This window comes from Schistocerca serialis, chromosome 2, assembly GCF_023864345.2.
Source record: "Schistocerca serialis cubense isolate TAMUIC-IGC-003099 chromosome 2, iqSchSeri2.2, whole genome shotgun sequence".
Taxonomy (NCBI): domain Eukaryota; kingdom Metazoa; phylum Arthropoda; class Insecta; order Orthoptera; family Acrididae; genus Schistocerca; species Schistocerca serialis.
In genome coordinates, this window is record NC_064639.1 from 445,041,871 (window position 1) to 445,186,049 (window position 144,179).

Sequence of the window (144,179 nt, forward strand, 5' to 3'; positions counted from 1 at the left end):
CCTAACAGTTTTACAAATGATTTTGTAGTTTCCATAATAACAATTTGTTTATACACCAGTCTTTAAATAACCAAATACCACTCAAAATCCCCAGTCTGCTCCTCAGCTTGTTGTGAATTCTCTCCTGCTGACCACTAATGTAACATCTAAGTGCAGGAACCTTTCATTATGTTAATACATCTGCAAAAATGCACATACCAATATTTACAAGAGCTTGGTAGTGTTGCTGCCTAAAAACCCAACAGTGAATTCCCTAATTAGAGTTTGTGAATATTTGTACTAAATTGTTTTGTGGATGGCAGGGGGATTGAACTATCAATTTCATTGGAATGATTGATTGTCATACATTGTGATCTTCACTAACTTTGGTGGATTATTACAAGATACTGTATTTTCTGTGACATGTGATGCAAATGTGAACTGTGTGCTATGCCACACATGACAAATAGTTTTTAAGACTTTTGCAGCAACAAAGAGAACCCTTGGTAGTAGTTCTAAAAACTGTGCCTCAATAAAGTTATAATTTATCTGTCACTGAACTGTTGTTGGATGTTAGAGGTAACCTGGTTGTTTATATTTCAAAGTTAAGAGAATGGTCATCATCCAAACAGTAGGAGATGAATGCCAACAAATGTGTGAAAAAGTTAATTGAGAATATGGTGTTGTGCACATACCTAAGCAAACACCATCTGCTATACATTAGGGTTTTCAGTTTCAGAACTAATGATGATGCACTATCAAATGGGTAAAGACTAAGAGATGGCAGAAATCAGGTTGTTTATCTAACAAGTTGTCACAAGTTGCAAAATTTTTACTTACTTCTCTGGCAGTATTACAGAAATACACATTTTCTTCAATCTTTTGAAGACACTTTAGAGCCCAATAATGACAAAAACTCTTAAATACATACTTAATTTAAATTTATAATCTAAATAGGATAACACAATTTTAAGTTATCACTCTCAACACTAGTTCTTTTGAAAAAATTCCAATGTACTGTTCATGGTACTGATCAACTTATTCTTGTCCCCTCTCTCCTATTAACTTTTTACTAAATTATTGGAATTCCTTTTCACAACCCCACCACTATTTTATAACTACCCCCTCCCCCCCAGTCTCTGGAAAACTAATTAAAACATCTGGAATCAAGTAGAATTTACACTCTTCCTTTGTGATCTGAGTAAACTATGACTTTGTGACCCAATAAATAATTCTTAAATTTGTTATGAGTATTGCTAGAAGTTCTTTTCCTGTAACAATGTATATTTTTGATGTCATCCAAACTTTCTACTGGCGAATGCTATGGATCTCTGTTTGGCCTCTCCACCAACTACTTTTTCAGAAGTAAATGCACTCCCACATTTGTTACACTACCTGTCATAAGGCAAAAATGCATTGACAAATTTGGTCTGTATAAAATTCTATCTTCACACAGTTGTTTCCCAATCTCCTCAGAGGCGACCTGGCAATTATTGTCCTAAATGTGGAGAACATTTTTCCTAAGTTATTCTGACATGGTACGTATAAAGTACTAGTTAATTTACTACAGAATCCACAGATTCAAAAGAATGATTTTAATTGGTTTTTGTTTTTGGCCCAGGAAATTTTCCAGTGGTCTAAGCATGATCTTTGTTAGATTAAATACTCTGAAATGATGTGACACAGTAACTTAAGCTTTTTCACAGAAAATTGACATTTCTCATGGTTTAAAGACATGTCCTTCCCTTAATTTTTCACATACTTCCCTTAACAATTCAAAATGTTCATACAAATTTTTCCTTGTAATTAAATTATCATCCGTATAAATACAACAGATAATTTAGCAAGCATTTTTGTTTCCAAAACGAAGTCTAAAGCACAAATAAATTCAACACCAGATGCATTAAGTCCAAATGATACTATCATATTCAGGTAACATCTATCCCCACACAAGAAATAGTATTTTTCCTAAACTGATGCTCAAGAAGAATTTGGTGAAACCCAGAAGTAAAATACAAGGTAATCATGAATTATTTAATATGTTCAAATTTGTACAACAATTCATCAGTGGTATCAAGATGATTATTTTCCCACTGTAAAAATTTATTTGTTTATGTACAAGCGAGAACAAGTCTTACAACCCTGTCTTTTATTATGAGACAACTACAAAGAGCCATTGTACAAATTATCATTCCTCTCTGTTATGCATCAGCTTTCCATTCTTTTATCTTTTCCTCTATTCTTTTGGCTTTTGGAAAAGGAATACCACATGGTTTTATAAAGAAATTCTGATGAGATTTCAACTTTATCCTACACTTACAGTTTGCAACTTTTTTAGTTTTTCATCAAATCCTTCACAATATTTGCAAAACTAACTCTTGTAATTTTATTGTCATTCTGTGCTTGAACTTCCTGCCTCCTCTAATTTGACTTCTAGTATACCACTGTATTGCTGATTGAATAGCTTCTCATCAGTAGGTTCAATATCATCAAGATATCTCCTTTCAGTAGTATAAATCACCCAACTGGCCTGATTATTATTATTTGCATAATTTTGTAACAAACTTTGTTTATGGGCTCTGTAAATAATTGGTCTTTACTAGGATTATCAAAACCTACTTCTATCTCCACAATCCAATCAATTCACAAAATGTAGTATTCATTTGAGTATGGTATTACTAAGATTATCAAAACTTACCTCTGTCTCCACAATCCAATCAATTCACAAAATATGTTATTAATTTGAGTATGTTCTTACTAAATAATCTTGTGAAAATTTTAGTAAATAATATAATAGTAGTAAATAATAAAAGTACCCGTCTTCCCACAATTTTACTATATGTCTCAATGGCTCCTCTTATTTTGATTCTCACTACTGACATTTGAACAAAATCTGTACTCAGTTTAATTTTATTTCTGAACTTTTCAGATATACTTGAGTCTGGACTACCAGAGTCTACCAAGCAGTTACCTCCTTAACTATCAGTCATTAACATGAACCTAAATATGTAAACTTTCCAGCGCTTTGCATACTCTTTCAACACCCCATTCATATAAAAGATAATTTTCATTCTTTTAAAATGGATATTTTTAGCATTATCTTTTTCTACAAACCTCTTCCTTAACGTTTGTAAAATACTCATAGCAATACCAGGTTCCACTTCACTTTCACATACCATGGCATCTTGATTGCCACTCTCAGACTCCTTCCCATCATCCAACCTATTCCTTGCTTTTTTCATCAATAAGGATATTTTTTTCACTATCTTAACTTTAGACTGAAATTTAATGTACTTGTTATCTTCACTGCAATATCTCCAAAAAATTATAATCTTTTCTTTTCTCGAATTCCTCATGAACACAATTAATATTATCTTCATATACCACCAGTTAACTAATGATTTACTTGTGTCTACTGGCAAGATCTACCCTTCATATACATCCTTATCAGTAATTTTACTTTCCCCACCCTCTTCAACAAATTACTATAATCTATTATTTATTTCTGCATAAAACATACCATCATCTTCGCATTATAACCAACCCCACCAGTGACAACATTATTCTCATCAGCATCATTATCAATAATAATATTATTATTACAAGACTAAAACTCTCACTAAATCAGAGTCAGCTATGTCACATGCAGCTAGAGCACTGCAAGTGTATGGATTCACATGGCTGCAGTGTGCAGGAGAAATGGCAAATAAACTTCACACAGCTTGACAGAAGTAGTTGGAGTAGTCCAACACTGTCTCTCCTAACAACACAGCCATTTATGCAGCTGGCGTAGCCACTCAGAAAACAAGTGATGTGCAAAGGCTGCAAACATGCGTTGTGGACAGGCTTGATGCTTTTCCATAGACGTCTTGACTTTTTGTGACATAACTATCACATTTACTTAGCTATGCAGAAGCTGCCATGATAATGTTGGGTTGCACTCGTTAAGTGCTTGCTTGCTTAAAAATGAGTTTGATCGAAGACATTGATAGTGAGTGATAGAGAATGACTGCTATTCTCACGTGGGTGCAGTACTCTATGTCCTACCTTTCTTTTCTCATTATTCATCAATTTTTTAATTTCAGCATCATAATATTTAACTACTTGATGTTAGTCATTCCCTTAAAGTTTCACTTGCTGCTGGACTATAAAAATCTGTGAATATAGCAGAATCCAAGTCAGATTTATCATCATTACTCCCATGACTAGAATTATTATTATCTTTTACACTGTAACTTATTAGTTTCCAAAATTTTTCATAAAAAAAAACAGTCTGTTCACTCCCTGTTACACTGGCAATAAACTCTATGGTTCCTTCTTTCATTAAATCTTTTTTCAGTTTTGTTATTCCGATTTCAATTTATATGTCACCCCAAACTGACTAACTTTCAATGGGGGGACTACCAACCTCCACATTTCCTGTGGAATCCGATCTCCTATTATCTTCTGATCTATTACTCCCTTTCTGTTCTCAAATCAACTGTTTCCATTTTTACCTATTTCTTTGAATTAAAACATTTTCCATTTGCACCCCCAACCATTCATTTATGTTATTACCAGGACCTCTTTTCCCATTATTTTCCTCATTGCAGTTCCTCTCTTCTGATCTATTACTCCCTTTCTGTTCTCAAATTAACTGTTTCCATTTTTACCTATTTCTTTGAATTAAAACATTTTCCATTTGCACCCCCAACCATTCATTTATGTTATTACCAGGACCTCTTTTCCCATTATTTTCCTCATTGCAGTTCCTCTTGCTACACTGATCACCTACACGATTGAAACCAAATCTAATCTACTCTTTAATGCATCAGTTTGACCCAGTCTGTCAAAATATTTGTATAAATAAAATATTATTCTCAGCTGGCCCTCAGATAATTCCTTCATATTACTACTTCCCTCTCTACAATAAAATTTAAACCATTTAAAAATTCAATTTTTATTCTTGCCTGTGCAGATTCAGATCAAAACTTAGGCCTACTTAAAACTCTCATATCAAATTCACCATAAGTCAAATCTGAACTTGCATTTCGATGGTCATGACTGTGCCTCACAATCCAAAAAGTTCTTTGCATACTTGATCTTAAACACAGCAGCTATTTCAGGAACAAAGTTATCACAGCAATGTTATATGAATTCTACAGGATGCAGTTTATAATCCACAAGAAAACTTGTTGTAGGAATATTTGCCCACATTCCAAGACATTTGCTAAAATAATTCTTTATTCCTAAGCCTTCTTGTAATCCAACACTTTCTATAAAAATCTACTACAAAATGATGTGATAAATTGACAATGAAAAGTAACTCATACTTTGCTCTGAACCACTTTGTGAAGCTTTTTCCAAATACGTATACAGTATAAATTGTAGAGATGGTTACTTGACTTTGATTCCTTTTTTTGTTGTTGTAGGATTTCATACAGGCACTCTAACGAAAATGTAGACTGATTTTTGAGCATTTTCATACTGTGTTAAAATGCAACTTTTTACCAGTACATGTTTTGACAAAGTCACAACCAACAAACAAAAAACTTGTACTGGAAGATTCTGACATACTGGTACTAACCTACTGTTATGTGGACCCAGGTGCTCAATTATTTTAAGCATTACAACAATGCAGTTTTCTTATGTCATTGTTAAGTACGATTATGAAAATAGATTTACTTTTAACAGTTACAATTCTGTAAGAGGGCAGATATGCAGTTTTGCCCTTTAAAGGTATTGATGCTTACTGTGTGAACAAAATCTCGGGAAACACAATTTTTTATACGAAATTTTACCAAATACCTAACTGAAACTAGTAATATTCTAATTTAAATACTAATTACATTCCGACTTTTGCTGCTAACTTTTTCATAGATTCCTGTTTAGACAATCAACATTCAACAGTGGTTGCTTTTGAAATATACAGTTTTCCAGAAGAGTCTTTGAATATAGTTTTATGTGCTATAATAAGAATTTCCCATGAATAGCCCAGATGCAAATGCCGCTAAATGCATTTTTCGTCGATTTTGAGTTGAGAACATTATCGTATACATTTTTTCAGCTCCGACACGATGGAAGGGTTCAGGGTGCAAAACACGATATGAACCATTAAAAATAACTGTAGAAAATCGTGTTCGGTTGCAAACGCCGCTAACTACACGTTGCCTTCGGGCGCGAAGCCCGCTAAATGCAACGTTTGCAAAACCCGCGATGTTCAACAGGCATGGCGGTCGATGTGCCTTGTCCGGATGCAAGGAACGTCAACTGAAATCAGTATCACCAATCTAGACATTCAAAGATACCTTTCAGTTTCTTACGATTCGCAGGGATATTTTTCTTATTCAGAGTTAGGTTCTCTGCGCTGTAGCGTACGAGTACGCAACAATGACGCTCTCTCTGCCGATGCGTTGTCGAAATATACGCGATAAGTTCAGTTCAGCTAATCAGTAGGATGTTTTTTGACGTATTGGAGTGAGTGTTCTGAAGAAAATAAGTGATTTTGTGGACGATTTAAATCCAGAAGATGGTACAAACGAAGTGGGAGTAATTGACACAGTAGGCATTCTGGAAGAAGTCGAATCCATCGTTGTAACTGCAGATCACCAGAATGAGACAGATGTTTTCAAAATAGAAAGGTAATACTATTAAAAATAATATTAAAGCAATGTTATGCAGCGAATTTGACACTAATTGTTATGACAGACGTGAAAGTATTAGTGAATGTTACTGGTAACTGGCATTTCCAGATTAAGAAAGCCAAAAAGAAAACCACAAATTTGCAGCTGGAGACGGGAAGAGCATCCTGAAGAGAAGAACAAATTTCAGCAAAGGAAACGCCCCAATACCAATCACAGCTGGTGTAAAACTTCCAGAAGCCAAACTCGGAGACTTCAAAAAGCTTTTGGAGCTCCACTTTGGTGAAGACTGGGCGACCAACGACAAACTCATATTCTACACCGAGGTGTTATAATCCGTTCATCATCAGAATAAACCTGATGTAAACAAACACAGACGCCATTATTGGTCAGAAGCCGTAGCACACATACACTGCAGTTGTTAGGCTCTTGGAAGTAGGTCCTACTTCTGTATTAAATATCTTACTACTAAGTTACGTTAAATGAAACTTAAAGATACTAAAATGTATTAACAGCCATCAACGTTTTTCTTAATCGCGCTTTAGCTACGTAGTTTTTATTTCAAAAATCGTGTACAGTCACAGCCTCTGCTGCGTTGTGCTCTAATTATCGAGTTGTTAATGCGCTGTATGAAAATTGCTGGGACTGCTTTCTGTACCGGAGTGAAACACGCGTGTGGAATACACTGAAAAACCGCGGAGGAACAGGCTGCTCTTAACGCTTTTCATAAGCGTGCAGCGTAGTCGGTAGTGTAATGGAAAGCGAACCACATGTGTTCATACGTGCGTAGGTTCAAGTCTCCCCAATAACGTTTTTTTTCCTAGTTAGGTATGAAATACCTACATATCGTAATTATAAAACTCACCATAATTTTTTTATTAATAATGCACGTCTTCTTGTTTCTAATTACATATTATACGCGACATTCCTGTTTCCATTTCAAATACAAATTCTTAATCATCGATGTTTTATGAAAGACTGTTCATAAAAGTTGTTTAAATTAAGAAATCATAACAATTTAATTTTTGATGGCAAAAATGGAAAACCAAATCCTCTATATTTGGACTATGTCCATCGTTTTATACCACAGAGGTGGATAAGTATCGTAGAAACATGAAAAATAATCCTTTTCACAACATCGAACACATCATACAAATGCTGCATTTTTACATTTACTGTACCATTACAGTATGAACCCAACAGAACTGATTTGGAGCCAAGCTGTGGGATTTGGCCCGAAGAGTAACAAGACGAGCTACCAGACCTACTGGAAGTAAAACGTACGCAGCTTTCTCACACGTCACTGCCGAACGTTGGCGGGATATAGGACGGCTCGTCATGAAAGAAGAGTAAATGCTACGCCTGGTTGGATTCGTGGATTCTGTTGTTGATAGGTTCGTTATCAACGTAGCAGCTGACACTTCCCGAACTGAAATGTATTTCTCGGATTCGGATAAGGAAGGAACTAAGAGATTACCAGACAACTGACTAAATAATACCTTCAGTAGCTTGAATATTTAACTATACAGTGAAATCCTTTAATACTCTCCTACGTTACACACAGCTTATGCAGAAAAGTTACCCTGTTGTTAAGTCAGGAATTTTCATCAATCTTGTTTTTAATTACGATAGTACGTTAGTTAAAAACGATAACGTGTTGTGGTTTTCGTCTAGTCGTCAAAGGAGCGTATTGTGGGAGATTTGCAGTATATTATTTTATTCTGCATAAAACTTAAATGACGTTCGAAGCTGTGTTGCTCCTCTGCTCGTCACTTTTTACGTGTGAACTGCAGCTGGGCATGTCACTGCAGGCTAGCTGTACCAGCTGACCGGCTAGTGCTGTCCAAGTTAAAAGCGCCGGTAAAGCTGTTGTCCCCTATTATCGCCAAGTCGATGTGCGCGTAACGCCTTTGTTTGATATTACAAGTATTATATATGCTTACAGACATTTATTTAATAGTGACAGCAATGGTACCGAATTGTTGCTGCTATGGATACAAATCCAAATTCATCAAAGCACGAAAAGTTAATTTTCATAGGGAAGTACCACAAAAGCGGGAGGAGGAGATTAGGGATTAGTTGGTGCTTGCTGTAATTGCACCACAAAGGCCTGATTATAGTTATCATATTAGCAAGGCGCTCTTTGTGTGTTGATTAAATTATAGTTCAGTGTAAAGAAGGCATTAATTGTTAGAAAAATTTTGCGGCGTAATGTCCACATATTTATAAAACAAGAGCTACATAAATTTGGCAGAGCTGAGAGTCACTCCGTTGAATACATCCGCATTTCAAGTAAAGTTCGCCACCAAATAAGATTTTTGTATGGCTCTCAGACTTATTTCCTCTTTGTTACACATATCTACAAACTATTATGCTCATTATAGTGCAGGCACAAAAGGAAGCTATACCGCTAGTACAATGACGTGGATAATGATTATATGCGATTAATGACCTAGTTAACAATAATTTATCTATTTTATTTCTTGTTGAGCTCCATGGCTGTCGATTATAATATCTACTTTGAGAAATACAGCAACCGAACAATTTTTTATGTATTTTTATTTAAGCTAACACGCGTTTCGGGCTTTCACCCATCTTCAGTTAGCATAATACGAATTTGAATGTTCAGTTCAGTATATCGTTGCAACATATACAGCAAACTGAATACTGTAGCAGACTATCTATTCTGCTTGTTGTTATTTATATTTTCGCGTTTATAGACGTGGCCAAAAGTTCCAAAAAACGCGAAAATCGGAATAACAGCAAGCAACGTAGAAAGGCAATTCTAGCATCCAGTCTTCTGTCAATGTTGTAGCGATGTACCTGACTGAACATTAAAATTTGTATTACGCTAACTGAAGATAGATGAAAGCCCGAAACACTTATTAGCTTGAACAAAAACACGTAAAGCTGTAGCTAGTTGCTGTGTTTCTTAAAATAATGATCTATTTCCCATAATAATGAACGAAGATTAATAATATGTTACCAACACGCAAGAATGGAAGAACTTCGTCCCTAAAAATATTTCGAAGCGAAATAAGTCGTTAATTTCGTACAGGTCATAGTTCAAAATTCGTTGTGCTTTGTTTTTGTACTATGAAAGGTATTTCGCGATGGCATCGTAACGTAATCTGTTAAAACGAAGTATTACCAGTGGTATTAGCTGCAGTACAGAATGTAACTTATTTTTCCATAACAATTAGTATCAGTGACGTACGAGCTCTGAAACTTGTAGTAAATAAGCGAAATACCCTTCAAAGATTCAGCCCAAGTTCATCTCAGATATCGAATACGAATGGTTAAGATACCTATGAAACGCTTGTATGAAATCTACGGTACTTTTGAACTTGATATTTTTGCAATAGCGATGTAACGACATTTGAAATCTTAAGAGCGTTACCGGGCAAGATCTATGCTACACTTTAGTCACATGACTTTTGATGTCAATATAACATTGCAACAAAAGTTCCGTTCTGTGCATCTTAATAATCACCCAATTTGCAAGATGTTTCAGCAGAACAGTTACAAACTTTCAAGTGAGTTAGAGTACATCTAGCCGCTGGAAAATCACACAGCAAAGCATGGGCGGGAACTCTCTCCTGTCGAGGTAGTGACGACACAAAACAAAAGAAATGAAGGACAAGAGCAGGTGAGAAAACATGTTTGTTATGGTTTCTTTTTTTTCCTTTTTTTTTTTAACCATCAGTCTTCTCACTGATTTGATGTGACCCGCCACGAATTCGTCTCCAGCGCCAACTTCTTCATCTGAGAGTGGCACTTTCAACCTAAGTCCTTACTTATTTGATGGATATATTACTATCTCTGTCTTCCGCTACGCTTCGTGTAGTGGCGTGGCAAGACAACCAAGCCACTCGGAGGTAAAGAACGTAGTTCTTGGAATACTTAACTTTAATCCACAAGTGGTGTACATCGGTCTGAAGGTACTGGCATCACAAGTTAAATCTCTATTGATAATGGCGCCTTGCTAGGTCGTAGCAAATGACGTAGCTGAAGCGTATGCTAACTATCGTCTCGGCAAATGAGAGCGTATTTTTCAGTGAACCATTGCTATGAACGTCGGCTGTACAACTGGGGCGAGTGCTAGTACGTCTCTCTAGACCTGCCGTGTGGTGGCGCTCGGTCTGCAATCACTGACAGTGGCGACACGCGGGTCCGACGTATACTACCGGACCGCCGCCGATTTAAAGGCTACCACCTAGCAAGTGTGGTGTCTGGCGGTGACACCACACTTCGCCCTCTACAGCTCCCTCTTCGTAGCGCAGAAGTCATTCCTTGATGTCTTAGCCGATGTCCTATCATCTTGTCACTTCTCCTTGTCGTGTTTTCCATACATTGCTTTCGTCACAGATTCTCTGGAGAACTTCCTCATTCCATAGCTTGTCAGTCCATTTAATTTTCAACATTCTTCTGTAGCATCACATCTCAAATGCTTCGATTCTCTTCTTTTCTCGTTTTCCTACAGCCCATGTTTCATTACCGTACAATGCTATGCTCCAAACGTTCGTTCTCAGAAATTTCTTCCTCAGATTAAAGACTATGTTTCATACTATTAGACTTCTCTCGAACAGGAATGCCCTTTTTTCCAGTGCTAGCCTGCCTTTGATGTCCTTCTTGCTCCGTCCGTCAAGGATTTTTTGCTGCCTAGGTAGCAGAATTCCTTAACTTCATCGACTTTGTGATCACCTATTATGATGTTAAGTTTCTTGCTGTTTTCATTTCTGCTATTTCTCGTTAATTTCGTCTTTATTCGCTTTACTCTCAATCCATATTCTGTACTCATTAGGCTGATCCGCCTCCTTAGCTAATTGGTCAGAGTGTCATGCAGAGGGGCCAGGTTCGATTCCCGGCCGGGTCGGAGATTTTCTCTGCTGGGGAACAGGATGTTGTGTTGTCTTCATCATCAGTGACAAGCAAGTCGCTCAATGTGGCTTCAACTGAAAAGACTTCCATCTCGGTGACCGAACTTCCTCAGGTGGGGACTCCCGGCCATCTACGCCATACGATCGCTTCATTTCGCTCTTTAGACTGTTCATCCCATTCGACGGATGCTATAATTCTTCTTCTCTTTCACAGAGGAGAGCAATGTCAACAGCGAATCATATCACTGATTACCTTTTGCTTTGGGTTTTAATTCCACTCTTGAATGTTTCTTTTATTTCCGTCATTGATTCTGCAATATGTAGGTTGAACAGTAGGGGCGAAAGGCTACACCTTGTCTTACACCCTTTTTAATCTGAGAATTTCGTTCTCGGTGTTCCACTTTTAGTTTTCCCTCTTGGCTCTTGTACATATTATATATAACCCATCTTTCCCTGTATCTTACGCGTTTTTTCTGATCCAGGTCGACAAATCCTATGAAAGTTTCTTGATTATACTGTAGTCTTGCTACCATTATCAAACCCAACATCAGACTTGCCTCTCTGGTGCCTTTACCTTTCCTAAAGCCAAACTGATTGTCATCTAACCGCTCCTCAGTTTTATTTTCCATGCTTAGTACAGATAAAGTGCTGGGACGGCTTTGGCTGGTGTGCGCGGTAGATGGCGCTACGAACTCCGAAACCAGTGTTGCTAATGTTTATCAATTAAATTATCTGCCCTGGGTCGTCAGATTACCCGATTTTACTTCAAAATACCCTCCTTTTCAAAAAGAAATGTAAACATGCAAAATTAAAAACAAACATTTTACTTACCTAATTCCAGTTTCCTGGCCCTGAGTGATGCCATACACGGTTTCTTATTATTTCTCTCGTCGTTCGCAAGAAACACATCATCCTCCGCCTTCTATCCGCTCTTTTTCAGCCATGGATTCCACTGTTATTTTAGGTTTCAGTCGGTTCCTATGAACCGTTGTCAAGCTTTTAGTGGTACTAAGCACTCGTTCTACCGAGGCATTAGAAAAGGGAAGACAGAGGAGGAAGAAGATTAGTTTTGAAAATTTGGAAAATTTGGAATTTTGGATGCAAATTTCAAATCAAAACCGTTCTTCCAGTATACACTGGCTGGTTCGGATACATCTAATCCAAGTCTCTCATGCTCCAGTATACCATGATTTTTTCATTTTGAATCCAGGTGCTGACAGTGTAACCTCCCCACAGAAATATTTTAAATGAATAAGAAACCATGAACCAAGTGTAACCTCCCCACAGATATATATATATATTTATATTATTAACCATGAACCATGTGTAACCTCCGCACAAAAATAATAATTAAATGAATTTTAAAGTATTGCAACCTCTGAACAAAATTGGCTCTCATTTATGATCTCTATGCTGAAATGCATTCACATTTAATGTAACCACAAAATTCAATTCCTAAATCCGGAAATAATAAAAAAAAATTCAGTAACCTGGTAAATTTTATGACGACAGCAGCGCTGTGCCTCGGTCCTGTATTCTGAATAAAAAAGGAAAAATTCTTACCTCAATAAAAACTGCGAATATATCTGCTCTTACGTAGAAATTTTTCGTCACAGCTTCGTGCAATGCTGGCGTATATTTTTTTTTATTCTTGGAAGGAATGATCATGCATTGGAAATATTCTTTAAATTGAAATGAATGCTTTTCTTTAAAAAATTACTTTATATTATAAAAATTATTATTGGGGGCATTTTTTAAAAAGAAATTAATGACAGTTAATATACATTACTAGATATGCGCAAGGCTGCTTCTTTACCTTCTACAATAATACTCATCTTCCAGAGTCCCGACCAGAGCGGACTGCCGACACGCGCCGACAACTCAAGACTACTGTCGACTACTGCAGACTACTGAAGACTACTGCCGACTCACGCAGACTACTCAAGACTACTCAAGACTACTGCTTACTAGCACGGATTGAAGACTAATGCCGACTAGCGACAAGCAACAACTAACTACATACTACTCTCTGGTCAGAGACTCTGCCATGCCTCGTCCATCGCCAGCAACGCATACGTCTTACAACAGTTCGTTAATTTTTGAAGAACAGGGAACTTTTTTATGACAGGGAGGAAGGATTTAACATTGCAGGATTGGGCTACGTTAGGTTCCACTGCGGAAATTATTTAAAAAACGAGAAATGAGAAGTCAAATCATATTTTGAGTTGTGATACAAGCACTGCATTGAAATTCAGGTAACCTCTGCAAAAACTATTATGTTCTGTTGCTGTACTTCAGCGTTGCTTTGAGTGCATTAAATGTTTCCTGTGCAGCGATGTTCAAGTATATCTGATCTAATCCAAGGAAGTGCCTTGGATTTGTATGGTCCAATAGCAAAATTGGAGTTGTCTTAATTACAAAAAACTTAATAAGAATTCGAACACAGATCCTTCAGCATTTTTTCTACTTCTGATTTCTGTTTATGAAGAAGAGGGACTTTATCTTCAAAAAGGCATTAAAATCTGCAAGTACGCCTAAAATATACGACATAAATTCCAAATGTGCCAAAGGAAACACATTATCCATATGTGAAAGAATATGTTCTGTATCCTAAGATGGACCTTCTATGACAATATTTCTCAGGTAGGCATTAAGTGCGCTGCAGTGCTACAGTACGCTGTCCACACATGATTTGACAGACAATCATCGATTTGCACAAGGACATAGAATACTGTCTATTTCAGTACGATAAAACACTTTAAATTCTTTAAATGTCTCTCTCCTGCCAAAGCTACTATTGAAATAAGAACTTAAGTTCCTTAGCTAATCCTAGATGTTTCTTGGAAGTTTTAAGCGTGGTTTTGAAGCAGAAGGGTGAATCATTTGACGTGAGCAATTAAAACATGCTACATGTGGGGAGTCTCTTTTTAGGCTCAAAAAACTGAATGAGGCTTTCCAATCACAACATTTACTGTGTTAGAGCTAAAACCAAGGAGATTATCAAGATTAATGCTCTTCAGTTTTAAAAAATCTATCTTTGCCTTATATAAGATGTCAATACTACCCGATGAACTTCAAACATAACAAAGAAACTAGTTTAATGTAGGCTGAATCCATACCAGAATATACGACTGTTAGTGTACACTGTTTGGTAACAGGTGAGTAGTTTCATCCATGATCAGTGAAAAACGCTTACCTAGATGTCTCAGTTTATCATACAAGTACTCTGAAAATAACTTCCCTAATACATTCTTAATAACACTTGAATATTTTGTACGTTCTAAAGCAATCTTCTGAGCGACTGTTGAATCAGAAAAGACATTCTTCAAAGTGGAATCAGTGTATCTAACGTTCCGAATGGTAAGTTATTGGCAGCGACAAGTGCTGTTAATTTAATTTCTGCTCGTTTTACGTCGTTGGCATTGTTATTTAGCACTGAAAATATACTAAAAGTAGATGCAACGTTTTTATATGATAAATAAGTTTGGAGGACTGTGTGCCTCAAAATTTCGAATTTATGTGCTGTCAAGACACTATCACGTACCTTGCAGTACGCCAAATCATCTCCATTTCTCCGTTTCTTGCTCTTCTGTAACCAACCGATGCACTCGGGCGAGCTTAAACAGGACTCACAAAATCTATTTATTTTGGGTTTCTTTGATTTCCCATTCGAAGAAGACATTGTTGTTATAGAGAAAGCATTATGGTCCTTTTCAATAGACTCACATTGTAAATATTCAGGAGTATGCAGATTACCTACAGATTTCACACTAGCACTTGCATTACGCAACCATTTATCCATTTAGTGAAATAAAATCACTATAGTTTAATAACTCTACTATTACTGACCACAAGCATAGCACGCATCAGAACATTCAGTCTAGCAGTCGGGTAAAACTGTGAGATACTGCTTTGGCAAGAACAACAAGCTGACTAGTAGGCTTACGATTTACGACACATACCAGTTCAAACAAACAGCGTAAGCAACAGTAGAGAAACTGGGGAACAATATAACACGTGTCACAATTCTGATATTTGCATATCGCATCTTTACTTACATTTTAAAAAGTTAAAGAACAATTTGAATACAAACAGAAATGTTTGGTGTCAAAATTATGAAATTGCTCTGAAAATGTCCGCCATTTCATATTATCCTCTAAAATGCCTTCGAACCAAGATTTTAACCGAAAATCAGGTAATTAACCTCCAATTGGCAACACTGAGCGCAGCGTCAAGTGTGCGATCGAGCTCACTGTGAAGCTTCATTTTGCTTGCCGACAGAGTGGAAGTAGGATGGTACGTTGCATGAACGCGGAGTTCACTGATACGTATCTGCCGTATGGGGCTGCTGACTGCAGTGGGCCAGGCGCACAGCGGTTGTAGCTCAACGTTACCCACGAGACACACTCCCTGTCACACCTTCATTGCACGCCTGCACACGAGGTTGTCCGAAAGGGAGTCCTTTCAGCAAGGAGACGCAACAACGTCAGCGAACAGTAGCCAACGAGGAGACTGTGCTGGGGTTGGTACAAAAAAAATCCGACGCTAGTACACAGGCTATCGCCAGTCATGTTGGCGTTTGCCACAGCAGCGACCGGCAGATCCACCATGACAACTCCACGTACCTGTATCACACCCAGTGCGATTTTGCTCCCCTAGTGGCCTTTGTACGGTGGTATTTGCAAATGCGCACAGCACATCCCCGTTTTCTACTCACCATCTTATTCATTAATGAGGCAACCTTCACGGTGGAGGGAATGTTCAATCCACGTAACATCCTTTGTGTGGCCACGTAACACCCTTTGTGTGGTCGGAGGAGAATCCGCACGCAACAAGGACCTGAGCAGTTCAGGAACTGGTTTTAGTCAATGTGTGGGCCGAAAGCGTCGGGAAACACCTCGTCGGGCCGCACTTGTCGTTCGAGCGTTTGACAGTTGCCACCTACCTCATCTTCCTTCAGCAGGTGTTGCTGCAGCTATTGGATGACGCACACGTACCTGTTGCGATGCGTTTTGCCACATGGTTTCAGAATGCTAGGATATCCTCACATTACAGCCATGATGTGCATCGCAACCTGAAAGCAATATATCTGCAATAATGGATCGGCCGGGTTAGGCCAGTGCATTGGCCAGCGAGATCATCAGACCTCACTTGCCTTGACTATAACCTACGTCAAGACACTGGTGTACGAAACCACCGCTGACAGTGTAGAGAAACTTGATGCACGCATCGTGGCAGCTACTGTAGAAGTCCGGGACGCGACCGGTATTTTCCAGGACATCAGATCTCCAGTGGGTAAAATATTTGAGGCCTGGATCACGGTCCACGGTCGTAGTTTCAAATACTTGTTTGACGACGTTGTCTCTTCCTTTATTTTACTTTGTGTTGCCTCTACCACCCCAAGAAAGCGTTTCTGATCGTGCATTGCTGTGTGATTTCCCATCATCTTTATGTACTCTATGGCTCCTGAAAATTTTTAACAGCTGTGCTGAAACACCCTCTATATTCTTCCTGAAGAAGTAATAAACAGCCAGTCAGTTGCAGAATGGAAGGCTTAATGTTAGTGGTACATGTGTTTCTTCTTTGTTATAATGTAAAAGTATTTCCAGTGGCTTTGATATTACTGTTTTTTGACATGTTGTATTTGTGTGGTGTGAACGTTTTTATCATCTCCTTCCCCCCCCCCCCCCCCTTTCCACAATTACTGTACCCCCATTTCTCCCTCTAACCCCATTTCCCCCCTTCTCGCTCCACAATCGTTTTGCTGTAGTTTGTTCTTCACATTAGCTCTCAGTTTAGGTAAATTGTTTTTACTGTAATGACCCTCATTACAGACTGAGCGAGGTGGCGCAGTGGTTAGCACACTGGACTCGCATTCGTGAGGACGCTTCAAACCCGCGTCCGCCCGTCCTGATTTAAATTTCCGTGATTTTCCTAAATCGCTTTAGGCTAATGCTGGGATGGGTCCTTTGAAAGGAATCCTTCCCTAATACGATTGGGACCGATGACCTCGCCGTTTGGTCACTCCTCCCAAATCAACCAACCAACCAACCTTTTCTAGATGGTAACTTATTACCTCTTGCCATTGTTTTAAATCGAAAGGTTTATAGAACTAAATATGAACTGGTTTTCAAGGTAATAATTTTTAATTTTAATGTTTTAAGCAAATTTAGCATAGCAATGTTTGTACACTACCGCGCACCATTCTCGTGCATTCTACTAGTGCGCTCCCTTGCCGGAACCTTTCCTTAACTCAAGTAATGCGTAAGCGAAGCTAGTGCACTAGGTGTACATTAGTGAGGTAATACAAAATGACAACCACAATTTTGTTCATGTTTTAATTATTAAGGAGGTGAAATTTTACATTTCAAAGTACCTCCGCCACAACATGTAACCTAGTAACTTTCGAATAGTGTTTTTATTCGTAACCAGGTATGGAAAACAATGACTTTCCCGGGGAATTAAAGTTCCAGTGTTCCTCTTATCAAAGCTGACTATCCGAAATTTGAATGATAAAACTATTAGTTTGTATAAATACTAAATCGATATTTTTGGAAAACCGTTATTGTACACAAATTTAATTTATCCCCAGCTCCTCACTTAATCTGTAATCATAAAACACTCAGAAAGTTGACATGACAAAAGGGCTAGTTTTGTGCACCATGGAACTGCGTTCAGTCCCCATGAGTCGACGGTGATAGTCACGCGGTCATAGGCTGCGAAAATACACGAAGAACAACTTTCCTTCCTCTTGAACGAGAAAAATAATTGCTGTGGTGAACAGTGTAATGATAAACTAAACAAATTATAAAATGTTGTTAGAGGAAAATCAAAATAGGGATAAAAAATCAATGCTACCTCTTAGTGTTCTTCTTTGTGGCACGATAAGCTGATCCAAAGGATAAACATTAAGTTCAAATGGTACTACGCAGGAAAACGGATGGTAAATTTCCACTCACTTTTTACTAATGGCGACGTTTCAAACAATACAAAACATTTACACAAATAAGTCATAAATAACACACTATCCCTGCAGATATTACCCATCCGCCTCGAGCGGATGATCCAGAATTAGGTAGTATGACAGACTCTGCTTGTTCATGGGTCGCTATGGATTCTTGAATAATACAACTTCTTTTCGCTGCTGAATATTTTTCTCTTAGACAGTTTACATTATTTTACGACTTCCTGCAAATGCAGTCTCTATTATTTATAGGAAAAAGATTCAAGAAACGCAATGATGATCCAGAATTAGGTAGTATGACAGTCTCTGCTTGTTCATGTGTCGCTATGGATTCTTGAATAATACAGCTTCTTTTCGCTGCTGAATATTTTTCTCTTAGACAGTTTACATTATTTTACGACTTCCTGCAAATGCAGTCTCTATTATTTATAGAAAAAAGATTCAAGAAACGCAATGTGCACTGCTGTCTACAAAGAATGTTAATAATGACATGTTCTTAGGAGTTGGAGTCTGGAATTGTGGAAGTAAGTGACATTCTACCAGAAATAAACAATATATAACACATAGTAACTCTGGATCGGCCGGTTTAATTTCCATCACCCTTACAATACACGTTGTAAAACTTAATGCGTATGTTCAAAATGACTTCTTGAAAAAGAGAGTTTTAGAGGTGGTATATAAAGCACCTGTTCGCTTCTTCGTGATCTTAATTGTAGGAGACGCAAATATTATACAGTAAGAGAAACTGTGCACCGATAGGCTGATTTCTGAAACAAAATTACTGTAGATGAAGAAGTATTTCACGTGATGTTAACAGTTTATGAATACGTGTATGGATGGAGAAGATAAGATAGAGAATTTTATCGCTGTAAATAAAACTGTAGTTTGCCTTCATTTAATGTGTGTGTGTGTGTGTGTGTGTATTGTGTGTACACATAGTTTATGGAAATTATTTTTCTTTAAGTCTTGCTGACTTTTTTATAGCTGTAAAACTTTATAGTTTTAAAACTTTTATACGTTTATCATCTCATAAAGGTTTTGGTACAGTTGCTACAGACTGAATCGTCATGCGTTCAAATTAATATATCATAAATATCATTATAGTAATATTTGAGGCCACTCTTCTTCAGTTGCTGGCTCAATGCTGTTTGGCTTCTATTATACACATATGAGTATTTTACATTCTTCCACTTCCATCTAAGTTTCGGTGTATTATTATGTGGTAATTCTGTAGGATCAAAATTGGTGTTTAAATGGCAGAAGAAAGCTACCAGGTGCATTTCAGGACATAGCCCACGTGAATCATGTATAAATTATTTCAAAGAAAACACAGGGTGACTACGAAATCCCTATATACCTAAACAAAATGTATGTAACAGTGTAACATGGTAGGGTATGTAGGATTTGAACCTTCCACTATGGCTCCTGATACGGCAGCTGCTTCTCGCGTAAACTGCGGTGTGATTGCCGCCTAAATGCTACATGACTGCCCGGGGAGAAGAATAAACTTTGTGCATTGTTCGGTTTTCTGTGTTTGATGATGAACAGTGGCAGGTACCAGCAACTTCACTTTGGACAAGCACTTATTGACGTGAGTGAGTCAATGAACGGAAATATCATACAGGTGATGGACAAGATTTGTAAAATATTTGTGTAGGAAGCCACAAGATCGTCTGACTTTGATCGTGAGAGAGAAGAAAGCTTTTCGTCTGGGAGCTTGTTCGATGTCCACACTCTTATCGTCCATCAACTGGAAGGGAATTATGTGCTGAAGACAGTGCATCAGTAATGTGTTCACTCTGCATGTCGACCAGAAGCTTGCTGCAAAACTTGGAATTAAAAGGAGCACAATGCAAATCAACAACAAAGTGGACTTGGGCCTGCAGGAATTCCAGCCAATGGCCATCAGTGAACTAACGGACGACGACCTACACATCACGCTCTGCAGGGATAATGTTGGTTCACATACGGATGTATTAGAATAGGTGTTAAGTGTTATTGAAGTTACAGTGAAATAATTGTACGTGTAGAGGGACTTTCAGACCGCACTATATAATGACAGTGCCTAGCACGTGGAAGGCGTAGTATACTGTTAGCAGAGCCTGTTCTGTTGATGGTGCGAATGGAGCGGTCTAATGCCTGTCAAATCTCTGGAACAGTTCTGAAGCGAATGCCACGAAGTGGTTCCTTCATCTTCGGAATTAAATCAAAGTCACAACGACTGAAGTTCAGGGAGTGTGGTGAGTGGTACAGTACTTCCCAGTCCCATCGACCGAACAGAGCAGCCATAGCTTGCGCTGTATGCGCCCGCCCATTGTCGTGGAAAATGATAGGTGGGTTCGCAGAAAGTGTCGCCGATTCTTTCGCAAAGCTGGTCGCCGGTGATGCTCCAAACACGAACAGTAATACTGTCTATTGACGGTCTGTCGTGGAAGAACGTAATGTGTTAGGATAACACTATACAGTCGTACATGAGAATCACCACAACTTTAGACCGCTCCATTCGCACCATCAGAACAGGCTCTGCTAACGGTATACTAAGCCTTCCACATACTGTAAAGGGGTTCTACACAACGCTGGTGACTACTTTGAAGGACAATAACAGGTGCAAACATGTAACTCTTTTGTATCGGTTGTGAATAAATAGTTGCCACTATTTAAGTTACAACCCTCGTATGTATTGATGCGCAAATAATTCTTTGTAGTGCATCCGTATACACAACACTAAGTTCAGAAACTTCGTCTGTAAAACACGAAATACCAATGTTCCAACACAGAAACCACCCGTATTTTCCATTCAGTGTCAAATGACGTGTACTTATCTAATTATGGTTACGCCCTATCGCTGGAGGATCAGAGCTCGGCTGCAGGACTAAATGCTCTTTCTTTATCAAGTGGAAAGCAAAATACTGTATTTTCGCAAATAAATGGTTTCAGAAACTGGAAAATTAATCAATAAAGATGATCATATCATATAGAATGCACATACTGCGAAAGGAACTGCAGTGTAGAAGAGGATTACAGGTATAGATGTGGCCAAATATATGGAAACGCCGTAAACGCAACACATTACCACGCCTAACACGGTGTAGGAAAACTGATGGCATTCAAAACAACTAACATTCGTCTCGGAGTTGATAAATGCAGGTCCCGTGTGTTTGCAAAGGAATCTTGTACCTTTCTTCCTGCAAAATAGTGGCAAGTTCGGCTAACGATTATGGCTCAGCAGTACTGAGATTTCGGGCCTGTGGTGACCAGGGAAGATGCGACAGTTCATTCCAGCTCTCAGAAAACCAGTCATTAACGAAGCCCGATGTATGGGAACAGGGACCCAGTCGTCTTGGAACACAGCATCACCAACGGGGAACAAACATTATACAGTACCACGGGGTGGACCTGTTTAGTCAAAATGGTGTCATAAACCTTCTCAGTAATGTGACCTTGCAGAATAATCATGGAGCACATGGAATCCAGTGATATGGCTGCCTACTTCATCACCGATCCTCCGCTATGTTTCACTTTTGGTAGGAGAAATAGAAAAGATTATCAAAGCATTGAAGAATAACAAAGCACCAGGAGAGGATGGGATAGTAACAGAAATTTGGAAACTAGAGGGCTTATCCACATGGCAGAAAATTCACAAAGTAATTAAAGACATTTGGATAAAAGGAATCGTACCTAGTGACCAGAAACAAGCATAAAAAAGGAGATAAAACAGGCACCAACAACTACAGGGGTATATCCTTTTTACCAGTAACATAGAAAATACTATCTAAAGCACTTTTAAACAGAATAGAGGAACAAGCAGGACATAATATAGGAAATTATCAAGCAGGATTTAGAAAAAGTGGATCATGTGCAGAACAGATCCTTAATTTAAAAACAATTTTGAAAGTGAGACCTATACAAAATAAAAATACAATAGTTACTCTGGTAGACTTCAAGAAGGCCTACGACTCAGTTGACAGACAAACACTGTTACAGATACTTTATGAATCAGTTACAGACGAAAACACCAGAAGACTTGTTGAACAAACGCTCACAGATACAACATCAAGGATTAAGTTTCAAGGTGAAATTTCTGAACCATTCAAAATCAAAACAGGAGTTGGACAAGGAGATGGACTGTCCCCAATCCTCTTTAACTTGGTTTTAGATAAAATAGTAAAAACATGGGAAAGTACATTAAAAACAGAGGCACAAAGGGTATAAGCATGGGCCAAGGAAAGAACAAATTTGAAGCGAAATGTTTAGCTTGTGCGGATGATATGGCACTGATAACTGAAAACCGAATAGACGCAATAGTTAGTCTTGATCTGTTACACGAGACTGATGAAAAGACAGGGCTAAAAGTATCCTATGAAAAAACCGAGTATATAGAACACAAACATAATACACAAAAGTTTATGAAAACAAAGCATGGAAAAATTAAAAGAGTTGATAAATTCAAATACCTGGGGGAGTGGAGCTAAACCATTGGACTGGATAACACAACAAATAAAGAAAGAATAAAAAAGTTAGAATTTGCGTATAAATTAACACAAAACTATTACAATAAGAAATCAATATCCATACAAGCGAAGATTACACATTATAATTCAGCTATTAGGACAAGCAACATATGGATCAGAGTGCCTAACACTGAATAAGAAAGGCGAATTAAGAAATCTAGAAAAAAGAGATACAAAAATACTAAGAGAAATTCTAGATCCTGAGAAAAACAATGAAAATAGGTGGATTAAAAGGAGAAATGAAGATTTATATAAAAATACAGTAAAGATCACAGATACAATGAGGAAGAGATGGATAAAATTTTATGGACATTTAAAGAGAATGGAAGATACACGGACTACAAAGAAAATTTTTAATTAGGTTAGTAAGCTGAAAAAAAACTGTAAGATGGATGGAAGCAGTAAAGAAAGATTCCAAACAAAATAGATGTTACAGAAGAAATGATAAGCGACAGGAATCACTTCAGGCTATTAATAGAAAACGCAAACTATGAAGAAGATGAGCCAAAACTTCGACCCAAGAGAGTGTGGACAGATGAGCAGAGACGAGCAGTTGGAGAGAAAATGAAGAAGTACTGGGAAGAAAGTCTTAAATTGTATGCGGTCCATAGCTGGCCATATCTTTTCTACACAGTATGTTTCACAGGGGAAATGCACAGCTCACTATAGCAGTCACTACTAGAATTGCGAAAGGAAAGTTGAAAAAAAGGCATAAATACGCAGAAAATCCCAACTGTTCATTTGTTAAGTTATAATAGAAAGGCTCATTAGTTACCATTATTTTGGTTAGCAAGGAATGAAAATGATTTACTTGATGATCAAAATAACTTTGTTGACTGTATGGTTGACTACTTATGTAATATACAATATGAATCTGTTACGCAATTTACTAGGTAGTGTTTGTGGATTTAATTAACTGTTAATTCGCTCTGTTAGTTTTGTTATCATTACAAGATTTACGGCAACAGGTCATGCCAGAAGTTCATGTAAGGCTCAAATAAGCTGGTTCCAGTTCGAAGAGGAGCTGCTATCATCAAGTAGTTGGGCGACGATTCGTCGTACTCTTCCCACGTCACTGTCACAAGTGAACTCTGTTGCGGAGTTGGATCGCTGAAACAAAAATAAATGTAATACAGTCTACAGTCTGATCAGTATTCACAAATGAGTCACAGGTGGCTCGATGGAAATCATCAGATGGACGCGGATCCAGGGTTCAGTTCGGGGGAAGGAAGGAGGCACAGTTTGTTTACTATTTCCGTCTTCCCTTCCACCCCCGCCCTCTCCCCTCCCCCTTCAAATATTACTTGCCGTCATTTCAACCTTTGAAGTTCCACAGACATGTTTGATTTTAGTAACAACAACATCAAAATACATAAAACGTTGCGCTTTGATGTTAATGATTTCTGTAACTCTCACAAAATATATAAAATACTTTACTGCAATAATTTAGCAAAACGTCAAAAATTGTAGTTTAAGAAAAGATATGCCAGAAAATTTGAGAATATCTTACAATTATTTAAAGAACCATAACAGCAAAAAAATCTTTCGGAGATATCGTATTTGGGCAATATAAAATCGAAATGTGCACTCAGATTACTAGTATTTCACTAATCTCTACTACTGTGAATGATGGTCTTCGAGTTATGAGTATACTAAAGTGTAAAGGAGAGGAATGTTGTTTCTTTCAGCAGTTTCTGCCTTTCTTCGGGAATTCAGGCATTCTGTTACTTATCTTTCTTTGTGATAGGTCTTGACTTGTGTTTCTCCAATACTGGCAGTTATGTGAATAGCAAAAGCTCTTGGACTTGGCTGTATGAAAATGTCAGTAACATTGTTCAACATTTCTTGAACATTCACACTGAAAATTCTACGGCGTTCTAAACTACGACTGTTCCTATACCATATTAATTGTTGTACAATACTGAAAAAACGGTATCTTTTCGAAGTTAGTGTAGTTTTCATTTGCATAGGCCGACTTACTAACTCTTTGATAAATTTTATTAATATTTCTTCTGTTGCTGATTACGTCCACATCTACATCCATATTCCGTATGCCGCCAACAGGTGTATGGCGGAGCGTACCACTATTAGTCATTTCCTTTCCTGTTCCGTTTACAGAAAGAGCGAGGGGAAAACACCTCTGTATGCTTTTATTTTCACAAGTCCGTCTTGATCACACAGATTTCTTTACACTTTATTACTGGTTTCCGCATACCGCCATCTTCAGATCTGTTGCAAATATAAATATCGTGTAAGCGAAGAGGTTCAGTTAGTTAAGACCTAATCTATGCAGTGTTAGTGACGCATGAAATATAAAAATATAAAATATTTATAGCCATGAATAGCAGCCATACATATCGTTAAAATATTCTGATAAAAAGTGTGCTGTCCCCGCAAGGCACCATACTTGCTAGGTTGCAGGCTTCAAATAGGCCGGTCCGTCAGTACACATCGGGCCCGCGAGTCGCCTCTGTCGACGCTAGCAGACTGAGCGCCGCCACTCGGCTAGTCTTACGAGACAAGCTAGCGCACTGGCCAGTTTTACAGCCGACTTTAATAGGTATGGTTCACTTATTGTAGCTTCAGAGATCTCATCTGCAGAGACGCTAGTTAGCATAGCCTTCAGCTAAGTCAGTAGCTACGCCCTAGCCATGCGCCACATACACTTTATGCATTAAGAATTGATCTATATGTGTGAAGCAATCAGAATTGTATTCGCAGTTCAGTCTATAACTGCACTTGTAAATATTATTGTACAAAGTCAAGATCGACGTTCACCGCTGATGCTGAATTAAAGCTAAGTATTTAATTGTATTCATGTCTACTAACTTTCTAATCACCTAAAATGTTCCACATACATCCCGTCAAGTATAGTTCATTGATCCTCACGTCAGCCTACGTGATCAACGCGTGCATTTAATGGCCACACCTCGTATCAGACTAAGAGTCAAATTGCGTGACTCAGCCGGGTCACCCTTTTCCGCCTCATACACAACAAAAAATCATCGTCAAGTTAAATACGTGAGTACATGGTACGTGCTGATAATAGATTGCGTCAGGTATTTATACAAGAACCTACTGCCAGCAGAGGGCACTAGCTAGAGTACCTAGTAAACCATTGTCGCCAATATAAAGATTAAAATGCATTACGCATTGTCTTTAGTTAAAATTTTCCTTTGGCTATATGAGTGAGTAACATTAAAAGCATAGGCTGATATGTGAAATGGGACTCATACTTGAAATCCATAAAAAGCACAAATCTACACAATACAGGCTTTAGCCTGGTTAGGTAACATACATTCTTTTATGAATGCCAGTATAAATAGTTTAAAAAGCATAAAGACTAAAATGCAGTATACACTGTCTTTAGTTTTTTTAACTAAAGACACTTCATACAGCGTTTTAATCTTTATATTGGCGACAGTGGTTTACTATGTACTCTAGCTAAAGTGCCCTCTGCTGGCAGTAGGTTCTTGTATAAATACCTGACGCAATCTGAGTATTATCAGCACGTACCATGTACTCACGTGTTTAACTTGACGATGATTTTTATCAGAATATTTTAACGGTATGTATGGTTGCTTGCATGGCTATAAATATTTTATATTTTTATATTTCATGCATCATTAATACTGTACAGATTTAGTCTTAACTAATTGAACCTGGTCGCTTACACAATATTTATATTTACAACAGATCTGAAGATGGTGGTAAGCCAAAACCGGTAATAAAGCGTAAAGAAATCTGTGTTATGAAGACGGAATTGTGAAAATAAAAGTGCCAAAAATAAAATGACTGTGGACTCATTTACAGACTTCATGTCTTCATTTGATAACCTCTTTATACGCCTTCGTCAGAGCCCAAATTTCTCTTAACTCACGCGAACTGTACGTTGGTGGCGGTACAACCGTTCTGCAATCAGCTTAAAATGTCGGTTTTCTGAAGTTTCTCAGTAGCGTTGCTTGGAAGAACGTCACCTTCTCTCTATGGATTCTCATTTGAAATCCCGAAACATCTCCGTAATACTTTCACGTTGATCGAACCCATCTGCAACAAATCTAACAGCACGTCTTTGAACTGCTTCGATCGCTTCCTTTAATCGGACCTGGTGGGGATCCAAAACAGTGGATCACTTCTCAAGAGGGGCACGTATACTACACTCCTGGAAATTGAAATAAGAACACCGTGAATTCATTGTCCCAGGAAGGGGAAACTTTATTGACACATTCCTGGGGTCAGATACATCACATGATCACACTGACAGAACCACAGGCACATAGACACAGGCAACAGAGCATGCACAATGTCGGCACTAGTACAGTGTATATCCACCTTTCGCAGCAATGCAGGCTGCTATTCTCCCATGGAGACGATCGTAGAGATGCTGGATGTAGTCCTGTGGAACGGCTTGCCATGCCATTTCCACCTGGCGCCTCAGTTGGACCAGCGTTCGTGCTGGACGTGCAGACCGCGTGAGACGACGCTTCAACCAGTCCCAAACATGCTCAATGGGGGACAGATCCGGATATCTTGCTGGCCAGGGTAGTTGACTTACACCTTCGAGAGCACGTTGGGTGGCACGGGATACATGCGGACGTGCATTGTCCTGTTGGAACAGCAAGTTCCCTTGCCGGTCTAGGAATGGTAGAACGATGGGTTCGATGACGGTTTGGATGTACCGTGCACTATTCAGTGTCCCCTCGACGATCACCAGTGGTGTACGGCCAGTGTAGGAGATCGCTCCCCACACTATGATGCCGGGTGTTGGCCCTGTGTGCCTCGGTCGTATGCAGTCCTGATTGTGGCGCTCCCCTGCACGGCGCCAAACACGCATACGACCATCATTGGCACCAAGGCAGAAGCGACTCTCATCGCTGTAGACGACACGTCTCCATTCGTCCCTCCATTCACGCCTGTCGCGACACCACTGGAGGCGGGCTGCACGATGTTGGGGCGTGAGCGGAAGACGGCCTAACGGTGTGCAGGACCGTAGCCCAGCTTCATGGAGGTTGCGAATGGTCCTCGCCGATACCCCAGGAGCAACAGTGTCCCTAATTTGCTGGGAAGTGGCGGTGCGGTCCCCTACGGCACTGCGTAGGATCCTACGGTCTTGGCGTGCAAACGTGCGTCGCTGCGGTCCGGTCCCAGGTCGACGGGCACGTGCACCTTCCGCCGACCACTGGCGACAACATCGATGTACTGTGGAGACCTCACGCCCCACGTGTTGAGCAATTCGGCGGTACGTCCACCCGGCCTCCCGCATGACCACTATACGCCCTCGCTCAAAGTCCGTCAACTGCACATACGGTTCACGTCCACGCTGTCGCGGTATGCTACCGGTGTTAAAGACTGCGATGGAGCTCCGTATGCCACGGCAAACTGGCTGACACTGACGGCGGCGGTGCACAAATGCTGCGCAGCTAGCGCCATTCGACGGCCAACACCGCGGTTCCTGGTGTGTCCGCTGTGCCGTGCGTGTGATCATTGCTTGTACAGCCCTCTCGCAGTGTCCGGAGCAAGTATGGTGGGTCTGACACACCGGTGTCAATGTGTTCTTTTTTCCATTTCCAGGAGTGTAGTATTCTATGTGCGATCTCCTTCACAGATGAACCATACTTCCCTAAAAATTCTCCCAATAAACTGAAGTCGACCACTCGGATTCCGTACTACCGTTCCTACGTTTTCGTTCCACGGTTAATCGATGTGGCTGTGTCAAACAGGACACTACTAATGCTGTATTCGAACACTATGGGATTTTTTTCCTCTCATCTGTATCAATTTACATTTTTATACATGTAGAACATGGTGTCATTCATCACAACAACTATGTATTTTGTTTAAGTTATCTTGCATCTTCCTACAGCCACTGAAAGACAACATCACACGTTACACCACAGCAACACGCAGATTGCTCGTCACTCTGTCCGTAAGGTCATTTATCTATATAGATAATAAGAGCGCCCATAGATGTTAAGTCCCATAGTGCTCAGAGACAATAAGAGCGGTCCTATGACTCCTACCTGAGACATTACTGTCTTTGATGAACACTCGCCGTCGTCGGGACAACGTAGTGGGTTCTATTACTTAAGAATTTTTCGAGCCAGTCGCATATTTCGGAACCTATTCCGTGTGCTCGGACCTTCTTCAATAGTCTGCAGTGGGTCACGATGTCAAGCGCTTTCCGGATATTTAGCTGAATTTCGCACAAGCGATACTTACCAAATCAGTGCTGATTTTTGGATATGAGGTTTTCCATTACAAGGAAATTTATCATAAACAAACTGAAAATATGTTCAAGAATTCTGCAGGAAACCGATGTTGCGGATATTGGTCTGCAATTTTGGATATCCGTTCCATTAGCCTTCTTATACAGAGGATTCACCTGCACTTTTTTCCAGTCGCTTGGGACATTGCGCTGGGTGAGAGATTCGTGATAGTGCAAGCTAAGTAAGTGGTCAGTGCCGTAGAGCACTCTCTGCGAAACCCGATTGCGAATGCATGCAGACTTGGGCCCTTATTTGTTTGCAACTCCTTCAGTTGCTTCTCTATGCCAGGGGTATCTATTGCTACGTCCTCCTTACGCGAATGTGTGCGACGGTCAAACGGCGGAATGTTTGTACGATCCACCTGCGCGAATGTTTTATTAAACGCAAAACTTAAAACTTCTAATTTACTTTTGCTGTCTTCTACTGTCACTCCAGACTGGTCAACGAATGACGGGATGTTTAGCGATTTTACGTAGGGTCAGAATTTTCTCGGGTTCTCGGTAAAATTTTTCTCTAAGATATGACGCTGCTTGTTTTATGTTTCGTGAATTGAAATTTTTACTGAAGTACAAATTTCTACTAATTTTTGCCTGTCGACGTTTGTGCGTTCCTTATTGAACCGAGTCCAACTGTTTCTGCTTCCTCATTTCCGAATTTTGTTAGTTAGCTACAATGGATCCCTTCGCTCCTTAATCCATCTACATGACACGTAGTTATCCAGGGCGTGATTCATAATCAATTTAAACTTCCACTACGTCTATCATATTGGAACTAAATGATGTCGATTTATTGTCTAATTGGGATGTTAAGAACTGCTTATCTGCTCTCTATCAAAAATACTGTTCTAGCCTTTTTGGTGGATTTATTAACTTCAGTAACCGTCGTCGCTATGATGATATCATGGTAACTGATCCCTATCTCTGTACTGACACTGTCGATAGAATCAGACCTGTTTGTAGCTACAGTGTCTAAAATACTTCCATTGTTTGTGGGTTGCCGATCTAGCTACTCAAGTTAGATTTCGGAAAAGGTGTTCAAAACTGCTCCACAAGACTGTATGTCTGTACCACCTACAATGAAGCCATAGAAGTCCCTGCCTACACTCTACTGCATCCAACTAATAGGGCACGACATGGGTATTTTCGCGCTACTCAGTGTAGAACTTGTTTCAGCGATTCTAAAACTGTCTCGGCGGAATCAGGTTTCTGGTAAAAACAACCAATAATTAACTAGAGTTCACATAGGTGTGTTGCTCACATCCACATAACATCACAGTTAGACCTAGTTTTAGCCTCGATAGACACATTAACTGCAGTGAACACTCCCTCACCTACGGCGTCTACTAAGTCTAGTCAGTATATGTTCCACGCCTCGCTAAATATTTCGGGTCTTTCAGTTTCTGATTTGAGTCAGTTCTCGGTTTCGAGAATGACTTAAGTGTGACGAGCTTCCCACAGGGCAATCAGTTCTGGAACTTTGTTACGAATACTTCGACAATGTATTGTTTTCACAGTCGAAGTGGATGGACTAGCGGGCGTTCATCACGGGATCTCAGACTACTGCCTAGCCTGAAGATCCACCACATCTACTTAGCAAGTATTCTGCTACCCGAACAGCTTCTTCCTTCGTGTATTGCACCCCTGACTTATCAAGGGGAGTCTTACATTTCTCTACCCCATAACGGGAGTCACAAAATCTTAGACAAGACCATCACAAAATCGACAGAGTATTTGTTTGAGACCCTCAACTCAGCGCTAGACCAGTACTTCAAATTACGAGCTCTGCTTGCAGCCCATGAGCGAGGCCAGCTGTCTTCACCACTTCTGCCAGTCGCCCATGCGAACTGAGGATGGTGTCAGAACAAAAGCGACAAACATCTTTGTTGCCAATGTGGTCCACAATTTGGTGCCGACATGAGCCACAATTTGCAGACTACTGCTCCCTGCACCCTCCGTAGCCTACTCCACATCTTGGATAAGGCCTCCCGGCAGGAGTACCGAGCGCACATTGGACTTCTTTCCAGCCCTGGACGCTTTTTCTTTCAGGGGCTCCATAACGCACTTAACAGTGGGTAAGAGTGGAGATCCTTACAACTAGCAAACCGCGTCCCTGCGTGTCTGTTAGGGTCTCCGAAGAACCTGATACTTGTCAGCTCACAGGTTGGCTGGGCGAGGCCAAATGGCCAACCTCCCATGGACTCTCCGCCTCATGTCCTCGAATGCTTTACGACCCACCACTCTGTGGTGATGGCGGATCACCCGTGTCGAGTACGCTGCAAGGTTCCTCAACAGCAGGGCCCTGGGGCGACACAAACGATACTTAAGGTATTCTATGCGACACAGCTCGTTCTTCATCTCCACTGAAGCCCAAGACCGCAGCCTGCCGATGGCTTATCACGACCCAAAAATATATTCAGCTATTTGCGAACTGCAGCCAGCTCCTTCTGTGCCTGCACATGACATGTACACGCTCTATTCATCTTACTGCTATGTATAAGAAGTAAACTTTAAAAGCAACCAGAGAAACCTTATAAGTATCTTGCTACTCTCCTGGTATGTCACCAACGGAGGCTGAAGCTGACTGAGCTGTGAACAACGGACACTGGCTGTTCATAACGAACGAATGACAGCTACGCTGCAGACTGTACGAATCTACACTTTACAGTTATTAAACTGCGAGACTACACTTCTTAAACATGAAAACACACTAAGAATTGAAGAATTTACGACTAAAATTATAAAAGCAAACAGAAAAAGCTACATATATAGCTTGCTTTCTCCTGGTTTGTTACCCAACAGAGGTTGTACCTTTCTATCTAAATGTATGAATTGCAACGTAAATCGTCTACGGAGAGAATTAAGTCTGCTCGATGTACCTTAAGTGTGAGGATATTCATATATCCTGTAAAATAAACTCGAAAATTACTCTGTGAGATTCCCTATTTATGTACCCACTTCGCTAAAACTTCTTTTCCCCTTATATTTCGGTTCATTTAGAACCCATTTATTGCGTCCATTGACAAATATAAGACTAATCAGTTGCATGTAACACTGATCATTCTATGAAACGTGAGATTTTCTGACGGAAGCGCCAAAAAAACTGGTATAGGCATGTGTATTCAAATACAGAGATACGTAAACAAGCAGAATATAGCGCTGCGGTCGGCAACGCCGATATAAGACCACAAGTGTTTGGCGCAATTCTTAGGTCGTTTATTGCTGCTGTCGGGGCAGGTTATCAAGATTTAAGTGAGTTTGAACGTGTGGTTATAGTACGCCCACGAGCGATGGGACACAACATCTCAGAGACAACAATGAAGTGGGAATTTTCCCGTACGACCATTTTATGAGTGTACGTGAATATCAGGAATCCGGTAAAACATTAAATCTCCGACATCGATGCGGCTAGAAAAAAATACTGCAAGAACGAGACCAACAACGACAGAAGAGAATCGTTCAACATGACAGAAGTGAAACCCTTCCGCAAATTGCTGCAGATTTCAGTGCTGGGATATCAACAAGTATCAGCATGCGAACTCTTCAACGAAACGTCATCGATGTGGGCTCTCGGACTCAATGGCCCACACGTGTACCGTTGATGACCGCACGACACAAAGCTTAACGCCTCGCTTGGGTCCGTCAACACAGACATTGAACTATTGATGACTGCAAACATGTTGCCTGGTCGGATGAGTCTCGTTTCAAATTGTGTAGAGTGGATGGAAGTATAAGGGTATGGAGACAACATCATGAATCCATGGACCCTGCATGTCAGGAGGGGACTGTTAAATCTGTTGGAGGCTCTGTAATGGTGTGGGACGTGTGCAGTTGGAGTGATACGGGGCCCCTGATACGTCTAGGTACGACTCTGACAGGTGACACGTACGTAAGCGTCCTATCTGATCACCTGCATCCATTCATGTCCATGTGCATTCCGACGGACTTTGGCAATTCCAGCAGGACAATGCGACAGCCCACACGTCCAGAATTGCTACAGAGTGGGTCCAGGAACACTCTTCTAAGTTTAAACTCTTCCACCGGCCACCAAACTCCTCTGAAATGTGCATAATTGAGCATATCTGGGATGCCTTGCAATGTGCTGTTCTGAACAGATCTCCACCCACCCGTATTCTTGCGGATTTATGAACAGCCCTGCAGGATTCATGGCGTCAGTTCCCTCCTGCACTACTTCAGACACTAGTCGAGTCCATGCCACGTCGTGTTGCTGCACTTCTGTGCAGTCACGAGTTCCCTACACGATATTAGGCAGGTGTACCAGTTTCTTTGGCTCTTCAATGTATTTTCTGATGGAATCGATAAGTCACATTCTTTTTTGCGGAAATGTCTTAGAAACATAAGGTTTACCATTTTTAGTTTTTCTTTAGTTGTCTGTCCTGGTCTGATAATGCAAGAAAAACGGGATATTTTTTTCCCATATGATCACTATCTACGAAAATGTTATTAAACAAGATTCTGTTACGTTACTGTGCCCGACTTGAAAAAATTGCTACTGAAATCAGAGTGTAACAGCCAAATAATGTTTCTTGTAGATTCTTCGTGTGTGACGGATAGTTGAAGAGACAATCTAGATTTGTCACGAACAGCTGCAAGTTTATCAAGTTTACTGTTAAAGCTATGTAAAGCATCCTGCAGTAACAACTCACAACCACATGATTCCAGATCTCTGTTTACGTATGCGCTACTTGTTTCAGCTTACACGCGTGTGGCATTTTTTTCATGTTGACTCACATGAAAGCGATTCTAGCTTACAACTACTCATATATAAGTTTTCCTAGTCTATAATTTCTCTGTGTTCAGAAAATATATATTTGTCTTTTAATTAAGAATTTTGCTAAACTTCGAAACTAATAAGAACCTCATTTAATTTGTTTTTCATCATTTTAGTGCTCTGGTAAAACCTTTATTTTTCTGATAATTGTCCTGTCCTTGTGAAATATATTAATTTATTCTGTGTGCATGTGTTGTTGTTGTTGTTGTTGTGGTCTTCAGTCCTGAGACTGGTTTGATGCAGCTCTCCATGCTACTCTATCCTATGCAAGCTTCTTCATCTCCCAGTACCTACTGCAACCTACATCCTTCTGAATCTGCTTAGTGTATTGATCTCTTGGTCTCCCTCTACGATTTTTACCCTCCACGCTGCCCTCCAATGCTAAATTTGTGATCCCTTGATGCCTCAAAACATGTCCTACCAACCGATCCCTTCTTCTAGTCAAGTTGTGCCACAAACTTCTCTTCTCCCCAATACCTCCTCATTAGTTACGTGATCTACCCACCTTATCTTCAGCATTCTTCTGTAGCACCACATTTCGAAAGCTTCTATTCTCTTCTTGTCCAAACTGGTAATCGTCCATGTTTCACTTCCATACATGGCTACACTCCATACAAATACTTTCAGAAACGACTTCCTGACACTTAAATCTATACTCGATGTTAACAAATTTCTCTTCTTCAGAAACGCTTTCCTTGCCATTGCCAGTCTACATTTTATATCCTCTCTACTTCGACCATCATCAGTTATTTTACTCCCTAAATAGCAAAACTCCTTTACTACTTTATGTGTCTCATTTCCTAATCTAATCCCCTCAGCATCACCCGATTTAATTTGACTACATTGCATTATCCTCGTTTTGCTTTTGTTGATGTTCATCTTATATCCTCCTTTCAAGACACTGTCCATTCCGTTCAACTGCTCTTCCAAGTCCTTTGCTGTCTCTGACAGAATTACAATGTCATCGGCGAACCTTAAAGTTTATATTTGTTCTCCATGGATTTTAATACCTACTCCGAATTTTCTTTTGTTTCCTTTACTGCTTGCTCAATATACAGATTGAATAACATCGGGGAGAGGCTACAACCCTGTCTCACTCCTTTCCCAACCACTGCTTCCCTTTCATGCCCCTCGACTCTTATAACTGCCATCTGGTTTCTGTACAAATTGTAAATAGCCTTTCGCTCCTTGTATTTTACCCCTGCCACCTTCAAAATTTGAAAGAGAGCATTCCAGTTAACGTTGTCAAAAGCTTTCTCTAAGTCTACAAATGCTAGAAACGTAGTTTTGCCTTTTCTTAATCTTTCTTCTAAGATAAGTCGTAAGGTTAGTATTGCCTCACGTGTTCCAACATTTCTACGGAATCCAAACTGATCTTCCCCGAGGTCCGCTTCTACCAGTTTTTCCGTTCGTCTGTAAAGAATTCGCGTTAGTATTTTGCAGCTGTGACTTATTAAACTGATAGTTCGGTAATTTTCACATCTGTCAACACCTGCTTTCTTCGGGATTGGAATTATTATATTCTTCTTGAAGTCTGTGGGTATTTCGCCTGTCTCATACATCTTGCTCACCAGATAGTAGAGTTTTGTCATGACTGGCTCTCCCAAGGCCATCAATGTGTATGTGTATCAGAGCCATTTATTTTCATTGCAATATGATGACAGAGCCTGCATCATTGTGTGACGATTCCTCAATAAATAAATAAATATATACTGTGATCCTGTTTTGTTTTAATTTCGTGATTAGCTGTCTGTAAACTGGCTCTAATCAAAAACTGTGCCCCTCTGCTTCCGTTAATCAAAGGGAATTTTCCTTATGCCTGTGACCCTCTGACACATTCAGCAAGGCACAAGCTGTTCTTTCTCCTTCTATTCAATTGCAGAGCATGGTCAGTATGTCCATGTCCCAAGTGCAGCAAGACGTGCAGCACAGATATAAGACCTCGCTGTACTCAACAATAACCCCCCTAGATCCTACTTTTTTTTCTCAAGCGGCTAAGAGTTATGCCATCGTCAGTCATGGTGATGTAAAAGCCACACAAACTCCAGTTTGGTTTGTTATCTTGATACCTTTGATCGATCCAGCACATCTGTTGTAACATGGTGTTCTAAGTGGATAGGCTGTTCCCTTTTCAACCTACTGTGAGCAAAACATCTTGTTCTTCAAAATATTTCCAACAGCACCGATGTTTTCTGTAATCTAGCTATGTCTAGTATAGGTTTCAGGATATTTGTAATCTGATACTCTACATCTAGCTTTTCCTGTACCATGCGGCATTCCCACCACTGCTACGTAGAAGATCGCCTTAATTCTTTCTAGTTGCTTTTATTTTCCACCTAACTTTAATGTCGTTTCTGCGAATGTGCGGCACCCTAGTTTGTTCTAAAGTTGACTGAGGCTCATTCACTTTTGTCTTAGGTAACATGTTAAAGGTAATTTATGTAATTTTCTCCTCTTTCACTTCATGCTTATTGCCTTTGCTCAAGAACATCATCATAATTCTGTTCCTTCAGGTACCGTTCTCTGCATAATCATAAGTTATTGTTAATGGTCTTCGCAGGAAGTAAGATAACATAAGATTTGTTTTGTACATAAAAACTCTATTATTTTTTACTGCACCTGACTCCATGCAGAACTCCTCAACCGATGGTGCACATGGAACGCTATAAATTTCAGAACTGTGTTCTTGTTCATGTTAATTTAACAAAACATTTCGATTTCTACGATCAGAGCTTTGTAGAAATCTAAATTTCTAATCTATCTTACAGTTGTTGTACGAAGCTAAAAGGTTTTGAAGCTAATGAGCGACGTAAACTGTACACCCATCTGTGTACTGTATAGTACAGTGTATGTTAGGTCATGAACGTACCTGGAATTCCAGTTATCCCTTGTTTACATTGTAATAATATTCCTGTAGAGCGCATTGTACAGATACAGTTGGGACACCAAATATTTATCTAAAAGTTTAGGCGTAACAGTACGAATTCATTAGGTTTCTATGTATCTCCCGTTCGCCATGTTATTAACTTTTTCCTCAGATTAAGTTTGCGAGAAAATGCTATGTAGGATATTTCCGTGATGTTGTTATAAGCTTTCAGGGATGAGGAAGATGGGTACATGAATCGGTGTGAGGTAAGGGACCCTTGTCCGGAAATGACCGAGTCGAAAATTATATGCGAAAATCGTGTTGATAGCTATGATAGTGGACTTCTTCTAATACTGGCTCTTTGCGTTCTATATCTTGGAATAAGGTAGTATGGACCGAAACAAGAAAAAATTCCAGTAAACATGGTCTCTAAAGTGAATTGTTTAAGAGCTATAAACAATTGTTCACTAGAAGAGATGAGTTTCACAGTAACAAAGATGAACAAGTGCTTATAGCTCTTAAAGTATGGACTTTGGAGTCCATGCTTACTGGACATTTCTTTCTTGTTATGGTCCACACCACTACCTTCCAAAATTTGGAAAGCAAAGAGCTTACAGTAGAAGGGGTCCACTGTCAGAGGTATTAGAACGACTTGCGCTTATAACTTTAGACTCAATCGTTTCCGGACCATGGCAAATGACCTCATGTTAATACATTTACCCTTCTCCGTCATCCACTAAGGTCTGTAACATCACCTTGTAGAAATCACATTCAGTGGGTCTCTTGCAATGGAGATAAGAATAGACATTGCGAAAAGCTAGTAAAATACTGTGTATTTAATAACATTCACAAAATACTACATACACGTTACTAAACTTGTTTAACGAATATAGTGTGCTGTATCACATACTTTGCAAGTAGTGATCTTAAAGTATACGTATCTTACAATGCTTTGTTTTAGTCCTGTTCGTTGGTGTTATTATGTACACTGAAAGCCCTTAAGAATCGCATATTTTAAGTAACTGTAACATATTACTTACTCATATTTGGCGAAATTGGTCCACAATTCTAGCATCTGAGCTCTAATGACACCTTCCTCCGTATTGGGATCGAGTGAAGACGATGCAAACAAGTAACGCGTATCGTCAGCGTGAGCAGCTCCTGGGCATAAAAAACACACGAGGAGGTATCAACGGCTAGTTCTTGTTTCATGTACTATAAAGCACCATTTTTTAATTACGAAACACGCAAATCTTTTGAAAATCGTATTTTACTGAAGGAAGCGCTCATTTGCCAAAAAAGAATTTAATAAGGAATCAACTTTTTCTAAATCTGAAGTGTTATTTGTGTAGATTCCGTTTAAGGAAGATTTTGATTTCCTATTTTCTAAGTTCAAAATGGTTCAAATGGCTCTGAGCACTATGCGACTTAACTTCTGGGGTCATCAGTCGCCTAGAACTTAGAACTAATTAAACCTAACTAACCTAAGGACATCACATACATCCATGCCCGAGGCAGGATTCGAACCTGCGATCGTAGCGGTCGCTCGGTTCCAGACTGTAGCGCCTAGAACCGCACGGCCACGCCGGCCGGCTGTTTTCTAAGACTACCGCGTACGATATTTTACCGCATACAGCACTTACTGTAAGCACGAGTTACTTATTTTATTACTTATGTAAGTGTGACGTTGCAAAACGTAATGAAAGATAACTACGGCGATTAACTGCTCGCTCCCCCTACCTGGTCCTCCGGGGTAGGCGCTGAGAGAGCCGAGGTAAGTAAACTCGTAGTAATACACGGGCTCCGAGGAATAGCGAGCCATGCTCCTGATGACAGCGTCAACTCCTTCCGAAAAGAAGAGGTGGGAATCAAACTGCAATAAGGAATAAAAGCTTCATGAAACTCACAACACTTTAAGAGCAACAAAAAATCACACAAACCAAAAATTTACTTGTACAGTTGTACTACCAACTCTTCAACGAACGGAAACGCATGTAACCAAATGGAAATTCTTCATCGAAGTTACAGACATTTCAAAGCAATAAAAGCAGTGAAAATGTAGCTTCCACAAGAGCAGCAAAACCAGAAGTGCCAAGGAACCACTACTCGATAAATGGACAAAAGCAGTCAGATAGACTTTGGTTGCTGGTCGGCGATGAAGATTGTGTTACAATAATTTACACTAACAGTTGAAACTTTGTGCCAGCTCAGGACTCTTAACTTGGATTTCCTATTAGCAAACAGTCAACTTAATCATCTTTTTTACTCAACTAACGGATTTATTGCAAGAAATAAATGTTATATGCCATAGTAATGTCAATTTTCTGATGTTTGTTTCAAATGGTTCAAATGGCTCTAAGCACTATGGGACTTAACATCTGAGGTCATCAGTCCCCTAGACTTAGAGCTAATTAAATCTAACTAACCTAAGGACACCACACGCAACCATGCCTGAGGCAGGATTCGAACCTGCGAGCGTAGCAGCAGCGCAGTTCCGGACTGAAGAGCCTAGAACCGCTCGGCCACAGCGTCCGGCTGGTCTGATGTTTCCTGTCATTGAATTTTAATGAAAAATGAGAGTAAAATATATATTTTTTTGAGCCGTGCTGCCGCTCGCGTTGGTGCCGTTGCTAGGTTGGCAACGTTTAGTTGGTATAGTTAAGGTTGTCGTTTTCTTCTTGTGTTCATTGACGCCACTCCGTTTGCATTCGGTGTCTGTCCGCTAGTTGCAGCACAGGTGGTTATCGATATTTAGTAACGATGGTACTATCTTTGGGGCGACGTTTTGGTGTTTCCGTGTAGTGTGGGTCGGCAGTTTGGTTGGGGACGGACGAGCAGCCACGTCCGCACAGCGCAAGAACACTCAGGGACCACTGGCGGCACGCATGCACTGCCGGATGGAAGGGCTGTAGTCGCGAGGGGTACAACCTCGTTGTCAACCGGACCCAGGAAATTTAAGTTGAGTGGACCTTAATCCAAGTAGTGAAACCTCCAGCATTGTGAGATCTCGCAATCTGTTTGCGTGTTGCTGCTCGCAGTGTCGTCGAGACGAAGAGCAGCGAGTGGAGCGTCTGGGGAAGACGAACCTAATTAGCCTTCCTCCACTTCTTATTATTAATTGTTGCATTCTATATGTTATTATTTGTGAAGTTCAACCAGTGTTTTTTTTCCTGCCTATTGCCGGCTAACGCCCCAGTTACCTGCCATGGAGCTTAGTATATGTTATGGCAGTGTACCCTTCCTCGCCTTGCAGCTGCTGTCCGGTAAGGCGTGTAGTTCGACAGCTTCCTTGATTTGTGGGCCGGGTGGTGTGTATTTTCTTTTCTTTCCTACTCTGGTAGTAGTTGTTCCTTTCTGCTTCCGGATGCTATAAACACCGGGGTCTGAAGACGTATTGCTGACCGCCGGTTCCGGCTTGGGTGTGTTATTCTATCGTTGCATTGGTCATCGCACGTTAGGTAGATTCGGCAAATGATTATTGGTCACGCATTTAAACTGCCACTAGTCTGAGTCTTAAAGGATTGCTATTCAGGCCTTCAGCCGTGAAACAGTTTTTAAATTATCACTATTGGGGCCGTCAGCCGAGAAATAGTCTTGAATTTGTTGTCATTAAGGCATTTAGCCGTGGAACACTTCTTAATTTATTGTCACCTTTTATTTGTTGTTGTTCCCAAATAAAGTGTACGTGATTGAAAAATAAACTAACCAACAGTAACCTGTTACGGCCCCGTCCACAATCGCAACCCAATCCTGCCTTCCTAGGTACCGGGTCACAATTTTAAACAGTCTAAAAGCTTTCTCTATACATGTTAATAAAAGGTGTACTGTAAAAGTTTGGATACTGCAGTTACTATATAGTGTGATTGCTCCGCAAAAGGCACTGGTGGGGTAAGAGGTTGTCACAGATGTTATCTTGTTATAATTAAAAACAAAACAGGCAGTCTGCAAAAATGAATGTTAAGAGAAGTTAATTTTTTTCATATACAAAAATGAATGTAATTGTAAACGCAAAATCTCCCATTAATTACATTCAGCGTCACACTTTTATTAAACAGATAACACATTTTTGAGATCATCGACTGTGCCAATGTGCCTACGGCCTCATCAAGAAGCTTTTCCTGGAGAACATTAGCAAAGACTTGAAGCTAAGGAAGCCAATGTCTGCTACTGGTTGATAAAAAGTGATATAGTCGTGTCAAAATCAGCGACTGCTGACTATGATTTGACGTCTAATTCCAACTCCAGTGATTCCGAAGTTAATCTGTTTATAGGAAGATCACTTGAATCGCAGTATTAAATCTTCTACTGTTCAAAACCTGTCAACGTTAAGCTGTCCAGGGTTGGCAAGCCCCACCGTTTGTCAACCACCTGCAAATATTATCACGTTAGTCACCCTGGAGCTGAAGTAATTCGCCGTGCTCTGTATGTTCCAGTACTGCTCCATTACAGGAACTCTCCTTTTCATGCGGTCTGTAAATCTTGAATTCATACTTATATGAAAGTCTTCGGGCAGTAATTAATGTATTATGACCATTCCTTTGCTAAATATGCACAAGACCTTCTTGGACATCATCTTCTGAACCCTTAATTGCATCAGAAAAATGGCAATTATTATTATGAAGCTTCACAAACTGTAAGGGCGGACTGAAAAGTAATGCCTCCGGAATTTTTAATGTGAAAACTCTTAAAAATCGCATTTTTGCATATTTGGCGTTTCGTGAGTTTATTCAGTGCCTCTCACTTACCAGAGCTGTGGTGTAGTTATCCTGCAACGTGATGTCACTGCCATTGTAGTAGAACTGCTTAACAGCATTAGCGCCATTCAGTCTCTCTTCTCTCGTCGGAAGCCGTAGATCACATCCGACTTTTTCGTCAAAATTCTCGTTCAGGTTGCTTACTCGCTCTTCTGTGGATAACACTCCGTTAGCTGAAACAAAAAGTGATCGTTATGTGAGCATTATAGGAAACACTCCTGCAAATATTGTCTGAAGTTTTGTTAAGCACAAGCTCTGTAGGCTGGCTCCGGCTACAAGTATCGCCAAGTTTGAAGAAAAATGTCCACCTGAATTACCCGATATTTCGATTTGCCTTCCGATAGTGATGTGCAAGCTTGTGCATCAGACAGACTCAGCGCGAGTTACCGTAAGGAAAGAATTGAGTTTACTTAATTTATATTTCGTGGTGAAAACACATGGGAGGACAAAGGTGCCAGCCGGTGTGGCCGAGCGGTTCTAGGCGCTTCAGTCTGGAACCCCGGGACCGCTACGGTCGCAGGTTCGAATTCTGCCTCGGGCATGGATGTGTGTGATGTCCTTAGGTTAGTTAGGTTTAAGTAGTTCTAAGTTCTAGGCGACTGATGACCTCAGATGTTAAGTCCCATAGTGCTCAGAGCCATTTGAACCATTTTGAGGACAAAGGTACACGAGTCGGTCGTGGGCTGTTCAAGTCCGCACATTGCCTTTGTGCCCATACAGTGCTGTCAGAAATACGTACCTAACAGGCCAAATTCAAATCGTCAGTGATTTAGACCTTCGAACACTCGGCATGGCTCTGTGGAGGAGACGTTACGTCCGTTCCGTTAATACCGTTGGCCGTTCTGTGTGGCGGTTGACTCGTGTGAAATAATAATTGCCTGTGCGACGTTGAAGATTCACATTAGACTCTGCTGACGTTGGAAATATACTGTGTGATCTTCGACTTGCTCTGACCTATGCGTGTTCCGTCCATAACCATCCCACGTCGTAGGTCAGTTACCTGCTTCTATGTTCAGTACAGATTTACCTCAAAGAGATTATTAAGATATCGAATCTGCACTAGTAACATATTTTATTTTTGTACACTGTACTCGGTGGACATCGCTCAGAATCAGACCAAAGGTCACCTGACCGAAAATCACTACACGCTACTAAATTCGTCGTTTACTGACAAAATGTTACACAAAGTGTAAGCGCACCTTGCTTTACGTTTGTTCTGTTCGGCTTTCACTGTAAGAAGAAAAATTTGCATTAACCTGCATTTGTCATTTATTTTAAAACAACTGAAACTGAGACGACAGCAGAGATAATACTGCTGTAGGGGACGCCTAACTAATAGTAAAGGGTATTTGACGAGAAAAATAAAGAGGAAAACTGTACATAGAACAACGAAGCTAAACTGGAAAAGTTACGGTGCAACTAAGGCAGGAGCAGTATATAATAAGCCACTGGAGTAATTAGCCAGAAACGGGGAAATGCTGCGTTGTCCAGGCCGATTTCCCCGACTTCGGCAGTCAGACACTGCTGTGGCGGCCGCTGTAGCACCTCTTGTGTACCTACCGTCGTCTGGGATCTTTACTTGATAGGCTGCCGTGGACAAGGAACGACCTAATACTTTAAAGCACAGCTCGCTTGAAGTCAGTAGGAGACAGTCGCTTTTAGGTCCAAATCCTGAGCAAATAATGTACTCATCTTGACACAGTATTTCAATGGACCAACTGGCCGCCGTCTTCAGTTGAGTATGCTGATGCAGAATCTCGCCGGAAATGAGTTTCCAACAGAATCTGCAGGTCTTTATGCACCGCAGACGGCGCATCGCTCGTGCATGAGCAGCAGCACTGCTGTCCTGATGCACAAGTGAAGTAGCAGTGTAGCGGTGGAAGAAATGGACTAAACCATACGTCGTTAGCAGAACACTAATTAAAAGAATCCACTGCTGGAAATGACGACCGTTGTTTAATACAAGATGCAATCGGACTCAACATCTTACTTAAAGGGAAATACATATCCCTAATAATAATACGCTACTGCCCATTAAAAATGCTGCACCACGAAGATGACGTGTTACAGACGGAAATTTAATCGACAAGAAGAAGATGCTGTGAGATGCAAATGATTAGCTCTTCAGAGCATTCACACAAGCTTGGCGCCGGTGGCGACACCTACAACGTGCTCACATGAAGAAAGTTTCCAACCGATTTCTCACACACAAACAGCAGTTGACCGTTGTTGCCTGGTGAAACGTTGTTGTGATGCCTCGTGTAAGGAGGAGAAATGCATACCATCACGTTTCCGACATTGATAAAGGTCGGATTGTAGCCTATCGCGATTGCGGTTTATCGTATCGCGACGTTGCTGCTCGCGTTGGAAGAGATCCAATGCCTGTTTGCAGGATATGGAATCGGTGGATTAGGGAGGGTAATACGGAACGCCGTGCTGGATCCCAACGGCCTCGTATCACTAACAGTCGAGATGACAGGCATCTTATCCGCATGGCAGTAACGGATCGTGCAGCCACGTCTCGATCCCTGAGTCAACAGATGGGGACGTTTGCAGGACAACAACCATCTGCACGAACAGTTGGACGACGTTTGCAGCAGCATGGACTACCAGCTCGGAGACCATGGCTGTGGTTACCCTTGACGCTGCATCACAGACAGGAGCGCCTGCGATGGTGTACTCAACGACGAACCTGGGTGCACGAATGACGGCACTTTGAAGAGTGGACGTTACATTTCAGATGTGTTACGTCCCGTGGTTCTACCCTTAATTCGAGCCCTGCAAAATCCTACATTTCAGCAGGATAATACACGACCGCATGTTGCATGCCCTGTACGGGCCTTTCTGGATACAGAAAATGTTCGACTACTGCCCTGGACAGCACATTCTCGAGATCTCTCCGCAATTCAAATGGTCAATGGTGGACGAGCAACTGGCACGTCACATTACGCCAGTCACTACTCTTGATGAACTGTGGTATCGTGTTGAAGCTGCATGAGCAGCTGTACCTGTACACGCAATCCAAGCTCTGTTTGACTCAATGCCCAGGCGTATCAAGGCCGTTATTACGGCCAGAGGTGGTTGTTCTGGGTACTGATTTCTCAGGATCTATGCACCGAAATTGCGTGAAAATGTAATCACATGTCAGTTCTAGTATAATATATTTGTCCAATGAATACCCGTTTATCATCTGCATTTCTCCTTGGTATAGCAATTTTAATGGCCAGTAGTGTATTATCAAATAATCAAATTTCAGTAGATTCCGTTGGAACACATTCCCAGCAGCGGGAAGCAGGAGTGACCATTTGCATCTCATAAAACTTCTTGTGTCGCTCATTAAGACGGTGCTCTACCACTGCGGATTGGTCTGGCTGGAGTAAATGAGTGTGACAGATGCGTTCTACACACTGGTCCTGAATTGTACGGATAATTTGGCCAATATAAGCTATCCCACAATAACAAGGAATTTTGCATCATCTGGGTTTCTTCAGTTCGAAATCATTCTATACTTATCCAAGACGGGCTCTAATCTTAGCCGGGGGCGTGAATACACTTTTGTTGTCATATCTATTTAAAATTCTTGAAATTTTCGTGGATATACTACCGGGAAACAGTAAAAAAGCAACAGATTTGCAAGTATCCTCTGATGCTTTCCCCGGCAGTTCGAAGTGAAGAGTGCGACATACACTGAGGTGGCAAAAGCATGCGATATCTCTTAATATGGCGTCGGACCTCCTGGTGGAGCAATGCGACATAAAATTGACTTAACATGTCGTTGATAGTCCTCTGCAGAAATACTGAGTCATGCTGCCTCCGTAATTGCGAAAGTGATGCCGCTGCAGCATTTTTGTGCACGACTTCTAGATTACGTCCTATTAATATTCGATGAGATTCATGTCGGGCGATCTGGTTGGGCAAATCATTCCCTCGAAATGTCCAGAATGTTCTTCAAACCAATCGCAAACAACTGTATCCCGGTGACATGGCACATTATCATCCATAAAAATTCCATCGTTTAATGGGTGCAGATTGTCTCCAAGTAGCAGAATATCATTTCTAGTCAATGGTCGGTTGAATTGAACAAGAGGACCTAGTCCATTCCATGTAAACACAGCCCACACCATCATGAAGCCACCACTAGGTTGCACAGTGCCTTGTTAACAACCTGAATCCATGCCTTCGTGGGGTCTGCGCTACAATTGACTTCTATCTTAAGCTCTTACAAATGAAGTCAGGACTCATCTGAGCAGGGCATGGTTTTGCGATCGTCTAAGATCCAACCGGTACTGTCACGAGCAAAAGAGAGGCGCTGCAGGTGATGTCGTGCTGTCAGCAAAGACACTCGCGTCCGTTATCTGCTGCCGTAGTCCATTTCGCCTCACTGTTCGGTGTACGTATCACATTGATTTCTACGGTTATTTCAAGCAATATTGCTTGTCTGTTAGCACTGATAACTCCACACTTACAGCTCTGCTCTCGGTCATTAGAAGAAGGCCGTCGACCACTGCGTTGTTTGTGGTGAGAGGTAATGCCTGAAATTTGGTATTCTTGGCACACTCTGGACACTGTGGATCTTGGAATATTGAATTCCCTAACGATTTCCGAAATGGAATGACCCATGCATCTAGCTCCAACTACCATTCCACGTACAAAGTCTGTTAAATCCCATCGCGCGGCGACTGTTATATCAGAAACATTTTCACATGAAACACCTGGGCACAAATGACAGTTTCGTCAATATACAGGCCTTTTATACCCTTGTACGCGGCACTATCGCCGTCTGTGCATGTTCGTGTAACTATCTCAAGACTTTTATCACCTCACTCTATTTGTTGGGCAGTATAAACATTCTGCTTAAAAACAACTTTAAAACGGTCCAACTCCTGTATCAGTATGCGAAGGTTCACGATATACACTATGCCCCTAAGTCCCATCCCCATTTCTGTCAATCAAAGCATCAAGAAAAGGAAGTTTGCCATCCTTTTCAACTTTCACTGTAAATTTGACACTAGGATGGAGACTATTAAAATGATCAAAAATCGTAATACACATTTCTTAAGTGGGTGACGACGGCTCCTTGACGTTTGTTTCAGTGCGGATGCAGTAATATCGTCCGAACTCATACAGGAATCAATAATTTGTAGGTAGGGGGATATTGGACGAGGGACACGTGTGCGATAAATTGAGTATTTGGGTCAGACAAAATGCGTATCATGGTGGCCGAGACGGTTCAGGTAACCGTCCTAGAGAAACGATGCATCCGGTCTCGAGTTCCGGCCCGGCACAAGTTATCAACTTTCGCCATTATTAATGCAGTGTGCGGCTGCAAGTGGAAGTCACGATTTTCCACTAATCCTTTTCATTTACTTCCTCTCCATCTATTTCATATAAATTGAGGCGTGCTGTTCCCCTGCGTGCTCTGTGGGCGAGATTGTAACCCTTTTCATGAAAGTGATTACTTCTTGGGGTGAGATGAGTGATGTTAAGAACTGTTAAGCATCTTGCTTAGTAACACGCGGAGCTTTTGTTACAAGCTTTTCAGATACGTATCCTGTTTGCCCCAGGTAGTTTCACAATCAAAAACCGTAAAGTATGAGAAGGGGATCATATACCGTGGAACGATTCTGGTGGAAATCTGGGCTTGAGTGAAAGGTTTCTGAGTTAACTGCCCCTCTCCCTGTGCACAAACTATGTATGTGCTCATGATGTGTTCCTATACAGTCCACTATACAATAGGCTTCTACAAAACAGCTGACGTGTAGCACTTTTAATTCTTGGACTGAGAGCCGGTAACGGAAAAAGGGAAAATCTCGTTTTTAAAGAAATTTTCGTCATGCAACAAGTCTGCTGTCCTAGAAGCCCCTGAAATACAACTCATCTACTGGATGATTACTGAAGCCATATTTCAGAATTGCATTGAAAGATCAATAAGATTTTATTTTACTCACGCTGTGTTTGTGCAAGCTGCTCGAGGTCAGTGACACCAGACATGTAGGGAACCAGGTTGTAGCGCCCTTCAGCTACCAGAGTCCACGGTTCTTCCGTCAAAAACGCACCATCGTGTTCTGGTTCAGCACTGGGTACCCACACACAGGAGAACAAGGTCTTGCTATCCTGTCACAGAAAGTTTTCTGTCCTTTATTGAATGGTATTATCTACATAATTAGAAAGATTCAGTTGTAACATACCATCAACTCAAAGCATCGACGCGATCTTAAAGAGAAATCTGTAATTTCGGTGCACAGTCAAAGTGTTTGAATACATTTATCTGCCTCAGTTCGCTATGCGTTGGAAATAATTTTGGCTATTTGATCAACAGTAGATTGCGTTTTGCGAGGACTGTAGCTTGGATTGATAAATTTATGTCGATGTTATGATTGTTAATCATATGAGCACACTGAAGAATAGGTGTTGATCACTTATTCGTTACTTTGTCACGGCTCAGAGCAGAGAGAAAATGCGCAAAGTAAAGTGAATACATGGACATAATATACAGTGCTTCCATAAATTATCGTGCATATCATAATTATACATAAAATTCAAAAATTCTACGGAAAAGATGATTCCTAATGCCGGTCAGCGTATGAAAAAAACTATGTGCATATCGACAACTGTCACAAAATTCCAAAAGACAGAAAATTTGACACCGTCCAAGAGAAAACAATGTGCGTTTCCTAGATGTTACGTTATAATTACCCTACGGCATGCTTCTACATCTAGAATATAGAATTTATGATTTATTCTTTCAATGAAATGCCCTTACAACTCATTTCTTTTACTAGTTTCAGTATACTGTAAATCTCAGATTTGTTTCATGTCAAAATCTGCTCCTCGCCAGGCCTTTTTTAACTTCGTACCTGGGTATGCATACAATGAACTGTCAAAAGAAACTGTAGTGTAGCATCCCCAGTGTTGAGGTGGCTGTAAGGGCACGTTCTGAAAGCCAGTTAATTGAAAAAAATAGTTATTTGTATTAGTTACACAGGTAATTTTAGTGTCAGATAAGAAAGCTAAGACAATCTTGAAGCAGATAAAGGCAACCTAGCCGGATACATACCTCCTCAGATAACGCACTGGATGAGTCCATAACTAGTGTGTTCGGGTCCACTGTTTTCAGAAAATTTACAAGGTCGCTGGAACTTGTTCCTGTATATCCTAGAGTTCCCGCAAACCGTACAGCTCTATCGGTTGCATTTCTAGAGAATGCCCAAGGGTTCATTGCTGATCCGCTCATTGCTATTGCATTCTTAAATAGACCTGGAAGGTAGTTAAAGATCGTGAGTAGTTAAAATGATTACGCGAGGCTATCGGAAACATGCAGTCAATTTTCAATGAAATATACATACAATGTATGACGGTAGTATCTGTTCCCGGAAGAACAGTTACCGTAGATGACCATGCAGATTTGCTAGAAATGAAATGATAATTAAATGGACACCCTAGTTGCAAACAGGCGTTGATGTACTTCATTGGGGACATGTTGAAAATGTGTGCCCCGACCGGGACTCGAATCCGGGATCTCCTGCTTACATGGCTGACGCTATATCCATTTTTTTTTAAATCTCATTTTGTTCGTTTTCGTTCGTTGTATCTGCTCGGGGCGGACGTCGCAGACACTCATTTTAGTTCGTCGTTGTTCCATTAACTCAGTTTTTCTATTACAGAGGGCAGCTAACCTTCTGACCGAACACGCTGAGTTACCGTGCCGGCTAAATGTTCAAATGTGGGTGAAATCTTATGGGACTTGACTGCTAAGGTCATCAGTCCCTAAGCTTACACACTATTTAAACTAAATAATCCTAAGGACAAACACTCACACCCATGCCCGAGAGAGGACTCGAACCTCCGCCGGGACCAGCCGCTCAGTCATCGATCTGAGCCACCGAGGGCACAGAGGATAGTGCGCCTGCAGGGACTTATCCCTTGCACGCTCCCCGTGAGACCCACATTCCCAACATGTCCACAACACTATATTCGTAGTGCGCCTAATAGATGTTCGCCCATCATACTCATTAGGTGTCCGTTTAATTATCATTTCATTTCTAGCAAAGCTGCATGGTCATCTACGGTAATTGTTCTTTCAGGAACAGATACTACCGTCATATATAGTTAAAATATGACTTCCCGGCCATTGACCTTCTTGTGCGAACGCACACGCTATGCCCGAACTCGTACGGGACTTGGTAGATTAATCTGCCACGAATAATGAGTATGATGGGCAAACATCTATTAGGAGACTCCGAATGTAGTGGTGTGGACAAGTTGGGAATGTAGGTGTCACGGGGAGGGTGCAAGGGATAAGTCCCTGCAGGCGCACTATCCTCTGTGCCCTCGTTGGCTCAGATGGATAAAGAGTCTGTCATGTAAGCAGGAGATCCCGTGTTCGAGTCCCGATCGGGACACACATTTCCAACATGTCCCCAATGAAGTACATCAACGCCTGTTTGCAGCTAGGGTGTCCATTTAATTATCATTTCAAATATACATACATACATATTATAAAAATTGGATGTACGTGTGCGTCTATGTATGTATCTATGTATGCTCTACGAATTCTCCTAAATCAATCGATCGATTTCAACCAGACTTGGTACTTACATTAATTACTGTTCGGAAATCGTCGCTGTGGGTATAAGAACCACCTACCTATCAAATGGTGGTGGTTGGAGTGAAAAATCGGTGCAGCACAGGACGCGTGAATACCTATACTTTAGTCATCCAGTATTTCCGAAATAGAACACCTAGAGACTTACAATATACTTTAAACATAATTTCAGATCTTTGCTAATCTGTTTCTAGCTGGCGTCCCCCGCAAAATAATGAAAATAGGAAGGTTTATCGCTTATTAAGTTTTCCCTGTTCATGTAGTAAAATTGGCGTATGAATCACGACCTTCTAATTTATTACTTCTTTACTACTGACTGTATTCGCAACACATTTTTCAGGCAGAATTTACCTACATCACTGGATGTACCTTAAAAATTTTCATTGTGCAGCACATAGTTCAGGCTACAGGACGTCATGTACACTGAGCTGCGTGAAAATGAAATTCACTAGGATGAGCGTAATACCATGGAGAGAGATGGAGGGAAGAGGAGATGGATAGACATCAAGGGAGTAGGAGGAGATAGGCACAGATAGGTGGGAGGAGGCGATGGATGGAGAGAGGGTAGGGGAAACTGACGAAGAGTGCTGAATGGAAGAGATGGATAGAAAACGTAAAGAGGAGGAAAGAGGCAAGGGAGGAAGAATAGTCATAGAGAAGGAGGAGGAGAAGATGAACAGAGAGGGGAGGAGGAGGAAATGGACAGAGAAAGGGAAGAGCACGAGATAGACAGATAGATGGGAGAGGAGAAGATGGACAGAGAGTGGGTAAAGGAGGAGATGGACTACTAGAAGATTGGAATAAATACATACCTGGGCAATATCGCGTACTCAGCTAGTTATACACCAACCGTGACATGTGCGACATAAACGAAAGTTTGGTGGGTGTTTTACTACATATGAAAAGTGATGTCTACTAAGTTTTCTGGACAGTAGCGTAAGAGCGGGGCCAGTAGCGTCACTTGAGGACGTAAATCAGTTTTACTTAATGATCATTAACGTCCGGACGCCCTGCAGGGTGCATTCTGCTGACACCAAACCACCGCCATTTGCGACTTAGTGGTGTCAAGCGAGAGCTCATTGGAGGGCAGGGTGTAGGTCTGTTGTGTTTTATGATGAAAGCTGGCTCTACCTCGGTGCCAGCGATGGCCGTGTGTTGATTAGACGGGGCCAGTTGAGGGCCTGCATCCAACCTGTTTGCGTGCTAGACACACTGGACGTGCACCTGGAGTTACACGCTGGGATGCGATTTTGTATGACAGTAGGAGCACTGTCTTGGTTATCCCATGCACCCTGACTGCAAATCTGTACGTCAGTCTGGTGACTCGACCTGTTGTATTGCCATTCGTGAACAGCATTACAGGGTGTGTGTTCCAACACGATAACGCTCGCCCACATACCACTATTGTAACCCAGCATGCCCTACAGAATGTTGACATGTTGCCTTGGCCTGCTCGATCAGCAGATCCGTCTGCAAGTGAGCAAATATGGGACATCATTGGACGACAACATCAGCGTCATCCACAAACAGCATTAACCGTCCCTAAATTGACCGACTACAACGGAACTTAGTACTACAAACTGACATCCGGCACCTATACAACACAAAGCCTGCAATTTCGCGTGCTTGTATTCAACACTCTTGCGGTTACACCAGTTATTAATGTACCAGAATTCCGCATTTGTAATAATTTATCTCGTGTTTACATTAACCTATGAACTTGGGATGTTAATCACTTCATTGTATTACCTAGACAAATGTATTCCCAAAATTTCATTACTTTACATTGATTATTTTTTGGTGTTGTGATTTTTTATTTCATCAGTATTTTAAGTATGTTGACAGTTCTACACTGCATGAGGCTGAAGGTTTAATATATTACCCTTAGCTGCTGTGGTTACAAATTTTAGCAGCTGGGAGGTGTTCTAATTATAAAATCTGAAACAGAAATTTTTTATAGTGTAATAACTCGCGCTATTTTGAACCTCGTGTTTGCTGCCAAAATATGATAGCGTACAAATATGCCCACCGCAGGGTGTTAGAAGGTTGAAAATTAAAAATGGGTAGTGAAATTTGATTAAATTTAATGTTCTCGTTACCTGGTCGCTAGGTCTGATCAGTATCGATTAAACAAAAAGTTATCTAAATTGCGGTTGTTTCAAAGAAATGACTTTTGCAAGCTGCACATCGAAATTTTTATTTTTATTTATGAACCCAGACGCTTTTCGCCTTTTTTTACAAGGCATCTGCAATGGATGTCCTGAAATATTACATGATTTGTCCTTTTTACACATAGTTTATGGTTTCACATCTAGGTTATAGATTTGAAAACAGTTCCTTAACATTTTTTGACGAAATGGAAAGGTACTTACAGGTAACTTCTAATTCACTGCATCTAAGCAAACTGCTTTTTCTCACCTGGAAACCAGATGAACATCTTACAGTTCACTTTCAGTTCACTGTTTTCGTTACACATCACTGTAACTGCCATATTTTTAATACAGAGATTCATTTTTTTTCTAAGTGTTACCTACTGTTTTGGAAATGTGTGTGTGTGTGTGTGTGTGTGTGTGTGTGTGTGTGTGTGTGTGTGTATTAGAGAGGGAGAGAGATTTCTTATTTTTTTATTTTTTTTATTTTTAAAAAAGTAATAACAATAATTGTTTTGGTTATATGATAATTTTCCTGTAGTGTTAAGAGATGTCTTTCATCATTTATTTTAATAATTTTCATGTAATTTTCTCTTGTAGTAGGTTTGTGGTTATTTTTTCTCAAATGTTCTGCAAAAGCTGAGTGTCTCGTTCCAAATTTCCATGCTCTGATATGTTCTTTGTACCGGGTGTCAAATGTTATCTGTAGAGGTAACATGCACTGAGCATCGAATTGACTGAAAGGTGATCACAAAAGTTATCAAGAAAAGTGATTCATTAAATCAATAAGTGAAAACACGAAAGTCATTTACAAATGTTTTCAGGGTCGCTTTTACTAGGCAGACATTAGGTGGAACATCTAAGAATCGGCGACTTTACTGACGTCCTGGATCAGCTTTAGGGACGGCGACTGGTGAATTTGACGGTACGCAGGCTCCAGCTGATGGACGCTGATTTTCAGCGGCGGCCGGTTGAGGTGGCGACTTTCCCTTGCATGTCTCGAACGGGTTTGGCGGCGCATGGTGTCGACAGCGGCCAATGGTGAATGGCCTTCTCTCCTCTGTATAAGCCAGGCATGATAAGGGCAGCTATCTTCTGGCAGTCAGTACGTAGTCTGCTCGTCCACCACACGTAGGTTACTACGACGGATTCTTTCTCTGTCCAAAATTTGTGTGGCCGAGTAACACAAGCAGCGCTTATTGAATCGGAGTCAAAACTGGATTAGAGGTTGGAAATTAAACTGCAAACGTAGCACCAGATGGGAAATAAACACATCAAAAAAAGTTGTTCACCACCTTGGCTCCGAGAGTTCCGGAACCTGTACAGAAAATTGGAACAGAGATCAACATAAACATCATTTCCGACATTTTTATTGCCCAGGAAAATCACACATTGCATGTTGAACCAACCACCATACAGCGAGACCTTCAGAGGTGGTGGACCAGATTGCTGCACACAACGGTACCTCTATAGCCCAGTAGCACGTCCTCTTGCACTGATGCACGCCTGAATTCGTCGTGACATACTATCCACATGTTCAGCAAGGCACTGGTGGTCAGATTGTCCCACTCCTCAACGGCGATTCGGTGTAGATCCCTCAGAGTCGTTGGTGGGTCACATCGTCCATAAACAGCCCTTTTAAACAGCTTGTTCGATAGGGTTCATGCCTGGAGAACATGCTGGCCACTCTAGTAGAGCCATGTCGTTATCCTGAAGGAAGTCATGCACGATGGTGGCGCGAATTGTCGTCCATGAAGACGAATGCCTCGCCAATATGCTGCCGATATGGTTGCACTATCGGTCGGGGGATGGCATTCACGCATCGTACAGCCGTTACGGCGCCTTCCTTGACCAACAGCGGCGAACATCGGCCCCACATAATGCCACCACAAAAAATCAGGGAACCTCCACCTTGCTGCACTCGCTGGACACTGTGTCTAAGGCGTTCAGCCTGGCTGGGTTGCCTCCAAACGTCTCCAACGATTGTCTGGTTGAAGGCACATGCGACACTCATCGGTGGAGAGAACGTGATGCCAATCCTGAGAGGTCCATTGTGCATGTTGTTGGGCCCATCTGTACCGCGCTGCATGATGTCGTGGTTCCAAAGATGGACCTCGCCATGGACGTCGGGAGTGAATCATGCACTCTGAGTCTTAACACGACGTCCTTTGGCTGCACGAAAAGTATTATTCAACATGGTGGCGTTGCTGTCAGGGTTTCTCCGCGACATAATCCGTAGGTAGCGGTCATCCACTGCAGCAGTAGCCCTTGGGTGACCTGAGCGAGGCATGTCATCGACAATTATGTCTCTCTGTATCTCCTCCATGTCAAAACATCCCTTTGGTTCACTCCGAGACGCCTGGAGACTTCTCTTGTTGAGAGCCCTTCCTGTCGCAAAGTAACAAAGCGGACGCGATCGAACCGTCGTATTGACCGTCTAGGCATGGTTGAACTACAGACAACACTCACTGTGCACCTCCTTCGTGGTGGATGATTGTAACTGATCGGCTGTCGGACACCCTCTGTCTACTAGGAGCTATTCATGCATGGTAGTTTAAATCTTAGGGCTGATTTAGTGACATCTCTGAATAGTCAAAGGGACTGTGTCCGTGATACAAGATCCACAGTCAACGTCTATCTTCAGGAGTTCTGGGAACCCGGGAGATCCAAAACTTTTTTTGATATGTGTAGAAGCCTGACCTAAGGAAAAATTACAGAATAGCGAAGTCGAGTGCTCGTGGGATGATTACTGGACAGTAAGTGAAACTCAACCGTCTCTGGGAAGGGAGCTAAGCCTTCATGGAGAAACTGGGAGCTTACAAGGAATTTGGAAACAATCAGAGCGTAGGCACGTAGTTACCGAGACAAGCAGCAAGTGAAGTTAGAGCCATTAGCGAGATCAGAAAATCAATCAGGAGCTCAAGAAGCTTAGAGGGCAGCTTCAGAAGCCAAGAGCCCAAGACAAGCCCAGCACACCAGGAAAAACGGGAAGTGAAGATCATAAGCCCACAGAGGCCAATAGCAGATGCTTATTTGCTCGCTCTTTTGCTATCAGTTCCAAGTTCCAGGACGTTGAATTTCTGTTACTGTACACACTCCTAGGAATCATTCTCACGGTCCAGCAGGATTTCAGGTCGTGGCTTGTCTATTCGCCGGCCGGTGTGGCCGATCGGTTCTAGGCGCTTCAGTCTGGAACCGCGCGACCGCTATGGTCGCCGGTTCGAATCCTGCCTCGGGCATGGATGTGTGTGATGTCGTTAGGTTAGTTAGATTTAAGTAGTTCTAGAGGACTGGTGACCTCAGATGTTAAGTCCCATAGTGCTCAGAGCCATTTGAACCTTGTTTATTCAGGTTCAACTCGGAATGGCTCCAGTATGCAGCGGCCAGCGTTTCTTATGTGTTTGTCTCCCGTGTGCAGTTTGACAGTGAAGCAGTTTGCTTCTTTCGGGCCGAAAGGGCGCTGGTCAGCAGGTCCCTTCTGCTAACTGTAAGCCATTGACAACAAAGCATAGCTGGATGTACCAACCTTGGCGTTTCGTCTGTTTTGTCCTCCTCGGAGGCCCTGAAGAGGCTGGGCCGCACCAGTAAACACGTGGTTTCTTTTGTTTGTGGGGACCGGCGGATGTCGGCAGCGACACGTCAGTCTCATTCACCACAACAGCAGTTCAGATACAGACTGCTGTAGTGCTGTCAATCGATGAAATCTGTCGTTTCAAGGGAACGATTCTGATGTTCCACTACCTGAGGATATCTCCACGTTACAAATCTGTTTCAAGGATTGAAAGCGTTGCTTAAGTTCATGCGTTTTTCTCCATTAAAAATATGGTAAGAAACTAGATTATTTCGTTTCGTATGACGATTTATGGGAGATCTTATTTAAAAAAAAAAAAACGCAGTTGATATCCTTTTGACCTATGGCAGCGCCGTCTAGCGGACCAACCATAGCACCATCTGGTATCCCCCTTCAAGATAGACAAGTTTCGTTCTTTGTAGTTTTTTCGTTTGACGCTTATTTCGTGAGATATTTGGCCCGGTCACGATCAATGGACCACACTGTATAAGACACATAGAAATAAACATGTAACCAAGAAATCTGAAAATAAATATAAATCATACACAGTAATACTATTCATTATGATGATATATGCCACAATTGAAAAAAACTATATACATACAAGACACGTAGGGCTAAGACATATGAAATAAAAATTAACTTTATACTGCAATAATATTTATCGAAGTGTTATACGTCACAAATGCCAAAATGAAGACACATAAGAGACTAGGAATTAAGACGTGAGGCACAGAAGGTGACCTTAATAATGTTCGTCAACGAGCTCTTTCAAATGGATACAAAATGGGTGTCGGATCAGAAACTTGGTCACACAAAGCAACAAGCTTTTGGTGACATACGTTGTTTGTCTGTCATGTTCCATGACGGAAAGGATTGGATGCGTAACGTCTTAACGTTTTTACCATCATTGCACTATGTCCCCTCTCAGTGAGTTTGTTTTCCTACCTTATACAGAAATAAGATGGGCACCTACGTTTCTACCACAGAACCTGTAATAATTGTGTGTAGTGTATGCATCACTAATCTCTAGGACGCCTCCTTCTTATTTACTAGGTCGCATGGTGTCAGCTGTGTGAGCCGCGAGAAAGGACTAGAATATCACAAAAAAAGCATGTACCTAACTTCGTATACACGAGCGATCTTAGCCCACCGTTAACTTCTAACATTCAAAATAATCTTATACGCTAACTTCAATGGTATCAGTTTCGCGCTCTTCTTGAACAGACTTCAATTTCAGCAACAATAAAAAGAAAAAAAATCATGTGTGCACTTAACTTTGTACGCTCAAGTGAGTTCAACCATCCCTTAAATTTTGAACATGCCAAAAATGCTATAATGTGTCAATCGACGTTTCATACACTACTTTACAAAGTCGAAATGTCTTCACCGCCGACTGCAATGTATTAGTGGTGCGTCTGTGTATGCTGTGGTGTGTCTCTACAAACTACAATAGAAATCTCATCAAAAATTGTTGCGCGCTTGGTTTTCACCATTGACGCTGGCATCACCCCATCGAAAACCTCGCATAGTAATACAATAAAACTTGGACCAGTCACACTGTATTGCAAGTAAATATACACAACAAACAAAAATGACGTACATGGAAATAGCAATGTGCTTGCGTGTGCTGCATGATAATTCCGCTCAACGGTAAATATGATGTTATGAAATGTGGGTGGCTCCTCTCAGCCTCGCACTGCGCATTACGATGGCACACAGAAGCCATAATCACACACATACGACCGTGATATCACCTCTGCACATGCACACCAAGTGTCCCATACTCTTGTCCCAAACAAAAATGGCTACCTAAGCAAAATAAATACATAACTCTATCCGAATAGGCCATGGAAGATCCATCGATTCCTGTCAAGTGATGTGTCATCTTCAGCTCATAGGCGTCACTGGATGCGGATTTGGTGGGGCATGTGGTCAGCACACCGCTCTCCCAGAGCCGGTCTTTCTCAATCAAGTAGCTCCTCAGCAGTCCTCACAAGGGTTGAGTGCACCCCGTTTTTCAACAGCAGACCCGGATGGTCATCGAGCCAAGTGCTAGCCAAATCGTCCGACAGTACTTAACTCTGGTGATGTGATGGGAAACGGTGTTACCACTGTAGCAAGGACATTGGCTCGTCTACTAATTACCACGATAGAAAATCTGTTCACAAATCAACGTGTTGTTAACAGTCAACTGCTATTGTCTATACCGCTACTGCTGTACACTGTTCTACTCACCCACAATCTCAGGCTCCGGGTGTTAAACATCTCTGTCTCAATACAGGGTCGTTTTAATGTGAATAATGATGATATGTGTATGGGACTGAGTCTGTTGTCGAACTGGGGTCTTCGGCGGTAACGTTGCTGTTTGATGCATGTTTCAGTGTCGCAGAGCCCCCCCCCCTCCCCACCCCTTCCGCACCAAGTACAAACCACTGGACGGCGCGGAACAGTATGGCCGAAAAGGCATAAACAACCGTTGCTGCTTCAGATCACGTTCGAATTTTTTCGAATAGTTTTCAACGGTCCTTAGTGGTTCCACCCTTCATAATAGAGCAAAAATTGCGGTCACGCTGCTCTCGAAAGAGTTCAGATGATATTCAATGGGGCTGCAGGCCCATTGTCTCCTTAGAGAAGGGGGTGTCAATTGTATTAAAGGTTGTGGAGAGCGTGATCCTGTTGCTCATTGCTCTACGAATGGAGGGAATTACGGGATTTCAAAGAAATGACTCCTTCATTCTTTTCTGCAGTGAATGTTTCAGCCAGTTACAACCACGTCATAAGCATTTTGCCGCAAGCTAAATAAGCTAAATAAGAGTTTCTAAATAATCTATTTTGACAATTAGTGTATTGTGCTGAAAATTTCAAATTAATTTGAAGGGACCCTCTGATACTGAAGTTCCTGTCTAACTGTAGTTAGTGAGGCATTATTTCAGGGCGCTGTACCTCCTGGACGCATTAGAAACTTTTGATCTGAAGTGAAATTATTATTTTCATGGAATATTAAAGTCTTTAGTTCACTTACCTTTGCTCATTGGAGATAGGACGTGGTAATGAATGGAGGCCCCTCCAGCACTTTGGCCGAAAATAGTGACTTTGTCTGGGTCACCACCAAACGCTGCTATGTTCCTCTGCACCCAGCGAAGGGCCTCCACTTGATCCTTAAGGCCCATGTTCCCGGGGACGATTTCGTCACTGGTGCTTAAGAAACCTGCGGAACAGTTTCCTTGTAACTTCAATAATGGAAGTGTAAACTCTTATATAGCGTTAGTACATCAAACTACATGTTACACCGATTAACGCACACTCAGAATCCAAGCTGTGTGGATTATAGTTTATTGAAGCTTCTCAGAGGGCCAAATCTAAACCACACCACTCAATTAAATTAAATTCTGTACAATGCAAACAGGTGCATTCACTATTGTTACAAGCTACACATTACTGCATCGATAAAATACATTTAAGAGCGGCTGCTTCGGGTGAGTACCCGACTGTAGGGTTACCTTCTAATCGAACTTACAGATATTACATACACAATGAACTATCTATAAGAGATATAATCAAAAATTTAAAAAGATGAAAGGCAAACCTAATATAGACCAATCTGTGTGACTCAAACTAAACAAAGTTTATTAGATGCCCTACGTGCAGATGGTTACCTTCACTGTTGCAGCAACCTGCAGATCATTGCAGCACACGTATATTTAAGGGTAGTTAGCTAGCGTAAACAATGTACCATTACAGAGTTTCCATAAGTCCACAAGTAACATACACAAAGCGTCGCTCGGGGTGAAAGAAACGGAAAAAGCTGCAGCTGGCTCCGACAGCGACATGAACCTATCACATCTGTCAGAGATCGACCCTCAGTTACTTACAGCCCTTAACACCGGTGGCTCCATGATCTGCAAGCCGTGACCACAATCAGGGCTCTGAAAAGAAGCCATGTCCCTGGAGCGCACGTCACGTCACCTGGCGGGACACCGTTACCACTGTCCAGCAATAACGGGCGCCCTCAACTCTCAGCCTTCTCTGTCCTGTGCTTGCTTAGATGGAACTTTCATTTCGCCGGATGCTATCAGTTGGCTACACTGGCTTGCATTTATGACTCTGGATGGACTTTACTATTGGCCAGCTACCTTCTATTTCTGCAGCTCAGAACTTTATGTGTTTTTACATTCTATCTCTGAAACTCAGAACTTAATGTGTTTTTACACTATGATGACAAAAGTCAGGGATAACGATATGCACATATACAATGGTGGTGGTATCACGTACACAAGGTATAGAAAGGCAGTGGATTGGCGGAGCTGTCATTTGTACTCAGGTGATTCACGTAAAAAGATTTGCGACGTGATTTCGTCGCGCGACGGGAATTAGCAGACTTTGAAAGCGGAATGGTAATTGGAGACAGAAGCACGGGCATTCAGTTTCGGAAATCTTTAGGGAATTCAATATTCCGAGAGCCACAGCGTCAATAGAGTGCAAATTTCAGGCATTATCTCTAAACGTGGACAAAGCAGTGTCCGAGGGCCTTTACTTAACAACTGGGAGCAGCTGCGTTTGCTTACAGTTGTTTAGTGCTAAGCAACACTGCGTGAAATAACATCAGAAATCGATGTGAGAAGTAGGAACACGTATCCGTTAGGACAGGGTGGCGAAATCTGGCGTTAATGGTCTGTGGCAGCAGGCGACCGATGTGAGTGCCTTTGGTAACAGCTCGACACTGCCTGCAGCGCCTCTCCTGGGCTTGTGACCACGTCGATTGGACCACAGACGATTGGAAAACCGTGGCCTGGTTAGATAAGTCCCGATTTCAGTTGGTAAGGCTTCGAATGTGGCGCTCACCCCACAAAGCCATGGACCCATGTTGTCAATAAGGCACTGTTCAACCTGGTCCATATCGGTGTGGGCTGTGTTTCCATGGAATGCATTTGGTCTCTGATCCAACTGAACGATTGCTGACTGGAAATAATTATGTTCGGCTACTTGGAGTCCACTCGCTGCCATTCATAGACTTCATGCTCCCAATCGACGGAATTTTTGTGGATGACAAAGCGCCATGTCATCAGGCTTCAATTGCTCGTGATTGGTATGAAGAATATTCTGAACAAATCGAGCGAATGACTTGGCCACCAAGATCGCATATTTGCAGTTACCGTTAAACCTGAAATCTAGGGATCTGTTGGTACTCAACAGCTCCTCCGACATTTGCTGGTATAGCCAGCTGCCCATTTCTGATACCTAAGCAGAGTTTTAGTGGTATTTGGAACGACAGCTTCAGGACATTCCTATGCACTGCAATTACACATATCAAAAAAAGTTTTGCATCATCTCGGTTCCAAGAGTTCCTGCACCTGTACAGAAAATTGGAATAGAGATCAGCATAAACATAATTTCCGTCCTTTAGCATGTTCCACCACCATACAGCGAGACTTTCAGAGATGGTGGTCCAGGTTGCTGTACACTCCGGTGCCTCTGATACCCAGTAGCACGTCCTTTTGCATTGATTCATGCCTGTATTCGTCGTGGTATACTATCCACAAGTTCAGCAAGGCACTGTTGGTCCAGATTGTCCCACTCCTCAACGGCGATTCGGCGTAGGTCTTTCAGAGTGCTGGTGGGTCACGTCGTCCATAACAGCCCTTTTCAATCTATCCCAGGCATGTTCGATAGGGTTTATGTCTGGAGAACAAACAGGTTATTCTAGCTGAGCGATGTCGTTTTCCTGAAGGAAGTCACTCACAAGATGTGCACGATGGGGCGCGAGTTTTCGTCCATGAAGACGAATGCCTCGCCAATATGCTGCCGATATGGTTGCACTATCGGTCGGAGGACGGCATTCCCGTCTCGTACAGCCGTTACGGCGCCTTCCATGACCAGCAGCGGCGTACGTCGGCCCCACATAATGCCAAGCCAAAACAGCAGGGAACCTCCACCTTGCTACACTCGCTGGACAGTGTGTCTAAGGCGTTCAGCCTGACTACGTTGCCTCCAAACACGTCTCCGACGTTTGTCTGGTTGAAGACATATGCGACACTCACCGGTGAAGAGAACGTGATGACAATCCTGAGCGGCCCACTGTGTATGTTGTTGGGCCCATCTGCACCGCGTTGCATGGTGTCGTGGTTGCAAAGATGGACCTCGCCATGGACATCGGGAGTGAAGTCCTGTGGTTGCACGAAAAGCATTATTTAACATGGTGGCATTGCTGTCAGGGATCCTCCGAGCCATAATTCGTAGGTAGCGGTCATCCTCTGCAGTAGTGGTCCTTGTCATTGACAGTTCGTGTCTCTTTGTATCTCCTGCATGTCCGAACAAAATCGCTTTGGTTCACTCCGAGACGCCTGGACACTTCCCTTGTTGAGAGCCCTTCCTGGCACAAAGTAACAATGCGGACGCGACTGAACCGCGGTATTGACCGCCTAGGCATGGTTGAACTACAGACAACACGATTCGGGTACCTCCTTCCTGGTGGAATGACTGGAAATGATGGGCTGTCGGACCTCCTCCGTTTAATAGGCGCTGCTCATGCATGTTTGTTTACATCTTTGGGCGAGTTTAGTGACATCTCTGAACAGTCAAAGGGACTGTGTCTGTGATACAATATCCACAGTCAACGTCTATCTTCAGCAGTTCTGGGGACTGGTGTGATGCAAAACTTATTTTGATGTGTGTCGTTTAATTGTACTCCAGGGAGCATTAAATACTGTTACGTTAAGATGTTCGGAGTTTTATTGTGCCGTAGGAGTGGTCGATAAAAGTAAGTCGATAATTTAAAGCCGTGCGTTTGTGTTTAAGATATGCATATATACACGTAGATCCTTTTAAATAATCATATAAGGCCATATGGACTTGGAGAAAACCACATATTTAAAACAATAGAGTGGGAGCAGCATACAGAAAACATTTCTGGTAAATCTGCTGTGATTTCAGTAGTCCCAGATACATAAAACCTGAGGTTCAGACCAAGGAATGGATGTGAAGTGGCGCGATGAGTCTGCTTTTAAACTGTTTCAATTGGAATGACGTGCTTTCATTTGGATAACAGAAGGAAAACAAAGTAATAAAAACCGTGGTGAGACAGTGTAATGGCCTGGGGATCATATCGTACACCATACAACTGTGAAGAATGTCTATGATGGGATGAGGCGGGAAACAATCCTGCTCTTCGCTTCGTTGCTCCCAGCATATACCCATAGGTCGCACTACTGTTTTCAGAAAAATACTGACTTACCACTGGACTTCATTGCCAGCCTTGTTATGTTACATAGCTGTTCATTTATGGTCTCCCACTCTTTTTTACATTTTGCGTACAATATAGGTCTGCGAAGGAAAAATTATAGGGAAACATTTACGCAGACATCGCATCCACTTTTAAACAAGAAAGTAACGAGTAAGCCTAGGAGTGGCGATATTTTCTGTGAATAAGACAAGAAAAAAAGAAAAATAATTCGTAAACTGTATAAGTGTTAATAAAGCACGCTAGTTGACAGGTAAGTGAAGTACCCAGAAGAAATGGCCGGAATACAATGTAAGATCGTTGCGAATCTCTGTGACGTGTAGGACGCCACCAGAGTGCGTTAACGTTGTTCGTGTTTACTATTATTAACAGCGAGGCCTGGCAGGGTGTATAAGAAACGTAAACAATGTCGGAGGTTAAGTGATCACTGTTAAGGCCACAGAGGTGCTGCGTACCAGGATTACGAATCATTATCAGCTCCTGACAGAGTTTGGGAAGAGGCTCATTTTAGGTCTCCATTTGTACGGGTGGTCGAATAGCGCAATGTACAGATTTGTGGGGCATTCGGATGTGACACTGGTCAATCAATAAGACAAGATATGAGTATTCCAAATCATCTACACTGTAATTGAGTCACAGCTGCTCCTTCCATCCGGGGGCAATTAATGGACTCCCTACAACAGTCTGCGCCTTCCCGCATCGTTGGTCGCAGACTGGCAGCAGTCAGGCTAGAGAATCGCTGTCCCACGCATAGCCTGCCGTTAACATGAAGAGTGGTGCCGTGAGAAGGAAGCATGAACTGCTGGTGGATGGCGTCGCATTGTGTTCAGTGATGAAACAAGGTTCTGCACTATCCCAGATGACTGTGGTCAGCGAGCACGGTGGCGACCAAGGGAGAGGTGCCACTCTTCCAATGTTTTGGAGAGGCACAGTGGCGTTACACCTGGAGTCACTGAGTGAGCAGACTTTGGATATGACTTCAGGTCACGGTTGATGGTGGTTGACAGAACTATGACGGCACAAATGAATGTCACAGACACCCTGCATCATCTTGTGTTCTCTCATATGAAGTGTCGTGGTGCTAATTGTCAACAGGACAGTGGTGTGTGACTCTATGAACTGTTTTCATGATGTTGAGGTACCTCCATGGCCAGCAAGATCTCAGCTCCATCCCCACGCCAGTATCCAGGATATGAGGGGGCGGTTATAACAGTTGTGCGCACATGGCCTGAGGAGATGATATACTGGCTTTTAGACACCCTTACCATACGGATGAGTCCATGCGTCCAGGCCAGAGGATGTACAGCATCATACTGTTAAGTGAACTCATACTCCCAAGTTCTGTGTTAATGTGACTCGCTTTATTCACCACCGAAGGGTGCTTCACGCTTCGTGTTAGGCAGTATATTTATACAGCAGTTGTTGAGACCTAGTACACGCAGACGAAGAATATGATGTATTATTCAGGGAATATGACTATTATAAGGAGGTGAGATGATTTGAGATATTTACGTCTGTCGAACAACATCAAGTTAAGAACACTCTTAATAGTGAGGTAGTTCTATTCATGGAAATGTTTTTGGAACGGGTTGTATGGTCACACAGAAGGCGAAGTTAACTGGTAAGTTCTACGACACCGTTTCATTTTCCTCGCCGATACTGTTGACATTCGCGTGGTTCTAAATCTCCTAAATCCTCAAGATATATTTCCTGATAACAGCAACGTCTTACATCGCTTCAAAAACGATCTGAATAGTTTTTAGCTACTGGAGTCTACATTTCAAAAATCGTCAAGAAATTTAGAAAGTCTTTGGGGTCAATAGCTTAAATTATCACTGTTACCATTCGTTATTCATGTACAGTTATGTAGAAGCATTCTCGCTGTTACAGATCCTGAACATCGTCTCCATCTTATTATTTATTTCCCCTTCCACTATAAGTAACCACTAGTTCAAATCCATTAGCAAGCAGTCACTCACTAAAACAATGTAAATTTTTCTGTGCAAGACTACAGGTTGTGCAACATATATAGCACAAAAATTGCAAACCAGTTACCGATTCTCGTTTCGTCTTATCCCTATGATAGTAGACTTCTTGGGAACAGAAAACATAAGAGAATGTAGTAATAATTACACTAAGTTTTAGACGGCTAATTGAGGTAAAATGCTTGTCTTTAGATAGAGAAATAGGACACTTGCAACCGAGTGTAAATTACTTGAAGAACATTTGCACGGTAATTTTTTTATTGTTCAGTAATAGTGGAAACTGTAACTCTTCAGGCTTTCCCGGCGATCTAATGACATCTTGGGTTGTCGGGTGTGCTGCCGGATATCAGCGTCGTACTTGCACGATATTTCGGTCACGTAGCTCGAGACCTTCATCAGGTGCGACCTGAGACTGCTCCTCGAGTGGACCTGGTCCAGTATTTATGCCTATGGCCTTCCCCCTCCACCAACGGCTGCAGGCGCTTCCTCTGTGGTCCACGCCCATTCCCTGCGACCTGCTGGAGCGTTGCTGCTCCGTTTTCCGTCCGCTGCGGTTCTAGGTGTTCCCTCTGCGGTCCGCGCCCACCAAACCCGCTCCTGGGCGTTTCATCTACGGTCTGGGGTACCAGGCGTTCCCCCTGCGGTCCGCGCCCGCTCTCCACGACCTGTTGGAGCTTCTTCGCTTCTTCCTAACGAGCTGTCCTTTGCTCGTGTGGGAGCAGGGTAAACAATGCTTTGTTGTTCCTGCTATGCCTGTTGTATTGATTACGGTGCCTGATTTATTGATTCGGCCTATGGGGATACAGTTGCATCCTGCCTGCTGAGGGTTGTTATTCCCTCAGTAGGTCAGGCCAACGTGTGGTTGGCCTGTGGTGTATGTTGTGGCCCAGGTCCTGTATGAGCCGGTTTTCTGAGTTCTCAGCCTTGCTGTAGAACAGCCGTGCAGACTGTCTAAAGCGGTTCCGCAGTTGCAGAATTCCGGTCTGTTCATGTAGCAGAGTGGAGGAATATCTTCGTGGAAGGCGCAGGGCGAACTTTAGGGCTCTGTTCTGTACCCTCTGTAGCGTGCCTATATGGGTGTCAGCTGCCATGCCCCACACCACGGCTGCGTACTCTAGCACTGGTCTGACCAGCACTAGGTACAGGGTGATGCCGTGCTGGGGGGCCAGCATTGACGATGGGTTAAGCAGGGGGTACAGGGTGTGAAGTCGCCCTATTGCCCTGCTCCTAACGTCCTGGACGTGTGGTCTCCAGGTAAGCCTCTGGTCGAGTGTGACCCCAAGGTATTTGCCGGTTTTACTCCACGGCACGGGGCTTCCCGTGATAGTAACCGGCGGCAAATCGGGAGGCAGTAGTCTTCTAGTGAATACCACTGCCTGGCTCTTTGCGGCGTTCTGTTTGAGCCGCCACTTGGTTGACCACGCGCCCAGGGTGTCGCAGCCAGTCTGGAGGAGGCGTCGCATTTCCCTCACGTTCATGCTCCGCACGAATAGCGCGGTGTCGTCAGCGTAGAGTGCTAATTTCACCGGCGCCACTCGTGGGGCATCAGCGGTGAAAATGGAGTACAGCAGGGGGCCAAGGACGGACCCCTGTGGCACTCCCGCTCGTATCGGCCTGTGGGTCGAGGTGCCATCATCTAGTCGGACGTGGAAAGTCCGGTGAGCCAGGTAGGAGCGGATGAGGACTCCGTGTGATGTCGGTACCCCGTGCACAAAGAGTTTGTACACGAGGCCGTCGTGCCACACGGAGTCGAAGGCTCTGGAGACATCAAGGAACACCGCCCCAAGGTATTCCCTGGTCTCCAGGGCGCGCATGGCTTCTTCCACCAGCCGCAGAAGCTGGTGGGTGGTGGAATGGCCGCTCCTGAATCCGAACTGTTCGTCCGGGATGATGCCCTCGATCGTCACATGTCGGAGCAGCCTCTTGGCGTACAGACGCTCGAACACCTTGGAGAGGGACGGGAGAAGGCTGATTGGCCTGTAGTTTTCAGCCTGCCGGGCGTCCTTATTCGCTTTGGGTATGGCCACCACCTCCGCATGTTTCCACTCGGAGGGGTAGATCCCAGAGCGGAGGACCTGATTGAAGATGCCTGTAAGGAGCTGGTAAGCCCCTTCCGGTAAGTTCTTCAGCAGGTGGTTGTTGACGCCGTCGGCGCCTCCCGCCCTTTTGGTGTTGAGCGTCTGTATCTGTTCTGCCACTTCCTCCTCTGAGATGGGGTCGATCATGTCCCCTTCTTCTCTCGCTGTTAGGAAGATGGGGAGCTCTTCCTCCACTCTGCCAATGTGGGCCACATCGAGATTGTCATCCACTGGGGTGAATGACAACTCGAAGTGGTCGGCCAGTAATCCTGCTTTCCCATCTGGACTGCAGACGACCATCTGCCCAGCCTGCAGCGGTGGGACTCGCTGCCGCCGGCGCAGGAAAGACTTGACGACTCGCCAAGCACTGCCGTCCTGTGTGTTGAGGGTGGCGACTAGGTCGGCCCAGTCGCGGTTTCTATGTTCCTCAACCGCCGCCTTGATCTCCCTCCTCATCCTGTTTAGGAGGCGTTTCGTGGCAGGTTGTCGCGTGAGTTGCCATTCACGGAACACTCTGTTCTTCTCCCGTATAGTCTCTCGTATGTGTAACGGGAGGCTACGGGCGAAATCCTTTGGCTGGCGCGGGGGAGGAGGTGATGCTTCTTCAGCTGCAAGTAGCAGCTGGCGGTTGAAGTACCGTAGTACGTGGTCTACCCCCACTTCCGTGGGGTCTGGAGCATCCGAGAGAAGTTCCAGGACGTTCTCCTGAAACCTCTCGCTGTCCATACGGTGGTAGTTCCTACGGCGGGGTGGGAGGGTGGCCCCCCTTACGTCGATGTCGTAGACCACTGGTAGGTGGTCTGACGACAGTGCACACCGGGTGGCGGCGGTCATGTGGTTCCCGATGCCCTTGATAAGGGCGATATCGAGTACATCTGACTGCCCTCGGTGTGGATAGATGGTGTGGTCCTGGGGTCCGAGCGCGATGGCACCGTTGCGGAGGGCGGCACGGAGGAGTCGACGGCCGCTGACGTTGGTGAGACGGGAGTTCCACTCAGTGTGCTTAGCGTTAAAGTCGCCAGCCAGGAAAACCCGTCCCCCAATCGTCAGTAGTGTGTCGAAGTCAGCCTCCAAGAGATTACCGCGTGGCGGCCTGTAGGCGGCCACGAAGGTGATCTGTCCCACCATGGAGGAGACATTGACCCCTGTGGCTTCAAGGGTTGCCAGGGCTGGGAGATGAATCTGGTGGTGTCGGAGGGAGGTCCTGACATAGATGGCAGTTCCTCCTCCGGCGGTTGGCCTATCGTGGCGGTAGCAGGCATAGTTCGCTACCTTTACATGGACTCCTGGTTTCAGGTGAGTCTCGCACACTAGACACAGGTCGACTGCCTCGTCCTGTATAAATTGGCGAAACTCACCTTGTTGTTTTACCAGTCCGTTCGCGTTAAATACGCATACCGATAGACCATGGATCTGCTGTCTATCCATGGTGAGCTGCTGAGGGAACGGTGACCTGAAGGGCCCCCGTTACTGCCGTGACGAGCACTGGCAGTTGGGTCAGTAGAGCGTTGAGTGAGCGTAGTAGCTCACCCAGACTGGTTGCATCGGTACCTGGGGGAGTGGCGGCTGCGTGGGTGGGCGCCGTGGCGGCGGCTACGGTTTGCGGCTGCGACGCCGCTACCGGTCGCCGCATGGGGCGTTCCGCACTTTGCAGTGGGTTGCTGGTGGTGGGGGGCACTTGGGGGTGTCCACCCACTGAGTTGTTGGACAAGGGCATGTCCAGCATTCCTGTGGCTGTGGGGTTAGTCTCCGCATTTTGGTGTTGCGGTGGGGACTTCTGTGCTGGCTGTCGTGATGGGGTGGCAGTGGTCCCCTTGGCAGCGGTGGCGTAGTTTGTGCCTGGCTGTACCTTGCGCGAGGTGGGCTTTTTGCCTTGGGGTCTGCTTGTGCGCTTAAATATAGTGCAGCCCCTGTAGCTCGCCACATGTGGCTCGCCACAGTTGCAGCACTGCGGGGGTTCTTCCCTCTTTTTTGCGCAGTCCCGGCTTTGGTGATCTCCCGCGCACTTGACGCAGCGGGATGGCATGCTGCAATAGTATGCGACATGGTCCAGGCCCTGGCATGAGTAGCACCTGTTGGAGCGTTGCCACTCCGTTTTTTGTCCGCTGCGGCTCTGGATGTTCCCTCTGCGGTCCGCGCCCACCAGTCCCAGTTCTGGGTGTTCCATCTTCGGTCTGGTGCTCCTGGCAGTCCGTCAGGGGCTCGTTTACCATCTCCATGTCTCTGGTTCTTCTGTTTGTGTAGTGTTGCAGCTGGCCCCGTTGCTCCTTTAACAATTCCAGAGCCGGATCCCAGGCTCTGCTTAGCTGGTACCCTGTGTCACGATTCACAAGATCGTCAGCCATTTTAATCTCAATCGATTCTCTTATAACGCTGTCCCAAAATCTGGGTGTTTGTGCTAGAATCTTGGTATCCTCATACTTCATGGTATGATCTAGTTCTAGACAGTGTTCAGCAATGGCTGACTTAGTCACCTGTCTTAATCTAGTGTGCCTCTGATGTTCTTTGCACCTGATCTCCACAGTTCTTGTCGTCTGGCCAATGTAGGTGTGCCACATTGACAAGGTATATTGTAAATCCCTGGTTTTCGTAACCCCAGGTCGTCTTTGACACTCCCCAGCAGTCCCCCGATCTTGTTGGATGGACAGAAAACACACTTGATATTGTGTTTACGCAGGATCCTACTGATTCTGGCAGAAATAGAGCCAGCATAGGGCAGATATGCCACCTTCTTTGCTTCATCTTGGTCTTCTTCAGGAACCTGTGGTATAGTGGCTGGTCGGAGTGCCCTCTCAATTTGTCTGTCCGTGTATCCATTCTTGGAGAAAACTGTTATGAGACGTTCTATCTCTGTGGGTAGATTCTCTTGGTCTGATAGGGCACGTGCTCAGTGGACCAAAGTCTTCAGAACCCCATTCTTCTGTGCAGGGTGGTGACAACTGCTGGCCTGCAGATATAAATCAGTGTGTGTTGGTTTTCGGTACAGACTGGCCAACTGATCCATCTGCTTTCCTCTGGACTAGTACATCCAGAAATGGCAGCTGGCCATTCTTCTCCAGTTCCATGGTGAACTTGATATTAGGGTGGCATGAGTTAAGATGTTCAAGAAACTCATTGAGCCTGTCCATCCCATGTGGCCAGATCACGAAGGTGTCATCCACATACCTAAAGAAGCATGTGGGTTTGAATGTGGCTGTCTCCAATGCCCTCTCCTCAAACCTCTCCATAAACATGTTGGCAACCACAGGGGACAGTGGGCTGCCCATAGCTACACCTTCAGTTTGCTCGTAATATTGGTTTCTGTACAGGAAATACGTGGATGTCAGTGTATGACTGAACAGGTCCAACAGAGCACCATCAAATTTCTCTGCAATCAGTTCTAGTGAGTCCTTCAGTTGGACCCTGGTGAACAGCGATACCACATCAAAACTAACCATGATGTCCGAATCCGTGATGTGCAGTTGCTTGAGGCGATGCAGGAAATCTCCTGAGTTGCGGATGTGGTGAATACATTTCCCCACATATGGAGCCAGGAGACCTTTCAAGTACTTGGCTGTTGTGTACGTAGGTGCCCCAATATTACTGACAATAGGACGTAGGGGCACGCCCTCCTTGTGTGTTTTAGGCAGACCATACAGTCTAGGTGGCACTGGCGCTTTTTCCCATAGTTGTCTGATGATCTTATCAGGCATCCCTGTTTCCTTCAAGAGAGCACTAGTCTTCTTGGCCACCTTGTCCGTGGGGTCACACTCCAGAATTCTGTATGCAGGGTCCTCCAGAAGTTGGCGTACTTTCTCATCATAATCCACCCGCTGCAAGATGACAGTGGAGTTCCCTTTGTCTGCTGGCAGTACCACAATGCTGTTGTCTTCCCGTAGTTTCTTGAGTGCAAGCCTCTCCTCGGTTGTGATGTTCGATTTCGGCGGCCTGGCCTTGGTGAGGGCCCTGCAGGTCTCTCGGCGGACTTCCTCTGCCACATTAGGTGGAAGTGTGGCTGCAACTTGCTCTACTGCACTGACGAAACCTGAAATGGGTACGTTTCTAGGGGTCGTAGCAAAGTTGAGACCCTTGCTGAGTACCTTTAAGGTTGTATCATCAAACTGTATGCCACTCAGATTCGTCACCGTGCGTGTCTCTTCCATCTGCTGTTTTTTCTTGCTCATGCGGTCAAACTTTGCAGATTGGCAAGATGAGGCATTCCTTCTGGCACACTCAGCTAAAGACCAGGAGGCACGGTCTACCCAATCCCAATCTTCTCTTGTTAAGGAGGCTGCCATGTACAGATGAATGTGTAACAGCTCCCTGGCCACAACATCTAACCTGTGGCGCATATCTCGAATCCTCTCTCTCACCAGTGCCATGCTAGCTCTGCGTTTTATCTTGTTCGCCGCTCTGGAGGTGATGTGATGTTTAATTCTGGCAAATACTGGTACCGCTTCTCCATCTCGACACCTCAGCAAAAAACTGAGAGAACTCAGCATCTTCCCTTTCTTCTGCCGTAGCTTGTCCAGCTTCTTGATATTCTGATACATCTCCTCCCCGTAGAGACTTTTGATGTAACTCTTCAGGCTTTCCCGGCGATCTAATGACATCTTGGGTTGTCGGGTGTTCTGCCGGATATCAGCGTCGTACTTGCACGATATTTCGGTCACGTAGCTCGAGACCTTCATCAGGTGCGACCTGAGACTGCTCCTCGAGTGGACCTGGTCCAGTATTTATGCCTATGGCCTTCCCCCTCCACCAACGGCTGCAGGCGCTTCCTCTGTGGTCCGCGCCCATTCCCTGCGACCTGCTGGAGCGTTGCTGCTCCGTTTTCCGTCCGCTGCGGTTCTAGGTGTTCCCTCTGCGGTCCGCGCCCACCAAACCCGCTCCTGGGCGTTTCATCTACGGTCTGGGGTACCAGGCGTTCCCCCTGCGGTCCGCGCCCGCTCTCCACGACCTGTTGGAGCGTTGCCGCTCCGTTTTTTGTCCGCTGCGGCTCTGGATGTTCCCTCTGCGGTCCGCGCCCACCAGTCCCAGTTCTGGGTGTTCCATCTTCGGTCTGGTGCTCCTGGCAGTCCGTCAGGGGCTCGTTTACCATCTCCATGTCTCTGGTTCTTCTGTTTGTGTAGTGTTGCAGCTGGCCCCGTTGCTCCTTTAACAATTCCAGAGCCGGATCCCAGGCTCTGCTTAGCTGGTACCCTGTGTCACGATTCACAAGATCGTCAGCCATTTTAATCTCAATCGATTCTCTTATAACGCTGTCCCAAAATCTGGGTGTTTGTGCTAGAATCTTGGTATCCTCATACTTCATGGTATGATCTAGTTCTAGACAGTGTTCAGCAATGGCTGACTTAGTCACCTGTCTTAATCTAGTGTGCCTCTGATGTTCTTTGCACCTGATCTCCACAGTTCTTGTCGTCTGGCCAATGTAGGTGTGCCACATTGACAAGGTATATTGTAAATCCCTGGTTTTCGTAACCCCAGGTCGTCTTTGACACTCCCCAGCAGTCCCCCGATCTTGTTGGATGGACAGAAAACACACTTGATATTGTGTTTACGCAGGATCCTACTGATTCTGGCAGAAATAGAGCCAGCATAGGGCAGATATGCCACCTTCTTTGCTTCATCTTGGTCTTCTTCAGGAACCTGTGGTATAGTGGCTGGTCGGAGTGCCCTCTCAATTTGTCTGTCCGTGTATCCATTCTTGGAGAAAACTGTTTTGAGACGTTCTATCTCTGTGGGTAGATTCTCTTGGTCTGATAGGGCATGTGCTCTGTGGACCAAAGTCTTCAGAACCCCATTCTTCTGTGCAGGGTGGTGACAACTGCTGGCCTGCAGATATAAATCAGTGTGTGTTGGTTTTCGGTACACACTGTGGCCAATTGATCCATCTGCTTTCCTCTGGACTAGTACATCCAGAAATGGCAGCTGGCCATTCTTCTCCAGTTCCATGGTGAACTTGATATTAGGGTGGCATGAGTTAAGATGTTCAAGAAACTCATTGAGCCTGTCCATCCCATGTGGCCAGATCACGAAGGTGTCATCCACATACCTAAAGAAGCATGTGGGTTTGAATGTGGCTGTCTCCAATGCCCTCTCCTCAAACCTCTCCATAAACATGTTGGCAACCACAGGGGACAGTGGGCTGCCCATAGCTACACCTTCAGTTTGCTCGTAATATTGGTTTCTGTACAGGAAATACGTGGATGTCAGTGTATGACTGAACAGGTCCAACAGAGCACCATCAAATTTCTCTGCAATCAGTTCTAGTGAGTCCTTCAGTGGGACCCTGGTGAACAGCGATACCACATCAAAACTAACCATGATGTCCGAATCCGTGATGTGCAGTTGCTTGAGGCGTTGCAGGAAATCTCCTGAGTTGCGGATGTGGTGAATACATTTCCCCACATATGGAGCCAGGAGACCTTTCAAGTACTTGGCTGTTGTGTACGTAGGTGCCCCAATATTACTGACAATAGGACGTAGGGGCACGCCCTCCTTGTGTATTTTAGGCAGACCATACAGTCTAGGTGGCACTGGCGCTTTTTCCCGTAGTTGTCTGATGATCTTATCAGGCATCCCTGTTTCCTTCAAGAGAGCACTAGTCTTCTTGGCCACCTTGTCCGTGGGGTCACACTCCAGAATTCTGTATGCAGGGTCCTCCAGAAGTTGGCGTACTTTCTCATCATAATCCACCCGCTGCAAGATGACAGTGGAGTTCCCTTTGTCTGCTGGCAGTACCACAATGCTGTTGTCTTCCCGTAGTTTCTTGAGTGCAAGCCTCTCCTCGGTTGTGATGTTCGATTTCGGCGGCCTGGCCTTGGTGAGGGCCCTGCAGGTCTCTCGGCGGACTTCCTCTGCCACATTAGGTGGAAGTGTGGCTGCAACTTGCTCTACTGCACTGACGAAACCTGAAATGGGTACGTTTCTAGGGGTCGTAGCAAAGTTGAGACCCTTGCTGAGTACCTTTAAGGTTGTATCATCAAACTGTATGCCACTCAGATTCGTCACCGTGCGTGTCTCTTCCATCTGCTGTGCTTTCTTGCTCATGCGGTCAAACTTTGCAGATTGGCAAGATGAGGCATTCCTTCTGGCACACTCAGCTAAAGACCAGGAGGCACGGTCTACCCAATCCAAATCTTCTCTTGTTAAGGAGGCTGCCATGTACAGATGAATGTGTAACAGCTCCCCGGCCACAACATCTAACCTGTGGCACATATCTCGAATCCTCTCTCTCACCAGTGCCATGCTAGCTCTGCGTTTTATCTTGTTCGCCGCTCTGGAGGTGATGTGATGTTTAATTCTGGCAAATACTGGTACCACTTCTCCATCTCGACACCTCAGCAAAAAACTGAGAGAACTCAGCATCTTCCCTTTCTTCTGCCGTAGCTTGTCCAGCTTCTTGATATTCTGATACATCTCCTCCCCGTAGAGACTTTTGATGTAACTCTTCAGGCTTTCCCGGCGATCTAATGACATCTTGGGTTGTCGGGTGTTCTGCCGGATATCAGCGTCGTACTTGCACGATATTTCGGTCACGTAGCTCGAGACCTTCATCAGGTGCGACCTGAGACTGCTCCTCGAGTGGACCTGGTCCAGTATTTATGCCTATGGCCTTCCCCCTCCACCAACGGCTGCAGGCGCTTCCTCTGTGGTCCGCGCCCATTCCCTGCGACCTGCTGGAGCGTTGCTGCTCCGTTTTCCGTCCGCTGCGGTTCTAGGTGTTCCCTCTGCGGTCCGCGCCCACCAAACCCGCTCCTGGGCGTTTCATCTACGGTCTGGGGTACCAGGCGTTCCCCCTGCGGTCCGCGCCCGCTCTCCACGACCTGTTGGAGCGTTGCCGCTCCGTTTTTTGTCCGCTGCGGCTCTGGATGTTCCCTCTGCGGTCCGCGCCCACCAGTCCCAGTTCTGGGTGTTCCATCTTCGGTCTGGTGCTCCTGGCAGTCCGTCAGGGGCTCGTTTACCATCTCCATGTCTCTGGTTCTTCTGTTTGTGTAGTGTTGCAGCTGGCCCCGTTGCTCCTTTAACAATTCCAGAGCCGGATCCCAGGCTCTGCTTAGCTGGTACCCTGTGTCACGATTCACAAGATCGTCAGCCATTTTAATCTCAATCGATTCTCTTATAACGCTGTCCCAAAATCTGGGTGTTTGTGCTAGAATCTTGGTATCCTCATACTTCATGGTATGATCTAGTTCTAGACAGTGTTCAGCAATGGCTGACTTAGTCACCTGTCTTAATCTAGTGTGCCTCTGATGTTCTTTGCACCTGATCTCCACAGTTCTTGTCGTCTGGCCAGAGCCGCAGCGGACAAAAAACGGAGCGGCAACGCTCCAACAGGTCGTGGAGAGCGGGCGAGGACCGCAGGGGGAACGCCTGGTACCCCAGACCGTAGATGAAACGCCCAGGAGCGGGTTTGGTGGGCGCGGACCGCAGAGGGAACACCTAGAACCGCAGCGGACGGAAAACGGAGCAGCAACGCTCCAGCAGGTCGCAGGGAATGGGCGCGGACCACAGAGGAAGCGCCTGCAGCCGTTGGTGGAGGGGGAAGGCCATAGGCATAAATACTGGACCAGGTCCACTCGAGGAGCAGTGTCAGGTCGCACCTGATGAAGGTCTCGAGCTACGTGACCGAAATATCGTGCAAGTACGGCGCTGACATCCGGCAGAACCCCCGACAACCCAAGATGTCAATAGTGGAAACTGATCAGCACACATGCCAGCGAATCCCTAGAAGAGTGAGCGATAGCTGTAAGCAAGCCTTCCGGCAATAATAAGCTAAGCTAAGACTTGTCTACTAACAGCCGCGATAAGATAGGTAAAGGAGGAAATAGGGTACTCATTTCAATCACTAGATTCTCAGGCATAGTAGATACTAAGAAACTTCGCAAGTACGTTATAAAATTTGTCAACCCACAGCAGAAAGAAATTTCTGAATTAGCTTAATAAACACCAGTTTAATTGACAAATGCCTTCTTTTCTACATTACCTGACAAAACGGGTGCAGCATCCAAAGAGAGAGGAGGTAACGGAATGAAACTTCATGGCTTAAGAGGGTGTGCGATGTGACGTTATTTCAGTAATCACAAAATAGATTCAGATTTACAAATAGCTTGGCAGTTTGAGCCCATTTGTCACTGTGACGTTGCACCCGTCTTGCCTAGCTACATGCACTAATTCTCTTGGGAAAGGTGTCGTAAAACACTTCTGTCCCCTCCTGAAGGAAACTGACCCACAACTCATACAACTGGTCTTTGACATCCTCAAACGCAGTTGACATCCGAGGTAGTCCCATACATTTTCTCTCAGGGATATATCTGCTGATCTTTCTGGTCGTGGGAGTACCTCATCATGACACAGGCAGTTTACGAGTCACGCACTGTGACCTGAAATCGTCTCCGATGCCTCCCCATGCCATGGCGCAGGAATAACATCGCTGTGCTTCCCCTGTCGCAAGGTCGCAGTCATTCTCGTCTACGCTGGTCATCTGAAATGGTGTGAACAGCGATTCGTTGCTGAACACAGTACGGTGCCATTTATCACCAGTTTGTGATTACCGGTCATGGCACCCGTCTAAGTGCAGCCGTTTGTGTTGTGTAAATGGCAGCCTGGTCATGGGACAGCAAATCCCTCTTCCTGCCGCTGCCAGTCTTCGAACAATGGAGTGGGATGACACAGAATGTTGCATGGCGTCCATTGCTCGATGCCTGCTTTCGGGGAGCCGTGCAATCCAGAATTGGACCAGTGTCAAACCTTAGTGCCCCACAAATCTAGATATTGCACGGTTCTACAAGCTGACCAAATGGAGACCCACAATGAGGCCATTTTCAAAGTCTGTCAAGTATTGATAAGGTTATCTGATACGAGCATTTGCATCTTAGTGTCTTCCACACTTCTACGTGTCGCAAATAACTATAACTCCAACAATTTAAATATACACCGATGGTGTGGACATGTACGAAGTTATACTGACATCTCACCATGTCTTCTTAGTGCTTCACATTTTTTGCAGGGCAGTCTGTTTTGTAGTTTACACCAATACGTAACTTCAGTAGTATTCTAAATTATTACCAAGAAGTCCCAGACGATAATTTATGCCAACGAATATGACGTCATTGTCCACAAAATAGTCTGCTACCGGCGAACCAGATCCTCCTGTGAAACATCCGCCGTGTATCCAAACCATAACAGCTTTCAGGGTTCCATTTTGCGACGGTGTCTGTCGAAACGTTAAATAACGATAACATCTCGTCAATTCCAATACTTACAATAATAACTTCAAAAAAATTCTGTTTAAATGAGACGTGGAGAAAAGAATTTATCGTTGATATTATAAATTGAGTGACATTTTCTGTAATATAGTACATACCCCTGGACCATGAACATTGAGGTAAAGACAGTCTTCGGCGCCAGACGTCGCACCACTTCGATACTGGGGACACTGCGACCCCACCGCCAGGGCGTCTCTAACTCCAGACCATGCTGCTTTTGTCACTGGTGGCTGTGAAGAGACATCGTTTCGTGATGTGTTAAATTTTCAAAGAGAGTATTTCCTCTTTGAAAATTTAAAGACGAATAGCGAAGTTGCAAGGCAGTCCTAATGTGAATAGTTCACGTATGAGGTTGTGTGAAGTCTGGATCTAGTTCACTTCGAATGTCTGTTATAGAAGAATAATCATTATTAATGGGTAAAACGTATGGTCAGGAATTCTGACAGTGTTTCTCGTCTGATAATCAAGCTTGAATACAAAGTATTTCCCCATGTAAAAAAAAAAAGTATTGCTTAATAAGAGGGAGAGTGCCCCGGAGATGGTGATGAAACTCCTGTGACAGACACTAAAAAAGAGGCCTTGTGAAACACAGGAGATTTTAGAGTTTCAATTCCGAAAGCATTCGCCAACGAAACAACTATGGTGCGAAATTCTGAGAAATTTGGTCCCATACTAAACTTAGCGACAGTCATTCCTGCATAAGAACCATGCATACAAATATTCTCTCTTCTTTGGCACCAGTAGCGAAAGACAAAAAATTAAGAGACAGAGGGTAAATAAGTACATTTACAACCCTTAATAACGGTGAGCCTATGTTTATAGCTGGGAAAGTATTCAAATAATGTAACAATTTAGTGATGCAGATGTCTACGTTGTACGAGGCAGCAAGGACAGAACAAGATCTGGTATATTTCACCAAGTGTGATTAAGCTTGATGGCGTCGAACTTACTCTGTTTAGCTAAATGGCTTTAGTGACTTCATAAGTAATATATGAGAGAGGGGCGCCATTGTTGGCTACGACGGATTTCTTGCTCTGATTATTGGCGTAATGCACAGCAAGAATCGTTAGTAAAAAGCTTTGACAAAGAGTGTAAAAGTAAATTTAGAACGTAAACGCGACCATCACTTTTCTGCTCCGTGCAACTATTTTCACTGTATTATGATAATTGGAGACGCACTTCTAGGCTATCCCAACATTGAAAGTACGTCAGGGAGGTGACGTGGAGCCTCGGTCAGCTGATATTCAGAAAGCCAGTACAACTCAAATTAAATGCTCACCACATGTATGTGGTTGGTGATATCCTCATCACCGTTTTAGTGATCAGAATGGATGAATAAGTTCTCTTGCAGAAGGGGCAGTCCATTCTTCCTTGCAATTCTCTTTAATACCCATTTGATACGGGGTATGACACTACTTGTGTTTCGTAAGCAAGACACCTTTGAGAGATGGGCACTATTACTGGCTGTGTCTGTAACGCCTTCAGGTTATTTGTGCAATTCTGAATTATCTGATCAAGATAAGTTTCAAAAACATTTTAGAAGACTCAGCAGTGCTTTTGTATTTGCTGGTGTTCTGGGAGTCACAAGAATAAAATTTTTTGTCCTCAATGGGTCTTCCAGAACGAAACTGTGTTTCTAATTTGTCAAAGAATGACATTTTGCAGAAGCGTATCTGTTACCTGATGCAAAATATTTATAACCCACACCAGCAATCATTGTTTAAAAAAGACAAAGGCAGTGTAACCGGTTTCTCATTTACACATTCATCGTCAGACGGCTTGCATGCACCAGTGTATAGTGCGCGAAAAATGCCATGGCCTCTAGATACGCAAGCGCTAGGGAAGTGAGGGGAGGGCGGCAATGGCGGGAGATCGCTCAGAGAGCTATTGGGGAAATGTCGACCTTTGGAGAGGAAGTGCCGTTTCAAACTGAAGCCTGCGATCACATTTTTTCTAAATGTTAAGTGGGACCCCCCCCCCCCCCCCCCCCCCACGCCCACGCTTGCATGGTAACCAGTCAAAAAGATCAACTGTCACCTCTTCTTTCTTTCGTGTCTGAAAAGAATTCCGCCAAAAATGCAGAGATTTATTTTCGCTTGACTTGTTAACCATTTGTAATTTTCAGAGAAGCGTCATGAGTGGCGAATTTTGAGTAAAACTTACACATTTCTCTGATTACCATGTCAAAATTTGCTTCTTTTGCCAAAAGCTGCGCATAGTGGCAGTGCGGTTTGAGGCGCCATGTCACGGCTTGCGCAGCCCCTCCCGCCGGAGATTCGAGTCCTCCCTCGGGCATAGGCGTGTGTGTCGTTCTTGGCATAAGTTAGTGAAAGTAGTGTTTAAGTCTAGGGACAGTTGACGTCAGCAGTTTGGTCCCTTAGGACTTCACAAACATTTCAACACTTTTTTTTGTTGCCAAAACACAGATGAATTTACACTGTCTCATCTAACTAATATGTGCAGACACACTTACGAAAGAATTCTGAGACAGTGGTTTATTAAGTCTATTAAGTGAGGAACTGTGGAAAAGTAAAATCAGTAGCTTTTGAAAAAGCACATCACCGGTACAAAACAAAAAAAAAGTAAAAATGTGAAGTGTCTTGACACACGTTGTTCGAAAACCCATACCATTTCTTGTTGCACCAGCTATCGATGGCCCTTAAAAATTACATTCTTTCACCGGAGAAGTCTGTAGTTATCGAGATAATACGGTAGATAATGAAGGCTTACACAATAACTATATGGTAAAATAGTCTCCTCTTTGCGTGCTATCATTCGAAAAAATCTCGTTTTGATGTCCGATACCGTTTATGAATATGAATTTCATCTGACTTTATCGCTGCCGCGACGCTATCACAAATGAATGTGCTACATTAGATCAATTTTCTCGAGATCGCTGACTGATAGATACCTCTCTAAATTTCATACGAAACAACATGCGTGTTATGTAATATCCATCAAACTCAAAATCATAGCGACCTCTATTTTGCGTTGCGCACTTTTCCGAACGTCGCGCAGTGTCTTACTTTCACGTAAATATCACAATAACTAAGACCGTTAAGGAAATGATGGGCACATCGTCATGAACCTGACGTTTAAAGGTACAAGTAAAGCAAAAACGAATTTTTTTTACCTAATAGTATCTGTAAGATCGTTTGAGAAAGACTGCACGACGCACGTCTCGATTCTGTCATCGCTGACTGGTCGAAAGGTGGGAAACACTTGTCGCTCTCTCCTTCCGAACAAAGCCGGCCGAAGTGGCCGTGCGGTTAAAGGCGCTGCAGTCTGGAACCGCAAGACCGCTACGGTCGCAGGTTCGAATCCTGCCTCGGGCATGGATATTTGTGATGTCCTTAGGTTAGTTAGGTTTAACTAGTTCTAAGTTCTAGGGGACTAATGACCTCAGCAGTTGAGTCCCATAGTGCTCAGAGCCATTTGAACCATTTCTTCCGAACAAACAAAAGAACTCGCCTAGCGCTTTGGAAGGAAACTGGGAAATGCGCATCGGTCACCACAAACTGCGCGAGCTGTACCAAGTGTTTTGTTACAAGCATGCAAACAGTCTGCCGATGAAAGGCTAAATTCCAGAGCTGTAATGGTTATGTCTTTGTTTTCTATAGCTGGTTACTGCTGTACGCTATAAACATTTTTTACGATTTTTTTTGGTATGAACATAGAGAGATGAAAAATTTTACGATACAGTAATATGTGTATCAGTCGATGTAAACATAATTTTTGTTGCATTGACTTTACTTCAACATCTGATATTGAGCACTGTTTGCGTTGGAGAATTCTTCCTTTTTTTTATTTCAGTAATACTAGTGATGCATTTACTTTTGCCAGTAGTTATATTTGCTGTCAGTTTTTACTTACTGTGGTTTTGTATCGCATGCTTCAGTGTTCTAAGACCGTGGTTTCTTCTGTTTAGAGTTTTATGTGTTGCTATCTAAGTAGTTGTGATGGGAAACATATGTTATATTTTCATTACGCTCATTTGGATTTGTCCAGTTACTGAATTTTCCTATAGAAATTATTTGCCTTTCATATGTGGCAGATGAACTGACAACAAAACCAAATATTATGTATTGTTTAATTACATATGAGCTTGCATGTTGCCTTATGATGAACTGGCAACACATCTACGTTCAGTGAGAGGAATACTTCGTGAATGTTCCAGGATCTACCAGCAGTGTGCATCATGCTGCTGTACCTAATTCTGACAGCTTAACTGATAGTGTCGCACCTTCTGATTTTGGGGAGAATACTGACCATTGCTGTAGAATACTTCTAAAGCGACGTTTCCGTTAGACCTTGTGTAACGTGAAGGTGAAGAGCTGAACTCAAGAGGAAGGAAATTTGCTAGCAAAGGATGCGACTGAAAAGATTCAAAACGCGAAGTAAGAACACGATCAAGAAGAAATTTTTTGTGAATTCCAGGGTAGAAAGGATAAATCTTTTGCTTACACTCCTGTTGTGGGTGACTTCTATTACAGATGTGAGACACTTTGATTTCTACTGGAAGAGACTGTGACTTATGTAGTCTTATAAAAGATTTCTACTGGACGCTGCCCACGTCCCGGTAACGAGGTGCGCTAAAAAAGGCATTAGTGAGGGCTGAGCTAACTGGAGTGGGGGGGTCGATGGTGGGCGCCTCGTGTTGATTTAGGGGGACAGGTAGAGGAAACGACACACAGTTTGCCACAAAATAAAATTGAGCACCGTAGAAGATCTCTTTGTTAACCACCAAAGAGACTAACACTTGGGAAACTGTATTACACCTTAGTAGTTTTGGACACTGGTTGGCAATGCAAGACAATACATTGCGAATTGAAGTTTCGCCGCTGCTGGAAGATTTTATAACCCCAAAAGCAAATGGTATTTTCAGTTTGTAGGGGATCAGAGGCAAACGGTGAACACGTTTATTTGAATTTTACAACACAGTGCTATATGTACCCTTGCTGCTAGTCAGTATCCATTTGGTGTTCTGACTTTCTTAGGAATGATACTCTACTGTTAAGTCTATCTCTATGGTTTGTCAGCATGCAAAAGCTTGCAAAAGGAAATTTTTTTCTAGAGAGAAGACAATGCCCTTCCTGAACCCCCGCTGGGTATACCCTTGATGCTAACACACAGGAGAGAAAGTGTGACTACCAATGTTCTGTTTGGCTCAGAGTCAAAAGTAACTAACACTCAAGAACACTGTAATTATTACCAACAGAATGGGCATATTTTTGTTTCTAAATTATGTCTCCGATGGGGAGAAGTCAGTTACTTTGTCTAAATAACTCCAGGTAACTTTTTAATATTTGTTATGAGTTGTAACCGTCATCGATTTAGCTGTGGTCTAAAATAAATGATTCTTGTAGAGGAACTAAATAATATGCACTACATTTCAGCTGTTAGTGCACCATTACCACTGGAGTCACTTTAATTAACCTTCGCTATTGTAATTTCCTACAGTGATTTGCATTAAATTATCCGGTCATCACATAAATTAGCACCCCGTCCTCTAACCTCAACGCCAAGTACTCATGAATGCCTAACTAAAGTGGTAAAGGTGACCTAAGCATGCACCAACCTGTCTCTGAACAGTTCTGTTTTGGCCAATAGGTAGATAAGGTACTAGCTCATACTATTCCAAATGGAACTTTGGAAATTAGCAAAAAAAAAAAAAAAAGTAAATAAGGGAAGGATGTCATATTTCATACAAGTCGGCTTACACACTCAGTGGTGCATGAGGTGTAAGAACTGAGTGTGGTAGCTGTCTTAAAGGTGACCACACGACACTTCTCAGCTGTTAGCGGAGATAATATTATTCGGCAAACTTTATGAGTTTCTGTCTCAGTTCTCTTAAGGAATTTAAAAACTATTTTGCTTTATTAATGAGGTTCTTTACTTTTTATATTTGGCCTCCGAAAGATTGTAAGTGGTATACTATCATGCACACGGTATAGGAGGTTTGCAATCTTATGGTGTTCATTGTACAAGACAAAGTCGCTGACATCTGTTGTCTATATCCCAGTTTATGATGTACAAGTACTACAGTAACTGCTTCTTTTGGGGGTACCCAACTAGTTTCATTGCATCGTGACTGGAATTTTTTCTCCGCTTTTGAATGATTTCAAATACTGGCACAAAGTTAATCGTCTCTCCATACATAATGTAAACATTCAAAGGCCAAAACATGCAAAGTTTGTGTGAGAACTCCACATGAAACGTATCTACATTGCCAGTGCAGAGCTGTCTGTTGAATTTAATAGTTGAAATTTCGTCAGCTGAATATTTCAATACTGAATCACTAGCGTTTGCTGTATAATAATGGTCTAAGAGCTCAGCTGCGAACGATGTAACACATTGTGAGGAAAGAACACCCGGGAAGTACATACATAAATCTCTGCTTCCGGTATGTTGCAGCACCATTAACTTCTTCGTGCCAGCAACGGCTCGGTTATTCTGAGCTCCGTTAGACAGAATAAGCAAATGATTTTGTTGCATCTGCAAACATCAATGGAAAGTAAATTGATATAGACTGTATGTCATATAAATATCCATTACATCTCATACTGCATAAGGAATCACGCATAGGAGAATCTTGCTGAACAGAACACTGTATGGTGTAGGACCTTGTGCGGACTGCTTCGCTTCAGACACTACCACTGACTGGGAATCAGGTGATTATAGGGTTTAATAAATTAAGTTCTGTAAATTGATCGATTGGCTGCAACTTTGAGAACTGCTTACTTTACTTCTCCCGGAGAACAAGCCGTGCGATTGACTGTTTTAGCGGTTTTGGTTCTTGACCACCATAGCACTGAAACAAGTATTACTACAGCGTTCAGTCAAGAAACAGCCACTTGCTGCCCCGCCTAGCGATCACACACACACACACACACACACACACACACACACACACACACACACAAGAAAAATCCGCAATTGCAGTCAGCACGAATCTGCTGGCTTGCTGCTGTGACACTAACAATGGTGCTCTTCAAACGTCTACTCAACCGTGCTGTGGTTTTATGAACTGAAGTGTGTTTATCACTATACAAGAGAAACACACACATTGAGATATCTTCAGTCTCTAGTTATATTTGTGTCAGTGCCAGAGAATGAGTAAATGCATGAACTTACCTGAAAACGTAGATCTCCAACTGGGGGCTCTGCATATGGAATACCTTGAAACCTGTAAATAGGATTTCCGGTGTATGTCAGTGACAACACGCCTCTGAGTGTTCCTTCTTGTGTGTCCACTGTTACGTAGTCTTGGGCCTGTAACATAGAGAAGATGATTAAAGAAGTAATAACTGTAGAGATGAAATGGGTAGCTCGTTGCCCAGACACCCGATACTGGATATCCGGCAAACCGATATGCTGGATATCCGGGCGACCAGATATCAGGCCGAATATTTCCACGGACCATGTCGTAGTGTGAGGGTCTGAGAGAGCCTGGAGGAGTCAGACGCCGACGATGGGATGGATTCAGGTAAATTCGAGCATCGTCGTCCGAAGCGAATGAATGATGTATTGACTGACTGTCCTGACTATTTGATTTGTTGTGAGTTGCGATCACTTCTACTTCTTATTTGAAACAAAATGGTTCAAATGGCTCTGAGCACTATGGGACTCAACTGCTGAGGTCATTAGTCCCCTAGAACTTAGAACTAATTAAACCTAACTAGCCTAAGGACACCACAAACATCCATGCCCGAGGCAGGATTCGAACCTGCGACCGTAGCGGTCTTGCGGTTCCAGACTGCAGCGCCTTTAACCGCACGGCCACTTCGGCCGGCTTATTTGAAACAGTTACTGAAAAAAATTGTTAATTCCAAGTTAAATTAGGAAAAATGTCATCAGTAATGAAAAGGTGGCCTGCTTGGAAGTATTTTGATACGAATTATGACAATAATAAGTTTGCTATTTGTTTGTCGTGCCGAGTTCAAATTTCTCGTGGCGGAGAAGGACAAAAGGCAAGTATGTACAAAAGCATTGGCTTTTCTTATATTCTTCTGCTGTAAACTGTTTAGTTACACTTGTGAACAATGTGTTTGTCCAGAGATACCATGATCCATATCATTAAGTAGTTACCAATTTATTGAATACTAGGTTTAATCAAACTTACCTGGACGTTCATATGTGAAACGTAGTTACAAAAAAACATTTTAACTATGAAAATTCATTCGAAAACCACGTATCCATTTAAATTCGAAGCAGTTCTAAAGATAAAGACACTGCTGTACATAGACTGTCTTTGATATACCTGGTTCATCTTCAGTATCAACAGAGAAGCAACTGAGAACGCCGGAACCATTTGAAGGGATGTAAATGACAGAAGCCAAAAATAGCATTATTTGACAGCAAACCGTACATACTTTTCCCAAAAAATTATTCCTAGTATCGACGACAGAATTTACAACAAAATTCAAATGAAGCATTTCACGTTCTCCACTGTTCCTATAACTTCTGATATGTGCACCTGTTTGCATAAAACTGCCACATTCCTGAGTTTCATACCTCGTTGATTGCCACCTTAATTCCAGCTTGAACACGGAGTTCCTGCCGTGGAGCCTTTCTAGGTTCCGACACTAGAGAAAATGCGTTAACACTATCGGAGATTGCTGCGATACTGATCGAAGGACAATACATTTATTCATCCATGAGAGTGGCACGAACATGCTGTAAGGTGTTCCAGTGGTTAAAAATGGTTCTACTAGATGTTTCGTCCATTCGCTTCAGAGGTTTGTGGCTGAGACATTGAAGAACCCGCCTGAAGTAACAGGAATGGTCACTGCTCGTAACGCAGCTCAAGACAAGCTATTGGCGATTCAAAAGGAACTAAATTAATTAGGGCGTCAATTGGTGCAAGACATCAGCACAAGATGGAATTTCATCTTTTATAAGGTGGGGCACCTGTTGTAACAAAATGGAGCTACCTCGCCGTATGTGACTGATCACGCTAAACTTACTAATATTACATCTCATAGGTGTTGTCTGATGGAGCAGTGCGTTAAGGGGATTGGTATGTGAATGAGTGTAAAAAAAATTTAGTTTTAAATTTTTATTTTAAAAAATTCTCTGCAGTTTTCTGAACAAGGAAATACTTATTTTTAGTAAATTGAACCGGAGGAAGCCCCAAAATAGAAGTATTTAAATCTGGATGTACATATGATGACACAACCATATCTCGCAGACAGCTATTTAAAGAACAGAATTTGGTTTTCTTTTTTTTATGAATTTCTAGTCTCTAATGTTTACTAACCTGTGAGAACATCATGTTTGCTTCAGTTTTGAGTAGACAGAAAGTTTAGTTATTATTTTGCCACTAACTATTGTGGAATTATTTGTGTATGTTCTTTACGGATCTTCACCGACAACTTCCGAAAATTTCCTATATATTTAAGTAGAAGAGGAAATAGTTTAAAATTTATCAAATTATATCCTTTGAGAAAGCCGTATGGGCTATCTTCTTTCATAAAGCATCCGCAGGTGATAACCCACCTCATGTACTCAGCCCACGTGGCAGCAAGCCAAGGTGTGACTATCTACATCTACATCTACATGATTACTGCGCAATTCACATTTAAGTGCTTGCCAGAGGGTTCATCGAACCACAATCATACTATCTCTCTACCATTCCACTCCCGAACAGCGCGCGGGAAAAACGAACACCTAAACGTTTCTGTTCGAGCTCTGATTTCTCTTATTGTATTTTGATGAGCATTCCTACTTATGTAGGTTGGGCTCAACAAAATATTTTCGCATTCGGAAGAGAAAGTTGGTGACTGAAATTTCGTAAATAGATCTCGCCGCGACGAAAAACGTCTTTGCTTTAATGACTTCCATCCCAACTCGCGTATCATATCTGCCACACTCTCTCCGCTATTACGCGATAATACAAAACGAGCTGCCCTTTTTTGCACCCTTTCGATGTCCTCCGTCAATTCCACCTGGTAGGGATCCCACACCGCGCAGCAATATTCTAACAGAGGACGAACGAGTGTAGTGTAAGCTGTCTCTTTAGTGGACTTGTTGCATCTTCTAAGTCTCCTGCCAATGAAACGCAACCTTTGGCTCGCCTTCCCCACAATATTATCTATGTGGTCTTTCCAACTGAAGTTGTTCGTAATTTTAACACCCAGGTACTTAGTTGAATTGACAGCTTTGAGAATTGTACTATTTTTCGACTAATCGAATTCCAACGGATTTCTTTTGGAACTCATGTGGATCACCTCACACTTTTCGTTATTTAGCGTCAACTGCCACCTGCCACACCATACAGCAATCTCTTCTAAATCGCTTTGCAACTGATACTGGTCTTCGGATGACCTTACTAGAAGGTAAATTACAGCATCATCTGCGAACAACCTAAGAGAACTGCTCAGATTGTCACCCAGGTCATTTATATAGATCAGGAACAGCAGAGGTTCCAGGACGCTTCCCTGGGGAACACTTGATATCACTTCAGTTTTACTCGATGAGTTGACGTCTATTACTACGAACTGCGACCTTCCTGACAGGAAATCACGAATCCAGTCGCACAACTGAGAATATACCCCATAGGCCCGCAGCTTGATTAGAAGTCGCTTGTGAGGAACGGTGTCAAAAGCTTTCCGGAAATCTAGAAATACGGAATCAACTTGAGATCCCCTGTCGATAGCGGCCATTACTTCGTGCGAATAAAGAGATAGCTGCGTTGCACAAGAACGATGTGTTCTGAAACCATGCTGATTACGTATCAATAGATCGTTCCCTTCGAGGTGATTCATAATGTTTGAATACAGTATATGTTCCAAAACCCTACTGCAAACCGACGTCAATGATATAGGTCTGTAGTTCGATGGATTACTCCTACTACCTTTCTTAAACACTGGTGCGACCTGCGCAATTTTCCAATCTGTAGGCACAGATCTATCGATGAGCGAGCAGTTGTATATGATTGCTAAGTAGGGAGCTATTGTATCAGCGTAATCTGAAAGGAACCTAATCGGTATACAATCTGGACCTGAAGACTTGCCCGTATCAAGCGATTTGAGTTACTTCGCAACCCCTAAGGTATGTACTTCTAAGAAACTCATGCTAGCAGCTGTTCGTGTTTCAAATTCTGGAATATTCCATTCGTCTTTTCTGGTGAAGGAATTTCGGAAAACTGCCTTCAATAACTCCGCTTTAGCCGCACAGTCGTCGGTGACAGTACCATCGGCACTGCGCAGCGAAGGTATTGACTGCGTCTTGCCGCTTGTGTACTTTACATACGACCAGAATTTCTTCGGATTTTCTACCAAATTTCGAGACAATGTTTCGTTGTGGAACCTATTAAAGGCATCTCGCATTGAAGTCCGTGCCAAATTTCGCGCGTCTGTAAATGTTAGCCAATCTTCGGGATTTCGCGTTCTTCTGAACTTTGCATGCTTTTTCCGTTGCCTCTGCAACAGCGTTCGGACATGTTTTGTGTATCAAGGGAGATCAGTTCCATCTCTTACCAGTTTATGAGGTATGAATCTCTCAATTGCTGTTGCTGCTATATCTTTGAATTTGAGCCACATCTCGTCTACATTTGCGTAGTTCGGAAGGAATGGAGATTGTCTCTCAGGAAAGCTTCTAGTGACACTTTATCCGCTTTTTTAAATAAAATTATTTTGCGTTTGTTTCTGGTGGATTTGGAAGAAACGGTATTGAGCCTAGTTACAACGACCTTGTGATCACTAATCCCTGTATCAGTCATGATGCTCTCTATTAGCTATGGATTGTTTGTGGCTAAGAGGTCAAGTGTGTTTTCGCAACCATTTACAATTCGCGTGGGTTCGTGGACTAACTGCTCGAAATAATTTTCGGAGAAAGCACTTAGGACAATCTCGGAAGATGTTTTCTGCCTACCACCGGTTTTGAACAAGTATTTTTCCCAACATATCGAGGGAAGGTTGAGGTCTCCACCAACTATAACCGTATGAGTGGGGTATTTATTTGTTACGAGACTCAAATTTTCTCTGAACTGTTCAGCAACTATATCATCGGAGTATGGTGGTCGGTAGAAGGAGCTAATTATTAACTTAGTTCGGCTATTAAGTATAACCTCCATCCATACCAATTCGCACGGAGTATCTACTTCGACTTCACTACAAGATAAACCACTACTGACAGACACAAACACTCCACCACCAATTCTGCCTAATCCATCTTTCCTGAACACCGTCTGAGACTTCGTAAAAATTTCTGCAGAACTTATTTCAGGCTTTAGCCAGCTTTCTGTACCTATAACGATTTCAGCTTCTGTGCTTTCTATTAGCACTTGAAGCTCAGAGACTTTCCCAGCACAACTACAACAATTTGCAACTACAATTCCGACTGTTCCTTGATCCAAGCACGTCCTGCATTTGCCATGCACCCTTTGAGATTGCAGCCCACTCTGTACTTTGCTGAGGCCTTCTACCCTAAAAAACCGCCCAGTCCACGCCACACAGCATCCGCTACCCATGTAGCCGCGAGCTGAGTGTAGTGAACTCCTGACCTATTCAGCGGAACCCGAAACCCCACCACCCTATGGCGCAAGTCAAGGAATCTGCAGCCAACATGGTCGCAAAACCGTCTGAGCCTCTGATTTAGACCCTCCACCCGGCTCTGCACCAAAGGTCCACAGTCGGCTCTGTCAACGAAGCTGCAGATGGTGAGTTCTGCCTTCATCCCGTAAGCAAGACCGGCAGCCTTCACCAAATCAGATAGCCGCTGGAATCCAGAGAGAATTTCCTCAGATCCAAAGCGACACACGTCATTAGTGCCGACATGTGCCACCACCTGCAGCTGGCTGCACCCTGTGTTCTTCATGGCATCTGGAAGGACCCTTTCGACATCAGGAATGACTCCACCCGGAATGCACACGGAGTGCACACTGGATTTCTTCCCCTCCTTAGCCACCATATCCCTAAGGGGCCCCATTACCAACTACCAATAAGCCCACCCTCTGTGATTGCCTGGATCTTGAAGGCTGAGAATCATCCTCTGAAACAGGGCAGGCAGCTGCATGTGGCTCAGCCAGAGACAGTACCTGAAACCTGCTTCTCAGACGCACTGGGGAGGCTTTCTGATCCGCCTCTGGGGACGTCTTTCGCTGCCTACCACGCCTTGGAACGACCTCCCAATCAACCACAGGCGAGGGCTCAGCCCCACTGCAGGCAGCAACCGAGGCAACCACAGCGACAGATCGATATGGGGACAGACGGGACGAGGTTGACATCCCCGTGATACCCAAGTCCGGCTCCCCACAGTGGTGCCCATTGGCAACAGCCTCAAGCTGCGCGACCAAAGTCAGCACCGCCTGCAGCTGTGAGCGAAGGGATGCCAACTCAGCCCTCATCCGAACACAGCAATCACAGTCCCTGTCCATTCTAATCGATGTTGAACAACAGTTACTGAAACACGAGTGCCTAGATAATGCAAGGGAAACACGCAAAGAATGTATGAACTAACCTGTACAAATGCCTAACGACTGCGCTACAATCTGCCTGAATTTACGATTACAGTAACTAAAACTGGAAATTACACCTCCTATACGAAACTCACACGCAATTTAAGGAAGAGTCTACGAGGTAAACACAGAAAAGAAGCTATATACGTATCTTTCTGCGCTGTCGATGTGCACCAACTGGGAGCTCAGGCGGCAGGGAGCACACTGGTTGTGACCAACCGACACTGGCCGTTCAAAACAAAAACAGAAGACAAATCAGAAAGCTATTATTCAAGGCGAGACCTACAACCATAAGTATTCTTTTCTATATGCTGCAACGAAAGTTAGTTTAGTGACACAAGATTATTGAAAAGTAGGACTCAAAACCCAAACGAGAGTTCTGGGAACAGCTACCAAACACAGTTCTGCCAGGAGTAAGTACTCTGGAAATAGATGTCTAAATGTGCTGGATGCTCAGCTGTGTATCAGTGACGGCGCAGTGTCATGGTTTAAGGTTATGGAATGAATGGGGGCGCCAGATGGTCTAAATATACAAAGAGCTTTAACTGCCATCGGCCGCAGGACTCTCTTCGAAGCTGAGAAATCAGTGAAGCCACCAAAGAAGTAAAAACAAGAAAAAGAAGTCGGAAAAAGAAAAGGGAAGAACAATAATACCAGTAAAAATGAGTGTGGAATTGGGATGTATAAGTGTTAAGCAGGTTAGATAAAGGAACGTGTTTTAACTTTAAGATGAATTTCTTGAATGGTAACTTTTTTGATGTTCTGGCACACTCTGGTTAAAAACTATTATAGTTAGAGGGATCAAATTTTGTATTCTGTCTAGAAATATACTTAAGAAAAAGTAGATTATTCTTATCATTTAAACATGAAATTTAAAGACTTTTTTAAGACAAAAGTGTGAGCTGATTACTGAAATTTTTCATAATATTATTAAAAATTCTTTTGAACCACAAATTATGATAACAAAACCATTCAAAAGTCGACTTTAAAATTAATAGTGTGAAGGACTTCCACATAAAATCAGGAATCTATTTTGCTTTTATTTCGGGATATGTGTCTCTGTGCTGTACAAATGTAAGTTTACATGCTCTATTTCACTTGCAATACAGGATACAATTCAGAAAAATAATGAGACCAAAAGCTTTGTTTCGTACATAAATATGTTTCCAAAATAACTATTAAACGACTGTAAATATTGCACGGTCTCATAACTCTTATTCTTTGTGCTACACTATTTAGAAAACTAAGAAATTTTTCAAGATTTCCCCTTGTGTATTTGAACCTATACCCTTAAGCCTTTGACGGCCTTTGAAGAAGTGCGAAAAATAACTTCTGGTCCCTCCTGCATATCCGAAGTAATACTGTATGTTGAGACATTAAGTAAGTATAGGGATGAGAGAGCACAAAATTACCGATGACTTACGATACCTGAGAGCCTAGTTTAAATCTGATTTCGAAAGTCGTTTCTGCTCCTTAAATGAGGACCCAAATTACTTGGATGCAAACTTTTTAGGCCTAAGATGTGAGACAGATTATTTGAGGGTTTCTGTAGTTGAAAGAGCTTGACAGGAGACGGTATTGGAATTTGGTGAATAATCTCCACCTGTAGCAGTTCATTTCCAGTGCCTGTTACAAGAAGTTATAGGAGACGAGACTTAATCAACTGACTCGCGAAGCTCACGGAACGTTTTGGGACTGCTTTAACGAAGAGGCAAATGCAAATAATAACCTTCAGTACGATTGTCAAGAAACAATGGCCATTGCAAGCGAGACATGCTGTTCTTTGAAGACGGTTCGAAACGATCGCAGTCGCAACCCTTATATTTGGTAACCAACTAATGCGTCACAGTATCTGAATTTGACAAAGTTTGCCAGAATTTATCTTTCAGCGCCTTGCAGCGGTATTCATAGCGAAAGACTTTTCTCTGAAACTGGTCTTGTTACGAACACAAGCTAAGTCGCTCATTACCTCTTAGTGCAGGGAAACTGGTATTCATTCACCATAATTTGCCTCAAGCTCAGTACGAGTAGTAATTTATCTTTTTGTTAAAGTCAAAATAAATGGTGTTTCGGTTTGTACATATTGCTGTTTTATTTGTGTTTATAGTGTCTTGTCCGTGAATAAAATAAAGTCTACTTTACCAAATTTTCATTATTTTCTCGAAAATTTGGTATTTGCTAGATACTGATTATCTGATACACAGTCAAATACCTCACCGGCCAAATACTGAGTAGTTGCCGGATATCTTTTCAGTCTCTAGTAATGAAACTGGCCGCATGGTGGAATGAAGTTGAAGAGATTTTCTTAAAGAGCTGAACAGTATATTTTGGGAAAAAGGGTCAATATTGTTCTTTTGTCTCAAACATGTTTCGTCGCTGCTGTGGTATGTTCTGTGTGTACACTATCCGTACTGTAAGATAATAGGTATGGAACGAACACTATAGTACGTTTTGAGCGATAACGCATGTGTGTTTGCATCTGAATGTGGGACAGAGAGAGAAACAGCTCAGAGAGAGAGTGTGTGGGTGAGAGAGAGAGAGAGAGAGAGAGAGAGAGAGAGAGAGAGAGAGTTCACATGAGCAAGGTTTCCTCAAAGTAGTGGTGTTCTCGGTTGTAATACTTTGGTATAATTTATTGCTTTACTGGCATCAGCCTTTTCGTTTGTTCAAATGGCTCTGAGCACTATGGGACTCAACTGCTGTGGTCATAAGTCCCCTAGAACTTAGAACTACTTAAACCTAACTTACCTAAGGACATCACACACATCCATGCCCGAGGCAGGATTCGAACCTGCGACCGTAGCGGTCGTGCGGTTCCAGACTGTAGCGCCTTTAACCGCTCGGCCACTCCGGCCGGCCGTTTTCGTTTGTCGTAAAATGATTATGTCCTACTAAGAAACAAAGTTGGGTACTGTGCTATCGATTCACAAATCTCTATGTTGTTACCAGTCTCTATTTATGAGTATCTTGCCTGCTCACGCATTGTTGTGTTCATTGTAGTTAAGCAGATGGTTCCCACGCTAACTGAATTTACCAGAGGAGCTGGCGTATAGTTTCCGCCTTCTCTGAAAAGAATTTTATATTCAGTTTGCAATTCTAATTCCCTGTTTCTGAAGTGTGTTGCTGTTCTGAGCTGCTTTTTTTCTTGTAATTCGATAATTTTCGTCATCATGTTATTGTTGTGCTTTGGTAAGTCTTATGTTTTTTTTCCTTATTGGCTGGTCCTCTCGTTACGTATTGTTTGTTTGCCGATTGTGATTTTTTATGATTTATTTCTTTATCCTAGGTATTATATTATCTGTGGTATTTCTATTGTATCGGTTATTAACGGAAAATACAGTACTTTCATAATTTCCACTTGTTACTGCAAAAATGTTTATTAAAGTTCTGTTTAGTATGGATAAAGTGTGATTAAAACTTGATCGATGTATGTCTAGTAATTATATTCACTGCGTTTGTGTGTGTAGCTGTGGCGTTTGGTAGGTCGTATACAAATACAAGAAAACCAATGAGTACCTCACAATGACTGGTGACTGATTGTTACACTAAGTTCAGGTGCCGCCATAGTACATGAGGAAAACAAGAACACTGTGACACTAGGAAGAGACGGACTGAAAGGAAAATATGTGAGCAAAGTATTTAGATGACGGCTGACAGGTCACAGAGAAAACCGAAGTAAAGCTGCTTGTTCTTGAAGCACATAAGGAGTGAGATGCGACACAGAAAAAAAAAGAGGACGGATGTCTTCAAGGCTGTAAGTGTGCAGATAACCTTATCGTAAAAGTATCAACTCGTTTATGTCAGAGATACAGCCACTTACTAAAACAATAGAGTCGGTAGTGCACAGTTCAATCGTTCTTAAGTGATCTAGTTAGAAAAATGTGATACTTACCGAACCAGAGTTTACGTTCCTGGTGACTGAAGGGATAATATCTGTATACAGTTACCAAGCAATAGTGAAGACACTGGAATCTGATTCAGGGAGAGTGCTGTTCAAATACTGAACTATTTAACCAGATTTAGGTTGTTCTTGATTCACCTACATCACGAGTGGAATGACTCTACAGTCGTTCTAAGGAGTTCTAGGTGAAAAAATGTGATACTTAGTAAATCAGAGTTGTGGTCCTCCCACATGAAAGGACAATACATGTGTACAGTTACCAAGCAACAGGTAAGACGCTGGCCTCAGATTCAGGAAGAGTGATACTCAAATCCTGCATTGGTGAGCCAGATTTAGGTTTTCCGTGATTTGCGAATATCACTTCAGTGGAATGCTCGGGTGGTTACTTCAAACCTTCTAATGTCTCACCTCTCTGATTCTCTTTAGACTTTAACCACTTTTCACTTTTTCTTCCTACAGTTTGGAACAGCTAAGAACATTTCATCACAAGTATAATTACCGAAGAAAGCGTGAAGGGAGAGGAAAGCCGTATAAGACAGCATATTTAAGATGGAGACTGCAGAAAAACGGAGAGATCTAGTGCCACACATTTTTTTGGAAAATCTGCACAGGTAACTCATGAACTGAAGTTAAATCATAGAGAAGTTAATGAAATGAATACTAGAAATAAAAATAATCTACACGAAGATTTAAAATCACTTGCATTGGTCCGGAATTGTGTTAATTATTGAGGAACATACGTTCTCAGCATCTTGCTAGCAGCCATAAAAAATGCTAATAAAGTACAAGGAATCTAAAGGATATATTGTTGGTTAATCACTTCCACTATATTGACGGATTTCTCATCAGAGCCAGTTGGTGCCTATGTTTTTCATAATATCACACAACATCTCAAATTTTATTTCTGCTCTTCTGCGGTAGGTAAGTGTTGTAAACTGTTTTCTGTTTGATTACAGGATAACAACTGTCTCACGCACTTCAGTTCATATGCATTTAAATATTTGTGGCAAGCTCATTTATGATTTTCAAGTGAAAATATGTTTCAGATGCGGTACATTATTTCTTCAACATCTTTGAGGACCATCCCACTTAGTATTTACAGATAAAAATAAGCTGATCCGTTCTCTTAAGCATCTCGTGTCTTTGATGTTATGACGTTTTTTTGTGGAACTTCTCACTGTGAATCTACGGAAATATATTTATCCATCTGTCTATCTGATGCAAGAGTGCAGTAAAAGTTTGGATCATATATAGCAACAGATTGATGTTAATGGCAAAATTAGACAAGAATAATAGAGACAGTCGAATACATGGAAGACTTTGAAGTAGGATACTGTATGGTATACAAATATTAAATAACCAGCTTTGTAAAGAAAATGGCAGATGGGATATATAGTGAGAAGAATACATTACAGCTCATGAAAAACGGCATCGCAGCAGGCGACCAGCTACTTAGGGATGTAAAAGATCGCGAAGTCACATTTTTGATAGCTGGAAATAAAATTGATGGAAAACTTATTGATAGATATAAGAAAAACTCTTATAAATTATTTTCCATTCCAAACAGCTGATACTCATAAGATGACAATATCTGACGAATCACTTTATAGCATAATAATACTGATGGACTGATCACCAATTTGCGTTCCGGAAAAGCGTTATGAGTTGAAACCTCGAATGTGATATTCGTCTGAACTAGTCATGTCGATCATGGAGTCTGAGAATTAGAACGCTGGGTACTACTGTGAGCAGAGGCCTACCGAGGTTTGACACCGATTACGTGCATCTCCAAATTCTTGCGTGGCACCTACACGCTAATGTATCATGAATAGGATTATCGAAGACTCTTCTGCCACGTAATATTGTATATTCAGTTTTATGAAATAATAAATACTTTGATGAATTATGAAACTCCACGGTATCAGCTGATGAAACGATTTTGGTATTATCGGATTACCAGAGCAATCTCGGTGGAAGTTATGCCACGAGGATACCGTAATAACAAAAAAATTTGGACTACTGAGCTAGTGCGATAAAGCAGTTTGAGACAATCACTCAAAAACTATTCATGTAATAAGAAAATGTTGACTTTCTACCTGCAGGAGTACACAGGTCTTCACCGTTGTCTCCATTAATCGCAGTAATGTACCTTATGTCATCAGAGCCGAAAGATTAAACATTCCCTGAACAGCACTAGGTATGGACAAACAATAATTTCGTCTGACGACATCAACGGACAAATGGTTCAAATGGCTCTGAGCACTATGTATGGGACTTAACTTCTGAGGCCATCAGTCCCCTAGAACTTAGAACTACTTAAACCTAACTAACCTAAGGACATCACACACATCCATGCCCGAGGCAGGATTCGAACCTGCGACCGTAGCGGTCGTGTGGTTCCAAACTGTAGCGCCTAGAACCGCTCGGCCACCCCGGCTGGCTATCAACGGACAGCAGAAATAAATTACGATAAGCAGTAGGTAACTTACAAGTATTAAGGCTGGTGCTAATGCGAAAAGTATTAGTTGTGCTAAACGGGAAGCGGAGGTAGTGGAAACCATGTTGACCGTGAGCTGGTGCCCTTCGACTGTCACCACGGACTGTGCTTAATCTTAGCATTTACTTCTCAAAGATAAACCCTCTTATCATGAGACAATTGCTCAACAAGTCGAAGAAAAATATCGCAGCCTATGTCACAGTGGACATAAGCTACACAAATGAACAAGCAAAGGAACTTGATAATCGACTAATCAATTTCTAACCAAGACTGCCTACGAAAGAGCAAAAGATACAAATAATGCACAATTGGGATCATAAACAAATATTCTACATCAGAAGAACCAAATAAAGGCAACGAAACAGAAATCGTTTAATAGTTTATACGTTTAAAAAAAAATGAAAGAAATGGTGTTGTTTCGGCGGAAAGCTTTTCGTGCCATTCGCAGATGGAACAAACGCCATTGTAAAAAATGTATTCAATTACCTACTGACTGCATGGAAAAGTAAAAATAAAACTAACGAAAAGAAAGATTCAGTAGTTCGTTGCCAAGCAATTACTCCTCTAAAAAATAATATTCTTTTGTGTTTCACTTATATTTTGTTCTGGTATGTCAGATTGGTCTCCACATGAAAACTATCGACAATACATCGGAGGAACAGGTACCCATCTAGTTTAGTGAATTAATGTACTTGGATTCAGCAGTCGACTTGTAGGGTGTGCTTGATCCCACACGTTGCGATCGAGGGAAAGCACTAGCTAATGTGGTATGCCGTTACCTTCCACCTAGCTGAGGATGATGGATGAGATGTGCTGTTGACATGAATGTCGAAGTAAGGCCGAGAAACTCATTGGCAACTTGCTGTGTACATCATTCGCATAGTATCAAAGGACTGCCGAACTTAGTGTTTGAGGACTCACTGCATAATGAACTGCAAATATTTTTAAAACTATCTAAGAATATTCGCTCGAAGTCTAGTGCGGTGTGGCAGCATCCCACCTACCATTTACTGCCGCATTAAAAAAAAAAATTGTTCCCACTGTTCGCAATCTTCTTAACGCTATTTGAGAGTTTGGATGTAAAAGCTGTCAACTGTCGATTTGCATAGAACAACTGACAACTGTTCTCGAACGCTTTTAGAAAAATTGCCAGACTGAAATAGGAAGAGTACAATTAAAAAAAAAGCCTTTTTCGTAACCAAAAACGTTTGTACGTGGTGTCCTGGAGTGCACCTTCAGGTTTTAGTGTGGATAGAGCCGGTTTAAGGTAGTGTGGGTCTCTCTGCATCGATGACCTACAGAGACCTTGTTCAGCAATATACTGAGGCATACATATTGTTTACTGAAACTTCCTGGCAGATTGCCGGCCGAAGTGGCCGTGCGGTTAAAGGCGCTGCAGTCTGGAACCGCAAGACCGCTACGGTCGCAGGTTCGAATCCTGCATTGGGCATGGATGTTTGTGATGTTCTTAGGTTTAACTAGTTTTAAGTTCTTGGGGGACTAATGACCTCAGCAGTTGAGTCCCATAGAGCTCAGAGCCATTTGAACCATTTTCTTCCTGGAAGATTAAAACTGTGTACCGGACCGAGACTCGAACTCGGGACCCTTGTCTTTCGCGGGCAAATGCTCTACCAGCTGAGCTACACAAGCACGACTCACGACCCGCCCTCATAGCTTTGCTTCTGCCAGTACCTCGCCTCCTACCTTCCAAACTTCACAGAAGCTCTCCTGCGAACCTTGCAGAACTAGCACTCCTGAAAGAAAAAATACTGCGGAGACATGACTTAGCCACAGCCTGGGGGATGTTTCCAGAATGAGAAGTTTGGAAGGTAGGAGACGAGGTACTGGTAGAAGTAAAGCTGTGAGGACGGGGCGTGAGTCGTGTTTGGGTAGCTCAGTTCGCAGAGCACTTGCCTGCGAAAGGCAAAGGTCCCGATTTCGAATCTCGGTCCGGCACACAGTTTTAATCTGCCAGGAAGTTTAATATCAGCGCACACTCCGCTGCAGTGTGAAACTCTCATTCTGGATATTGTTTATTTTGTTTCACAAAAGGCGATGTCTCGTCAGCAGATTGGCAGATACGTAACTGTTGTGGATATACAATATCCCATAAAAAGTGTACAGACACCAATATGTAGTCCAGAACTGAGCACTCCATGTCGCGAGAGTCAGACCCGTCAGTATAACAAGAGACGAGGACTACTGTGTTGTCAGAATAGGTCGGCCAGGAGTCTTCAGTGACTTCGAAAGTGGACTAGTCACTGAATGTCATCTGATTAAGAAATCCATCAGGGACGGTTCATCCCTTGTAAAACTGCTCAAGTAAACAGCTGGTGATCTGACTGTGGGAAAAGGAAAGGAACAACCATAGCTAAAATAAGACCGGGCAGACCTCATGTACTGTCGTACAGGGAGCGTCCAGCTGTAGGGAGGACAGCTCCAGGAAAATCGTATGAAATCAACGGAAGAAATCACTCGTTGGTTCCTAAGTGTTACCAGGAGTCGACCGAGCGCAAGGACCGCGCGTAGCGAGTCAGAAAGAATGAAGTACAATGGTTGAGTAGCTCCCCGTAAGCCACACATTTCTGCGGTCAGTGCTCAGTGATGCTTGAAGTGCTGTCACGACCCGCACCACTGGACAGTGGATGATTGGAAACGTGTGATTTTGAGTGATGAATCACGATGCATCATGTGGCAATCTGAAGGAAGGACACGGATTTGGTGAATGTTGGAGAATGATACTTGACATCAAGCTAACAATGAAGTATGTGGGAAGTGGTTATACTGAATGACAGTGTTTTTCGCGGTCAGGATGTGGTCCCATTATAGCGCTTAAGAAAATGCTAAATGCGGAAGGGTATGAATACATTTTACAGCATTTTGTACTGCCTACAGTAGAGGAACAGTTGGGAGACAGTGAATCTATCTGCCTGACAAAGAATCCTGTCATAAACGTAATGGTTTGCGGACAATAACATTTCTGAAATGGACCGGTCCGCGCAGAGATCCGACCTTAACCCAGTGGAAACCTTTTGGCTGAGTCAGAACACAGACTTCGCTCCAGACCTCACTGACCAGCGTCTTTACCTACTGTGGTTTTGGCTCTTGAGGAATAATGTGCTGCAGTTTCTCCACAGACGTTCAGACACATCACTGAAAGTCCCCCTAGAGCAGTTCAAACCGTCAAGTGGGCAGGGTGGACATATCCCATTTTCATGTCCACCTTGTGCTCATTTACTGTTCAGGGTTGCAGTTACAGGAGACCATGATACAGTTGACATGACCTTAAGTTTGTAAATAACAGACAAAAACTTCGAGTAATGTTTACATACTATTGTTCAGTACAGTGAGACGAGTACGATGCACTGAAATATCTCGATATCTCTGTATTTCTGCCTTCCCTCTGGGCAAAAGTAATACAGCGCTCTGTAGAAATAACGATGTTGTTGGTGGAATAAAAATACACTACGAATAAAACGGGGAATAGGTGTAAAATGGTGCATTACTAAAATGTGGAACAGCAACGATCTGTGGATGGCAAAGCACTTCTTAAAATAACAAGAAACGTATTCTTACTAAACATATGGCCGGCCGCTGTGGTCGAGCGGCTCTAGGCGCTTCAGTCCGGGACCACGCAGCCGCTACGGTGGCATGGATGTGTGTGATGTCATTAGGTTAGTTAGGTTTAAGTAGTTCTAAGTCTAGGGGACTGATTACCTCAGATGTTAGGTCCCATAGTGCTTAGAGCTATTTCAACCATTTTACTAAACATAGTCTTTTGATGGAAATAAACACCACGCACAAACCAGCACCGAGCTGTCAGCTTGGGTACTTGTCCAGAAGTAGAAGTTTAAATGTTTTCAGGAAATGTCTACTTGCAAGCCGAAGCTGATCATCTGAAATGTAACCATCGTTGTTCCTTAAGTGTTTGAAAATTTCAAGCTCGTCCCATAAATCTAGTCTACGCCCTTTTACTTCTTTGTGCTTTTATTTCTTTGTGTAGGATTACCGTATCCTCTAAATCGTTCGAATTATGACAAGAAATAAATTGTTGGAATTGTATGAACAATATTTCGTGTGAGACGGCGGCAAAGTGCGTCATGTGGAATATAATAGACCTCTCTGGTGCTATTTTACGGTCTGAGTTTTATGTAATGTAATGTTCCTTGGTTGTTGCGTTCGATGTATTTTACCTGTTAGTGCAAATATAGTTGCTGCCACTAAATGTCTTTTATTCACTATTATTTATTCAACTGTGTCGACTCTAATATAAATAAATGTTCTCTGAAGGTGGAACTGTGTACACTACTACATTCCTTTCCCAATAGATGTTCTTTATATCTCACTTTGATTCTCTACCAGTTTGTCCAACATAGGAACTGGGACAGTTTCTGTATACCATTTTGTAAATCTCAGAAGCTCTGACACGTAGAAACGGGTTACGCCACGCATGGATTTCATCATAAACTCTACAAAAACAAGAGATTTCACCAACCGAACGAAGACTGTGATTGTGATTTGCGTAGAAAACATTGTGAGATATACCACGCTCAAAACTGCCAAATGAGAAAACCTTAATTATAAAAGTGGCTCTGGAATAACTATTCATTTGTAATTTGTAATTTCTCTTTGCACATTGTGTTCTTTTCAGTTAATAAATGCCAGAAGTTCCGAACGTTTCCTCAGTATCTTAGATTGTATATACACTGGTTTCTTTAGGTTATTATTAGTAGAAGAAGCCAACCTGTGTCTATATTTATTCACCAAAAGGCATTTAATCATACATGACATATTGCTAGAAAGGGGACGGAAATTAATTTATTATTGTCATTTTTACTGTAAGTGGATTTATTACGTCGTAGAGTTGAAAAGTTTTTGGTAGTTTTGTTACTGAGGATACGCTCTCTTACATCTCGCTTTTATCCATTGTTTGTAGTTATGGATTTTATTACATTAATTTCATTTTGTAGGTTACTAGGAGACAGCGACGCTGTTAAGGCACAATTAACAGCGGAATGATAAACGCTAATTTGTGTGCTCGTGGATGAGAAGAATCATCTGGGATAATATTACCCGAATAAGTTGGCTTACGGAAAACATTAAAGCTGATGCTATCATCTACCTTAGATATTTTAAGATCGAGGAAGTTTAGCTTCGCTATTTCATTCTGAATTTCTTGTGCGTAGCATATTTCCTCGTGAAAGTTACTGAACGTGCTGAACAACTGTTCTAATTCTTGGTCGTTGCCGTCAAACCCAATAGCTATTCGTCGTCATATTGAGCATAAAAGCGTAATTCGGAGTGAGACTGAGGAAAGTACTTTGCAGAGAATTCACGAAGATGTTAGCTAGGATAACCATTGCTAGGTCATATCATTGTACGTAAAATTTGCCACTGAATGTGAACTAATTGTATTTAAAAAGGAGCTGTAACAAATCAATAAGCTCGGTGATTCGTGCGCCAGTTAATTTTTTTATGCTGTAATAAATTCTTCTCGATAGTGTTGAGCGTCAAATCAGTATGTGCAGTAGGTACGTTGACTAAAGGACGGATCGGGTGGTTTTATTTATGAAACTTAGACACCCAACAACTGGTGGCTTTGTATTTATGTCAACTACCCATTTCCTTTGAAACCTCTCAAACAAGCTATTAGTTTTAGCTTAACATTGCCGTATTTCTTTTGCAGGCTAACGGTAGGATCGCTGTTGAACTCGACGGTGTCGTTTTCCTCAAAAAACTTCACAGTTTTGTCTACATATTCTTTCATGTAGACAATAACAGTACACTTACCTTTGTCAGATTTTTGTTATTAAAGCATAATTTTCTTTCAATTTGCGATTAATACTACTTATCACTTTTAGTTCTTTTGTACAAAATTTAGCTCTTAACGTAATTTCTTTTTCTATAATATTATTACACTTGTGTGCAACCTTGGACTGTTTAACCTTAGCAAATTCGAGGGCGTGTGTACCTATTTTGAGATCGATTACAAAACTGTTAGCAGCAGACGAATCATTAAGCTTTCGAGCAAAATCATACTTGAAGCCTTTACATTACATCTTCCTCTTGAGTGAAAAATAATTTCAGTCTCATTCAGCACCCTGTCGAAACGATTATTTCTAGTGCCAGTATCTGCAATCGCAATGTTGTTACTAACACGGGTCCTACTTCTAAAGTTTGACAGTTTCTTTTGATGTCCAGCCGTAATTTCAGATTTACGATTATAAAGCAGTTCATTTATATAATTACAGATGATATCGATCTCATAATTAATCAGTTCCTTGTTGTTGTGGTCTTCAGTCCTGAGACTGGTTTGATGCAGCTCTCCATGCTACTCTATCCTGTGCAAGCTACTTCATCTCCCAGTACCTACTGCAGCCTACATCCATCTGAATCTGCTTAGTGTATTCATCTCTTGGTCTCCCTCTACGATTTTTACCCTCCACGCTGCCCTCCAATACTAAATTGGTCATCCCTTGATGCCTCAGAACATGTCCTACCAACCGATCCCTTTTTCTAGTCAAGTTGTGCCACAAGCTCCTCTTCTCCCCAATCCTATTCAACACCTCCTCATTAGTTATGTGATCTACCCAGCTAATCTTCAGCACTCTTCAGTAGCTTCACATTTCGAAAGCTTCTATTCTCTTCTTATACAAACTATTTATCGTCCATGTTTCACTTCCATACATGGCTACACTCCATACAAATACTTTCAGAAACGACTTCCTGACACTTAAATCTATACTCGATGATAACAAATTTCTCTTCTTCAGAAACGCTTTCCTTGCCATTGCAGTCTTCCTTTTATATCCTCTCTACTTCGACCGTCATCAGTTATTTTGCTCCCCAAATAGCAAAACTCCTTTACTACTTCAAGTGTCTCATTTCCTAATGTAATTCCCTCAGCATCACCCGAGTTACCTCGACTACATTCCATTATCCTTGTTTGTTGATGTTCATCTTACATCCTCCTTTCAAGACACTGTCCATTCCGTTCAACTTTTCTTCCAACTCCTTTGCTATCTCTGACAGAATTACAATGTCATCGGCGAACGTCAAAGTTTTTATTTCTTCTCCATGGATTTTAATACCTACTCTGAATTTTTTTTTGTTTCCTTCACTGCTTGCTCAATATAGAGATTGAATAACATCGGGCAGAGGCTACAACCCTGTCTCAGTCCCTTCCCAACCACTGCTTCCCTTTCATACCCCTCGACGCTTATAACTGCCATCTGGTTTCTGTACAAATCGTAAATAGCCTTTCGCTCCCTGTATTTTACCCCTGCCACCTTCAGAATTTAAAAGAGAGTATTCCAGTCAACATTGTCAAAAGCTCTCTAAGTTTACAAATGCTAGAAACGTAAGTTTGCCTTTTCTTAATCTAACTTCTAAGGTAAGTCGTAGGGCCAGTATTGCCTCACGTGTTCCAGCATTTCTACGGAATCCAAACTGATCTTCCCCGAGGTCGGCTTCTACCAGTTTTTCCATTCGCGTTAGTATTTTGCAGCTGTGACTTGTTAAACTGATAGTGCGGTAATTTTCACATCTGTCAACACCTGCTTTCTTTGGGATTGGAATTATTATATTCTTCTTGAAGTCAGAGGGAATATCGCCTGTCTCAATATATCTTTCTCACCAGATGGTAGAGTTTTGTCAGGACTGGCCCTCCCAAGACTGTCAGAAGTTCTAATGGAATGTTGTCTATTCCCGGGGCCTTGTTTCGACTTAGGTCTTTCAGTGCTCTGTCAAACTCTTCACACAGTAGCACATCTCCCAATTCATCTTCATCTACATCCTCTTCCATTTCCATAATATTGTCCTCAAGAACATCGCCCCTGTATAGACCCCCTATATACTGCTTCCACCTTTCTGCTTTCCCTTCTTTGCTTAGAACTGGGTTTCCATCTGAGCTCTTGATATTCATACAAGTGGTTCTCTTTAATTTTCCTGTAGGCAGTAACTATCTTACCCATAGTGAGGTAAGCGTCTACATCCTTACATTTGTCCTCTAGCCATGCCTGCTTAGCCATTTTGCACTTCCTGTCGATCTGATTTTTGAGACGTTTGTATTCCTTTATGCCTGCTTCATTTACTGCATTTTTATATTTTCTCCTTTCATCAATAAATCCAATATTTCTTCTGTCACCCAAGGATTTCTACTAGCCCTCGTGTTTTTACCTACTTGATCCTCTGCTGCCTTCACTACTTCATCCCTCAAAGCTGCACATTCTTCTTCTCCTGCATTTTTTCCCCCCTTCTTGTCAATTATTCCCTTATGATCTCACCGAAACTCTGTACAACCTCTGGTTCTTTCAGTTTATCCAGGTCCCATCTGCTTAAATTCCCGCCTTTTTGCAGTTTCTTCAGTTTCAATCTGCAGTTCATAACCAATAGATTGTGGTCAGAATCCACATCTGCCCCTGGAAATGTCTTACAATTTAAAACCTGGTTCCTAAATCTCTGTCTTATCATTATATAATCTATCTGAAACCTGTCAGTATCTCCAGGCTTCTTCCATGTGTACAACCTTCTTTTATGATTCTTGAACCAAGTGTTAGCGATGATTAAGTTATGCTCTGTGCAAAATTCTACCAGGCGGCTTCGTCTTTCATTTCTTAGCCCCAATCCATATTCACCTACTATGTTTCCTTCTCTTCCTTTTCCTACTATCGAATTCCAGTCACGCATGACTATTAAATTTTCTTCTCCCTTAACTATCTGAATAATTTCTTTTATCTCATCATACATTTCTTCAATTTCTTCGTCATCTGCAGAGGTAATTGGCATTTAAACTTATACTATTGTAGTAGGCGTGGGCTTCGTGTCTATCTTGGCCACAATAATGCGTTCACTATGCTGTTTGTAGTAGCTTACCCGCTCTCCTATTTTTTATTCATTATTAAACCTACTCTTGCATTACCCCTATCCGATTTTGTATTTATAACCATGTATACACCTGACCAAATGTCTTGTTCCTCCTGCCACCGAACTTCGCTAATTCCCACTATATCTAACTTTAACCTATCCATTTCCCTTTTAAAATTTTCTAACCTACCTGCCCGATTAAGGGATCTGACATTCCACGCTCCGATCCGTAGAACGCCAGTTTTCTTTCTCCTGATAAATACGTCCTCTTGAGTAGTCCCCGCCCAGAGATCCGAATGGGGGACTATTCTACCTCCGGAATATTTTACCCAAGAGGACGCCATCATCATTTAGCCGTACAGTAAAGCTGCATGCCATCGGGGAAAATTATGGCTATAGTTTCCCCTTGCTTTCAGCCGTTCGCAGTACCAGCACAGCAAGACCGTTTTGGTTAGTGTTACAAGGCCAGATCAGTCAATCATACAGACTGTTGCCCCTGCAACTACTGAAAAGGCTGCTGCCCCTCTTCAGGAACCACACGTTTGTCTGGCCTCTCAACAGATACGACCGAGGGAGGTGGCGCAGTGGTAGCACACTGGACTCGCATTCGGGAGGACGACGGTTCAATCCCGCGTCCGGCCATCCTGATTTAGGTTTTCCGTGATTTCCCTAAATCGCTCCAGGCAGATGCTGGGATGGTTCCTTTGAAAGGGCACGGGCGACTTCCTTTCTTCTTAAGGAGTTCTAAGGTCGTATCTAATATAACTTGCTGGACTAATTTCTTCCTAATGTATGGCACTTCGTTTCACTCGTTTATGTTGATGTGGGATTTCATATAATCCAGCGTTATGTCCAGTTTTAAAGACTGTTTGTTAAAATCGATGGCTGTACCTGTTGTTAGGACTATAACATTTTGAACATGGCCGCGCTTCAGCAAATATGCATGGAAGAGTTTCAATGCATTAGAAATTACAGCCAACCAATTGCAGAATACAGGTTTATTAAACCTTGACCATGATTTCGACCGTTTTTACAAGCATACTCACGTAATATCACATTATCTATCGTCAGTGTTGAAGTCGTTGATTATGTCTTGCACACAAGCTGTGAACGTGACATATTGATGCTCCATTGGAACTGATGCCAAGTTTTGTACTTAGATATCACCTTTATACATATCTTTCAAGTGGCTTGTTTTATGCTGTTGCATCCTGCGTCATATATGCGATATTAAAAAAAATGATTTTTAAAACAAAATCGCCGGCCAGGTGGCCGAGCGGTTGTAGGCGCTACAGTCTGGAACCGCGCGACCGCTACGGTCGCAGGTTCGAACCCTGCCTCGGGCATGGATGTGTGTGATGTCCTTAGATTAGTTAGGTTTAAGTAGTTCTCAGTTCTAGGGGACTGATGACCTCAGAAGTTAAGTCCCATAGTGCTCAGAGTCATTTGAACCATTTTTGAAAACAATGTCCTGCAGTAGACGGCTACCGTTTTTTGAATGTAATGTATTTAAATGGTGATGAAGTGGATGACAGGTACTAGACATAGTTCACGACACCCACATTGACTATAGATAATGTGATTTTACGTGATTATGCTGCACTAAAAATTTTGTAACATTTCTAATAATTTTGGTTATTCTAATGTTACCTTCTTTCTGCCATACAGCTTGTGTTAACTTGTTACTAGGTCCTACATTTTCTAAAGAGGACGATTTTAAAACCATCGAAACCATGGACAAAGTGTAATAAACCTGTATTTTGCAACTGGTTGATTGTTATTTGTAATGCACTGAAGCTTTCGGTTGCACAATTGCTAAAGCGCCGCAATATTCACAAACTTCAAAAGATCCTGTCTTTTAGAATTTCGTAATCATTTTCTCCACACCCTTGGCAGACATCGAACCAACGCCTAGTTTCATACCCTTCAGCGTCCGGAGTTTCTGCAGAACTACTAGCCTTCAGTCACCATTCCCATAAAAGATATTTAGCATTGAGACAGCCATGCTGAGCTCGTCAGATGCAAACTAAGGACCAGCCGTGCACCGGGCATCGCATGTTTCGTATATTCTCCCCACTTACAGCGCTATCTGATTGTAAAATTGTCGTTAATATTCTTTCCATAATGTTTCCCCCTCCTTCGCTAATATCCTGTACAAAATGACGTCATTCTGAGCGGCGCTGGCTGTTTTTATATCGCATTTTGAAATTGGTACTTTAATTATGATCACCCTGTGCATAGCTGCAGTGCTACTGAGACAAACACGGCAGTTGCTGCCGCTGCCGCTGCTGCTACTACCGCTGTAGAAAACATTGACGCTGAACTCATGTGAGTTGCATTCGGTGGTGAGTTGACACTCTCTGTACGACACATATTCGTACAAGCGTCTGCAGTCCGTTTGACTGGACCATTTGCACGCTGCTGCACATTGCCTGGACAATTACGATAGAAACCTCGATGTCTGGCGCTATTCCATCACTGATGCGTTTCGACCGGCAAGTGGCCAAATAAGATGTACTTCCGAATAGCAGCATTGCTTTGATAACTAATTAGATGACCGAACTGCTGGGTTTAATGCACATTTAAAGCCCTGACCACACCGCTGTCCCAAGTGCTGTCTATCAGTTATGGTAGCCCGGTCAGTCTGTAGTAGTGAGGAGATCTTTGATTTTTAATTTCCCACATGCAGGTCCTGTCACAGAGAAAAATAAGTCATAAGCTAAAAATATAACTGAAAGTAGACCATGACATCAGCCATTCGTAGGACGCCAACCCCCGCAACCTACTTGACAACCCCACATCGCAAGGCACTTCATCACAGATGACATTGAGGGTATAGTGCTGGCCGAAATGTCTTAATGGTACTACACTTGCCGGGAATCAAAAACGGAGATGGATTGTATCTTCGACACATATTAAACGCAGTGTTTTTGTGCCCATGTAGGTTCCCTGACTTCTGCCATCGTCTGACTCACTCTTCTGTATTTCACATATATTTTGCTGGCTTTTAGTTAGCATCATTCTCTGTCTAAAAAAAGTGATCACTATTTTTTTATAAGTTTGAAAGTTGGACGTCTATGACTGTGCTGTGGTCTCATACACAAACTCTGAGTGTGAGGTATCATTATCGCGAGTAGTAGCGAGCGAGCAGTTGCCGAGGGGAGTCGGAAGTGGTCGGACGCAGCGTGCGGTGGAGGGAAGCCGTGCGGCATGAGAGGCCGCAGCTCGCCTTGATCGTGCTAGTAGCGCCGGAAAAGGCTTTGGCATTAATTGACAATTTTTTCGGTAATTTGCGTTTTCGCTGCACGTCGTTGTTGATTGCTTGCGCACTGGAGGATTTTGTCAGATTTATGTGTGCATTCACTCAGAGTAATATTCGTGTCATTGCTGAGGCCAGAAACGTGTTTATTGAGTATAAACATTGTGGAATAATTAAAAGTCTGTGTAAAGTTTGTCAGCATTTAAATCATGAATATAGTAAATTAAAAGTTTTTATTGGTTTGTTTTATTTTTTCTTTACATGGATTAAGGTTAGTTGACCAAATTCCTCCTGATCGTTCAATTTCTATGTATAAAAGTATGGCAGTAACTGTTACAGTTTGTCCACACATTGCACTCCGCATGACTCGCAGTATTGTTTTCTGAAATATTTTAGCATGTTGCTGATCACGCAGTTGCAGCGGCAAGACGATGTAAATTACCTGTTGCATACACGAGAATTGCAGAACAGTTGTTAGGACACGCTAGAGGATGTTTTAAAACTCGCAGTCAGATGATTGAGAACTGATTTGTTTATAATTCGTGGGAGGAGTAAGTAATTTTCAGCCTTCTGTTTTTCTTAAGCAGAATTTTATTCCAGAGATACAACGTCACGTACGTATTTCCGCACATGTTTAATATAATTATTACTACGTCTCATGCTGGCAGTGCTTTGTAAATAAGAAAATGGATGTCGTTTACTTCGAGTCTTGTAAGGAAATGGAATTCTATTGCATACGTTAGTTTTAAATGTTTTGCTTAGTCGTGAAAATGGAACTGTGAACCCGAAACGCAACACGGTACGCGTTTTGTGGTAGAAGCTCCCTCTGGGCGGAGTTCACCGCTCAGACACCGATTCCTGTGTAGGGTGGAGATGTTTTCCAATACTTGGCTTATTGCAGAGTGACCCGCAGAGAACCGATGATTGATAAACGAACAGGGAGTTGTCACAGAATGTAATCTGTGTATAACTAGAGCTGAAATTGAGTATTCTACTACTATACTATTGTGATCAAATCACTAGAAAGAGTAAAACTGTAAAATACCAAATAACTATTTGGGTTTACCTAAATTAGAAATACTACGTAATACAACGTGCACAAAAATGAAATGCCATGCTGAGTTTCATTGGATGTATCTTGTTGTTGTGGTCTTCAGTCCTGAGAACGGTTTGATGCAGCTCTCCATGCTACTCTATCCTGTGCAAACCCCATCTCCCAGTACCTACTGTAGCTTACATCCTTCTGAATCTGCTTAGTGTATTCATCTGTTCGTCTCCCTCTACGACTTTTACCCTCCACGCTGCCCTCCAATACTAAATTGGTGATCCCTCGATGTCTCAGAACATGTCCTACCAACCGATCCCTTCTTCTAGTCAAGTTGTGCCACAAACTCCTCTTCTCCCCAATTCTATTCAATACCTCCTCATTAGTTATGTGATCTACCCATCTAATCTTCAGCATTCTTCTGTAGCACCACATTTCGAAAGCTTCTATTCTCTTCTTGTCTAAACTATTTATCGTCCATGTTTCACTTCCATACATGGCTATACTCCATACAAATAATTTCAGAAACGACTTCCTGACATTAAAATCTATACTCGATGTTAACAAATTTCTCTTCTTCAGAAATGCTTTCCTTGCCATTGCCAGTCTACATTTTATATCCTCTCTACTTCGACAATCATCAGTTATTTTGCTACCCAAGTAGAAAAACTCCTTTACTACTTTAAGTGTCTCATTTCCTAATGTAATTCCCTCAGCATCACCCGACTTAATTCGGCTACATTCCATTATCCTCGTTTTGCTTTCGTTTATGTTCATCTTATACCCTCTTTTCAAGACACTGTTCATTCCGTTCAACAGCTCTTCCAAGCCCTTTGCTGTCTCTGACAGAATTACAATGTCTTCGGTGAACCTCAAAGTTTTTATTTCTTCTCCATGGATTTTAATACCTACTCCGAACTTTTCTTTTGTTTCCTTTATTGCTTGCTCAATAACATCGGGGATCGGCTACAAACCTGTCTCACTCCCTTCCCAACCACTGCTTCCCTTTCATACACCTCGACTCTTATAACTACCATCTGGTTTCTGTACAAATTGTAAATAGCCTTTCGCTCCCTGTATTTTACCCCTGCCACCTTCAGAATTTGAAAGAGAGTATTCCAATCAAGATTGTCAAAAGCTTTTTCTAAGCCTACAAATGCTAGAAATGTAGGTTTCCTTAATCTGTCATCTTATAAGATAAGTCGTAGGGTCAGTATTGCCTCACGTGTTCCAACATTTCTACGGAATCCAAACTAATCTTCCTCGAGGTCGGCTTCTATCAGTTTTTCTATTCGTCTGTAAGGAATTCGCTTTAGTATTTTTCGGCTCTCACGTATTAAACTGATAGTTCGGTAATTTTCAATCTCTCAACACGTGCTTTCTTTGGGATTGGAATTATTATATTCTTCTTGAAGTCTGAGGGTATTTCGCCTGTCTCATACATCTTGCTCACCAGATGATAGAGTTTTGTCAGGACTGGCTCTCCCGAGGCTGTCAGTAGATCTAACGGAATGTTGTCTACTCGGGGGCCTTGTTTCGGCTTAGGTCTTTCAGTGCTCATATCTCTCATTTCATCTTCACCTACATCCTCTTCCATTTTCATAATATTGTCCTCAAGTACATCACCCTTGTATAGTCCCACTTTATACTCCTTCCACCTTTCTGCTTTCCCTACTTTGCTTAGAGCTGGGTTTCCATCAAAGCTCTTTATATTTATGCAAGTGGTTCTCCTTTCTCCAAAGGTTTCTTTTAATTTTCCTGTAGGCAGTATCTATCTTACCCCTAGTGAGATAAGACTCTACATCCTTACATTTGTCCTCTAGCCATCCCTGCTTAGCCATTTTGCACTTCCTGTCGATATCATTTTTGAGACGTTTGTATTCCTTTTTGCCTGCTCCATTTACTGAATTTTTATATTTTCTCCTTTCATCAATTAAATTCAATATTTCTTCTGTTACCCAAGGGTTTCTACTAGCCCTCGTCTTTTTAGCTATTTGATCCTCTGCTGCCTTCACTATTTCATCCCTCAAAGCTACCCATTCTTCTTCTACTGTATTTCTTTCCCCCATTCCTGTCAATTGTTCCCTTATGCTCTCCCTGAAACTCTGTACAACCTCTGACTCTTTCAGTTTATCCAAGTCCCATCTCCTTAAATTCCCACCTTTTTGCAATTTCTTCAGTTTTAATCTACAGTTCATAACCAATAAATTGTGGTCAAACTCCACATCTGCCCCTGGAAATGTCTTACAATTTAAAATGTGGTTCCTAAATCTCTGTCTTACCATTATATAATCCATCATATACCTTTTTCGGATGTATCTTAAGATAATGTAATTCATTCACGGAAGTGGATTGCAAGAAATACTTGTACGGTCGAATATTGAGTGTCGCTCAACTAAGTCCCTTATCCAGGGTGTATACGACCCGGGACAACCGGGAGATCCGGGAAAAAGCCGGGAATTTTTTCATCCGGGAGAAAACCGGGAAAAACCCGGGATTTTTTTAGAATTCCGGGAATTTTTCATTGTTTTAGTTTTCAGTTAAATTTTTGTAATTTTGACTGGTAAGAACCGATACTCTAACAAAGGATATTACTGTATCCCATTACTGCAGACTAATACGTCAACAATAAAACATAAACGAGAGAAAAAAACGAAAATAACTTAAATTGCAAAGGAATTGCACCATATAAAACAACGACACACAGTGCTCATGCAAGCGTCTGCCTACTGCAAAATGTGTCAAAGGCTTTAGGGAGACTGTGCAGTGCTTCATAACAACAAATTACCTTCGACGAGCGTGAAGTCACAACTGTTTACATTAGATTCGTTTTAGCAGTTACGAGCGGGCTCATGCGCATGCGCAGCTGAGTCGCGTTTGGGTAGTAGATTCTTGCGCTTGTGGCTACAGGAATGTTACTGTTGGCTGTGTAAGCAGTCACAGCAAGTAGCTAGATGCTACCGGGAAAAGGGGGCGCCAAATTCATATTATTGAGGAAGAAAGCTTGTTTCACAAAGCGCCTAGCATCCAGCGCACGTTTGTCTATCGATTATTCATATGATTTTGAAACGCTTCCCTGTTGGTATTTGAACATTTTAAGATGACTTCTGAGTAAATCATAAGGTGATTTTTGAATGCATGCATCGTGTACGTGATGTCTCAGTCAGGAGAATCCTCGTCGCATCTGGAAATAAACTTTCCGCATACAAAAGGTGACGGAGCTATACGAGCTGAGCGGAGTAAAGCCGAACGGATGAATGCCAATCGCTGTCTGATTATGTGGTTGATTGGTTTTACGAATGATCAGCGTTGTTATAATTACTAGCGAAATCCATAGATTCAGACTACCAGAATGGAAATAAACGACTGACAGGAATAACAGGTGAGAAAGATTACGTATTATCTTCTCGGTGTATCCAAGAAAATGAAATTTTGACAGACAATTTTTGACCAGATCGCTACACAAGTAACGACCAGTAGTACAGTCCCCAGCTAGCAGGCGCTTACGTTCTATTCTGGAAATAACGCGAAAAACGTGTTGTACGAACACGTAATAACGCCTAACCGCAAAATAATCGCGGGATAACTAAACTTGTGATTCCGGTAGGGTTAGTGAAGTTAATCGGCGAACAAATTTTGACAAGGGCAGGAACAGCTACAGAATTGGCGATGACAAGATTTTTTGTTAGAACGAGGAAGGAGAAGAAACGGGGACATAACACAAATTATGGAAGAATAAGACGATTCAAAATTTATATAAAAATTTCGTAATACTACTTTTCGATCTCATGCTTGAGAAACTGGTGCGTATTAATGAAATGTGAAACTGTTTCCTAACATAAAGCTTTTTGCTTGTAATAGGCCTAATAGGCATTTGATATTGGTACTTCGTGAATTATATTCTGTCGTGTTATAAAAATGGCCATTTGTGCCAAAACGGTCTAGTTTATTTGGTGTGTGTGTTACAAAATTGCTGCCATATTAGAAAGGCCTATTTTGTTTTATCGAGCAGACAGTGACAATATGGACGTATCAGATCGAGAAACCAAACCAGTGTTGGGTATTATTTGTGTTAACAGCTTTTTCAGCATTAGATAACGACATTTCGATTTTTCATGCAGCAAAACGTTTTACGAACTTCGATGAGGTAATAGATTCTTTGGCAGAAAGGAAAGCAGGCCATATAAAGCTGTAGCAAGATTAGAGAGGAAAAAATGCTAGGAGCTAAGGATTGAAGAAATGTGTAATTTCTTGCTTATCTCTTGTCTTTATTGGTTTTATGTATCCTATATTTAATTTTATGTCACAAAAACAGCAAGTTATTGGCTAATAGGCAATAAAGAGTTCAAATTTTAAGAAAAGTTCTTGTTCTCCCGATTACAAATAATCCCATCTGCTATTAATTGCGAAATTTTATTTAAGAGGGGCAGGCTGTCAAACCGGCCGACTGGGAGCAGGAGAGGCACCACAGGACATTTAATTTCCACTGTCCTGAATGCAGTTTTATGGCATCCATTACAAAATATACACGTTTCAATTCCACAGAGCAAAATACAGTGAGGTGCGGTTGAAGAATGCTTTATGAAGAGGCGTGGCACTGCATTTTGGCATTCTTAAGACCAAATAATATGCCTTACATTTCCTCGATCACACGTTTTATGTTCCACACTTTTCAGAATGATGTGCGCTACAAGATGAACATGTTTTTGCAAATTCGATTTTTTTAGTATTGGCCCGGTTCGCAAGTATCGTAGATCCAGGGCTGACGCGCAGAGCAGTCTGAGTTATAGTGGGTAGTCTCCACGTGGCCCGTGTTTACATTTAGTGATTTTGCTGTTTCCCCTTCGTTTACTCTCGCGTCAAATGAAAACAAAATGGATATCTGTGCAAAATGGATATCTGTGACCGGGAGCTATCAAGTGAATTAAAATACATTCACATAATTACGGAAGGCTAAAATATGTCATTAGTTTCAGATTTTATTTTATTTCCACCTTTATGACAGTCTAGCATTAATCGCCTTGTGGAACAATGAACTTATTTTTGTGTTTGCTAAAGAAATTTGACTTTTATTAACCTTTTCCGCAGAGGTAGTCAATGTATTTGAAACGAAATGTTTAATTCCACATTGCCGGCTAGTTCCAACTGTTCGCTGCATTTCAAGTGCACGTTTTCATTTTCTAGCACGAATGGCATTATGCCATAATAAAGAACCAAACATGATATAATACATTACTGGTGCGTCAAGGAAATTTATATTGCGGAAAACACACTGAAAAACTTAATATCAGGTCGAGGTCTACTTCATTGGGAATCTGGACATACGAATGTGCACTTTAAGTATGCACTTTAAATGTGCACATTTTAATATGGTTCACGAAATTCCGATGCTCTTGGAGTATCCTCTGATGTCTTGTTTCTTTTATGACATAATATATGATCTTTCAATGTTTTGCACGTACATGTATACGGGCTTCCTACATCATGATTGCTGCGCAAGGGCGGTGTCGCCTGTTATCTGCGCTCTCTGGCAACTGCTGAAACGAACCTATTTCTAACAGGTCGCGGGAAAATATTGCGAATAGTGTTTTGAAAAGCATTACTTTCAAAGTAAATATCCTTTTACGTAAGTTGAAGTATGTGCAAGAATGTACCATGAATTTATTAAATCACAGAGCGTTTGACTCTCATTTAAAAATCAACTCTTTGATGACGAGCCATTTAGAAGAATTTCGAACCCTGAAGATCAGACATTTATGTCATTATTAAAAATTTTACTGGCACATTTGTGTGATACCGGTATATCTTAAAGTGTAACACATCAACATTATATGTGAAAGCTTAGCTTCTCTTGCAGCTTATTAACCTTAGAGACAATATTATACGCGAAAGCTTTGCTTTTCTTGTAGCAACACTATATATATTAATTTAAACTATTAACTTTCTGTGTTTGTGTGTTCGTCTACTTAACAGCGATGTTGCTGTTGGCTGACTACATCACGTGTACTATGCTCTGAATATCCGCTGTCATCAGCTGCCGAGATCACGTGACATGAGCTATGACTGGCTTACAAAAGCGCGTCGCAATCTCGATTTCACTCATTCGGAAAGTAACATTCGGTGTTTGGCGGAATTCCACCAATTTATTCTTCAAAAAAAAAAAAAAATGGCTCTGAGCATAATGGGACTTAACAGCTATGGTCATCGGTCCCCTAGCACTTAGAACTACTTAAACCTAACTAACCTAAGGACATCACACAACACCCAGTCATCACGAGGCAGAGCAATTTATTCTTTCGTAATGCGAAAGTACGCAGCGTACATGTTGCTGCACATCAAAGGTATTTCCAAAACGTGTCTTTTTCCCTGAGTTTCGTTTTCTAGAGTGCCGGGAAATTCTACGCCCGTGTGTAAAACCACAACCAATCAAATGATTGCTAGGGAAAATATACTATCACTTAACACGGAAGAAGCGTGTTTTCACCAGGGAGAAAGTGTATTTTTAACCGGGAAATCCGGGAATTTTGTTTTCCTTGTCCGCGTATACACCCTCTTATCGTGTCACATTAATAGATGAGTTAGACAAGATCCAACATATAGCAGCACACGCGCGACCATTCAGTTGGCGAGAGACCGTTATGATGGTGGAAGACAAACTCCAGTGTTATGAGGTGTGCATCATGGGGATGTTGACAGTAGAAAATCAGACAGAAAACATTTGGGGAAGAGATGGGCAACTACTTCCCTCCAATTACATCTTACGAAGTTACCACAACGAGAAAATTCGGGAAATTAGACGCAAGGCGGAAGTCTACCGTTTTAGAGGGTAAACACGTTGTTTCAGCACTGTTTCTCTGTATAAATGTTATTTAGTACACATAACACACTGAGCAATGAGTGCTTGTTACCGGCGTAAACGAGATAAGTTACTATAAAGTGTAGTTTTGGTGAGAGAATACATACTGTTAATGATGACCGTACTGTCTTTGAAACAATGGCACACAGACTCTAGCTGTTCGTGTATGTTTGCCGAATTTCACGCGCACCAGTGTATGAGCTAAAAAAGCATCAGACGTGTGCTGAGCGGCCCCCACCCCCTTCCCTCCAACCTGTTCGCTTCCTTTTGTACTGTTAGCTTCTTTTTGTACTGTATGTCCACGCTAGTCTGAGGAACTATTGTAGAGATTTTGATACGTTGTTGTAATTTCTGGGACCAGTTTCTTGCTAGGATCGATATAGATAGCAGACAAAAATGGTTGACATTCTCGATTATATATATATATATATATATATATATATATATATATATATATATATATATAATTAAGTTTGTATGGAAAGTTTTGTCCTAGAGTCTTGCACAAACTTGGTTAGTTTTTGCACTTAGAACAGCATTGTTCATATATTGTGTGGCCAGTAGTGAGTATTTAATGTATAACTACTACAGACATGCCAGTGAGGAGTTCAAAAACGTTCCTAAATGTTTTGACTAAATAAATAGACCATTCAATAGGTATGCTATCTTATTGTGGGTTGGAAACTGCAATGCTGTTGAAACTGGGACAACTCTTGTGGACTGGAGTGTGGTTTACACATCTGATGTCATAGGCAACAAAATTTTATCGTTTTTTATTTAATTTTATAGTAACATCATGGATCTGCTAGCGTGGGCCACCATGTTTTATCATAAATTATAAACTGAGCGCTAAAAATATCTGTGATAAGGATAATAAATTACAGCAATCAGGAAAAGGAGCTTGGAAAACATCTGGCAGGCGTCAATTGTCCTGAGATACGGGGAGTAACAGTACTATAATAAATATCTTCAATAAGGATGCTAAATTATAGTGATGAGAAAATGGGCAGTCTTAACTGATAACAAATTATAGCGATTAGGGTTCCTAAAATCTGGCAACTTTCCCAATCAATAGGATAACGCCCCTTTGCATTTCCCTCGATTTTACATCGCCTAGTTAGTCTAGAGAAGTGGGAGAGGGGGAAAGTGAGAGGAGAGGACGAGAAGTAGAGTGTGATATGGAGGAATGTGGCAGGAATGCAGATTGTTCAAGGTACGCTCATTCTGTACTCCAGATTCTTGTTCAGGGGAGGAGAGAGGGCAGGCAAATGCCCCCTCTTGCCACCCACTATGCACACCTGTGTCCATATGCAAAGGCAGGTTACCCATACAGCGTACGCTGCCAGCACTACGCAGCTTCGGGTATCGCTGTGGGATTTATGGGGAAAATTAACCAGTACCACTTCGAAACTAAATATAAGAACGCCGTTTAGGGCTATGTATACTTGAATGTGCAGTATTTTTAAAGCACTGGAAATTATAGAACACTGACATAAAAACGTATGTCTTTTTTAAAGTTTGAAGAATATTTTCTGTTTAATTATGTGTCATTAGATCACATGTCTCGTATCACACACAAGCACTAGATATTTATTTACATTACTACGAACTTTTGAGAAAATATTATTGATAGGGTGCAATTGTTTTACATGGTTAGCAAAGCTCACCAAAAAATGGTTTGTCAACGTGGGCCACTCAGCGAAATAGTTGGACAGCTTCATTATTCCAGTCTGGCAGCTATTCGTTAAGAACAATCGTATTCTACTCGGGTAATGTTGCGCTTGCTACTTTTTATATCCCTTTCACTAATTTCGGAGTCAGACACTGGATTTCTTTACAGTATGTCTAACATATTTCAACTCACGTCTCTATGGTTTTCAGGTTAATTTAGTGTATTCCCCTTCAGAGACGACAGTATGAATGTCTTATCCAACCTTAGCGTTAGGTTTTCAGCTTTCACAACGAACCTAATTGGGTATGTCGTGACCTTTTATTATGCGGTATAGTCCTATAGAATTTTGTTCTACACCAAGCTGGAAATTTTATTAATTTGTAATACTACGTTTTTACTATATCCAACCAGTCATTTCCACTTTCTGGTAACACGGGCCATGGAAAAAGTTTGGAACAGTGGTTACTTTGCTCTTCCTACTCAGTGAAGACATGAGTAAAGTCATGCTGGTCGCTTGTTAAGTTTTAATGTACACAAGGTCTTGATAAACAGCGGTTAAAATATCGTGTTTCAGTTTCGTAATGGAGAGGCTTGTAATTTATAAACTGTGGTTTTCTGTGCTATGCGAATGGAGTTAATAAATCAGTTGTTTCAGTGTCTTGAATAATGTTGATTAAGCTGCTCAGTTAATTGTTCAAAAATCAAGGTCTATAGCATCTGTAAGTCATTGAATTAGTCATTGCCGGCCGCTGTGACCGAGCGGTTCTAGGCGCTTCATTCCGTAACCGTGCTACTGCTACGGTTGCAGGTTCGAATCCTGCCCCGGGCATGGATGTGTGTGACGTCCTTAGGTTAGTTAGGTTTAAGTAGTTCTAAATCTAGGGGACTGGTGACCTCAGATGTTGAGTCCCATAGTGCTTAGAGCCATTTGAACCATTTGAATTAGTCATTATCTTCATATATTTTGTATAAGTAAAAGAATAATTGTAGAAGAGGGCTCATTATTACATAGTTCTATTCAATTCGCCGGTGTTCTCAGAAATCCTACATCGACTGCTATCACCTGATCTACTCCAAAACCCAGTTTTTGAAAAGCCTCTTGAAGCAACAGATGTACTTGAATCGAGGTCAAAATGCCTCGATTTTTATCAGTAGTTTCACTTGCAAGACGATGTTTTAATGAATATGGATTAATTAAAATATCCATAAAGTTGCAACGAAAACTCTTTCAATACTTCTCCTGACAACATTAAATATCAGTTTCTTAATCCTCCGACCAAATGAACATTTACATCTCGATATCGTTCTGAATGAGTTCTCCTTTGGCATGTTTCTTGTGACTTTGTTTCTCTGTAATTTTAGCTCTTCCACTCCCGTTTCACCCTGCATCAATATTATATTACAAACACTCTCTTCGTGCTAAAAGAACGGCAGTTTGTAAGGGACTCCCAATATCATATGGATGAAGTGAAATAATTTAATTGCCTATAAGAAAAACTTAAAGTTACATGAATCTTAAGTTCATTCGTAAGAAACGTGATAATTCTTACGTAGGGTTTGTTTGACGCTATGGGAATGCCGCCACTGCCCACAGGAATAAAATCAACGGCCTCAGCTGAAGTATGGCACTTGTACAGCAGCAGCAGTTGTGAGGATGGTTTCAGTGCGCTGTCGACCAGTGTATCCGACATACTCTGTTTCAAAACAAATGTGTATGTTTTCAAGATGGCGCTGTATTGCTTTTGCCAGAGGAAAGGTGGTAATACCGACACAGCGAGATATTTCAGTGCATAGGACTCGTCTTACTGTACTGAACAATAAAATACAAACATTGCTCGAAGTTTTCGTGTGCTATTTATAAATTTAAAATCACGTCAGATATATAGCGGTCTCTTGGACCTGCATGCCTGAACAGCACACGACCACAAGGTATTAATGGACGTAAAAATGGCATACGTCGACCCATACCACTTATGACGGCTTGAACTCTGCTAGCGAGACTTTCAGTGATGTCTGAACGTCTGTGACAAACTGCAGCACATTATTCCTCAAGAGCCAAAATCACAGTAGGTAAAGATGCTGGTCAGTGGGGTCTGGAGCAAAGTCTGTGTTCTAACTCATCCAAAACGTTTCCCATTGAGTTAAGATCTGAACTCTGAGCGGGCGGGTCCATTGCAGGAATGTTACTGTCCACAAACCATTACCTTTACGACAGGATGCATTGTCCTGCTGATACAATCACAGTCTCCCATCTGTTCCTCTACTGTACGCAGTACACAATGCTGTAAAACGTCTGCATCTACATCTACGTGATTACTCTGCTATTCACAATAAAGTGCCTGGCAGGGGCTTCAATGAACCATCTTCACGCTGTCTCTCTACCGTTCCACTCTCCAACGGTACGCTGGAAAAATGAACACTTAAATTTTTCTTGGCGAGCCCTGATTTCTCTTATTCTTTCGTGATTATCATTTCTCCCTATGTAGGTGGGTGCCAACAGAATGTTTTCGCAATCGGAGGAGAAAACTGGTGATTGAAATTTCACGAGAAGATTCCGTTGCAACAAAAACCGCCTTTGTTTTAATGTTTACCAATCGAGTTCACGTATCATGTCTGTGGCACTATCTCCCCTATTTCGCGATAATACAAAACGAACTGCCCTTCTTTGTACTTTTTCGATGCCATCCGTCAGTCCCACCTGATGCGGATCCCACACCGCATAGCAATACTCCAGAATAGGGCGTACAAGCGTGGTGTAAGCAGTCTCAATAGAACTGTTGCACCTTCTAAGCGTTCTGCTAATGAATCGCAGTCTTTGGTTTGCCCTACCCACAACATTATCTATGTGATCGTTCCAATTTAGGTTATTTGTAATTGTAATCCCAAAGTTGAATTTACAGCCTTCATATTTGTGTGACTTATCGCGTAAGCGAAATTTAGTAGATTTCTTTTAGTACTCATGTGAATAACTTTACACTTCTATTTATTCAGGGTCAATCGCCACTTTTCGGGCCTTACAGATATCTTACCTAAATCATTTTAAAATCGTTTTCGTTGTCTGATGACTTTACAAGACGATAAAGGACAGAATCATCTGTCTCCTATATCGTTAATATACATCAGGAACAATAGAGGGCCTGTAACACTTCCTTGGGGAACGCCGCATATTACTTGTGTCGTACTCGATGACCTTCCGCCTATTACTACGAACTGTGACCTTTCTGACAGGAATTCACGACTCCAGTCTTACAACTGAGGCGATATTCCATAGGCACGCAGTGTGGTTAGAAGACGCTTGTGAGGAACGGTGTCGAAGGCCTTTTGGAAATCTAAGGATATGGAGTCAGTTTGTCATCCCCAGTCGATAGTACTCATTACTTCTGAGTATAAAGATCTAGTTGTGTTTCGTAATTACGATATTTTCTGAATCCGTACTATGTGTTAATAAACCGTTTTCTTCGAGGTACTTCATAATGTTGGAATACAGCATATGTTCAAAACCCTTCTGCAAATCGACGTAAGTGATTTGGGCCTGTAATTCAACGGATTATTCTTACTTCTCTTTTTGGGTATTGGTGTGACTTGAGCAATTTTCGAGTCTTTAGGTACGAATGTTTCTGTGAGCGAGCGGTTGAATATAATTGCTAAATATGGAGCTATTGTATCAATATAATCTGAGAGGAATCTGACTGGTATACAATCTGGACCAGAAGCCTAGCCTTTTGTTAAGTGATTTAAGCTGCTTTGCGACACCGAGGATATCTATTTCTATGGTTCTCATCTTGGCAGTTGTTCTTGTTTGGAATTCTGGAATATTTACGTCGTCTTCTTTGGTGAAGGAGTTTCGGAAAACCGTGTTTAATAACTCTGCTTCAGTAGCACTGTCATCAGTGACTTCATCGTTATTGTGCAGTGAAGGTATTGATTGCGTCTTGTCACTGGTGTGCTTTATGTATGACCAGAATCTTTTCGGCTTACTGCCAGATTTCGAGACAGAGTTTCGTTATGGAAAGTATTAAAAGCATCTCGCATTGAAGTACGCGCTATATTTCGAACATCTGTAAAACTTTGCCGATCTTTGGGATTTTGCGTTCTATTAAATTTGGAATGCTTTTGTCGTTTCTTCTGCAACAAAAATCTGACCCGTTTTGTGTGCCATGGGGGATCAGTACCATCACTTATTAATTTATGTAGTATATATCTCTCAGTTGCTGTCGATACTATCTCTTTGAAAACATTCCACAACTTTTCTACACTTACGTGATCAGATCGGAAGGAGTGAAGACTGTCTCTTAAAAATGCATTAAGAGCATTTTTATCAGCTTTTTAAAATAGATATACTTTGCGTTTCTTTTTGATGGTTGTAGGTGTTACGGCATTCAGCCTAGCAGCAACTACCTTGTCGTCGTTAATCCCTGTATTCGTCACAATACTCAATATTTGTCTAGGATTATTTGTTGCTAAGAGGTCAAGCATGTTTTCGCAACCATTTACGCTCTGAGTGGGCTCATGAACTAATTGTTCCAAATAATTTTCTGGGAAAGCATTCAGCACAATTTCGGATGACGTTTTATGACTGCCGCCGGCTTTAAACGTACAGTTTTTCCAGCGTATCGAGGGTAGATTGAAGTCACCATCGACTACAACTGTGTGAATGGGGTACCTCTTTGAAATGAGACTCAAGTCTTCTTTGAACTGTTCAGCAACTATATCATCTGAGTCGTGGAATCAGAAAAACGATCCAATTAATAATTTAGTCCGATATTAAAGTGTAACGTCTACCCACACTATTCCAATTAATAGTTTAGTCCGATATTAAAGTGTAACGTCTACCCACACTATTTCGCAGGAACTATCTACTTCAGTGTCACTACAAGGCAAACTTCTGACAGCAATAAATACTCCAACACCAGCTGCATTTAATCTATTCTTTCTTAACACTGTTTGATCGTTTGAAAAAATTTCGGCTGAACTTATTTCCGGCTTCAGCCAGCTTTCTGTATCTATAAGTATTTGAACTTCAGTGCTTTCTATTAGGGATTGGAGCTCTCTTTCTTTCCCGAGACAGCTACGACAATTTACAATTACAATACCGATCGTTTCTACAACTAACTTACTATGTTTTACCTGCACACTTTTAGACAGACGCCCTTTCTGTGGTTCTCTGAGATTCTCTAACCTAAAAACCCGCCCAGTCACTTCCACACAGTCCCCGCTACCCGTGTAGCCACTTCCTGTGTGTAGTGGACTCCTGATCTAATAAGTAGAACCTGGAAACCCACCAAGGAATCTGCAGCCTACATGGTCACAGAACCACCTGAGCCTCTGATTCTGACCCTCCATTCGGCTCTGCACCAAAGAACCACAGTCGTTTCTGTCGACAATGTTGCAGATGGTGAGCTCCGCCTGAATCTCGCAAGCAAGACTGGCAGTCTTTACCATCAACACTAGCCGCCCGAAACCAGAGAGAATCTCCTCCGGTGCAAAGCGACACACGTCACTGGTACCGATATGAGCCACCACTTGCAGCTGGCTGCACCCTGTACTCTTCATGACATCCGGAAGCAGCCTTTCCACATCCCTGGTATGCACACAGAGTGCATACTGGCTTCTTTCCCCTCCTTGGCAGCCATGTTCCTAAGGGGTCTCATTACGTGCCTAACGTTGGAGCTCCTGACAATCCTCTGTGAATGCCCAGACCTTGTGGGCCGAGAAGCTTCCTCTGGAACAGGGGGACGACTGCATCCGGCTCAGAGACATCGTCAGCCACAGACAAAGCCCGAAACCTGTTCGTCAAACGACCCGGGGAGGTCCTACGATCAGACCCTCAGAAAGATTTCATTTGTTGCCAGACTTCAGAATGATCTTCAACTCGACCGCAGGTGAGGGGTCAACCTCAGTACAGGCTATACCCCGGATGGCCACAGCAGTGGACTGATTGGGGGACATGTGGGACGTGCTCGACCTCCCTCGCATCCCAGCGTCCGACCCCCCACAGTGATTCCCATTGGCAGCAGCCTCAAGCTGTGTGATGGAAGCCAACGCAGCCTGGAGCTGTGAGCAAAGGGTCGCCAACTCAGCTCCCACCTGTACATAGCAATCACATTTCGTATGCTTCTGCATTCAGCATTTTCTTAAGCGCAATGTGGGAACCACATCCAGACCACGGAAAACACAGCCATATCATAAGTCTACCTCCACCCCCCCCCCCCTACTTTATTGTTAGCACTACACTTGTCGTCAGGTATGATTTTCCAACATTCACCAAATTCGTATACTTCCTTCGAAATGCCACATTATATATCGTGATCCCTCACTCAAAATAACACGTTTCCAATCGCCCACTGTCCTGTGGTGCCGGTCTTTACAGCACTCTAAGCAACACTTAGCACTGACTGCTGAAATGTGTGCCTTGCGTCGAGGTGCTCAACCAGTGTACACCATTCTTTTTCACTCGCTACGCACTGTCCTTGTGCAAGGTCGACCCCTAGTAACACTTAGGAACCAACGGGTGATTCCTTTCGCTGATTTCATACGATTTTCATGGAGCTATCCTCTGTAACGCTCGCCGGTCGCTGTCCAGCAGTACATGAGGTCTACCTGGTCTTGGTTTAACTGTGGTTTTTCATTTACTTCTCGATTCCGCAGTCACACCACAAAATTTCCAATGGGGCAGTTTTACAAGGGTTGAAACTTCGCTGATGGATTTGCTGCTCAGATTAAGTTCAATCAGCAGTCCACATTCGAAGTCACTGAAGACTCCTGGCCGAGCTATTCTGCTGTTACTGCTTCTCTACTGACAATACAGTAATCCTCGCCTCCTTTGATATTGATGGGTCCACATCTCGTACCACTGAGTGTTCAGTTCTACATCACATAGGGATGTCTGCATACTTCGGATCAGATATCCATAGAAGTTGTTTATCTGCCAGTCTGCTGGTGGGTGATCACCTTTTGTAAACAAAATAAGCAATGAACCATAGGTACAACTCAACAACATCCCTGCTGCTCATCAATTTAGCGAGCTCCACACTGTCTTAAAACGGCCCTGTCCATATTAAAACCTGAAGGTACACTCCAGGACACCATGTACAAACATTTTTGGTCACGAATAACGCTTTTTAAAAAATTGTATACTTCATATTTCAATGTGGAAGTTTCTCAGAAAGTGTTCGAGACCAATTGGCAGTTACTCGTATGTATGTTAACAGTCGCCAGCTCTTATGTGAAAACTCCTAAATAGCTTCAAGAAGATTACGAATAGAGGACATAATTTTTTAAGGAATGTGACAGTTAAAGGTAGGTGGGATGTATCCGTACTGTTAGATTTTCAGGAAATCTCCTGAGACAGTTCTGAACTACTTTACAATGCATTATGGAGTGAGCGCTCAAGGCACTAAGCTCTGGAACCCTTTTATGCCATGCGAATGATGCACACAGCATGTTTCTAACGAGTTTCTCTGTCTCAGTACCACATCCATGTCAAAAGCACACGTCATTCATCAGCCTCTGTTACATGGAAGGTACCGGCAAACCACATTTGCTAGGATTTTAGGAAACACACATTGCAGCGAAGCCGACTACCGAAACTGAATGCAAGAATTCACTAAACTAGAAGGGTACCATTTGCTGAATTCTGTTTTAACTGCAATATTTATTCGACAGTTTTCATGTGGAGTCATATCTGACACCCTGAATAAAAGTAAGCGAAACGTAAAAGAAGATTCTTTTCGTAGATGAGTAACTATTTGACAAGCGGCAAGTAAATGTTTCGTTTCGTTACTTTTGCTTTTGCTTTTACTTTTCTTTGGAGTCAATAGATACTCGAATAAATTTCTCTCAATTCCTTTGCTCCATCTACAAATGGAACTAAAACTTTGCTGCTGGAGGTAATACCTTTTTTTACTGTCTTTATCATATGAACAATATAACGATTTCTGTTTCGTTGCCTTCATTTGCTTATTCTAATGTAGATTAGTTGTTTTAGTATCCCTAGTGTACACTACATTTGTCTTTTGCTTTTTCGTCCGCATTCTTGGTTTGAAAATGTTCAGTCGATTATCTTGTTCCTTTTTTTTTTTTTGTTCATTTGCGTAGCGATCTGTGTAGCGATATAGGCTGCGATATATTTTTTGCTCGACTTCTTGAGCATTTGTCTCATGATAAGAGGGGTTATCTGTGAGAAATAGGAGCTGAGATTAAGCTCAGCTCTCAGTAGCTATAGTCGAAGGTCATCGTCTCATGGTCAACATGGGTTCCATGTCAGCTTCTCGTTTAGCACAACTAATACATTTCCCATTAGTACCAGGTCTAATACTTGTAAGTTGCCTAAATACTGCTTATTGTAATTTATTCCTGCTTCCGTTGATGTCAGACGATATTATTATTAGAATGAGATTTTCGCTATGCAGCGGGGTGTGTGCTGATATGAAACTTCCTGGCAGATTAAAACGGTGTGCCGGACGGAGACTCGAACTCGGGACCTTTGCCTTTCGCGGTGAAGTGCTCTACCAACTGAGCTACGCAAGCACGACTCACGCCCCGTCCTCACAGCTTTACTTCTGCCAGTACCCCGTCTCCTACCTTCCAAACTTCACAGAAAGTGCTCTACCAACTGAGCTACCCAAGCACGACTCACGCCCCGTCCTCACAGCTTTACTTCTGCCAGTACCTCGTCTCCTACCTTCCAAACTTTACAGAAGCTTCTGTGAAGTTTGGAAGGTAGGAGACGGGGTACTGGCAGAAGTAAAGCTGTTAGGACGCTGGGTGAGTCGTGCTACGGTAGCTCAGTTGGTAGAGCACTTGACCGCGAAAGGCGAAGTCCCGAGTTCGAATGTCGGCCCGGCACACAGTTTTAATCTGCCAGGAAGCTTGATATTATTATTTCTTGATATCTCGTACTATTGAGGGAATGTTTGATCTTTCAGTTCAGATGTAAATTAATGACGCAAAATGCTGCCATAAATGGAGACAATGGCGAATGTCTGTGTACTGTTGCAGGTGGAAAGCAAACATTTTGTATCTGAAGAGTTTCTGAGTGCTTGTATCAAACTGCTTCCTCGCATTAGTTCGGTAGTTCAATTTTTTTGTTATTGCGGTATCCTCCTTGAATAACTTTCACAGAGACCACGCAGGTAACCCAATAATATCAATATTGTTTCATTATTAGACAACGTGTTTCTTATTTCATACAACTGAATACACGTTAATAAATGGAAGCAGGTCCTTGGGCAACCTTATCCACGATACGTTAGCCTGTCGGCCTCAGGCAAGAATTGGTGATACACTTGGTCGGTGTCAAACCATGCTAGGTCTATGCTCACAGCAGTGTTCCAATGTTCCTGGTTCTCAGACTCTAGGATTGAAATGACGATTTCAGATGCGGATCATATTCAACGCTTTCTGGACATTGACTCACAACTCTTTCTGGAATGCAAATTGGTGAGCAGATCATCAGTATTATTATCCCATAAAGTGATCTATCAGTATTGTCATTTTATGAGTAACAGCTACGAGGAAACTACATCTGGAATGAACAAGATATAACTGTTTTCCTTATATCTACTAACAAGTTTTCTATTATTTTCCTCCTCAGTTATTAAAACTGTGACGCAATATTTTGCGGATCCTAGCAGGTTGTCGCCTATAGGGATGCCACTTTTCATGAGCCCTCATGTATTTTTCTCAATATGTACCCATATCTCCCACACAGTAGACAGATTTTGATATTTTATATTTACATTCGATGTAATATCCTACTCCAAAGTTTCCATGTATTCGACTATTTCTATTACTCTTCTCTGATTTCTTTATTAGCACCTATCAGTTTCATTGCACCATACAAAACCTTAAGTCACTCTTGCCATAGATAGGCAGATGAGTAAATATATTTGTCGTCCAGTAGGTTCGAAGTGAGAAACTACACAAAGACATAAAACCCGTCGTAGAAACCAAACTACGAGATATTTAAATGAACGGATATACTAATGTTCTTTCCGCAGATTCTAAGAGGGATGGTCCTCAGAGATGTGGAAGAAACAATATACCGCATTTGAAACACAATTTCATTTAAAAATTATTAACAGTCTTGCGACGAATATTGAAATGCATTTCTACGGAAGTGCGTAAGCTAGTTCTCATGCTGTCGTTAAACAGAATACAGTTATTTGATATAATGAATAATGTATGCATCAGTTATCTGTACTAAGAAATCCCTCTATAAAGTGGAAGCGGTTGACCAACAATATATTTTTAAGATTCCTTCATTAGTAATTTTTGTAATAGCTAGAAAGATGTTGAAAATGTGTGTTCCTCAATAATGAACGCATTTTCGGAACAATGTAATTGATTGTAAAGCTTTGTGTAGGTTATTTTTATTTCCAGTACTGATTTCATGAACTGTAGTTTAACTTGAGTTTATCAGTTACCCATATAGATTATCCAACACATGTATAGCACTAGATGTATCCATTTCTCTCGTTCTCTGTCTGCAATCTTCTGTCTTATACGACAGTTATGTATGTGCTTGTGAGGAAACGTTCTTAACTGTTCCATATTATAGGAAGAAAAGGTTCTTGAAATGTAAAGGCTCTTAGAGAGGTAAGCCATCAGAAGATTTGAAGCAACCACCTTGGCATTTCACTCAGGCGATATAGATGAGTAACGGAAAACCTCAATCTGGCTAACTCGTCCGGGATTTGAATACCACTCTTCCTGAATCGGGCTCCAGTGCCTTAACTGTTGCTTTGTAACTGTGTACAGATATTATCCTTCCAGGCGTGAGAACTACGAACTCTGATTTAATATCACATTTTTCTGCCTACATCCCCTTAGAACATTTGTAGAGTTCACCACTTACTCTATTGTTTGACTAAGTGAATGTATCTCAGATCTAACTGCTTTCATATGCTAATCTGCTGTGTTCATATGCTAATCTGCACTCCTCAGCCTCGAAGATTTCCGCCCTGATTTTTAGTTTTGTGTCGCCTCTCACTCCTAAAGTGCCTAAAGAACAAGTACTTTTACATCGGTTTTTGCTGGCTGTATTCTTCTCTGTAGTCTCCCAGCGGTTCTCTAAATCATTTGTTCATAAGTTTTCTTTCAGTTCATCTCTTCCCACTGTCGCTTTGTCATTCCTTTTCTTGCGTATTTAGTCAGTATAAGACAGCGCAAAAGTCAATCACCCACACCTACGCACAGGTTTTCTTGTATCTTATACAGCTTATGAAACCCCACAGCTACAACCACACACGAAAGCACTCCTAAAGTGCCTAAAGAACAAGTACTTTTACATCGGTTTTTGCTGGCTGTATTCTTCTCTGTAGTCTCTCAGCGGTTCTCTAAATTATTTGTTCATAAGTTTTCTTTCAGTTCATCTCTTCCCACTGTCGCAGTGTCCTTCCTTTTCTTGCGTATTTAGTTAGTATAAGACAGCGTAAAAGTCAATCACCCACACCTACGCACAGGTTTTCTTGTATCTTATACAGCTTATGAAACCCCACAGCTACAAGCACACACGAAAGCACTGTCAATATAATTACCAAACATCTCTCTGTCAAATCGCATGCTATCCAGACTAAGCAGAACCCCAATTTAACAAACCTTTTCCAGTATTAACTGGAAATAAATTGTTTTCCGCTAATAATTGTTGTAATACCAACACAACGTATAAAATAATCTCCAGAATAAGGAAACAACCATAAAAAGCCACAACCCACAAACATACGATACAAAACGAAATGATCAGCCAATAATAGCATAAAAATACAATAATAATTATCAACGTATGTACGATAGGAAATGATGACAATTACCGAGCTGCAACCACAAAACATTCCAGAACGAGTGACATATTTCAGAAACAGGGTATAAAAATTTGAAAGAGAACATAAAATTCTTCTTAGAGTAGGCGCAAACTATACGTTAGATCCTCTGATAAATTCATTTAGGTTGGGAACCATCTGTTAAACTACTATGAACACAACTCTGTGATGTAGAACTCGATACTGCGAACACCTTAGAGTTCTGATAATCGATAGCACATATCCCTGTTTCCTACTTAGTAGAACATAATCAATTTTCAGTGCATAAAACAGCTTATATGAAAAAAGCAATAAATGGTACCAACGTATTACAATCGAGAACACTTGCCTTGATCATGTGAAGACCTCATACTTTGATGTAGAACCGTGTGCAACAAGAAGATGGTTTTGAAATAGACACACATCTGTCCACCTCTACAGTCCCCTACCTTTTGATGTAACTTGCTGTACCCATTACTGGACGTTTCTCTCTCTCACTCTCTCACACACACACACACTGCCTTATGATGCACACGTATCACACCTGTTATCACCCAAAATACACTGTAACGTTCGTTCCACACATATTGTCTTATAGTGGAAGTAGTATGTGCACTTTGTAAGGGGTCCGTAGGCCCTTACTATAAGTTTGCGACAGCACAGGTCGACAGGACAAACAATCGATAGTGTGTGTCGGGTTGCGAGAGCGAGAGCGAGTGTTGAGTGAGTAGTGTGGTACGCGCTGTGGGCCGAGCCGGGTGGAGGTCTGTTGCTGGAATGCAACACCGTACCGACAAAGGGAGTGGCCATCGCCGTGGTTTAACCCCTTTGTGTTAGGAATATTTGGGAAAGTGAAAAAGTATAATTACTAGTGTGACTCAGTGATATTTTTGTGCCGATATTGTAATTACGCGTCTACCGCGCCGGCATCATCTGGATTGCAGTGTTGGATTGCAGTGTTGGATTACAGTGATTGAAATTACGTGTGACGATAATAAATAACGAAGAGGCCTGTGCTGCGATTAGCCGTTATTAATTCTGTACGACGAAGGCAGTGGCTGTCTCCTTACGTTGTGTTTTTGGTGATAAATATAGGTTGTTGATTAATGAAGCTGTGTTGCTGTTCTTCTGGGCACCAGACATTCATTATTGCAGCATTCGAGAAGGACAAAATGGAATCTAACCACTCCGTAGCAGTCCAATCCGATTGTCAGCCCCATTAGGTACACGGTCACATTAATTAGTGTCTATTTTGGGCTGCTATCAGATCCCGATCGAGCGGGATAAGTCAGAAAAATAAACCGGAGTGTTACACCCTTGGCTTACCGTGAAAGGACAAATGCACTTTTCGGACGAATCGCAAAGAACAATAGATAATTTTATCTTGCTTAACGTGAGAAAATATTTTTTCAATGTTGGATCGGGACAGAGCATAAACTTTATAATCGCGACAAGAAACAGTGCATTGTGAACAATACGAAGTTATAGCACCTTACGATTGTGAATAATCTTTTTCTTGCCATATTAGATGAAAATGATAGTGTCAACAAACTGTGTTATAATGTGCAAACGCGTAAATCCGCACGAAAAACTGCGAAAAGTGAACATTAAAGAAAGACACGTGTGAACATTATTACGACCAAAACGAGCCTAGAATTCGTCACGAAAGTTTTAAAAAAGTGTTTAGTGATAATATTTTGACTGGAATTGCTTTTTAAATAGTGAAAATTCGGACAGCTTCATGCGGACCCATAAACTGGTATGCGGACGACAATTCATGTGGCGACGCAGTTGTTGAGTGACGTTACACAGACCCATGTAGCAGTTGCGCCAAAGAGCTTCGATCTGCGAGGTGATTTCACATGCCCGCCACAGCAAGCCGCGCGACTTCGAGACACCGAGCGCCGTCCCGACATCTAGCAGCCGAACTACAAACTACGCCCGCCTGCAGCGCCACGGAGCGGCCGGCTGAGAACTACGACGTCGTCCCGCCACAGCGAGCCGCGAGACCTTCACGCGTTCCGGCGCCAGTACAGCGCCACGCCCACTTCAAACGTCAAAACATCGCGACTCGTGGTAACGTCGGTTGGTGATTGAAGACGACTGATTGACATAACATTATATTGCAGTGTGCAGTTTCGCGGTAAATAAACGTATGTAAATTGAATTGCGTGTTAGGAAAAGTGCCCAATTGCAGTAATTTCCGAAAAGTTTGCGAAAAATACTCTGAAATTGAGCATTTTTATTTATGCATACTGCGCTGTCTAAATGATAATTATACAGATATGCTTATTGTTTTTGGGGGATTTTATATGTATAGATTTTATGAATAGTATGATTTATCTTATTTAAAACATTTTACATAAGCTATGTATGTGAAAATTGATATTTGAAGTGATTAGGTTTTGAGAGTTGTTATGTTCGATGCTCTTGCATATTGTATCAATTTAGGGATTAATCCAAAAATACTTCAGGTACGATTAGTTCCATGGTAATTAGGAGTGTTTTGGGTTACTAGAGGTTATTCTATATTACTTACCTGTGCATTAAAAATAAACAAACATGTCTACTGAAGATAAGGAGGTTTGTGAGGCAGTAGTTGAAAGGAAAGGGATTGGACAGGAAGACCGAGATGATTCAGGTATCAGTGATTATGGAGTGTCATTAGATAGCCCAGTAGCACATTCAACTAGTTATCCCGAGACACCGGGACAAACGATGAGAGATAAGTCAATTTCAGAAGATGCAGATAAGTGGTCAATGTTGGTAAACTTGATAAAAGAAACAAGAGAATCACTAAAGGAAGATTTACGAGAAAGGGAAGAAATATTCCACAAATCAGTAGAGAAAAGTTTACAAGAAAACAACGCATCACTAAAGGAAGATTTACGAAAATCATTAAAGGAAGATTTACAAGAAACTATAGCACAACAGATCAAAACATCGCAGGTGAAGATGGAATGTAGTCTGAAGAAGGAAATACAAGAATTAGAAGAACGACTGAAGATGGACATCAACGAGAGAGAGAGGAAGCTACAGAAGAGCATAGACCAAGTCCAGGGAGACGTGGAGAAGATGGAAGGAAAGTTAACAAAAAAGATGGAAGACGATATTGAAGAAACGAAAGCCGAATTGGGAGAAAGAATCAACGAAGTGGAAACAAATTGCAATCATCGAATCGCCGAGGTGACGCAAATGCAGAAACAATGTAATGATGCGGTTAAGGGGATAGGAGATAGGCAAAACCAACTAGCTGTCAATCTGAGAAATGCTATAGCCGTGCAACGGGAAGAGGATAACAAGAGGGTTGCAATGGAGGTCAGGCAATTACAACAGGGAGTGCAGCAATTGGAGAGCAAGACAGAAGAAATTGATAAACGAATTAGCAATGCCACTTTAACCGTTGGGGAAGGTAGAGTAGTTACCTCGATGAGCAGTGATAATCGGTACGTCCAAAATCATAAAGAGCAGAAATTTAGACCGAAAGGAGGGTTGCACCCAATGATATTTATGAAATGGTTAAAAGGAGTTTTCCCAGCACATCTTAAAGACTCAGACAAGATTCAATTTGCAATAGATAGAATGGAAGGTGAGGCCTTCACTTGGGGAGTCAGGAAGAAGGAAGGGACTACTAGTTATGATCAGTTTGAAGAGGAATTCTTGAAGAAATACTGGTCCAAAAGTCATCAGTGTGCAGCAATTGAGGACCTACTCCACCGCAAGTCGCTTAATACATGGAGAGGAACGTTGAGAGAGTTTGCCGAACATTTGTGGGAATTGACTGAGACCTTGGAACAACCCCTGAGTGATGACGTAATGATATCAGCAATAAAAAGAAGAATGAGACGGAGAATGCAGGAAACTGTATCCGGGAGCCTAATTAAAGATAGGGAGGCCTTGATGGAAATACTGGAACAGTTGGCATCTGTTCGATCACAGGAACACAATCAGGCTAATGATCGAAACCGAGGGGGAAGTAATGACCCAAGGAATCATTTTGGTAATTCATCAAATTATAGAGGAAAAGGTGGTGGCCATAGGTACAGGAACCATGGTGGTGAACGGCAATGGAGAAATGATTGGAGAAGGAATGAAGAACCAAGAGATCATGAGAGAAGAGGTGATAGACAAAGGGATCAAGAGGTATGAATTGAAGAAAGTTAAGGTGTAGGGAGCTAGCAACTCTTTTGCTGGTATACCAAGTGGCGACTGGTACACTCCCAGCTGGGTGAGACTTTACTTCTAATTTCAAGTTTCACTCCTCTACCATCTTTCTCTATCCTTAGGTTAAGAAAATTAGTGTAGTAGTTAGGATTGGTAGTGGTCATCCAAGTAATTCAGTCAGGAACCATGTAGTAAATTTGTAGTAGTTGCTGTTGATGTAGAGTGTGAGATGTCAGAGGATCAATAACTTAAAAAAGCTCAGTTTACTGTTAGTAAATAACCAAAATTAATAATGCCAGAAGGAATAAAATGAGAACCATATCAGAAAGCGAATGTTTACATAATGTCGTGGTAAGCTAATTGGTTAAACAAGAATTTGGGTAATCTTATAGAGTTGTTTTATGAGGCATGAAAAGGTCAAACTGTTGTAAGAAAATTGAAGTAATGTATCAGCTTGTAAGTAGATGAACATATAAAGAAACAAATACACAAGGAGATAGTTGTTCGAATAAATGATGTGAAATATGATGAATGGAGAGGCTAAGGAGCCTGAAGTAGTATTTTTATGTGGTTATTGCAGCGAATATGGAGAGTTGATGTAGGTTGAAGATATATATGCAGTTGAAGTTGCTGTTAAGTTGAGGGAGTTATGTGTAATGCTGTATATTGAGTATGAGAGGTTTGAAGTGTTGAAGTATATGGAGGATTGATATAGATTGAAGATATATATGTATTTGCAGTTGAAGTTGGTGTTAAGTTATGTGTAATGAAGAGTATGGAGTATGAGATGTTTGAAATATTGAAGAATGTCATTTAGCAAATGAGCAACATCTGTTTGCAAGTTATTTGTAGGTATACATGTTTATCTGAAGTATGCTGATAAAACAAGGTGTAACCAATGAATAATTAGTAATTCATGTATCCAATTAGCTATCAGAGTCAATTATGGTTACACGTAGGTCAAGCTTTAGAAGCAGAATTCTGGCACTGAGTAATGAATGACAAATATCCATATAGTGGATTTAAATTAGTGTGAATATAACAGGAGATATTGTACCTCTCATCTAAGCTTTCTTGATAACAATTCACATATGGAAGTGATGTTTGGCAAAATGAAATGATCAGTAGTTTAAAATTTTTCATTGGGTGACCACATTAGTTGTAGTGTTGCAAATAATTATGTAAGACATGCTTAGCGGTACAATGTAGCATTTAAATTTATGGAATCTGTAATGAACAAGTTATGCATTTCTTCCTTAACTTTTATAATTGTTGGCCAAGTGAGTTATAAATTAGAGTGATAGTAGTATGGACGGCACAAACCCCGCTGAAAGGACGGCATACCAAAGGGGTAGCTGGCATTCACCTAGTTGTTTTCTTGTCTTTGCTGTAGCAATAGGTTGTGAATTTCTTCCTTAACTTTTATACGTGTTGGCCAAGTGAATTATGAATTAGAGTGATAGTAGTATGGACGGCACGAACCCCGCTGAAAGGACGGCATACCAAAGGGGTAGCTGGCATTCAACTAGCTTCTTTTCTTGTCTTTGCTATAGCAAGTTATAACCGATATGTAGTTAATGACTCATACAAACCTTTGAAAGTGAAGAGCTTTTGGAAATTTTTGGTAAGATAAGTTTATAAAAAAAATTTACCATGCTATGTTAAGTAAGTAGGATTGATGTTGTGTGTTATTTGGACAATGCCATATTTTTGAGATGTAATAACTTTTTGTAGAATATTATTGTAGAGGCAGCCCACTACCGGAGTCAAGGATTTTCTTGGTGATTGTAATTTCATTACTTATTTGCACTGTGTGTTTTGTTCATATGTAGTGATGTCTAATTCCCTAGCCGATTCTTTTACACCAGTGGCTTCAAAGAAGTTTTCGAGGGCGGGGATGTAAGGGGTCCGTAGGCCCTTACTGTAAGTTTGTGACAGCACAGGTCGACAGGACAAACAATCGATAGTGTGTGTCGGGTTGCGAGAGCGAGAGCGAGCGTTGAGTGAGTAGTGTGGTACGCGCTGTGGGCTGAGACGGGTGGAGGTCTGTTGCTGGAATGCAACACCGTACCGACAAAGGGAGTGGCCATCGCCGTGGTTTAACCCCTTTGTGTTAGGAATATTCGGGAAAGTGAAAAAGTATAATTACTAGTGTGACTCAGTGATATTTTTGTGCCAATATTGTAATTACGCGTCTACCGCGCCGGCATCATCTGGATTGCAGTGTTGGATTGCAGTGTTGGATTACAGTGATTGAAATTACGTGTGACGATAATAAATAACGAAGAGGCCTGTGCTGCGATTAGCCGTTATTAATTATGTACGACGAAGGCAGTGGCTGTCTCCTTATGTTGTGTTTTTGGTGATAAATATAGGTTGTTGATTAATGAAGCTGTGTTGCTGTTCTACTGGGCACCAGACATTCATTATTGCAGCATTCGAGAAGGACAAAATGGAAAGTAACCACTCCGTAGCAGTCCAATCCGATTGCCAGCCCCATTAGGTACACGGTCACATTAATTAGTATCTATTTTGGGCTGCTATCAGATCCCGATCGAGCGGGATAAGTCAGAAAAATAAACCGGAGTGTTACAACTTACCATACCACAGTAACGACGAGACACGTTTGAGACCAAAGGACGCTAACGTATTTTGTTTCATAGGGTCCATTACTTCCAAAATGTATCGTCCAGATCTTTATTAAAATCTATCTTCATTCCACCTATCTAAAAAGGAAAAGCATATCCAAAAACTGTCCAGTATCCAGCCTATTAGGTCTATCTGGCTGGGCACCAGATAGTGGACCAATATCTAGTAGACATCATCTGCTACTGTCACAGGTTCGAATCCTGCCTCGGGTATGGCTGTGTGTCATGTCCTTGGGTTAGTTAAGTATAAGTAATTCTAAGCCTAGGGGACTGATGACCTCAGATTTTAAGTCCCTTAGTACTTAGAGCCATTTGAACCATCTGTGTATGAAAGACAGTTTTTTGACCCAGACATTTTGCGGAATTGTATTTTGTGTTACAAGTGAAATAAAGCATGTTCATTATTTGTGTCACCATGTGTACACATATTTCGTAATAAAAACAAAGTGGGAACTTGATTTTTTCTGGACGTTCTTTAAATTATTACCGTTCAATCTGTCTTTTAAATATATGTTGCAGTCATGAATTATGTATATTTAGTTCATCAGGCACTCCCATCCATACCATGTCGTTAAACTATGACACTACACCATCACTGGTACAGATCAGAGCATCCAGCACACTCGTTTTCAAAGTATTCGGTGCCACAAGAGCAGTGTTTGGTATGCGTTCCCAAAACTCTGTAATAATTTTGTGTCACTGGGGCAGCTTCCAGTAAACCAAATGACAAATAATGCTCATGGTTTAAGATTTTACCATAAACAATAGCCCTCTGGTAGTCAAACCATGACTCAGTGCCAGATGAGCCTAGTACATGAGATGCGTTTTCACCTATGGAAGTTTTATGAAAGAAGACAGCCCATATTACCTTTCTCAAAGAGTATAATTTGATATGTTTTAAAAGATTTCCTGTACTACTAAAATATGCATAATTTTTTTGAAGTCTTTGGTGGAGGCTCATACAGAACTACCAAAACTAATCCCACGAATTTTAGCGGCAAAATAGAGACATAACTTTCCGTGCACACAAACTGAAGCTACCGTATGTTCTCACAGGTAAGACAACACTGGAGACTAAAAATTAATAAAGAGAAACAAGTGAGAACCGAGTTCCGTTCTTAAAATAGCTGTATGCGTGATATGTATGTACGTATCATCTTGTCTGTAGCCACGTTTAAATACCTGTAATTTTGGGGCTCCCTTCGGTCCAACTTCCTCAAAGTAAACATGTTCTTGTTCAGAAAACTGCAGAGAATATTTGAAGATCAAAATTTAAAAATTGGCAGCTGACAGTCATATACGTACCAGACCCCTTAACGGACTGCTCCATGAATCACCACCGATGAGATGTCAAATTAGTAAGCGCCTCGTTGTGAGCCACTTACATCGAGATAGCTCCTTCTTGCTCTAACAGGCGCCCTACGATACAAAAGGTGAAATTCCACCTCGTGCTAATATCTTGCATCAACTGATGCCCTGGTAAATTTAGCTCCTTTTGAATCGCCAACGATTTGTCTTGAGATTAGCTCGAATGACTGAAGTGTAGTACTAGACGCCTACCAGCGGTGATCGTAACTGTTACTTAAGGCTGGGCGTTCAACGTCTTTTACACCCCCCTGAGACGAGAGGATAAAACATCAGCGTCATTGCCATGAATGAGTAAGTGTAATTTGCTTTGATCAGTATCGCACCGATCTGCTATAGTATTATGTATTTCATCCAGTGTGAGAACCTAGAAAAGGCCTTATAGCTGGAACTCCGTGTTCAAGCTGAAATTCAGGAGACAATCAATGAGTTTTGAAATGCAAGCGGTTTTAAATATCATAAATTTCAGGAGCAGTTGAGTACGTGAAACGTTTCTTTAGTTTTTTCATAAATTCTGTCGTAGATATGAATAGTTCATTGGGAAATGAATGTAAGGTTTGCATTTTATAGCAGGGGAAAGCTTGTTATAGGAGTCTTGTAAATACGATCCTTTCTACGACAGATAATAGTCCGTCATCTAGCGCGATCATTTCTGCTATTAAATAACGATATTTGTTGGCTTTTGCGTCGTTGACACCCCCAAGTATTTTCATCAAATGGTTCTGGCATAGTCAGTTGCATTTCTGTTCAAAATGGCTTGGTTCAAATGGCTGTGAGCACTATGGGACTTAACATCTATGGTCATCAGTCCCCTAGAACTTAGAACTACTTGAACCTAACTAACCTAAGTACATCACGCACATCCATGCCCGAGGCTGGATTCGAACCTGCGACCGTAGCAGTCGCGCGGCTCCGGACTGAGCGCCTAGAACCGCTAGACCACCGCGGCCGGCATTTCTGTTTATACTGAAGATAACTTGAACCAGGGACGTCGATAGATGGCGTAGTACGGCAGCACCTGTATCTTTATTAATTGCTTAGAAATTATCTGGGTATTTAGTTTTCAAATGATTCTTCGTAACTGAAATATCTGTTAGACAAAAAATATTTCATTGGATTAGGTAACTTTATTACTTTAAATGGTTTTTTAAAACTACGTTTCACAAAAATATCCGAGCGTTCAATCAAGTTTAATTAAATCTAGTATTCGATAAACAAGTAACTACTTAACAATATTAGTCGTGATGTCTACGGACAAACAGTTTGTTCATCAGTGTAATTAATGAATGCAGTGTAGAAGAATAAAACATAAGCTGAGGCTTTGCTATATAACTGCTTTCTTTCCTTCTCCGCCACGAGAATTTTGAACTCTGCACAACTAACAAACAAAAAACTTTAATGTCACTGTTGATATCAAAATATTCCCAGACAGGGGAGCTTCTTTACCATGGAGATTTTGTCCAATTTATCTTGCAGTTACCAAATTATTTTCAGTAGTGATCTCCAACAACACGTGAAAGGTGATTTAGGGGACAATGTGAGCAACTGTCTTAGGTAATTTGCGGGTGTTGATGTTTATTATCCAGTAAAGTCATCAGAAGATCAAAATAAATTTCAGAACGATTTAGAAAAGATATCTACACGGTGTAAAAATTGGCAGCTGACCCTAAATAATGAAAGTGGGACGTCATCAACATAAATGCTAAAAGGAATCTTAAACTTTCGTTACATAATCACTCAGTCAAAACTAAAGGCCGGAAATTCAATTAAATACCCAGGAATTGCAATTACGAACAACTTAAGTTGTAAAAAAAAGACAAAGAAAATGTTGTTTTTTCACACAACAAACCAAAGTCTGCGTTTTATTGGCAGAACACTCGGAAAATTTAACAGATCTATTAAAGGATCTGCCTACACTACACTTGTCCGTCGTCGTTTGGTCATCTACTGCGAAGTCTGGAATCCTTATGAGATAGGACTAACGAAGTACAGCGAAAAAGTTCAGACAAGAGCACAACGTTTTGTATTATCGCGAAATAGAGGAGAGAGTGTCATTGACATGATACAGGATTTGGGGTGGACCTCATTTTTTTTTTAAAAAAAGCGTTTTTCATTGAGCGGAATTTTCTTCCATAATTTCAATCACCAACTTTCTCCTCCGAATACAAAAATAATTCTCTTTTAAATTTCTATCTTGTGGTGTTTTTTTTGAGAAAATAAATATTCAAAAGTTGTTTAAATGAAATAAAAATTGTTTTAACAAGGGCAAAGTACCACTTAGAGCTCAATCCAGTCCTATCACTCCTTCTAGCGGCATAAATAACTAAGATTTCGTCGACTCAGTATTTCATAGCTGAACCATTAGCGTTTGCAGTACACACATAGTCTAAAAGCTCAGTTATAGACGGTGTTATATTTGTCCAGTCCAAGACTTCTACGGCTGTTAGGATCGTGCCAATTAAGTTGTGGTGAGGAGTGTCATGAAAACATTATTCACCACAAAATATTTATTAATCATAAATACAGGAGTGTCTTCCCCAGACGCTGCCAGCTCAGTCGGGTCAGTGATAAGCGATTCTACTGAGCAATATGTGGTGTATGGCGCTTGGCACTTATGCTGCGTCGACAGAAGTGTCGCACGGCAGACGGTATGTTATGACCTGGTCATGGCTCCCTGGTGTCGCATCCGTTGTGGCCCTCGATGGATGGTAGCGGACGGCTGCCTTTGTGGGCTTATCTCCGAAGCGCTCTCCTTGAGCATGTGTGCCCAGGAGACTCGCCTTCCATCCAAGGCTGAAGTACTCGTTGTCGTCCAGAGTTTGACCGATGGCCTCTGGTTGGGAGCCAAAGGCCAGCAACATCAGTGGCGGCTGGAGGTATGGGGTGAGCGGCAGCGGTGGCTCTTATGGCGGATGACGAACAGCTTCATGATCCTGCTGGTCATGCCTCTAATAAGCCAGCAGAATTATGATGCTCTCTCTACCCCATTAGCGTGAATCATAGGCTGCAGCTTACAGTTGCAGAGACGCTACAGCCAGACTTGCGGCTCCATAGATGATTGCAGACAATTAGGTGTGCAGAGAGTCCACTGACCAAGCCTCTCCTATATCACAGGACAGCTGCAACTGAGAGTGAGATTAAGAAAGGCCTAGCGTTTACGCTGGCGATTTCTGTGTGCTTTGCTGTGGTGAGGGTAGCACTGACAGCATTTGTATTAGTTTTCTTGTGTAGTCAGCTCTCCTAATGGCCTCAGCCTTTCGTAACTTCATCTTTCAGACACTCTTTTCTGTTGCACCTGTGGCTGAATAATTACTGTTGCGTTATAATTGGGCTCCCTTGTCACACTTTGCTCCGTCACCCGCGTCACGATATCTGTCTGCTGCCACGATGTATCTGTGCTTTGTCTGAAGACTGGGGCACTTCGCCGGTCCCACTTGTCGCAATCGCTGCCGCGGTCATCCCCGCCCCCCTGAGCAGTACCTTCTAGCTGGCAGTTTGCTGGTCGCTGGCTCAGGCAGCTTACTTCTCGTGTCGCAAGTCCGATACTATCCCGAGGTGTAATAATACACTGTGAAGGACGAACCCCCTGGGAAGAGCATACATAAATTTCCTCTTTCGGTTATTTTGCATCACTCTTATGATTTCCTCGTTGCTCATCAACGGCTCCGTTATTTTTTATTTACACGGTTAGAGAAAATAATTAAGTGTTTGGCAAACCATTCTGTTGTATCTCCAGCTACCAGTGGAAAGTAACCTAACATTATGGTTCGTATTACATGTATATAAAGATCCTTTACCCTCATACTGCATAAGGAACGACACACAGGAGAATCAAGCTGCAACAGGGGTATTGTCTGGTGCTGAAGCTCGAGTAGGTCGTTTCGCTTCAAAGGCTACCACTCGCCTTCCTGAAGGTTAACACTCACCTTCCTAAAGGCTATCACTCGCCTTCCTTACTGCGGATCCGATGACTATAATGCTTAATAAATTCAGTTTTGTAAATTCATCTTTTTGTGATCGTTAACTGCAATTTTGACGGTGCTCAACAGCTGGTATTCTCGTATCTGTTGGAAGTTTCTGCCAACGAAATGGTAAACTTATCAGTTCACAATGTGGAGATATTTTCTCTTCTGCATATTCCTATGCATAAAATAACGCAATCCAAAGGTTTCTACGTTCTTTTTCTTAGGACTGCCATGGAATATTATTCGAAATACTTAATCTCCTCAGACATCGTTGAGTACAATCATTTTTACCTTACCTAACCCGCTCTCAAATTGCATATGACATTATTCGTTAACTTTTTATCTCCAACGTATGATAAATTGTCTGTCACCAATCAATTAAATTCATTCACTCGCTAAAGCCCTGTACATTGTTCGGTTGACTACCAAGTTCAGAATTGATTGCCTTACTTTTCTCAGAGCACAATCAGTGCGCTTGACTGTGTTAGTACTTTTCCTTCTTGACCAGCATGACACTCAGGCAAGTATTACTGTTGCGGCCGCGCGGCAAGCAACCACGTGTGGTCCCGCTCAGCGATGATACACACCGACGAAAAATTTGCAATGGCAGCCAGTACAATTCTACTGCTTTGCTGCTGTGACACTAACAGCAATTATACTCTTAAAACGTCTCCTCAGCCAGGCCGTGTCTGTCTAGGAAAAAACCGATACATTTTCTGAACCTTACAAGTGTAGTTTTTTTTTCACACTTGTCCACATTGTTGGAAGGTTTCTAGTCTATTATTTTGTGATAGTATGGGGGTTGGAACTTTAATAGTGGCAACTATTTATTTACAGCTCGTACAAAATAGATACATGTTTCAAAGTTTTACTGACCTTCAGAGTAGTCACTATCATTGTGTATAACCCGTTGCCACCGATGTGGAAGTCGTAGGGTACTCTTAGCAGTGTCAGTTGTGAGGACAGATCGAGCGGCGCGGTCTATTGCCAGACGAATTTGTAGCAGTTCTGAAGCGAATGCCGTGAAGTGTTTCCTTCAGTTTAGAAATCGAGCTGAGCGCACGAGTGCTTAAGTCAGGGGAGTGCAGTAGGTGGTATAGCACTTAGCAGCCACATCAGTCAAACAAATCAGTAACAAACAAATCAGAAACAATAGCCAGTAGTTATTATCTGAA

The 144,179-nt window shown here is 42.0% G+C and overlaps 1 protein-coding gene across 1 annotated transcript; it reads right to left on the bottom strand.

The window, feature by feature from the left end:
* Window positions 1-23,910: 23,910 nt before the first annotated feature.
* Window positions 23,911-85,641, bottom strand: LOC126456056 (esterase FE4-like). Its single transcript, XM_050091811.1, has 10 exons — window positions 85,630-85,641; window positions 84,642-84,779; window positions 77,606-77,737; window positions 77,308-77,455; window positions 58,980-59,165; window positions 48,686-48,885; window positions 47,577-47,742; window positions 41,620-41,801; window positions 38,518-38,747; window positions 23,911-24,064 (listed from the first exon to the last, which is right to left on the bottom strand). Exons 1-10 carry the CDS (start codon window positions 85,639-85,641, stop codon window positions 23,911-23,913), a joined length of 1,548 nt encoding a protein of 515 aa, XP_049947768.1.
* Window positions 85,642-144,179: the final 58,538 nt, after the last annotated feature.

Excerpts from the sequence above, each read along its gene's own strand:
- LOC126456056 (XM_050091811.1), bottom strand. Across the intron at positions 41,802-47,576 it reads GCAGCTTGCACAAACACAGC|CTAACGGAGTGTTATCCACA; the intron begins GTGAGTAAAATA and ends TTTTTGTTTCAG. Across the intron at positions 38,748-41,619 it reads ATAACTACACCACAGCTCTG|TTTGATTCCCACCTCTTCTT; the intron begins GTAAGTGAGAGG and ends TCCTTATTGCAG.